The sequence below is a fragment of the Argiope bruennichi genome, chromosome X1, assembly GCF_947563725.1.
Source record: "Argiope bruennichi chromosome X1, qqArgBrue1.1, whole genome shotgun sequence".
In the NCBI taxonomy this organism is placed as follows: Eukaryota; Metazoa; Arthropoda; class Arachnida; order Araneae; family Araneidae; genus Argiope; species Argiope bruennichi.
Genome location: NC_079162.1, coordinates 5,185,350 through 5,299,032, shown reverse-complemented (window position 1 = coordinate 5,299,032; position 113,683 = coordinate 5,185,350). Strand labels below are relative to the sequence as shown.

The 113,683-nt window shown below is 31.5% G+C and overlaps 1 protein-coding gene across 2 annotated transcripts; it reads right to left on the bottom strand.

The window, feature by feature from the left end:
* Window positions 1-57,821: 57,821 nt before the first annotated feature.
* LOC129958756 (heparan sulfate glucosamine 3-O-sulfotransferase 1-like) lies at window positions 57,822-113,118 on the bottom strand. 2 transcript variants are annotated; one of them, XM_056071422.1, is made up of 4 exons: window positions 112,732-113,118; window positions 85,007-85,254; window positions 76,276-76,430; window positions 57,822-58,845 (listed from the first exon to the last, which is right to left on the bottom strand). In XM_056071422.1, exons 2-4 carry the CDS (start codon window positions 85,236-85,238, stop codon window positions 58,171-58,173), a joined length of 1,062 nt encoding a protein of 353 aa, XP_055927397.1. In that variant the 5' UTR covers window positions 85,239-85,254; window positions 112,732-113,118; the 3' UTR covers window positions 57,822-58,170. The 2 variants fall into 2 exon arrangements, with proteins under 2 accessions (XP_055927397.1, XP_055927398.1); XM_056071423.1 differs by lacking the exon at window positions 112,732-113,118 and having other exon boundaries at window positions 85,007-85,595.
* Window positions 113,119-113,683: the final 565 nt, after the last annotated feature.

Below are 113,683 nucleotides of genomic sequence, written 5' to 3'. Positions count from 1 at the left end.
ATATTACATAAAAATCTTTATTTCCCTTTAATGCTTTTTTTTAATTGCATTGAATACATAGAAATCTTTATTCTTAAGATATATATTTTAAGTTGTATTCCGAAATTTTGCAAAATATATTGATATCTCCATACAGTAGCCATATATTAAAGATTATTCTTTTATAATTATTTTTATTCAATGTTTTAACTCCTATGATATCAACGAGGCTTTCTTTGTTGGACAATAAGAAGCCTTGTGGTGGTCTCTAATTCTTATTCAAAGATTTAAGGGGCTTAAATTCTCCATATTTTCTGTGGCGGATTCTTGTATCTGTATTTATATTGCGTGACTGATAAATTTTATGAAAGAGAAATCACACCAATTTTTTATCGACTCTTTATCACTATTTCTTAAAAAATGAAGTTGTTTCGTTTTTAAAACAAAGGTTTAACCTTGCAGTCGTTCAAGTTGTCGAAGCATTCTTCTAGTGCCAAAGTCAGAACTATTAAGTGAAAAAAAGTTTATCAGAAAGTGCAGAGTGTTTCAAAATCAACGGTATATACTACATTGTGTCCCATAAAAGACTTTCATCTCAATATTTTACAACTCGGCCTTGAAGGTCGATAAAAGAATGAAACCAGTGATATATTTATTTTGAAAGCCAGAAAAATCTTGTACACAAATTTAAAATTCAGTGATAAATATTACTGATAAGTGGCGCTCTATACTCTAGTAGCGATAGTACCTTTAAAAGTGATTTGAAGTAATTCTATCAAATAATGATCACTACTGAAAGATTCGTTGCAGCTTGGAAGCAACTTGTCATCACATCACTAACATCAAAGAATTGGCTGGACACTTCTTTGTTTATGCTGCATGGATCCGACCACACCATAATACAGTGACTTCTGCGTCTCTTAAAGAATAACCCGAGAAAAATTTTGAAATATCCTTTATCTACTGGAACAAACATAGATTGACCTCTATCTTATTCACTTGCAATTACTTCTGTGGTACATTAGAGGATAATGTTTCCTGGAATCATCTTGCAGCACTGGAATAGCTTGATTTGTTTCTTGACTGGAAATGTTTATCCGTGAAGCAGGTACTAGGGCTGGACAATTACTGGATTTCTTCGTATCACAATAAAAATAATTAGAAAATAATTGTGTTAAAATTCCTTTAATAAAGTTGTCAATGTCAAAGCCATGTCTGCATTTTGCAATTCATCATATTCCGCTTTTTCAATAATAATTTGTAAAATTTTATCCTTTTACTGCTAATTTAGAAAACGTCAGTTTTTTCATTCTTTATGAAAAGAAAAAGACATATTAATGTCTTTAACAGATAAGTAGTTTTAATAAATCCCGAAATAGAAGTCTGAAGTCTAATGCTTTAAAAAATTAATTATGTATATGAATAACATACATTTTATTCTTATTTTAAAAGTATTATTTGCAGATTTAATTTAAATATATGCACTAGAATTTTAACAACAGGTACAGGTAATCAATACTAAAGAGGCTTTTCAGAAATCAATAAGAGGCGAAAATTAATAATTCAGAAATGAGTAAAAACATGAATAACGCATATTATGGAGTGTAAATTTCTTTACTGAAGAATCGCGCAATGCATTAAAATTTTAGAAAAGGTCTTTCAATTTTCGTTCAATTGTGAAAAAAACATAGTCAAATAGAAAAAAAATCATTATATATTATCATTAATATAAACTCAACAAAAATGTATCAACACAAATAAAACGCTATGTTTCTTAATATTGAAACCATTTCCATCAATATTGAGGTATATTATGAAATTAGAAAAGATATTAAAAAGTGTGAAAAATTAAAATAAAGTATGAAAATAAAATTAAGAGGAAAAATGAAATAGGGGTTTTATAAAAAAAAAAAAATTGTTATAAATAGAAATATTACCACTGAAATAATCTTTATCTCTTCAAAAAACAAATTTAAATAATTCCACAAAAAACTTCTTTTTATTTATTTATTTAATTTCTTTTTATTTTTAAAAACAATTCAAAGTACCGTACATTTAAAAAAAAAGGGAATGAAAGGAAAACATTTTAAAACTGCGTGAGGATTTGAAAAAAGCACAGCATATATTCCAATCATATAAACTGAAATAAATCTGAGGAATAAACATTTATCCATTAAAAATGATCTTTATATTAAATACAAAATAAAAAAAATAATAAAAAATATATTATAAAATCGGAAAAGATCATGTTTTAGGGATATAAAACTAGAAATATTATACATTTTTTTTATAAATATAAAAGCGCATACTACAGAAAAGCATGCGGTTTAAAAGAAAGAAAAGAAAGGGTGGAAAAACCCTACTTCCCACTAACATACAACGTAAAACCTTGAAATCCAGTCGTAAAATGTTACCAGGATTGGATGATGTCTTATTTGATAGGAATCTGGGAGCTGTCATGAAAGTTCCATCATTGACAGCTCGATTATCATCGATTGTTCGAAACTTGGATCAAAAACCCAATGAGCATTAAAATTGACATAGTTATGAAATGAAGGTAAATCATTCTACCATTAAAAATAATTTTAAACTTGAATACAAAATAAAATATTCTAATAAAAATATATTATGAAACCAGAAAATTTTTTTTTTGTAAAACTAAAAAAAAAACTATACATTTCTAAAAATATAAAAGCGGATACTACATGCGAATACAGCATACAAAATGTGAATTAGATAGTAAAAAAACATAACTTTCTATGGATTAACTGAACAATGCCTTGAAATATTGTCATGCTTACATCAATGAAAATTCGCCATTATTGATAATTAACCTCAGTCCGATTGAGCATTCGGTTTGAAAGGAGTAGAAAATTCTAAAAGTAAGAGTTTTCGGAGGGGTTGATTTCTTTTTCCTTCCTGTGTCTCTTAAGGCGAAGGGTTTCAGTTCACATGTGTTGTTACCATTTATAGAAAAACCCCATGTTACAGACGGATATTATGGCTGATGATTCAACTTTCGTATTAGAATAACGCGGATGCCAATCTCCCTTATTGAAAAACTTCATTGTATTCTTTATTCCAAATAGTATATGATCACACAGAGCTTTGTACATATACATAATTTTTAATTCCAAGACGCTATTAAAAATTTTGCGGTACTGTTGTTATTCTTATTTGCATTTGGAAACAGAATTTGAAAATTATCAGTAATGCTCTGAGTAACCCCCGGAACAAACACTCTTCAAATATCGGCAATATTTAATTATTAATGGTGTATTATCTTACAATAAGATAATATTTGTGTTCCTTACTAAAGAAAGTTACATTTTAATTTAAACTTTATTTAATAAGAATATTTATTTATTGGATTGTGGCCTCCGTCCCCTTGGCAGTCTAGAGCAACAAAACAAAGATTTAAAAAAATGTCAATTGTGATGGTAAAAATGTTAAAAAATTATAATGAATTCAGATTTTTAGGAGTTTTTTAAAAAAATTTTAAGACAAAAAAATCGCATTTTATAACAAATTTAATGTTTGCTTTATAGTGTCTATATCTAAGTAAATTTTAGAAATGCATTACGAAATTTAGACTTACAAAACTCGTATAGAAAGAATTTAAAAAAAAATGCTTTAAAAATGGTGGCAACGTCCGAATACTTCGTTAAGCATACCTGCTCTGAATTTCAATTTAAATCAGTGTATTTTTTATGACAATAATATTTATATCTTAATTGGGCCGTGATATCTTAATTAATTGAGTAAATGTTATAAAATGTGTTTAAAATGAAATAATGTTTAGCGTCTATTGCAGAGCAGATACATTTAGATTTCAGTTATTTGTATGATTTTTAAATTTAATTCATAAAGGTATTAAAAATTAGTACAAAGTAGTTTTACCATTATTTCTGGAAGGTATTTCGGATGTTTAAAATAAATAAATCACAAAGAATTTACATGAATTGTAAACATAATTGAAAATAAAAGATACATAATTCTTTTATTATATTTGAATAGAAACCTGTTGCTGGGATCTCTCAGTTTTGGAAACAAAAACAATTTATTCCACAATGACATGCCTAAAGCAAATATTTTATAATAAAATATGAGAGTATTCATGGAAATATTTACAAAAAAATTACGTGTAAAAGAGAAAAGAATGAAGGGCAACAAAAATAAATGCTTACATTTTCATCCTATTTTGGTTTTCAATAGATGGCATTCGCACAAATGATTAAAAAAAAATCTAAAATTAAAATCTAACCGTGCGTCAATTTACTGCATCGCGATTCATTTTGAACAAGGATTAATGTCATAATACCGATAAATCAAGTTTTTTTTTTTTTAATTGACAAAAAATTTTTTAAATATATCGATTTTTTCTTCTTTGATAGATTGAAAATCACACCTAGAACGTAAGCTTCGAATATACACCCATTTCCTTTGATACGGCACAGTGAATGATTGAAAATCAGGCGTCATCTCTGTGATGCGAAAAATGTATATTTTTAATCATTATTGTAGCAATTTATAGCTTGTTGCATGTTGCGATGAAGGCTTTGTAACTTTGAATTCCTAGAGCTTTCAAAGTAACCATTCAGTTGTGGAGGGGTCGAATAAGCAGTGCTAAAATCCTCTGGCCTCGGCTATACTGTTTGAGGGAGGGGGATAGACCGAATGGAGTTATAAAAAGAATAAGCCTGGCATCACTTCACTATATACAGGGTGTTTGTTTTTTTTTAAAATGATGGTACTCAGAGACCTCTGTAGTTCGAACTATCAACTGCAAAGATACCAAATTTTGTACGGGGACTATTAACGACATGGGAAAAAGGAATCCATGAAAAAAAAATTAGTTCCAAAGGTTGCCGATAGGTGAAAATGTAGCGCTTTACACTTTAATACACAGCTAAAATTTTGCATAAAACACGGGGAAAAATTGCAAAATGCAGAATCCCGATTACGTAGTCAACACCAGTATTTTGAGTTATAAAAAAGAAGCGGACATTGAAAATCATTTCAAGTATCAGTAAATTTGTAAAATGCGTCTCACTTTAGCACAGCTTCAAAGACTTGTTGTTGCAACGGGAAACGAACAAACTTTATTTTTTTTCGTAGTTTCCTGTAATTCCTTTTTTTTTATTATTTGTTTTTTTTTGTATATATATATATATATGATGCATCTGTTCATTTCCGGTCTGGTGGCGCCAGAAGGGATTATTATTTATATTGGTTTTTTTGTAATTTAACAGTTGTCGGTTAGAACTCCAAAAGGAGTGTTTGTATTTTTTTATAATCTGCATTAAAAATGTTAAACAAAACGTCCTCACTGCTTTTGTCATGTGAAGAAGTTATTGGATATTTTTAGTGTAGGCAAGCTCTATCCCGGACATTTTGGTTCGAACTTTGATCAGCAGAAAGGCATGTGGATTCTTTTTTGTTGATCAGTAGAAATTAAAGAACAGCAAATCCGCAATATGGCATCCCTGCCGGGATCAGAGCTTGATAAGTTTTTGATAGAATTTTTTGAATAAGCATTTGAAAATCGAAACTTCGATTTATTGGAACATTTTCGAACATGTTTAGAACTTTATTTAGATTTGAAAATTAGAACATTTTAGAACTCAAGAACAATTTCGGTTTCAATTTTGAAAAATTAGAACTTTTTCTAACTAACTGAATTTGGTGTTTAGAAAATTAGATTTCCTTTTAGAATTACTTGCAACTTGAAGCAATAAATGGAACTTTTGAAATATTTATGAATGGGTGGATTTCTGACACTAGCATCAGGAATATTTTTAGAAACGAAACTGAATTTTTATGAAACTTGAACTGAGGATTTTAGAATATTTGAATTTTTATGAAACTTGAATTTAGAATATTTGAATTTTTATGAAACTTGAATTTAGAATATTTGTATTTTTATTAAATTTGAATTTAGGAGTTTTGAATATTTCAAATCTTGTGAATTTATACTTTTGTATATTTATAGAAACTGAATTTTGAATGTGCTTTCTATTTGAAATTTTGAATATTTGTTTTTGAAATTGAAATGTGTAAAAATTGAAGTGTTGTGGGGAATAATTTATTATTGAAATTGAATATTTAGAATGTCGGAACAACAGCAATTCGATTTGTTAAAACGAAAACGGAAGTCTTTACGCACCGCGGTAACGAAAGCTGTAAACGATTTAGAAACTGAATTGGCTAATGAACAATTAAATTCTGAAAACTTAGAGGAATTTTCGGAAATTCTTAATTGTAAATTCGAACAGTTGTCTATAGTTGATCAACAACTTGAGCCTCTTTTTAATACAGATAATTTTGAGGAAGAATTTGAAACGGCGCAAGAATATAGAGATAAAGTTTTACTTTGTCTGTTCCGCACTAAAAAGAAAATTAATCATGTTGCTAAGTTAAACTTGGATAATTCGTCATTAGTAGAAAACACGGCTTCGACTATTCCAACAGAAAACTTTCTTCCCCAGAATGTTGAAAGTATCAAAATTAAAATCCCCAAATATCATATAGCCCGATTTTTTGGCGATGATGCCTCTAAGTGGCTGACATTTTGGAACAGCTTTGAAACGGCTGTACATAACAATGATTCTTTAAATAAAGTCGATTTCCTATTTCAGCATCTGCGTACGATGAAGCAGTTCAATTATTGAAAGAACGATTTGCCAGTACTGAAGTATTGGTTCAAGCCCATATGAATAAAATATTATCTTTACCACCATTAAAAGATTCTAACGACATTCGGTCCTTCCGACAATTTGTTGATAACTGTAATGTTCAATTGAGAAGTTTGGAGTCTTTAGGTATTTCAACCTCACAATATGGAAGTATCTTGTGTCCAATAATCATGAAACTTATTCCGGCTGATTTACTTTTAGAATACAATAAATCAGAAAAACAAAATTCAGGTTCTAAAATTGAGGAACTGTTATCCTTCATTACTCATGCCTTAGCTGCCAGAGAAAAAACGAAGTCTATTAACAAAACAAATAAATCGTGTATTGAATTGCGTAATCGACGTATGAAGTTTAAATCCCAGGATCGCGAAAAAAAAAAAAAGAATAAATCAAAAAGGTATCTCTACTGCTACTGCTAATGAACTGTTAGTGACTCCACTCAATGAAAATAGAAACAAAACGAAGAATAGCTGTGTCTTTTGTGAATCGATGACTCATATTACGAATAGCTGTGGACGTGCGATGACAGATCTTTCTCTACAGGAAAGAAAGAATATTTTATTGCGAAAGGTTTGCTGTTTTAATTGCCTTAAAATAGATCGGCATCTTAGTAGGAATTGTCCCATAAATAAAACGAAATGTGAATTTTGTTCAGGATTACATCACAAATTTTTATGTTTTAGACAGCAACACATAGAAAGAAAAAATCTGGTTCAGACTGGGTCGACAGATCTAGGTAATCAGAGTGAAGGAGAAGTTTTTTTACAAACTTTGCTTGTTTACATCAAAAATGGGAATTGTGAAAGGCTAGTAAGGGTACTTTTAGATACCGGAAGTCAGAAGAGTTATGTTTCGCAATACATTGCTAAAACTTTGGGTTTGAAGAGCCTAGGAAAACAAAAGGTAACGCATGGACTTTTTGGCGGTCAACAAATGACTGAAGTGCATGATAGATATTCTATTAAATTATGTAGTCTGGATAGAAATTTTGATTTTACTTTGGAAGTTAACGATCAGAAGAATATATGTTTAGGAATATCTAGAATTACTGACCATCGTATTTTAAAGAAATTAGAGCAACTTGATATATTTATAAGTGATTCTACTGTGAATAACAAACATTGCATTTTTGATAAAAACGTTGATGAAATTCATATTTTGTTGGGAGCGGACATAATAGGAAAACTATTTACGGGTGAGATTAAACAAGTATCTAAAGGTCTCACAGCAGTAAATACAAAATTGGGATGGACTGTTATGCGAAAATCGAACTCTAAATCCACTTTTGAATCCAAAAATTCATTACTGGTGCATTCCTTGCTTACAAATCAGACAAAAATTTCGGACTTATGGGAATTAGATTCTTTGGGAATTAAGGACCCAAGTGAAAAGAAAACGAAACTTGAGTTGCAAGATCTTACTTTAAAACATTTTGAGAATACGGTCTCGCAAAATGAAGATGGTAGATATTATGTATGCATTCCTTGGATCGATGGACATGATAAACTTAGTGATAATTTTCAACTAGCATAAAGAAGGTTGAGAAATACTGTAAGATCTCTAAAAGGTAATGGTAGACTATTAGATTATGAGCAAGTGTTTTTTGAATGGGAAAATGAGGGGATTATTGAAAGGGTTAATGAAAATGATCATGACAAAAATAAGAAAATTCATTACCTACCACACAGACCTGTGTTCAAAGAAAACTCTACAACCAAAACCCGCCCTGTATTTGATGGGTCCGCTCGTCATGGACACTTTTGTTCTCTGAACTCTTGCATTGAGCCAGGACCTAATTTAATTGAGCTAATACCTGCAATCTTGAATAGGTTTCGTTTAAGAAAGATAGGAGTAATATCGGATATTCGTAAAGCATTCTTGCAAATCGCTTTACATGAAAACGATAGGAACTTTCTACGTTTTTTGTGGTGGGAAGGTGGCGATCATGAAAAGGTTATTATTTATAGACATTGTCGAGTAGTCTTTGGAGTATCGTGCAGTCCCTTCCTGCTAGCTGCAGTATTAAACTTTCATCTAAAACGGGCACCTGAACATTTGAAAGCTGCAGCTGAAAAGCTACTAGACTCTATGTACGTTGACAATTGCGTAACGAGTGTGGAAACATTCGAAGAATACTTGTCTTTTCAACGTGACTCTAGAGAATTGTTGGCATTAGGAAATTTCGAATTACGTGGTTGGAGACATAGTAACATGCATTCACCTATTTTGGAGGAAAGCATCGATCAACATGATCTCTATTCGCCCGAGGTACAAGTTCTTGTACTTTTGTGGAATGTGGAAAGAGATACTTTGTCCATCTCTTTCAAAGAGCCCTTTCTTGAAGAAGGACCCGTTTCGAAAAGAAAAATACTTTCCATTACTCATCGAATTTTTGACCCGATTGGAGTCACCTGCCCTGTTACTCTAATTCCAAACGGATTCTGCGAGAGTGCAGGAAGATGGAAGCGTCTTGGGATTCTCCATTGCCTGAAGACATCGAGAAAAAATTTGAAATTTGGCAGCGTCAACTTAAAGACTTGAAAGAATTAGAAATTTCATGGAGGCTGTCACACCTCGATCTTAAAGACGCCAGCTTGTCACTAGAGGTCTTTTGCGACGCTTCAAAATTGGCTTACTCTACGTGCGCATTTCTTCGAGTTGAGAAAGATGGCAAGGTGACCTGCCAATTAATCCAAGCACGATCAAAGGTTGCTCCTTTGAAAGGTATTTCTATCCCAAGATTGGAACTTTTATCTTGCATGATCGGAGCAAGGTTAGCTGATACGATAAAGAGAGACTTGCATTTGGAAGATATTGAAAGCACTTTCTGGTCTGATTCAATGGATGTTCTACATTGGATAAAAAGAGAATGCCCATGGGCTACCTTTGTTGCTAATAGAGTGGAGGAGAGAAGAAAACTATCTTCTGTGGAAAATTGGAGACATGTACCTGGTATTTCTAACCTAGCTGATCTCCCATCGAGAGGATGCACATTGAGGACCCTCATCAAAAGTCATTGGTGGGAAGGACCTGATTGGATGAAAAGGTCGAAAGAAGATTGACCAAAATCTGCTCATTTTCCAAATATGGAAGTGGTTAATTCAGAAAAGAAGAAGACTATTGTAACCGATTCTGTTTTACAACTTGAGGAAAAGTATTATCATCGATTTTCATCGTATGTTAAAATTGTCCGAATTACAGCGTGGCTTTTAAGGTTTCTTAAGAATCTGAAGAATGGGAGAAATCGGACAGTAGGTCCATTGAATTATGATGAAATCAAGAAGGCTGAACGTATTTTGCTGAAACAAGTGCAGTTAGAAGCCTTTTATGATGAGAACGACAAAAGGTTAAAATCTTTACAAGTTATCAAAGACTCTGAGGAAATTCTAAGAGTGAAAACCAAAATATTTTTCAGGGAAGACCATAGAGATTTTCGTCTACCCATAATTCTTCCTTCCGATCATCCTGTTGTCATGACTCTCATAATGTATAAACACGAACATCATGGACATTCTGGAGTTCAAATGCTTATGAACCATCTTAGGGAAAATTACTGGATTTTGAAGTCAAGAAAAGCTATTAAAAAAGCTATAAAGTCCTGCATCATTTGCAATAGATTTGATGCAAAACCGGTTTCTGTTCAGGAGGGCCTATTGCCTCAAGACCGTGTGAGAGATGTTGAAACTTTCGAAATCGTAGGATTAGATCTAGCTGGACCTGTCATCCTTAAAGAAGAAAGAAAGGCTTGGATTTTGATCCTAACTTGCGCGGTTTACCGTGCAGTCCACCTCGAACTTTTAACTTCAGTATCAACTGAAAATTTCCTACTAGGTTTGAGGAGATTTATTGCACGAAGAGGTCGACCATCTGTCATCTATTCAGACAATGGTACAAATTTGAAAGGTGCTCATCGTCTACTGAAGGAAGTTGATTTCGAAAAACTGAAGAATATTGAAGAATTTCTTGGACTTTTATACCTCCAAATGCCCCCTGGTAGGGAGGATTTTGGGAGAGACTTATCGGCCTTATGAAGCGGATTTTAAGAAGAACTTTAAGAAAGACATCTTTAAATCATGAAGAAATGAACACAGTTCTTTGTGACATGAAAGAGTAATGAATTCAAGACCACTTACTTATGTTTCGGAAGATGCCGAAGATTTGGAACCCCTTACTCCAGCAATGTTCCTGCACAATATTAGAGAAACCGGTGTGCCTGATTTAGACCTAATTGAAGAAACTAAATTTAATAAAAGATTGGTCTACCGAAACAGAATACAAAAGGATATAAGGAAACGTTTTCGATCGGAATACTTGGGACAATTGCGAGAAATACAAAAGGTAAAAAGAGAAACTGCTTTATGTATTGGAGACATCGTTTTGGTTGAAGATAATACCAAAAGATTGAACTGGAATTTGGGGAGAATTTTGAAACTGTTTCGAGGAAAAGACAATAGAGCTAGAGTAGCTCTAGTTAAAACCAAGTTTGGTTCTTTTCTGCGTCCTGTGCAGAAATTATATCCACTTGAAGTGAACGAAAAGGATAAACCTGTTGAACACAATACTAATTCTCCTCTAATTTCAGGTGCTAATAGACGAGAGACTTTTCCCATCTCTTTAGATAGGAAGACTTCCCTGATAGAGCCCCCTGATGGTCTTCCACTTCCTTCTAAAGAATCTGACTGTGGAACCGACATGGAGCCAACGATGGATTCTTCGCCTCTCCTTCCGAATGAAACTTCTCATCCTGTCTTACCTGACGGAACTGAACATTTGGAACCAAAGCGATCCCGTTATGGACGATTGCTGAGACCTGTCCAAAGACTATGAACTTTTATTTGAGTTTATGAACAGCTTATAAACTCAAAGTGGGGAGTGTTGCAACGGGAAACGAACAAACTTTATTTTTTTCCCGTAGTTTCCTGTAATTCCTTTTTTATTATTATTTGTTTTTTGTATATATATATATATATATATATATATATATATATATATATATATATATATATATATATATATGACGCATCTGTTCATTTCCGGTCTGGTGGCGCCAGAAGAGATTATTATTTATAGTGTTTTTTTTTTTTTTTTTGTAATTTAACAGTTGTCGGTTAGAACTCCAAAAGGAGTGTTTGTATTTTTTTATAATCTGCATTAAAAATGTTAAACAAAACGTCCTCACTGCTTTTGTCATGTGAAGAAGTTATTGGATATTTTTAGTGTAGGCAAGCTCTATCTCGGACATTTTGGTTCGAACTTTGATCAGCAGAAAGGCATGTGGATTCTTTTTTGTTGATCAGTAGAAATTAAAGAACAGCAAATCCGCAATACTTGTGAAGCTCTTTTATCTCAATTAATCCAATGCAGCGACAGCTCTTCGCGAATGTAGAAGTTGAAACAATTTACGTAAATGACCTCTATCTATTAATGCAGTGAAAGCAATGATTTAATTTTTTTTAAAAAAAAAAAAGGTTCTCTTGCAACTTGGCTTAGTAGAGGACGGAAATCGGTATCGGAGGATGCGATCACAGATGTTGCGACTGTTAAAAGAAATCAGACGAGTACAGCTGGTAATAGCAGCATATGTGGAGCAGCACAGAGAGAACGCCGCATTATCAGTGAGGAGGTAACCAAAATGTTAGAAAGAGACATCATTCAAGCATCAGAAAGTCCATGATCATCTCCAGTTGTCTTGGTCAGGAAAAAAGACGGAAGCTGGCGTTTTTGTGTTGATTATCGCCGACTCAACAAAATTACCTAGAAAGATTTGTGTCCATTGCCGCGTATTGACGACACTTTAGATTGCTTGAAGGGGGCAAAATATTTTTCGTCTATGGATCTCTACTCCGGATACTGGCAAATAGATGTTGATAAAGCCGATTGTGAGAAAACAGCTTTTATAACCCTTGAGGGATTATACGAGTTTAAAGTGATGCCATTTGGCTTATGCAACGCTCCTGCAACTTTTGAAAGGATGATGAATAATATTCAGCGACATTTAAAATGGACAAAGTGCCTTTGCTATTTAGATGACATTGTGGTGTTCTCAGAAACATTAGATGAACATCTTCAGAGGTTGAATACCGTCCTTCAGGGCATACAGAACGCAGGCCTTATCCTTAATCCAAAAAATGTCGCTTTGGAGCACAAGAGATAAAGATCTTGAGACACTTAGTATCCAGTGATGGTGTACGACTGGACCCAGAAAAAATAAAGGCTGTGAGTGACTTTCCCATGCCTAGGAATATCCATGACATAAGTCAGTAACAACTGTAGAGGTTCGGCTTTATGGCAAAAGTCCGATTTATAAAAGACTTTTGCCATAAAGCCGAACCTCTACAGTTGTTACTGAAGGGGGATACAAAATTCTGTTGGGGACCTGAATAAGTGGAAGCTTTTAATAACTTAAAGAAAGATCTTACATCCGATCCTGTCTTAGACCTTTATGACGAAAATGCACCAACGGAACTTCACACCGACGTGAGTGAATACGGAATCGGCGCAGTATTAGTCCAAATACAAAATGGGAAGGAAAAAGTAATAGCTTATGCCTCGCGTACTCTGACGAAGGCTGAGAGAAACTATTCCACAACTAAAAGAGAATGCCTTGCGGCCATATGGGCTATAATTAAGTTTCGGAGCTAAGTTTCTTTGGAAAGGCTTTCAAGATCGTCACTGACTGACAGGACTGAAGGATCCCTCTGGAAGACTTGCTGGATGGGCGCTGCGACTCCAAGAATACGATGTATCAGTGGTGTACAAAAGTGGAAGAAAACACAAAGATGCTGATAGTCTGTCCAAAAACCCATTAACAGTCGATGCTTTATGGTCTGGGGACTCCATAGGTGCCACTTTATTCACTAATCTCTCAGAAGAACAGATGAAAGATCCGGAATTGGCAAAAATAAAAATAATAAGAGACCAACAAAGTACCGAAGCAAGCAGGCTGGGAAACTTTGATTTAGTCGAAGGTGTCCTCTACAAGAAGAATTTTGATCCGTCCGGAAGAAAATTTCTACCAGTGATCCCGAAGCATTTACGGCTCAGTATTCTAGAATCTCTCCATGACGACCCTACCGCCGGTCATCTAGGATTCACCAGGACGTATGATAGAATAAGAAAGCGATTTCATTGGCCAGGCTTGTACAGAAATGTTCGAAGATATGTGATGCACTGCCGAGAATGTTAAAGGAGAAAATCTATTCCTCAGAAGCCACCAGGTCATCTCGTGCCTATCCCACCAGCTGCCACTCCTTTCCATCGCGTTGGAATCGACCTGCTAGGACGATTTCCAAAATCTGACGACGGCAACAAATGGATTGTAGTATGCACCGATTATTTGACCCCCTAAGCAGTCACCAGAGCTTTAGCGACGGCGGAAGCTACACAAATAAGCCAAATTCCTACTAGAGGACATAATCCTGAAGCATGGAGCTCCAAGAGTTATCACTACAGACCGTGGTCAGGTATTTCAGTCCAAGCTGGTATCCGATATTAATCGACTGTGCAATATCACTCATCGAATGACTACAGCCTGTCATCCGCAAACAAATGGCCTCACAGAGCTATTCAACAAAACGCTAGCAGATGTGCTTTCTGTGTATGTTGATGTCGAACAAAAGAACTGGGACCAGATACTGCCGTTCGTCACATTCGCCTATAACACTGCCAAGCACGACACGACAGGTTTTACGCCCTTCTACCTACTACATGGACGAGAAGCTGAAACGCCGTTGGATACGATGTTTCCCCTCTGACCCAACGAGTTCAGAGAAGAAGACGATTACGTTAGTCACCTGATCAATAAAGCAGAAGAAGACGATTACGTTAGTCACCTGATCAATAAAGCAGAAGAATCCAGGAAATTAGCTCGTGCACGAACTCTCGAGGCTCAGCAGAAATATCGCCGGCGTTATGACTCCAAACATCGGATGGTGGCATACGAACCAGGGGATTTGGTGTGGATTTTTATACCAGTTCGTAAAATGGGGCTTTCCGAGAAGCTCCTCAAGAGGTACTTCGGTCCTTATCAAATTTTGAGGCCCTTGTCCGACGTCACCTATGAAGTAGCCGATTTCGATCCTAATTCTAGAATTCGGAAACCGAAGGAAGTTGTCCACGTTTTACGCATGAAGCCATACCATGACCCAGAAGAACAGGACGACCAACATTCTTATGAAAGTATGGAGGTTCCGGAAAGAGACATTTCTCAAGATATTACTCCCCGTGAAGACGCAACGACTTCCCTGCGACTCGATCAAGAACTAGAGCCACAAAATTAAATGTCATAACATCGAGACGCTGTTCTTCTAAGGAAGGAGCAATGCTGCATTGAAACGAAGCAATTGACTCTCTCTGGCCGAATAGTCATAGCAATAGTCTTTTAATCAAGAGATCGTAAGGTCGAATCCCGCTAGATACAATGCGATTCCCAGTCTGTGTAAATATTTAATTCCTTGATTTTATGTTTTCTTTTATTTTGTGTTCCAGAAGATTCTGGACATTTCGTTAGTTTACCAGATAAGTGTTCTGGACTTTTCTTACTGTCTCCAGAAAAGTATTCTGGAACTTTCCCTGCTAGTATAAAAGCAGAAGATCTGTCAGTCACTGGGTTCTGAGTTCAGAGTTGAGTTAATAAATTGGTTTAGCTCTACTTCCTGTATGTGTCATTGAGTTCCACACTAGAGTACCTATGTGACAATAGCAGCACACGTGGAGTTGCCCGACAAATGGATCTTCGTGCTTCAACAGTATGGAAAAATTCTTCAATTTTATCCATATAAAAGTAGCTTTTTGCAAGAATTAAAACCTACAGATTATGATTTTCGATTAACCTTTGCTTTGACATTTCTTGCCAGGATGGAGGTCAACGAGGCTTGGCCTTGGGCAATCCTCTGGAGTGATGAGGCCCATTTTTATTTGAATGGGAATTGAATGACCCAATTTGATTGAATTGTTAACACTTATAATTTTAGAATTTGGGCATCTGAACAACCCCATGCATTTCAAGAAATCCCACTCCATTCTCAAAAAGTAACTGTTTATTGTGGTTTTATAGCAGATTTTATCATCGGACCATACTTTTTTGAGACTATTACCCAAGCAGGACAGCAGACCTGTTTCGTAAATGCTCAAAGATATCATGATTTTATTATCCCACAACTTCAGCAAAGGCAATGCTTAGATAAAATTGTCTTTCTGCAGGATGGAGCACCACCACATATTCGTACATCAGAAGCAACTGTCGCACCATAACTTTACATTACCGTTTATTTCTTATCACTTCATAACAGAGACACGTCGTCTAGCGCATCATCGGTTGAATTCCGAGCACATATTGTATTGTGACTTGCTGTGTTCGATAGGTTATACTATAGAGGATTCTCTCATTTCAAGTTTTAATAACTCAGCGAAGGAGAATGGAATCGTTGGTAAGGGCATAGTGGCGCTGGAATGAATTTTTGGCATTGCTTAATATTTTTGTAAGGAATTAATAACATAATTATTTATATATTTTTTTAATATATTACTTTTTTAAACAGGGTAAAAGGTCTAAATTAATTTCTCTTAAATCCATAAATATTCATAATTGAGTACAGATTAGATTCTTAACTCCATACAAATCGTCCTGAAAATTTGAGATTGTGAATTTTAAAAATTCATAATCATAAATCACTGCATTAAAAGGGTAATATACTATTTTTCTTTTATTTGAAAAATGATTTACCTTCTTTTCGGATTTTTTTGTGAAATTCTGAAATCGATTTTAAACTAACTTCCCGGTGAGTTACACCCAATAACAAGATTTTCACCGAACGGACAAGAAAGCGAGTTAATAATTTTATTGTCATCCAGTTCTGAGCAATGTTTGAATCGCTAGATCATTAGGACGTTACTTTAAAACTGATTGCAAAATCTGTACCGAACTCGATCTTCGTAACTAATGATTCATGTTTCAAATTAACAAGGTAATGAAACACTGATAAGTGATGATGAGAACATTTAAATTTAATAGTTTAAAAAATCTTATTGTTTTGATTCTTAAAACCCATTTTTTTTTCTAGATTATTTATTCATGTAACAGTTTTCCATAGAACTTACTCAGTATACTTAAAAATTATCATAGAAAAATTGTTCAATAATATTTTCATTTTACTCATGTTTTAAACTATAATATCTTTATACAATTTTTAATCAAAAATAAAAATAGCTAAACATTAATTTCGAAAGATGCATTGTTTTATCGGTGACATTTTATTTTTTCATGGTTTCAATGCCAATATAAAATAATTACAAATTTAAATACTAAATATGTATATATATACAGGGTGTTTGTTTTTTTAACTGACGGTACTGAGAGACCTCTGTAGCTCAAACTATCAGCCGCAAAGCCACCGAATTTTGTACTAGAACTATTGACGACATGAGAAAAAGGAATCCGAGATAAAAAAAAAAATTAGTTCGAAAAGTTGCCGATAAGGGGAATGTGTTGCTTTTGATCTAAATTTTAAGTTTAACTGCACGATAAAATTTTAAAAAGCTACAATAAACAGGTAAATGAATCACAAAGAATTAATTTTTTCACAAATGGACTGCAGTTGTAAATCTGTGCCAAATTTCGGTTTTAATTGGTTGGTAAAAAGCGCCAATTTGGTCTAAAACCAAAATTTCCCTTTGATAGAGAGTATGCAAGAAAATTTTGACTCTCGCTTAGGGTTTGACGGTTTTCAAACCCGGTTTTAAAAAACCGGTTTTTTAAAGTAAATTTGCCACATTCGAAAACCGGTTTTTAAATTAAGAAAACCGGTTTTAAGAATTTATATTATTATGTAAAAATTAATTTTTGTTAGACATTTAAAGAAAAACCATGCGAAAGTTATTTTCGGATCCGAATTTTACGGTCCTTGTGTTGTTTTTCCAATCCCGTTCCATGATCTCAATGAAAGTAAACAAACCGATGATTCGAACCCGACCTTTTTGCGAGTTTTGTGGTTGGAAACAATCGCAATGCAAATCGAGCGAATATTAATTTCGGCTCGTGTCGTAGTTTTTAGAGAAGAGAAGGATAGGGAATATGAGAAATGTGTTTAGCTCTAAGAGAGAAAGCGTCGATTGTTTGGCTATGCAAATGTATGTTGCTTCAACATTTTAACTATGCCGATTAGTTATTTTAGACGGTTCGAATCTGAGGTCTGGTAATGTTGATTTAAATTTTTATTATTCAACTTATTATTTTGAGTGCTCCAGTTACGAGCACATTGACTTTATTCTTGATTTTTAATAAAAGTCATTTTTTTTAAGAAACTGCTTTCATCTTTATGCCTTCTTGACACAAAAGTTTCACTGCTTGCTTTACTAAAGTTTGGATTATGAGCCTAGAAGGATAACAGTTGGTTATAGGCCCAGAAGTTTAACATTTTTGAACTTATTTTATTTGCTATTCATTCTATGCAACGGGCAGCAAACACATTTTTTCAACGTTGCAAGTTGCATTGGCCAGTGCTTGTGCACTGCACAGTTGCGCCTCGAATTCGCCAATTTATGTTTTTTATGAACATCCCTTTTCACTTTTTTTTTCTAGGTGAAACAAAAGTTTGATAAAGTTCATCTCTTGCTTCTCGTCGGATGTTTTGTCTATTGGTATGAAGTCGGTGCTACTAGAAACGTCAGCAATTTGACTGGCTCGTTTCGAAGAAAGTGTGAAAGGAATAAATAATTCCCCGTTTTTTGCTTCTTGATCACAGTATTTAATGATATATAAAATTTTCTTCGTACCACTCCTGAAAGCTTTTTTACACCACTTGAACTAGCCATATCAGTACAAAATATTCAGTTAAAATAAAATGCTGTCAGAAATGACATAACACTAACATGCACGTGAAAAAAAAAAATAGAACTAAAAAAGTATCTAATGCGAGAAATTTAAGATCAAATGTGTTCATCGTTCCGCGTCTCACCCCTTAATGAAATGGAATCGTCGAAATGTGATCTCAGAATCAGATCCGTTTCGAGTCACGACAGGTTTGCTTAATATTGTGAAGGTGAAAACTGGAAACAAAAATATAAAGTTGTTATATTTGGTAAAAATAACGTAAATATTAAGTATATTTAATTTTTATGTTTATATTTTCTATCTTACATTTTAAAATTTAAATTTTATTATATAAATTTCTTCTATCAAAAATTAGTGTAAAATAAGAACTTCTGGCTTCTGTTTAATGGAATTTTAAATAAAACACAGGGTGTTAAAATATTCCATATTTTCTTTCGTAACGTTTTAACATAAATTATATCTTTAGCTAGGCATCGGAATTAGATTAAGAAGTGCTTTTTTTTTTTTCCCCAAAATTCCTAGAAAATGTGTAGATTAGATTATTTTAAATTGCATTAATATTAATAGTTAAATTGTAAAATAGTAAAATAAACGTCAAAAATATTTATTCAATAACTTAAATTTCATTTTTAGATAAAAATGAGTAAGTCGGAAGTTTGGGATAGTTTCAAAAAGTTTGGGATAGACAAGGCAATCTGATATCATTGTAATAAAATGTTGAGCTGCAGAGGATCATCTACGAGCATTCTACATAATCATTTGAAAGCAGTTCATAAAATAATTGTCGGAAATAATATAATTGTTTAGTTTCTTGAAGACCCTGAAAAAAAAACTTACAAATCCAAAGACACTGAAAGCTGAATTTTCATTATTTGAACAAACGAATAAAAGAACAAAGACTTAGATTTGTAATTTGATGCCAAACTCAGTAACTAGTAAACTAGTATTTTCAATTTCGGGCAATATTGTGTCCAAAATAAGAACGAGACTTAGCCACGGTTCAGTGGATATTTTATGTTTTTTAAAATCCTATTTTCTTAGGAGAAATTAAAATTCGTGAAAATAATATAAATATTATTTGAAATTTTTGTTTGAGTTTTCGTTATTTTGTGTAAGTAATATGTATATGTAATCTTTAATTTTGTTTTTTATATTTTGACTTTGATATTGATTTTTTTTATTTTATATAAATTAAAATAAAATAAAATAGAATAGGGGAAAATAATTTATTTCTCCCTATTCAATTTTTTTGTGACTAAAATTCGAAAACCGGCTAAAACTGTTTTTTTTTTTTTTTTTTTTTGGAAATGTCGAATTCGAAAATCGGTTTTTCAAAAAGTGGGTTTTTGTATAAACCCTACTCTCGCTGGTTCTTCTATATCTATCTCTACTAATAAGAAACTAGAAAGTGTGAGAGTGTTTGTGTTGATGTTCTATAGACCAGATCATTTAACCTATAGCTACCAAACGTGGCACATACATACTTTGGAGGGTGGGAATGGGCACTTTCAAGAGATTTTAAAATTTTCATTTTAATTTATTAAAAATCAAGTGAATTTTTGTAGTTTTAGTGATAATTTCTGAAAATATTACAGCAGAAAAAAGCTTTTACATGATCTTTATATTCAAAGAATTATTATTTTTTTTTAAATATTTTTTGCCGCACAATTTTTTCTTATTTTAAATCTATTGTAAAAAAAACATTTTAAACGTAATTTACAATAATATATTTAATTGTTGAACTAAAACACAAATCGCTATCATTGTTGCTACTAATATATTATCTTGATTTTTTTTCCCCTTCTTGGTAATGAAATCATGAAGAAATGGCTTATTTTTGCACAGCGAATATATTTATATTTAAAATATGCTTTTAACATACTTTTTGAAACTTATGAAATGAAGTTTAACTTTGTAAATATAAGTATACAATAGTGAAATTTTTATAAAGTGCTTCCATTTTTAAATCCTGTTACTCTTTAGTGTAATAAATTATTGGATGTATAAGAATATATTAAGATATATTAGATTAAGATGTATAAAATAAGAATTACTGTTAGTAAATAAATTAATATTAGATAATAATAGATTCAATAATAGACATAAACAATGCTGAACGATTTCATTTTCTGTGCTTCAAGAAAGTTTTTGTATTAGTTGAAGGCCATTTTTCAAGTTGTAATTTTAGTTGAGATGACCGAAAATTAGATCGATAAATTAGATAGAATTAGATTGCACACTAAACTCAAAATAAGATTTTTTAAATAGAAGTAACTGTTGCATCTGTAGCGAATTTCAAGTTGAAATCTACTCTTTTTTTTTTTTTTTTAAATAAGCGATCGAGAGCAAGCGAAATCAATTTGAACAATAATAAATCCGGACTAGAAAAATTAATTAAACCGCTTTTATGAAAACCTTTTCTTCTATGGAAAATGTTTTTTAATGTATATTATCATTTATGTGGCAATATATTTTGCTACTATTTTTCTTCCAATCCATGGCTATACAGGGGTAATCCTAATCTCTATGTGGAACGAAGGAGCATTCTTACCACGTTATTTAATTGAACCTCGATAAACTTTTGAAAACAATTTTAATTACAAGCAAATAAATAAAGAGTTGATAAACTTTCAGGAATGCAGAACTATCCTGACTTATCCTGGATGTCAGAGAGAGAAGAAAGGAAGTCAGTTTGCTCTTTGTTAATATAGGTGTCCATATTTTACATATTGTAAAATACGGAAAAAGAACTTTTTAGAAACTAATTTAAAAATTTAAATCTAATTAACAATTAAATTAATAACTCTTTTTATTTTAATGTTTTTTATATTTAAGTAAAAATTATTACAAATATGGATGAATTTTCAGTCTGAAACATTCCAGAACTCTGATGCGCAATACAGAATCCTGGCTAAATAGAAGAATTGTGGTATTGGCAAAATCCAATAATTAAATAGAACAAAATAAATTTATAAAAAATCATTTAATTAACGGTTTGAAAGTTCAAAAACCAAAAGACATTAAAAGAGCATATGCATTTTACAATTTAATTCATTATTTGTATCATCTGATTAATTCATTATTTTATTCATCTGATTTACGCACATTATCATATTAAGTCGGCTATAGTCCACGTTTAGGAAAGCTGAGGAAGAGAATTCTTCAGAAAAGCGTCTTCAGAATAACTGTATTTATCTATTCTTTTTAATATAGTACAATTAGGGTACTTCATTAAAAAAAATTTTTTCTTTGGGAAAATCAGGCAAAAATTAAGAACATTCCAACTAGGCAGAGACATCAGGCCATTATCGCCTACGTATCTCATTTGTGTAATATGAGATATGTAGCAAGAATTGAAAAATTAAACTTAACTTTTTCGTTTTCTTTCCAAATTAAACCTATTTAGTATTTTTTTAAATAAATAATTTACAGAAAATTTGGGACATTTTATTAAAATTCGCTGTTAGTAGTAACTATCGAGTGAAAGGATTGAGCCCGTTCTTAGGGAATGAATCCGAGGCCTTAAAATTGCCCGATCTACCAGGATTGGAAAATTAATAAACCCAATTATTAATGTAAATTAAGTTATGTAAAACGAAATGCAATAAATACTGAATTCTTCATTCATTCCTTCTAAATTACAGGATCCTCTAATATTAGTTAACAGAATTATTAAGAGAAATTTAATGTCTAAAAATATAAGTGCTTCAGTATTTAATTATAGTGATGCTTTCTATATTCTAAGAGTCCTTCTAACATTTGCATGGGGTTCAATACGATTGAGAAAATCAGAAATATCCAATTCAAAGAGTATCTTTTCTAAAGTATCTTTTAAGTTTGGATGGCAAACTGTCCCCCCCCTCCACCCCGTGGTGTTCGAACTAAAGACAGTATCAGTTTTCGGAAGACCTCTTTATAGAGTAAGGGCCAGTTTTAATTTGAGTCGAGTTGTCCTTCCAAAAGTCATGATCCCTCACAGCTCTATCTTCGGGGACTAGGAGCTAATTCTTGCTGGGTATTATTCGATTCGTCAAACGTTTTAGATCCTCCATCAACAGGGGACACTTTCTTCGACATTGTTTTTTTTTTGTGTGTGTGCGTGTGTGTACATGAGACTTTTAAATCTTCACCTTTTCAAAGTCATTTTAAGTTTTGGAAGCAGAAAAAATTACGGTGATATCAAGTCTAAGAATAAGGTATGTTCAGTAACCCGATGTTTGGGACCGAAATCGCTTTACAAGCTTAGCGGTGTGTGGCCAGATATTATCGTGTAAACGAAACGAAGAGCCAGGTTGCTTCGGACGTTGTCGTACATGACGAATACAAGCTAAGAGTTCTTTGAGCACATCGCAATAAAACTAAAGCTGACAGAGTTGCATGTAGAAATTTCTTGTGGATTATGCCTGGACTGTCAAAAAAGGCTATAAACACTATCTTTATCTTTGCTTTTTCAAAACGATTTTTTTTTATGGAAAATTTATTTCGGATGGCTGTTTTGGAGAGCTGGGTCTGCGCCACTCCAAACTCTGGCATTGCTTCTCCGGATGATATTGGAAACAAAGTTTCATCTTCAATTACGATGGTTTTCACGAACTGTGTACTTTTGTTCGCTGTTTCGATGAAGTTCCAGCAACATTACATTCGTTGCTGTTTCCTTCATTAGGAGATGAGAAACAAATCACAAACAAACTGCGTTTTCTCAAATCTTGCTTTTAAAAGCTTCCCGAGGGATATCCAATCGGTGATCTCGCTGTAACAGTGTACATACTCCATTGATATTTGCTCCTTTTCAACTGTAATGAGCCGCCCACTCCATTGGTCGTCTTCGGCTCTGTCTTGCCCATTACTGAACTTCTCATATCACACCTGTAGTATTTAGGGTCATGGTGTCAATTTCATACGCTTCCTTCAATTACTGTATACCTTTCACCTGCTGATTTACCCAATTCGTACAAGAATTTGAAGTTGATTTTCGGTTTTATGACATATCATAAAGCTACCGCGCAGAGGGCAACAGATAATAAATTTTCCAAGACTCTTAGGAGCACGAAACCAAGCATTTCTGCTCGCTGAATATTACGGATCTGGACGAAAGTTCTGCCAATGATCGGGTTGTTACCCTTTTCGATTTCTAAAGTGATTTACCTGCTTGTTTTTCTCATCTTGTATAATCCCAGAGGATACATGCAAGGTTCAGAGTTCTGGTGAAAGTTCGGAACCGCCATGATCAACCTATCATCGGATATGAAGTATTCAAGGTGTTCTGCACATCAGCTGCTTAATAATTTGATGCTGCATCATGCTCGAATCATAGATGTTGGCTAATCACTTAAAGGTTCTCGAATCTGGCACCCATCTTGTAGAAATCTTTTTTGGTGCTATCTTTATGATTCTCTTAAATTGTTATCCTCAGGCCGTACGTATAATGTCAGTCTTCTCTTGATTCGTGTACGCATCCATTTTGTTGTAGAATCAGAGTACAAATAGCAACGATTGTTGTGAACAACTCGCTTATATAACTTGCTGGAAATGTTCCAAACCTTGTTGGGGACTAACAAAGCTTTTTGTGTCATATTTATAATAATTTCTTTTACAAATATTATATATGAAAGCGCCAAGTGTTATTTTGATTATCTCATATACGTGATTTCATAATAAAGTGGAGAAAACCAAGTATGGATTTTGGATATCTTCTTTTCATTTAACTGCAATCAAAATTTAATACAGATCTATAAATTTGATAATAAGACTACGTATCAGATTTTATTCCCCTGAAGTTTGAATACGTTCACATAATTCGAATATACCGACTGACGAACAGTGAATCCGTTGATGGAATTGGTTCAAAATCTGATTCAAATTTTCAATTCTGGTGATCAAATTTCTACCTGCTATCTCTTTTGAATTATCGAGTGCCCATGCATATGAAAAATTTGATAGAAATCTGAGTTATCACATAATAAGTCAAATTTCCATCATCTACCGCATTCCGTGCTTGAGCTATCGTGTTTACAGATAAAAAATCATTTTTCGGAGGTTTAAAACATGAAAATCTTGAGGCTTAATTTTTCAATTATTTTAGATACTACAGCTGTAGATATTTCCTATCTACAGTCCAGATAATAGAGTGAATTTATCTTTCAAAAGGAAGAATTTTATCACTGCGCTTGATTTATGAATTATTACAATTATGTTTTGATGTATTATTACATTCATTTGCTAAGCAGTTCATTTGTAAAAAATGTTATTCAAAATACTCAAAAATGTTTGATAATATTTCTATTTCTTGATTTTCTAGAAATATTTTTTCTTGTTTGTTGAAATTACTGTTCAAAGATTACTTATGTGAAATGCTAAATTTCCGCCCTGTGAGAGCTGAAAAATCTGTATATACACTACTCATCAAAATGAAAAGGTAATTGGACGAATATCCCCACTAATTAAAGTATTCCACCAATGTCCAAAAGGTGTTTGAATGCTATTTATCCATTAATAAACAAAACTGCATATAGATGGGCATACGAAATTTGTAAATTCAACTACCATTGCTTTTCACAAATGGTAATGTAGGAACTGAAACTTGCAGTCTTCATTAAAGCTAATGGAGTTCGTGAAGGTAATTGATATTCATTTGTTATCACTCAAAAATGACAAGCCTGGTGTTTGATTGAGTAAGGTGAGGGCAAGATCACAAATCCAAGTTGCTGGAGATCTTAATTTCAACTTATTCTGTGAACTTCAACTGGATGTCATTATGTGAGATTAACATAAGAGTAGTGGAAAAAGGAGAGTTCTGGCACAGTTTGACCTCAGTTGACCCCGGCTGAATTGGAGATAGCGAAACCCCTTCTCTGCAACTCCCCCTCCCCCTCCACAACCCCTTCCAAGACAGATAAGGCTTATCTATCTTTTAGGACTTTGAAGATTTTTGGAGTGTTTTTTATTTTTGAAACTTAGAATTTTTTCGGAATAAAATAATTACTAATTAATTTTTGTTACTTCTCGAATTTAAATTCTGCTTTTCAGGAATACCTTTAGATTTTATTCATTGAATGAAAATCTTTGATTAATTCTCATGAAAGCTGTTTTATTGATTATATAAGGCATTATTTTCCTTTATTTTTTTTTTATTTTAATGCTGTGATAAAATTTGAATTTAATAGGATTGAATATAAGTATTATTCAATAGAATAGAAATTTTAAATAATAAAATTTCGTTATTATTATTTTTTTCTTAATCTGTTTTAAAGAAAATGTTAATATTTTGTCCATTTGATATACATAATATATATTTCAAAATATATTAGTTTTAATTAATTTTTCTAATCTGATTCAATTGACTCGTCATGTTGAATATAAATTTTCCAATGACAAAGGTGGTGATGAAATATTCCTTCAATAAAATATAGAAGTGATCTTTTAAGAAATTCTTTTAATGGCTAAGCATTTCTTAGATATTGAAATTCAACCCGAAATATTAATTTTCTAATGATTTAGAAATATTCTAAATTGAATTTTTTTAAAGCTTAAAATTGTCCAAATCATTTTATCAAATAAATCTTAAAAGCGATACCTCTCACATTTTAATTTCTTAAATGAAGATTAATGTGCTTATAGATATATAAGTCTACCTTCAATCATAGAAGTATATTCTAGATGTAATGCCTATATTAGCCAAGACACATAGAGACTATCTTTCGAAATGTTATGATAAAAGAGTTGTATTTTATCTCGTGCACATAGTTTTCTGCGTCACTGAATATTTTATCGTAAAAATTTAGTGAATCTTCGACAGTACACACTTTTAACCTAGATAATTCAATTTTATAAGGATTTTTTTTTTCCTGACTTCGAATTTTTACAGCAGTATGAAAAGATTTCTAGAAATAGAGTTAACGTTTCATATATTTAAATTCCATTTTTTCCCCTTTATGATCGTGAATATTTTTAATGTTTTTTTTTAAATATTATAACTGAATTAATTTTTTTCCACTTCTATGAAAAGTTTGCCTAGAAAAATAATCATAAAAGCTATTTTTTTTTAAATTTCAAATCAGTTTTATAAGGAGTTTTTCTTTCAATTTATCAGCTTTGATTGAATTTTAAGTTCTGTTTCAAATTTACTCTTTGCATTGAACATAATTTTTCCAATGAAAAGGCGTTGAGTGAGTATTTCTTCAATAAAATAAAAGACTTATCATGAAAAGAAATATCTTAGATGTGAATAAGTTTTACTTAGATAATGAAAGTAAACTCGAATTCTTAATTTTCTATCGATTTCAGTATGAACACAACACGAAATTAATTTAAACTTCACCGCTGCAAGTGAAAAAAAAAAAAAAATTAGTTAGAGAAATAGATTTCATTTTAGCGATTTTTCAAGAATTAGTTTTTTTATGAGGATTTATTCTTCTAATTTGTTAGCTTTGACTAATTTTTCTTGCAAGTCTCAAATTCTCTCTATTGTATTAACATAATCTTTCAGTAACAAAACTGATGCCAGCCTAAATCGTCAATAAAATATAAAAGTAATTATATTATAACTTCTTGCGTATGAATAAGTGTTTTCTTGCATAATGAAATTTGTTGAAATTAAAATAAGAATTTCATCCTTTTATTAATTCAAGCATAACAAAACTGTGCACTATTTTTAAAGTTCAAGGCTGTTGATGAAAAATTCTTTCGACTTAGAGAAACAGACTTCACTCTTTCGTTACAAGATTGCGTTATTATCTTAATCTTTAAAAATTTTAAACATTTCTAGCGGAAATGCTAAAAGTTAAATATATTACTAATCGAGTTTTAATTCCTTAAAATAGATCAATGCGCTAACAGATACATCGATTTATCTTCAGTAATAGCAACCATCAAACCATTTATTTTATATTCAATGCATATTTTGTCCACGCACTTGCACTGGAAGCAGATTACTTACAATTTTTGCAAAAATTAACAATAAAAGGATTGTATTTTAATCCGTGTCCGCGTTTACTGGAGTACTTCTTTGCCGATTATTTTATCTTCAAAAGTTAATCTTTATGCCAAAGAAGTCAAAATGTCTTATCGAACACTGGTCTTGGCGATTACGAAGTCGCTGACCATAGTATTAAATTATAACAACTTAGAATTAGGTTGGAAAGACAAAATTTATAAAATATTACTCGTGGTGAAATATATCAAAATAAACGAATTAGAAATTTAATATATTTTATGTTTAATTTCATTTAGTTTTAGTTTATTAGTTTTCACATTTAGTTTTATTAATTTCTAGATATTTGTTTCAGCATTAAAAAAATGATTATTTCCGATTTTTTTTTCTTTTCTGTAACATTTTCTTTTCTTTCTTTTTTTCTTTTTTAAATTTTTGATATCTAATCCGAGAAATGAAAGTCTATTTCTCGGAGATTTTTTCTTCTTATTTTTAACAGGAATCTGTTTTTCCCAGTAATCTGTAATGTCCCAGTTTTCCTATTCTGTAAAATTTCGTTTTAGAAAAGTAAGATCAATCTGAAAAGAGATTCTTCTAGCTTTAAAGAAAAAACGGAGTAGAAAGAATTTGTTATTAATTTTCGATGTTTAATTCTTTTCTGAAAAATCGATCAGTATCATTTTGATGTATAACGAAATTTACCAACTTTATCTCAGTATATTCTCATCCATACACTTCTAAAACTTTCAATTGCTTTCACAAAAGTTCATTAATTTCCGCTAATATTAATGATCATTCGCCTAAATATAATCGCACAAACCAAAAATTAGAGATTTTCTTAAGTCTTTGATTATTTAATTTCGTTTTAAGTTGAAACTTTTAACGATATTTTAAAAATATAATGCATTAATTGAATCTCATCTGTTCTCAGGTTTTAATTCTATATGCATATATTAGATCTATGAATTTACTATCATTCATGCTTCCCATAAAAGAATATTTTATATATGATGAGGATATTAATTCTTTTCATAAGCTGAAAATTTATAAGTTATATTCATAAGTCAAAGAACTTCTCAATATCCATACATACTTTTTCAAAATATCTGTATCTTTTGGTTTCGAACATTAAAAGTTCTCATCGTTGAATGTTAAAAACTAACAATTACAACCCCTCAGCCATGAAGACTTAGACAGACAGCTTAAAATTTGCTTCAAATATGATAGAAAAGATTTTTAAAAAAATGCATGTTACAACTCTTTCCGGTGATTATTTGTTTACTTTAGTGTTTCACCGTTTATTTTCATCAAAATAGAATATTCGATCATATATTACTAGTCATCATGATAATTTTTATCATGCATTCTTTCACATGAATAATGCGTTGAAATCCCGACATCTTACTAATGTATAGATGCCAACTTAACGAAAGAGGAACAAAGATCCCAGCACATTCAATATATGAAAAAAAAAAAAAAAAAAAAAACCCAAATCACTTATGTTTGGTGATTTTTTTCAAAAACGTTTTATTCGAATCTCGAAATGCTCCTCATTTTCCTTGGGAAATGGGATTCGCCGACATATCTACGGTTTTGTCAACCTTATTGGCGAAATTTCTATCCTTCAAAAGAAAGATCTTATCAAAGATGTCTTTTGATATGTCTACATATAAAAACAGACAAATTGAGTCATGAACTAGGAAACAAACATAGTCTTTAAGGAAACTTTGCCATTCTATTTATTGAATTAAATTTTTGGTAACAGACCTTATTCAGAAAAATGTGCAGATGCTAAACAAATGATCCATTTCTTTTTAATAATATTATTTTGAATATGTTAGCAAATACATCCGAGATGTGTATTGTCTAGGGTTCAATGCCCTGGTCAGTAAATAAAAGTTGTTTCTTATAAATACGACTATGTTTAGCGATAGATAATATATACATATATATATAAATTATCTATCTTAAAAAGTTTGTAGTAGAAAAATATATATATATATATTCACTCTGCTATACGTTTTTCATCATGAAAAATTAGTTAGTGTTTATGCATTTATTACTTTATATAAATACAAGAAACTTGCTTTATCATCCTTTTAACCTTAATGGAAAATGAATGTGGAAACAATTTCTATAATTTCAGAAATTCCTGAATATTTAATCGGTTTTATAGAAAAAGTTAACATTGTTTGTGTCAAATAATTGCATTCGTATATTTTCTACAAAACCGACGAATGGAAAAGAAAACACTAAGTTTTTGGTAATCACACATAATTATTTGGAAAAATACGCATACATTCTTTCCAAATACGCTATACCTTTGAAAGATGAACTTAACGAAAAAAAAAAATTACGGAAGCATTAAGAGTAGAATGATATATTTGAATATTCAAATTCAAAAGAGACCATATGTTTTACTAGAAAGTATTCAGTCCGCTTGAATATTCCTCAGTATAAGTTTGTAAAATGTGATGTGTATACAAGACATTTAGGTTGTCAGAATTCGAATATTTCGCAGGTAATAATTAATGGTAATGGGCAGTTACATGATACCAACATAAAAAATTCTTATTATCTAAAACACTTGAAAGATTTTAGTGGAGAAGTAATGAAAGTACGTTTTAAGAATAAGAACTTCAAGATACGATGGACAACAAAGGAAAAAAATGGGAAAAAATATTTCATACATATATATATATATATATATATATATAATTTTTTTTCAGAAATGTTCAGTAGAAAATTTACGCTTTTATTGTATTATTAATTTTAAAGAATTAATTTTTCACATTCTTATATTCTTTTATAATTTAACAAAAAATGAAGCAAAAGCATAAATTTTGTACGGAACATTTCTGAAAAAAATTATATATATATATATGTATGAAATATTTTTTCCCATTTTTTTCCTTTGTTGTCCATCGTATCTTGAAGTTCTTATTCTTAAAACGTACTTTCATTACTTCTCCACTAAAATCTTTCAAGTGTTTTAGATAATAAGAATTTTTTATGTTGGTATCATGTAACTGCCCATTACCATTAATTATTACCTGCGAAATATTCGAATTCTGACAACCTAAATGTCTTGTATACACATCACATTTTACAAACTTATACTGAGGAATATTCAAGCGGACTGAATACTTTCTAGTAAAACATATGGTCTCTTTTGAATTTGAATATTCAAATATATCATTCTACTCTTAATGCTTCCGTAATTTTTTTTTTTCGTTAAGTTCATCTTTCAAAGGTATAGCGTATTTGGAAAGAATGTATGCGTATTTTTCCAAATAATTATGTGTGATTACCAAAAACTTAGTGTTTTCTTTTCCATTCGTCGGTTTTGTAGAAAATATACGAATGCAATTATTTGACACAAACAATGTTAACTTTTTCTATAAAACCGATTAAATATTCAGGAATTTCTGAAATTATAGAAATTGTTTCCACATTCATTTTCCATTAAGGTTAAAAGGATGATAAAGCAAGTTTCTTGTATTTATATAAAGTAATAAATGCATAAACACTAACTAATTTTTCATGATGAAAAACGTATAGCAGAGTGAATATATATATATATATTTTTCTACTACAAACTTTTTAAGATAGATAATTTATATATATATGTATATATTATCTATCGCTAAACATAGTCGTATTTATAAGAAACAACTTTTATTTACTGACCAGGGCATTGAACCCTAGACAATACACATCTCGGATGTATTTGCTAACATATTCAAAATAATATTATTAAAAAGAAATGGATCATTTGTTTAGCATCTGCACATTTTTCTGAATAAGGTCTGTTACCAAAAATTTAATTCAATAAATAGAATGGCAAAGTTTCCTTAAAGACTATGTTTGTTTCCTAGTTCATGACTCAATTTGTCTGTTTTTATATGTAGACATATCAAAAGACATCTTTGATAAGATCTTTCTTTTGAAGGATAGAAATTTCGCCAATAAGGTTGACAAAACCGTAGATATGTCGGCGAATCCCATTTCCCAAGGAAAATGAGGAGCATTTCGAGATTCGAATAAAACGTTTTTGAAAAAAATCACCAAACATAAGTGATTTGGGTTTTTTTTTTTTTTTTTTTTCATATATTGAATGTGCTGGGATCTTTGTTCCTCTTTCGTTAAGTTGGCATCTATACATTAGTAAGATGTCGGGATTTCAACGCATTATTCATGTGAAAGAATGCATGATAAAAATTATCATGATGACTAGTAATATATGATCGAATATTCTATTTTGATGAAAATAAACGGTGAAACACTAAAGTAAACAAATAATCACCGGAAAGAGTTGTAACATGCATTTTTTTAAAAATCTTTTCTATCATATTTGAAGCAAATTTTAAGCTGTCTGTCTAAGTCTTCATGGCTGAGGGGTTGTAATTGTTAGTTTTTAACATTCAACGATGAGAACTTTTAATGTTCGAAACCAAAAGATACAGATATTTTGAAAAAGTATGTATGGATATTGAGAAGTTCTTTGACTTATGAATATAACTTATAAATTTTCAGCTTATGAAAAGAATTAATATCCTCATCATATATAAAATATTCTTTTATGGGAAGCATGAATGATAGTAAATTCATAGATCTAATATATGCATATAGAATTAAAACCTGAGAACAGATGAGATTCAATTAATGCATTATATTTTTAAAATATCGTTAAAAGTTTCAACTTAAAACGAAATTAAATAATCAAAGACTTAAGAAAATCTCTAATTTTTGGTTTGTGCGATTATATTTAGGCGAATGATCATTAATATTAGCGGAAATTAATGAACTTTTGTGAAAGCAATTGAAAGTTTTAGAAGTGTATGGATGAGAATATACTGAGATAAAGTTGGTAAATTTCGTTATACATCAAAATGATACTGATCGATTTTTCAGAAAAGAATTAAACATCGAAAATTAATAACAAATTCTTTCTACTCCGTTTTTTCTTTAAAGCTAGAAGAATCTCTTTTCAGATTGATCTTACTTTTCTAAAACGAAATTTTACAGAATAGGAAAACTGGGACATTACAGATTACTGGGAAAAACAGATTCCTGTTAAAAATAAGAAGAAAAAATCTCCGAGAAATAGACTTTCATTTCTCGGATTAGATATCAAAAATTTAAAAAAGAAAAAAAGAAAGAAAAGAAAATGTTACAGAAAAGAAAAAAAAATCGGAAATAATCATTTTTTTAATGCTGAAACAAATATCTAGAAACTAATAAAACTAAATGTGAAAACTAATAAACTAAAACTAAATGAAATTAAACATAAAATATATTAAATTTCTAATTCGTTTATTTTGATATATTTCACCACGAGTAATATTTTATAAATTTTGTCTTTCCAACCTAATTCTAAGTTGTTATAATTTAATACTATGGTCAGCGACTTCGTAATCGCCAAGACCAGTGTTCGATAAGACATTTTGACTTCTTTGGCATAAAGATTAACTTTTGAAGATAAAATAATCGGCAAAGAAGTACTCCAGTAAACGCGGACACGGATTAAAATACAATCCTTTTATTGTTAATTTTTGCAAAAATTGTAAGTAATCTGCTTCCAGTGCAAGTGCGTGGACAAAATATGCATTGAATATAAAATAAATGGTTTGATGGTTGCTATTACTGAAGATAAATCGATGTATCTGTTAGCGCATTGATCTATTTTAAGGAATTAAAACTCGATTAGTAATATATTTAACTTTTAGCATTTCCGCTAGAAATGTTTAAAATTTTTAAAGATTAAGATAATAACGCAATCTTGTAACGAAAGAGTGAAGTCTGTTTCTCTAAGTCGAAAGAATTTTTCATCAACAGCCTTGAACTTTAAAAATAGTGCACAGTTTTGTTATGCTTGAATTAATAAAAGGATGAAATTCTTATTTTAATTTCAACAAATTTCATTATGCAAGAAAACACTTATTCATACGCAAGAAGTTATAATATAATTACTTTTATATTTTATTGACGATTTAGGCTGGCATCAGTTTTGTTACTGAAAGATTATGTTAATACAATAGAGAGAATTTGAGACTTGCAAGAAAAATTAGTCAAAGCTAACAAATTAGAAGAATAAATCCTCATAAAAAAACTAATTCTTGAAAAATCGCTAAAATGAAATCTATTTCTCTAACTAATTTTTTTTTTTCACTTGCAGCGGTGAAGTTTAAATTAATTTCGTGTTGTGTTCATACTGAAATCGATAGAAAATTAAGAATTCGAGTTTACTTTCATTATCTAAGTAAAACTTATTCACATCTAAGATATTTCTTTTCATGATAAGTCTTTTATTTTATTGAAGAAATACTCACTCAACGCCTTTTCATTGGAAAAATTATGTTCAATGCAAAGAGTAAATTTGAAACAGAACTTAAAATTCAATCAAAGCTGATAAATTGAAAGAAAAATTCCTTATAAAACTGATTTGAAATTTAAAAAAAAATAGCTTTTATGATTATTTTTCTAGGCAAACTTTTCATAGAAGTGGAAAAAAATTAATTCAATTATAATATTTAAAAAAAAAAAAAACATTAAAAATATTCACGATCATAAAGGGGAGAAAATGGAATTTAAATATATGAAACGTTAACTCTATTTCTAGAAATCTTTTCATACTGCTGTAAAAATTCGAAGTCAGGAAAAAAAAAATCCTTATAAAATTGAATTATCTAGGTTAAAAGTGTGTACTGTCGAAGATTCACTAAATTTTTACGATAAAATATTCAGTGACGCAGAAAACTATGTGCACGAGATAAAATACAACTCTTTTATCATAACATTTCGAAAGATAGTCTCTATGTGTCTTGGCTAATATAGGCATTACATCTAGAATATACTTCTATGATTGAAGGTAGACTTATATATCTATAAGCACATTAATCTTCATTTAAGAAATTAAAATGTGAGAGGTATCGCTTTTAAGATTTATTTGATAAAATGATTTGGACAATTTTAAGCTTTAAAAAAATTCAATTTAGAATATTTCTAAATCATTAGAAAATTAATATTTCGGGTTGAATTTCAATATCTAAGAAATGCTTAGCCATTAAAAGAATTTCTTAAAAGATCACTTCTATATTTTATTGAAGGAATATTTCATCACCACCTTTGTCATTGGAAAATTTATATTCAACATGACGAGTCAATTGAATCAGATTAGAAAAATTAATTAAAGCTAATATATTTTGAAATATATATTATGTATATCAAATGGACAAAATATTAACATTTTCTTTAAAACAGATTAAGAAAAAAAAATAATAACGAAATTTTATTATTTAAAATTTCTATTCTATTGAATAATACTTATATTCAATCCTATTAAATTCAAATTTTATCACAGCATTAAAATAAAAAAAAATAAAGGAAAATAATGCCTTATATAATCAATAAAACAGCTTTCATGAGAATTAATCAAAGATTTTCATTCAATGAATAAAATCTAAAGGTATTCCTGAAAAGCAGAATTTAAATTCGAGAAGTAACAAAAATTAATTAGTAATTATTTTATTCCGAAAAAATTCTAAGTTTCAAAAATAAAAAACACTCCAAAAATCTTCAAAGTCCTAAAAGATAGATAAGCCTTATCTGTCTTGGAAGGGGTTGTGGAGGGGGAGGGGGAGTTGCAGAGAAGGGGTTTCGCTATCTCCAATTCAGCCGGGGTCAACTGAGGTCAAACTGTGCCAGAACTCTCCTTTTTCCACTACTCATAAGCCTTCCGATTGCATCAGAAGCTTGAATCAACTTCACAAGGTACTTGTAACCATGCTAGAAAACCAATGGTTTCATTCATTTTATTTTCCAAAGAATTCCATTAAACTAGTGTCATTTTCCTGCCGATGAATATGACATATACTATTTACTAAAGAAGCTGAATAAGTTGAAGTTGATATATTTTGATATGAAGGGAACGAGAAACGTGTGGTTTCATTATTAGAGGGGAATAATAATAATAAAGCAATGTATATCTTTTAGGGATTGCAACCAGTCACAGATCGAGGATCTATGAAAGATTGTTTTAGTATTATTATCCCAGTTTTCTTGTTGTTAATAAATAGCAGATCCACATTTAACACTGCTAATTGATATCATTGAAACCGGCATTGGCGGATTTCCGACTACCGATCGCCCACAAATATGGAGCCGTAAACAAGTCGATTAAAAGACTTCATTTTCCTAGATGCCAAAGAAATCTGTAAAAAATACAATATTCTATGAATTATATAAGAGAAATATTAACTCTTTATCAAAAATAATTAAGCAGATTCGTATATGTTGCATGCCTCTTACTTAATAGAATAGTTTTAAATTTAATATATAAAAGTATATTTTTGTTTGTTCGCACTTTATGCGCTGCCATGCCGTTCAACCCATTGCGATGAAACGGTGAACTCATTGCCTGCAATTCCGCGAAAGTTATAGGCATAGTACAGTTATTATAGTACAGTTACCCCCCCAAAGTCCTACCTAGCGGCCTCACCGTGGCGGGGGGGGGGGGTGTCTGGATGGAATGGGTGAAGTACGTCGGGAGTTTACTCCTGGTAGGGCCACCCAAGGCGTGAAGGCCATTCCATTATATCCAGCTAACGCTAGGAGGTGAAAAGAGCAAAGTCGGACTTCTACCTTTCTTGGGTGCTCTAGGTAGTTTGCTACCAATTGAAGCCGTCCCCCTTTCCCTTTTGTTCATGATGGATTCGCCTTTGGCTTTTAATACCGCATCGTCCGTCGCGCGGGTTAACAAGGGACGCGATCTGGATTTAGGCAGAGGGTCCAGACCGATTAATGTGTTACAGTCTCCACCTAAAACTAAACGAACTATGCCTTTGAGAATATTGCAATGCAATATCAATGGGCTCTGTACTAGCGCTACTAGAGCTAAACTTGACCACCTTTTGAAACTAGCAGATCAACACAGAGTACAAATTATTGCTCTGCAAGAAACTAAATACAAGACTGCCTTTAAGTTGAAACTAAAGGGATTCAATATTTTTCGTAAAGATAGATTGAATAGAGGAGGTGGTGGCTTGGCCCTTCTAATACGTAAGGCAAACTTCCAGGTCATCAATATCGGTCAACTCCATAATGACTGTGATCTCGAAATACAGGGTATTTCTCTGAATTGGAATGGAGAACCAATAAAGATTTTCAACACCTACTTACCTCCAAACGGGCGAGGATTGTGCGATGGCCTATCTCTTGTCACTGACGAACAGACATTTATTTTAGGAGACCTTAATGCCAAACATACTTCTTGGGGTTGTTCTACAAGTAACCAGATTGGTGTTGATCTTTCAAATTTTATCGACGATAAAGCATTCATGTGTATAAATGATGGTTCTCCAACTCATAGTTCATATAGCTATGCAACAAACGAGGCTTTAGATGTTTCTTTTGTTAGTGCCGATCTGTTTCCCAAATGCAAATGGGAAGTATTAGAGAATATAGGAAGTGATCATCTACCTATTTTAATTGAATTAAATCAGTCATCAGATGCAAAAGTAGTTGAGAGAAAGTATTGGAATTTCAAAAAGGCGAACTGGGACCTCTATGGTACTAAAATTGCGCAGGCTTTGGAACAGGTAACTCCTTGCACTGAGTTGGAGGGGCAATGGTCTCTCTTCCGAGAAACCATCATTAGTGCAGCCAAAGCTGCAATTCCTAGAGGAAACATTAAGGATCACCATCGAAACTTTGCGGATGACCTTTCTGTGGTGGAGCCTCTTATTCTCAAGAGAAATGATCTTTCTAGGGAACTCTTTGAACACAACAATATATCTGTCAGAATAGAGCTCAACAAAGTGAATGCTGAAATTAAACAGTTATACGCTAGTGCAAGAAGAAAGAGATGGACAGAACTTTGTGAGAACATAGATGTTGGGACCTCAAACACAAAGTTATGGAAATTGGCTAAAGCTATTGATAGAGAACAACCACAATACGAGAAATCGAATTGTATCGACTCAAAAGACACCTCTCTACCTTTAAATGACCGGGATTCGGCGGATACTCTTGGCAGGCATTATTGTCATGCTAACGATCTTGAGTTTGTGCAGGACGATAAATTTATTGCAGTCCAGGCTAGGAAAACAGCGCATCGCTGCCGCCAGGTTAAATCAAAAAACCCTTTGTTTAATGATCCTTTTGATCGTGAAGAACTGGAAATGGTCTTGAAACAAGTAGATCCTGCAAAAACCCCGGGACCTGACGGTTTGCATGGGCTGATGATTGCTCATCTTGGTGATTGCGGAAAGCAACTTTTACTCGATATTTTTAACCATTCTTGGAAAATTGGCAGGCTACCGAGAAATTGGAAAAGTGCTATTGTAATTCCCATTAGGAAGCCTAATAAACCTGCAGGCATCCCAGACAGTTATCGCCCAATTGCACTGACAAATTTTGTCTGCAAGCTCTTTGAGAAACTGCTTTTGAATCGTATCAACTTTCACCTGGCTACTAATAATCTTTTGCCGAGTGAACAATATGGATTTAGGAGGGGGCATGGTACTCAAGACCAAATCTTATATTTTGCCCAACATGTGCGAGATGCCCATAATAATAAGCCGACCAACCATACTATTGCAGTCTTGTTGGACTTGGATAAAGCATTTGATAAAGTATGGAGGTATAAGTTAATCAATAAGTTATATGAAAAATTTGCTATTGACGGTCGGGCTCTCTCATGGATTAACAACTTCCTTAAAGATAGATTTTTTAGAGTCAACTATAATGGCACGCTTTCAAGTTACTATCGTTCCAAACAGGGTGTGCCCCAGGGTTCTGTTTTGAGCCCAACCCTCTTTGCCCTTTACATCTCTGGATTGGAATCTGTGATCTCTGGTGACTGCAAGATTGGACTATTTGCTGACGACATTGTTCTTTGGTGTAGTGGTTCATGTATTGATGTTGTTGAGACAAGCTTAAACCAATCAATACAGAATATTCTGGATTTTGCGGAGGACCATAAACTTCATTTCAACCCTGGTAAATCTATTACAGGCTTTTTTACGACTAATAGGAAGCTATTTAATTATAGTCCTAGAATTTATATGAACTCTTTACTTTTACATTGTGAAAAAAACCCTAAATATCTTGGATTTATTCTTGATCCTGAGATCTCTTGCAATAAACACATTGACTCACTTGTTAACCGGGCTAAAATTCGCCTCAACGTTATGAAGTTTATTTCTGGACGTGACTGGGGTGCAGATGCTAAGACCCTAAGAACTACATACATTTCTCTGGTTCGCCCAGTTCTTGAATACGGGTTTCAAATATATCATGTTGCCTCGAATACCAATTTGCAGAAACTAGAGCGAGTTCAGCTCAGCGCAGCTCGTATTATCACTGGGCTCCGCAGAAGCACGCCATCCAACATCGTACTCTACGAGGCTGACTTACAGCCATTGAGAGATAGATGTATTCCTAATCTTATAAAGTACTTTAGCAAACTTTATAGCTACCGTTCTCAACATCGAACCGCTAATTTCCTGTGTGGTTGGAAGAACACTCAGAGGTTGAAGAGGTATAGTCCTCTTGGACATGCTGAAAAGTTAGATGTTTTGCAACCCATTGTTTCTTCTAACTCTCTAAAGCCTATTGCTTCCCCTCTTGACAAATTATCTGGTGTGTACTTCCATACAGAACTATTGACTTACACTAATAAATCTTCTCAACATCCTGAATTTCTAAGACAAGCTGCTCTTGAAGTAATCAATAATATCCCATCTGAAGCTGTACTGATTTATACTGACGGTAGTAAAGATGAAAATGGTCACACTGGTAGCGGGGTTGTAATTAAATCCGGCAATGAAGAGACTTTCCTTAGTCAGCGCAACCCTGACTTTAGTTCCGTCTTTGGCTCAGAATTGATAGCCATTGACATGGCTCTGGGCTTTTCTTTAGATCACCAATTAATCGGTGAGATTTGGCTTCTAGTTGATAGTCGTAGCGTCATACAGTACTTAGAAAACTGGAGGAATATTGTAGACCAGAGAGGCATCCGTGTTTTTGAAAAATTAAAATTGATGTCCAAGTCCTCCGCTATACATTTTCAATGGATACCATCTCATGTAAACCTTAAATATAATGACATTGCCGATAGTCTGGCTAAGAAGGGTTCATCCCTGACTCTGAATTCTGCTGAGCCCTTAACTTTCCAGGAAATGCATTCCAGAAGTAAGGCCCTTGTCAACTCATCTTGGAAACTACCACCTTCCCATCCTTGGTACCTTGGCTCTGGCCCTGGTGGTGCTCTGAGCTTTGGCGGTGCTAGACAAGACCAGACGGCTCTGTCTAGATTTAAATCTGGCCACCTCAAGACTATTCGGTTCTCCGGTGGGAACAAGATCTTCCCCATCTGCACAAAGTGCAATTCAAGCGGGGCCACTGCTGAACATTTGCTTCGCTGTATTGGCTTTTCCCGGGAGAACCTGCTTCATAGCCCCAATAATGTCCTTGATGGTTTGAAGGCGAATGGTCTCATGGACCTGATCTGATTCCTATCAGGGGATTAGAAAGAAGAAGAAGAAGAAGACAGTTATTATATCTAATATATAAAAATGAGTTTTTGTTTGTTCGTACCTTATGCGCTGCCATACCGTTCAACCGATTGCGATGAAACTTGGTCAACTCATTCTTTGCACTTGCACGAAGGTTATATTTTAAAATTGACAATTGATAAAAGACAAACAGTAAACAGCAAACGGCACATGTCATTCGGAGTTAATCGCACATATATCAAACAAAATAAAATTATTATGATTGATGCCAATCAATGTGAGTGAAATGAAATCGAAAATATTTAGTGCAAGCGCTAATTTTTTTCTTCTCAGTAATGAATAGTCATCTTCACAGGATATTGTCATTCAGCGTGCACAATATTTTGTCTGCGGCAAACCGCTCATATTATTCAGAGTTTATCTCGCACATACAAAATAGAATCATTATTATCGATGCCTATCAAGTAAAGTTATATATAATGGAAATTTTCCAGTGCAAACAGTAATTTTTCTGTTTATTCAGGGAATCGACAAACGATATTTCCGTTATACAAACATATATATCGTATTGATTGCTTCGACAAAAAATATGCCAAACGTTCGTCATTTAATAGATCTATCAGCGCAGCATTTAGAAATAAGTCAGCTCGAACTTCTCAAATAAACGAGGAATGAGAAGCGAGCAATAAAGCAGATCGTTACGAATTGCAGATTCATGTGCTTCAGAGTCCCAAGATCAACATGCGGCAAGGATCGAAAGACAACGTTTATATGCTACCTAATCAGTAGCATATAAATTAAATCGAATCAAAAAACCAATATGCGGCTAGAAGTGAAGCAACTATTCTTAACGGAATGTCGACTGGAGAAGATGTATTCACTCCACGTATTCCCATTATTTCCACCGACATGCCTTTTGATTTTAAACAATAACAGTTCCCCATTCGAATTGCATTCTCGACGACCATCAACAAGGCTCAAGGTCAACCACTTCAAGTGTGCGGATTGAATCTAGAAAAGTCATGTTTTTCACATGGCCAATTGTATGGTAGATGCTGACAAATCGGACAGCCAAAAAATTTGTTTTTTATGAAGACGGAAAACAAAAAATATTGTCTACCTTAAAGCATTTAAATGATACAGTACAAAAAGAAAAAAAACATATTATTTACACTTCTCCTTAATATATCATTCAATTTCAATGAATGTATTGACTGTCGATAAGAAATTTAATATTCTTTCTATCATTCCTAATCAAACAAGACAGCTATTTTAAATTTCAAACGATATTTCCAAAATTATTTCTTCTGCGGCAGCAACGCGCCGGGTACCAGCTAGTAGCAAATATTTGCTACACTAATATTGTATACAAACGTGGATGACGGCCGATCTGGAGTCTTTAATAGATAAACATAATCAAAAATATTGTTATAAAATTAATAACACAGAAATTATTATTTTAAATAAATCAATAACATATTAAAATTGTTTTGAAAAGGGAAACTATATTGATCAATTTATAAAAAAAGGAGCCTCATAATGTGCACTGCATGGGGCTGAAAAATAAATTCGCCCCTGCTGGCTAGCTTACTTGCCAGTTTTGAATCCGATTGAATATGTGCGAACAACCTAGAGTACCGAGCTCTAGTTCGTCAAATATCTCTTCAAATAATTTCAGAATTTGAAAAATGCACTTTCAGAAGACTGGTTTTCAATTCCTCCACTCTTTGTCAATAATTAGTTAAAGCCTATAAAATCAACAAAGTTTGTATCTCTTTCAGAGATGCCAATACATATAGTAAAGAAAAATTTGTGACGAAACAGGTCAGACTATTTCCTCATCATCTTTAAATTTTATAAATTGGAATTTTAACCCAATATTCGAAATCAGCAAGTCATTAATATCTAAAAAGAGATTAATTACCTTCTAAAGCTTTTGTACAAAGTATTTTTAATAATTTCTCAGTAAAGATCTGTACCTTTGATATCAATCATTTGCTTTGACGCCCAGAGTATTTGAAACAGTGGAAAAATGCAGAGTTATTTCATTTTTAACCCTTTGAATATAAAAGGCAGTTCAAAGCCAAATTCACTTGGTTTGTTACTAAGAGATTGGTGAATGTACCCATTGGCCATTTTCTCTTCACTTTGAAACTCGCATGAGGCACTGTTTGACTGATGGTTCTCGATTAAGAATCAGTTCTACCTTAACAAGTGCACGCAGATAACATAATAGTTTATTTCAATTGTTATCAAGATAGCGGGGATTTCCTTTAATGTAGTTTCACGAAATATATTCTAACATTTTATTCAATATAGCTATAATAAAATACTGTGGAGGACATGTGAATTACCAGAAAATTAAATTTACTAAGTATGTTTATATACTTTCGTCGTATTGTAAATTTCCACGACTAAGAATAATCAAATGCAGCAAATTTTCCTCAATTAAATAATATTTGTCCACGTATTTTTAAACTACCTAGGTTCTGGAATATATTTCATTTCAAAGTTGAAAGAAGGATGCCAGAGCCTAATTTTAATCAACGAGAAGATTCAAGAAAAAAAAAAAATATGAACAATGTATCAACAAATATTTGAGAATGCAGAATAAAAGCAATACCACTTTATAAGTTATTTCAAAGTAAGACAACTCGTTTAAATTCAAGTCAAAACACTTTTATAGTTGAGTTCTCTTTATGTATTGAAATTCATTTTTATAATCCTATGTTTCAACTTATAATATTCAATTACTTTATTATTTTACAGTGACCGCTACTAAACAATTATCTTTTCATCTGGTTCTGGATCAAAGTTCGAAAGTATTAATTGAAGGAAGTTTAATTTATATTTAATCAATAAAAATCTCATATAGAAATTCAACTAGAATCAGCACTTGATAACATATTTCTATATAAACATAACTTTATACTCATAAAGCCCCGACACGTTTAGATATAGGAATTCGTTTAAGAAATTCTCTCTTTTTATGCAGTCAAATACCTCATTCAATTTCAGGAAATTTATCCAAAAGAGTTTTACATTACAAATTAATATGACACAAATTAAGTTTCCTTGCTAACCATCATTCAATAATTATATTGCAAATTAATCTTCGGGCTAAAGAAGGACAATTAAAAATGATGTATGATTCTTTATACAAATTTCGAATGCACTAAAAATTACTTCCTAAGTTAGATAGCACATGAATCAAAAGCGTAATACTGTAAATAAAAATATAATTACATTTAATTTTGTAGGCTGTTTATTATGAACAGTTCATGATGTAGAAGCCAAGTAACGATAGCTTTAGTATTCTGCCCACTATCCAGAACAGAAGTGCAGTTTCGGGAAGGAATAGCCATTTTAACCTGAATCGCAAACAGTATCGTTGGTATTTGTGGTCCAGTCTGAATAGGCATTCTGATGCATGCATGATTTTCACAATTATAAAAGCCGTATAGTAAGGACATTTTTGCATCCATTTTTCGAAATTATAACTATATTTTTGGGCTTCCTATGCACTAAAGGAATCCTAATATTTACACATATAACAACGCATCTTATTACCTTTCTGTCTGTAAAGGGAGGAAGGAGTTTTTGCTCAGATAAACAAGCTGGAATTCCTATCTGCCTATCGAGTCTAGGAGGCTGACATCTTATCTGGGAGGAAGAAAGTGTTAACCCCATAATCAACAGTGGATGAAGTTCGACGCTGAAAAGGTGAACTTTGCCCTCATCGGTGCGGGGGGAAGTTAGTGTAGCTTACGGCTGGGATTGCTCTCAATATCACTATCCCGGAATCACGCCATACGGTATTCCAATTTTCAATGGACTCCAGCATTAGGGTATCTCAACTAGTTATAGACAGAAGCCTGAATGGGCAGTCTCTCGTATAACATTTTTTTTTTCAAAACTGGAGAAAGAATTCACAACTCATCCGTTTCAAAGTCTTCGGAGGATGGAACTACCGTTCTTTTCAGGATCCCGAGACCGATGATCTTTCGAAGGATCGAGCTGACGATGAGACTTTCGGATGATTTAACTTTGCAAAGGGATGGTATGCTGCAAGATGTGAGCATTTCTGGAAATTTTTGTTAGGCTTTGACCTTGAATTTCGCCTTGCTAGAAATATTTTCTATTATCTTAAGCCTATTTTGGCGAAATAAATGCTTCTTGGCGCATGCATATTCTCAGATACAGAAACATTCTGCAAAAGCGGGGAGGGTTCTCAAAATTGTCAGTAAACACAATGTCACTTCGCAGCCAGTTTACCTCAGCTCGTATTTTGTTTCTCTATCCATCACAGTTCTATGGCATTCGGTTTGTCATAGTTTCTTCCGTCCTCCATCTTTTTTTACCTCCAAAATATTCAAAATTTATAACATCGCCACGAAGAATGCCAACGATCTCTTTAAAATCCTAATAACATGCCAACTCTTGCTTAATTTAACAAAGCTGATAGGTCAAGAAACAGAATTATGCCAAATGTTTTAGGCGCCAATTGGTTTACGGGTTACCAGAACTAACAGTTTTAAAACCAGTTACATAAAATACAGGTCAGCATTTAGAAATTCAGGTGAGACACAGGTCAAAAGATCACTATTGAAGAAATTTTTCGTGTCACCAATAGAAATAACCTTCGTCACCCTGGGTTCAAAGGTAAAAAGGGGGAGGATTCATTAACTCACTACAATGGAAAAGGAAAGTGACGGAAAGCAGGACCTTCTCTTTTGAAAACAATCAGAAGCAAGCTTAATTTTGAGGCAACTGTAAACTTTCCCATGAAATTTTATAATATATTAGCAAGATTAAATAGGAATTAAAGTACATCCGGGTTCAAGTGATATCAGATAAGAAAGAAAACAAAAATCTAATCTTAAAAAATAGCAGAACAATAATTTCGCTTTTGATAATTAAGTCAAAGATTTTAAAGCAAAGTATTGAATTGTTATCTTAATCATAAATTGTCACTACGGCACTTTTTATCAGTTCTCTCTAAATTTTTTTTCGGATTTCGGAAAGAATTTTTTAATTATTGTTATTATATTGCCGCATTGGAAAAAGACAGTCGAATCTTCATGGCCGAATGGTCATGGCACTGGTCTCATACTCAAGAGACCGTGGGTTCGAATCCCGCTAGAGACAATGTGATTCACAGTATATGTAAATATTTAGTTCATTGATTTTATGTTTTCCTTTATATCATGTTCCAGAAGAGACTGGACATTTCTTTAGTTTACCAGACAAGTGCTCTGGACTTTTCTTACTGTCTCCAGAAAAGTATTCTGGAACTTTCCCTGCTTGTATAAAAGCAGAAGATTTGTCAGTCACTCTATTCTCAGTTCTGAGTTCAGTTAATAAATTGGTTTAGCTCTAGTCCTTGCGTGTGTCATTGAGTTCTATATCATAGTATCTACGTGACAATATAATCAGAACACTTGCGTAATGCTCCATAAAGAGTTTCTAATACCACATTTCTTTTAATAAAACAATCTTTACGAAAATTTATCAACATAGAAAGTGAATAATTTGATAAATCACGCAAATAAAAACATGCATTATGAAAGAAAAAAAATCTGCACCAGCATTTTACGTTATTTATGCTACGGTTAATGTAATTTATTGGTTATTAACAATTAAGGGTAAACGGGATTCATTGATTTACCATATTGACTGCAGCATAATATATGTACATATATACTGGTATCTACAGTCCCATTACTTTTCTGTGCTTTCTAATTGAAACATTCTAATTCAGATGTAATACAATATACATAGAAGAGAACAAATTAAAAAGGAAGAATGAATAAATTATGGAAAAAATTATCAAGTTATATACTTTGAATGAAAAATGGCCGAAAGAATAATATTTTCTTCCTTCATATTTTTGATGTATAGCATAAGAGCCTCAAAAATGAAAAATGGTAATCCAAAACATTTTAATATTTCCATTACTATTTCTTATTTTAACACTTTTACTGTCATGGTTCGCGGACCAACTCTCTAATATGATGAATCCTTCTCTACTATATTTAAGAGACAGCAAAACAATAAAAAATAAAAGGATTATCTAATTAGACGGATGGTCCGGTAAAATTAGATAGTAAGTATGAACCACAAGCTGTTCACATTTTAACTAGAGATAATGTAAAAAATAATTTAGTGAATATCGAAACATAAAAATATACAATGTTTAAACTGGGTGGGTTTCTTTTGAAGATATGTTTAAAAAAATAATTTTAAGGGAATGATAAAATAAGAGAGTGAAATTTAAATTTCCATTTTATTGTATTAAATCGCATTAATATACAATAGAAAACATGTTTATTTGAAAATACTGACGTCAGATGGCTCGGCGTTTCAGTGGGCATATAACTGTTGAAACAAATGACGTAGAGCTCAAAGCAATTGATGCAGAGAAACACTTTTTAAGTTTGACAAATCCAAGAGCTTCCCATGCATAATTTGTTGAGCTTTAAATTTTCAAATTATTCCAATAGTCGCACTTTTTTTCATTGAAATTTACACTCTGACGGTTGTTAGAAAATATTTGAATTGGTGAAGCGGCAGACGATCGCAATTGCTTTAGCAATGAAAGCATCATTTCCATCTTAAAAGTAATTAAATTCTTCGGTCTTGAGTGTGGGAATACTTGTTTATACGGCCTTTGTTCTTTGCATTATTTAAAAGGAACCGATTCCTTTATAACCACAACTAATAGGATATTTAGGCAACATCATAATATTGTTTCTTTTGACCTGCAATATCTACTTCTCCCACATAGCTGCTGAAATGCACAATATTTTGAAGACAAAGAATTCATCTATAATTCAACGTCTTGTAGGTTAGATTCAATCGTATATTTGTAGCTAGTGGAAAATAAAGTGATTTCTTTTTCACCTTTCCAAATGGAGCACATGAGGATTGGAGTTTCAAAACATTTGCTTTCTAAATTGGCCTCTTTTTATGTTTTTGAGGAGAACTGTACTATTTAACTTAATAGTACTAGTTGAATATTGAACAATATTTAACAAGTCCGTCATGTGTCTGTGTCTCATGTATGTGTGTGCATCATGTTGTGTCCTAAAAGAGGATACAAGAAAACTATCAATCGAAAACGATATGATATTATTTGTGCAGTCATTTAAAAAGAATATCATAACACAGCCCTTTCCCATTGCGGGGGATACTAACATTTATTTATTTATTATTATTATTAGGGTTCAAATTTATAAGTGTATACTGGTCGGGAGCATCCAGACTTGAATTCTTCGTTTAGCGGGTATTATTGGCACATACTGCATATTTCGAAGTCTTCCTTTGTATTTGTTGAGTGCTTCATCAATAGACATTTCTCTATAAGGGGAAAAATGCTTCACCATTTTCTATCATTTTTCGCATTATTGATGTTATGACGAATAGTTACAATCTTTGTGAGGAATAAACCCAACATCATCGGGGTCGATTGAGAAAAGTTGAGTGCTCGATTGCGCAGTATGCGTTCAAAAATTTTGCACACCACGAATGTTACTGAAGTTGAGCCGAAGGACGATATTTCTTTACTTGATTTATTGGGTTTTGGAATGGGAATAATGTTGGCTATTTTCCAATTAGCTGGGGCCCTTTGATTTAACCAAATGTCATTAAAGATTGACAAGTTTTCAACGAAAATCAGAAGTATGGACTTTTGCACTGATGCCATCTGGTCCAGGGGAAGGAATGTTTGTTCTAGATACCGAATTCTTTAAAAGTTATGGAAACATTATAACTTTCGTTTTGCTCAGCTGGAAAAATCAGAAGGAATAAATTGACTAATAGCCGTCGTTTGATAAAAGTCTGCAAAAGTTTCTTTGGGTCCCGGATCTGTAACAAGATTATTATCTGAAATTAGAATTATCTGGAGTCAATGATCTATTGGAGTTTCTTTTAATTATTTTTAAAATTTTGCCTGTATCCGCTGCATGTTCACAGGTTTGATTGCAGCCATTACTTTGTCAATTTTTAACTAATCTTCGTAGTTTTGATGAGCATCTTTTGTATTTAATACAGTAATTTTTTGAAAAGTGGGCCCTAGAAAGACGTAAAAAGCCCATTTTTTGACATAAAAGCATTTCGCATATATTATTCCATCAAGGGGATAACTCTTTGGTTTTACAGGATTGAACAACTGAATTATTTCTTATCAATTCTGAACAAAACTTGTTAAAGGTAGATTAGGACTTGAAAATTTGTTCGTCTAAAGAACAGTGATTCAATGACATCACATAAAGGAGAAAAGTTTCGGACGTGGATCTTTAACTTCTTTAGAATCACTCGAATTTAAATAATTTAATTTCTTTAATTGCGTCATTGATCATTCGATATAATTAAATAACCGAATTGATTTATTTTTAAGATAATTAAAATGTTCATCTTTTTTTCTTCTCGAAAATGTGGGAATATTACTATAGGAATTTTTGTTGAAATATTTACAGTCTCTGCTTCTTTTTTGTCAACTGCAGTCATATACGGTGGTTTGTTCTTAGAATTAATAAACTTTCAGTTGTTACCACCAACTATTGGAAGTATAATTCGCAATACTTCAAGTCTTTAAAATCAGTATTTCCAGCTGCTGGGAAATAATCTAATTCGAAGGAATTTCTTACAATTCCACCGTTTTCTGCTGCAGTTGGTCGATCTTCTTTCATTTTCATTTCTAATTTAGTACTATTTGTACCCGCCAACTCTTAATCAATAAATTTTTCTATTTGTGCCAGTGAGAGTAATTGGGAACAGTGGCCACCAGTGAAGACTTATCGAGGTGGAAAACTGATGTCCTCTTTTGAAGCCGCTCTAGAGAAAGACGATAAATCCTTTTTACATTGAAATTCTCTGTTTACTTTCATTGGAATCGTATTCAAAAAGTGAAATAAAAACTTTTTTAAGTGCGATTATTCATTCCTTTCATCGGTTGTTTGCAGTGGAAGCTTTAGATTTCTTGGATCTATAACGGTTATGAGTAAGATTTGAACTTTTTCCTGAGAAACAGGATAAGGATTTTTATTATGTCTGACAATTTTCGTTGTTGATAGAGAAGAACAGGCTTTTATTGCAATAAAAGCTTATCTATTTTTATGTATTTTGAATGGTTTAATTTTTGATAGGAAGTGCGTTTGAATCTAGGAATACGGTGACATCCTGTCCCGTCATAATGCTTATTATTTTATGTCATATTAGCGATTGAAATTTTTAAAGAATCTACCGCATGATCTACATATGTAATTCTTTTCACAAATGAAAGCTGTTTAATAATGATAAGACAGGGTTCTTAATTACCCCTGACAATTTTCCTCGTAATATAAATAGATAGGAATAGGCCTTTAATGAAATAGAAAAACTATATTTTTCATGTATTTTGAATAATTTCCTTTTGATAGGAAGTGCTTTTGACTTTAGGAATACGGTAATATCCTGTCTCGCCAAGAATGTTTATTATTTTATGTCAAATTATCAATTGAAAGAATCCATCATATGATCTACATATTTAATACTTTTCACAAGTGAAAGCTAGTTATTATTAATTATTTGATTTTGACTGACGTCGAATATAGAAAAAAAACTTATCTGAAGGAAGGAAAGAAAATGACGCTGAAAGAGAATTCTGAAGATGATGATTTTAACTCTTTTAATTAGAAAAGAAATAAGAAAGGAGGTTATAAAGATGGAGAAAGTAACATCTATGATTGATGTTTCAACAAATATATATATTTATATCGATTATGTTCAAGGTACCAGAATGAATGACTGTCATTCGTTAATCCGATGAATAGAGGGCCTTGTTGATGATGTTTAGGGCTTTGGTATCGAAATGTTGTTAACTAGGCAATAATCTTCTTGCCCACATTTGATCTGGCGATGTCCTAGAGAAACGTTAGTCTTTTCGTCTGCTTGTTTTCGACGATCTGTTTAGGTATCAGCAATATGTTACTGAACTTTAACTATTACACATCATTCAACAATTCGATGAGTAGAGAACTTTTTTTTTCATCAGAAACGAAACTGAACATCTTGTTTCTGTCCTTCATGGTTAATTGATTTTGTTTTTCTTTTGGAAGTGGGTAGCAGGAATGCTACCAATTTGTGTTTTGATCATGAAACCCATTAGTATACTTTGATTAGGCACAAGGCCGCTACAGCAAAAGTCCCTTTTTCATTTCGGTACATCTCATATATACTCAGTTTACTTAAAATTCAAATGAAGTTGGAGTGTGCCAAATTCTTATTATTCGCATGATTTCAAAAACAGACAAGGAACAACGTTTTTAGATTTATTTATCTAGAAATTTTCTAATCAATACACAAATTTCGAATATATTGCCTTTAGTAACATATATAACTAAAGAATATTTATATGTATATATGTATGCGTGTATACTCATATACATATACATAAATACAAGATACAATAGGTACGATTTAAAAGAAGATACAAATTGTATTGAAAAATGGTTTTATGGAAACAAAATTCATGTTTTGAAGCAAATTCTTTATAAGCCATCAAATCAATACATACAGCTGTAATCATGTAAGCTGTTTATAGATAATTTAATATTCAACCATAAATGACATCCACTCATACAAGCTCTCCCACGCTTGCACATGCACACTAGATGACTTAAAAGATTTTTTTAGAGTAAATCAAGTTCTGAATATTTCCATACTTTCTTAACAATACATAAATACTTTCATATATAAAAATACTTTACCACAACCTGTGTACAACAGAAATAAATAAATGATGAGCAACAAGAACATTTCATAATAAATTTCAAGATGATATGTTTGTATTGTAGATATCTTATTGGAACCATTTAGCCGTCTGGTCTACAGCAAAATGGAAACGCAAATAAAGGACACGCTTCCTGAAAATCGCTACACTAAGACACATTAAAAAGACGAACTAGAAAGGTTCATTGATATGTTTCTGATATGTAGAGAATATCACTGGCCGCACAAGAAGACGTAAGAAAAGGCCGAGCACAAGAAGAGTAGCATTTACAAGAAAGATTGGAGATGATCAGACGGGGTTTACAAAAATAGTTGTTCCGATTGTAATAAAATTCAACTGATTCGGAAAAATATCCTCTTTCGTACAACGGGACTTTCAGAAAAAAAAAAAAAAAAAAAACTGACTCGATTCCTTTTTGAATTTTTTATACACTTTTATGTAAATTCATATTTATAAAGATGGAATTTTTAGATCCATTTTTAAATAATTCCTTATACGCTAGAGGTTTGAAATTTTGTACATTTGTAGGTTTTCGATGACATTACATTATCTTAAAGTTTTCAAAACAATTAATTGTTAATTGATTAAATTAATTAAATTTTGGTTCATCCGATGGACACCACCTGCTAGTGAATCTGAGAAATATTGATTTCCATATTTCATAATGCTTATACTAACTGATTATAAATTAAGGAGTAAAAAGTAGAAAAAAAAATTAAAAATTTCTAATTTTAATATATGAATAAAAGTGTATTCTTAATTGCTTATATAAAATTCTTTTTCATTATTTGAGAATGAAATGCTTTAAGAGTGTAAAATTTCCGTTTCTTTTTTTTAAGATTTAAAGGTAACCGTTTAGCTTTTAAAGTACATAGACCATTCAGAGTTAAGAAATTGAAAAACCTTTTCTTACATCTGCGTCGGGTTGAATGTTATTTTCATCGCATATGCACACTGTATCACATATGTAAAATATTATTTAGGCAGAACTTTACAAAATTATAGTGTTTGAATGATTTCAATTTATTGTTATTTTTGTGATATGTTGTTGATATTGTTGATATGTTATTTTCATTAAATTATAAATATTCGCTCAGAGTAGACAAAAATTCAGTCACTTACTTTTCATAATGGATAAGTAGTTTCCATCAAATACGAAAAATAATAAAAGTACTCAATATTTACCCTAATATGGAAACAGCTTATAAATCTTATTGGTTCGAATCAGAGCCGGTTTCATCATGAGAAGTGCATTGAAACGCGCTCTTTCATTGAAATTTAAAAAAATGACTGTCGCACACTAATTGTACATGCATCGTTAGAATCTCTTTGAGGAGTGAAAATAAATAACAGCTAGATGAATTTTCGAAACCATTTTGTATGTATACATCAAAATGAATACTATTCTAAACTTATTTACACAGCATTGTCAGCAATTCAGAAAGAGTTTCTTTAAAACTGACACTCGATCGACTATCACTCAAGAAAGACTGATGTATCAATAAATGATCTAGAAGGGATTAATACAATAATTTTTTATTCAGACGAGGAATCAATTTCTTCTAATAAATATGGAATTGAAATATTTTTAACTTTTACTGTAAATGTATAATTAAAGATTTTAGAAAGCCTTTAATATTTAAAATTGAATTTATTTAAATTTGGTTTGAGCTCTGAGTACTACTCTGAAAAGCAGTTAGCCAAGAATGGAAGTTTTTGAAAAGAAAGAATCAAAATCAATGCAGTCCATAATACATATATATAATATAATATGATATTCCTTATGTTCTTTCTTATGCTCAATTCGAATAATCGTATGTTTTAGAATATATGTCTAGTATGTGGGAAATTTTCATGTTCGACAACTGAAATAAAAATACACATTTATATATATATATAATTTTTAGTTCCGATTCCGAAATAATTTAGTTTCGTTTCCGAAAAAATTTTAAATTGTTTTAATAATAGGTTATAATTTCATAATGCTTATACTTTTGGTTACTTATATATATATATATATATATATATATATATATATATATATATATATAATCTAATTTTTAGTTCCGATTCCGAAATAATTTTAATTTTAAATTGTTTCAATAATAGGTTTTAATTTCATAATGCTTATATTTTTGGTTACTTATATATATATATATTGCAAACTTAAGAGAAATATATAGGTGAAAAAAAATCAAATTCTTTTTCCATTGCAAAATCATTTTTGAATATTTATGAGAAAAAAATGTCTTTGAAGACAAATAGGAAAAGGAAGTGACTGAATCTTTCAATTGAAGAAATGATTTCTGTAAGGGTCAAATGATCGAAATTACAAAAATAGGCACCAAAGTCTCACGTTTCGTTAGCAATATCCACTCAAGAAATCTTTTTTTTTTTTTTTTTTTTGCCATGCCGCGTAGCACGATATTTGTAAAATCGTGTTCTTTCGAGGTTATCAAGGAAGTTAAAGTAACCAATTTTAAACCAATGTGCGTGGTTAAAAAGTGCACCAGCATTGAATAAATAGAAGTATCAACACACGTTTGATGAAGAACTCTTTCAACCTGCACCAATTGCTATGATTGCTTAGGATTCTTTTATAATATTAACCATCCTTTTATTACTGAGTGCTTTCCTAAAAATCCTAAAATAAGCAGTATATGATATGTATTGTCTTAAAACTTGGATCATTCCATTTACGAAAATATTAGAGGAATTATTTTCTTCATCCATAACAATTATTTTCAACGTATGGCTTAAGAACAGTTGAGAGCAATCAGTAGTCTTAGCAATGAAGCTATGTCATTCTTTATGTAAATGAAAGCAAACGATTTCACAATTTGCTTTCTTTATAAAAAAAAATTCCTAAAAGACGTCAAAAGCTCAACAACAGGTTTAATTTTCAATAGCCTTTACTTTCGAATTTATAAGTTAAATCTATATAGCTAATAGTAAGTTTATATTTAAAATCATATGCATTATATTTTAACTACTAACTATGCGGTTAATTTTTGTAGCAAAATTTTCCCTGCTATTTTAAGCAAATGTTTATTGTATATATATAAAAGTGCTATACAAAATATTTTTTATTATTTCAGGAACTAATAATAGAATTTGAAAATTGCATGCAAAAAAATAGCTTATAAAACCCATATTTGTCCCCTTCGGCTATTTTATTGAATAGATTTGATATTCTTCTCCACCTTTAGAAAGAGTATCATTTGGAAGAAAACAATCGAAGTGAATAGGTATAATGGAATGGAAGAAACAGAGAGCCTATTTTTAGAGCTTTCTTTACTCGCTTTAAACAAACACGCTCCATAAAAAATATTTCAAATGATTAACTTCGATTAATTAGATTTTAAATATTTTGGACATGGGAGTAAACATGAACAAGAAGGAAAGTTTCTTGTACGATTTTCTTTGGAAATTCACAAGTTTTTTCCCCCTAGATACCCAAAAGTGATGAACATCATCTTTCTCATATTCATATTTTTTTTAAAAATGGATTATACAAGCAATGGGGTTTATAATATACGATTTATTTTACGATAGAGCTCTAATACACAACAAAAAGGGGTAAAAGAAAGCTGCAAAATAGTTTTATTTTTGGAAATAAAAATGAATGAAAATTTTTGTTACGAATTTAAAAGTTCAATAAAAATGCACCTCTTTATGAATATCTGGAAAATAAATTCTGAATATAAAAGTGGAGGATGGTTAGAAGAGGGAAAATGTTCATTTTATTTATATATGTAGAAGAGAAACCATATCTGAAGAAGCATCAATAGATGAAGATCTCAATATTTTGTTCGAATATGAAGGTATATCCAAAATGATACAGCAATAATTCTGATAAACAGGAGCTTTTGATAGAAATTCATATAGAGTCATAAAGAAAATTATGAAAAGTTATTCTTACTTGCTACTAGATAAGGATTGTTTGGAAGTTTAAGACCCTTATAAAAATAGAAGACAGAAATAGTTATTAGAATGTATATCATTTTTAGAAAAGATTTCAATTTTTCCAAGTGTTTTTCTTCTCGTAAAAATCTTTCTTGTGAATTGAAAATATTAAGGAAATAAATAAAAGTTGAAGAATTTTATTAGCAATATATTCTATGGAAAAAAATTCACTCGTTTCTAAATTGAATTGCTGTTTAATTGCGTGTTTATCCACATTAAAACACTTCTTTAAATACCAGAAAATGTTAAAACGCAGATAAATAATTCTGGCTTTAAATTTTACTTCGAATTTAGGAAACAGAGCTTAGTTCCTTAAAAAAGAGAAGTGAATTTCAGAATGAAGTGGAAATTTGAAACCGCATTTAAAGTTGAAAGATATGGCAAGCAAAATGTTCTACTGATTTTTACTCAAGTTTAAAATTTATATGGAAAGACATCAAAACAAAAAAAAATTTCAAAAAATTAAATGTAATGTAAATAAAATGCTCAATGTAATAAAAATTACTTAAATTGAATACACTACAGGTTTTGTTACCTATGTAAAATAAAAGGTAAAAATAGTTCAAACCTTTCAACAATGAATTAAGAAATTGTTTGGAATTTAAATTTTCACATATCGAAACGATATAAGATGAGAGTTGAGCAAAAAGGATTTGTTGCATCTTTTGCTGAAATTCGTCCCTTTTTGGTTTTCTTTTTTTCCTTTGAATCCTTTCGAATCAGACGAAGAGATAGGCAAATAGTTTTATATTTAACGCATCCTGTTATTATTAATCTTTTATGTTCCTTTGGAAGCTTTCCTCAGAGAAGCAAATTAATTTCTCCGACATAAAGAATATAAAAACCTAGAATCTAGAGAAGAAACATATTAATTACTCAATCTGCATTCATTTAAATATCTATTGCAGAAACTTATAATAATATAATGATAAAAACGTTGTTGTAGATTATTATATGTAATGATTAGTACCTATATAACACATAATCTATAAAATGGGATTCAATTATAGATACTGTTTAGAAACATTTTTTATTATGAATTTCTGTTAGGCAGATATATTAGTAATTTATTTTCTAAAAATCATTCAGAAGAAGGACAGTTTTAGTTATTTAAGTTATTAGCAATACGGCTGTAAAATATTTAGTTAAGCAGCAATTAGCAATTATCTTCATTACGGAGTGGTGCTTTAAAAAATTTTATTCATATATCGATTTGTTTGGGTTACTTAATTTTTTCTTATTTAAATTAATTTTAAATAATATCATTACTTATGTTTTTGTTTTAAAAAATCAATTTTAAATAAACTGTATGAAAAGACTTACTTATAATATGTAGGAAAACTTTTAATGAAGAGATTACAATGACCGTTTCTAAAATAATTAGTTTTTTAAAAATATTTATGACCAAATTATTTATTGCATTATTTCTCCTAAAATACTTATACAGATTCATATCGATTTACTTCAAAAATTTTAATAAAGATATCACAGTATAATTCTGAAACTAGAGAAAAGAATGCTTAAAAACAAAACATGAAAACAAATGCCTCTAATCTAAGGATTTTCGTTCGAACGTAAGAAAAAGGAACCAGCTTTTTCTGAAAAATAGAAAGTGGATCAGGAAAAGAGAAATGAAAACTTTTTCAAAAAAGGATTCTTATTTTTTGGATGTGTTATTTTTCGATACATTCACTCTAATTGCGATGACAAATTCAAAATTTTTTAGAAGAAATTTCATATTTTTCAGAAATAGAATATAATCATGTAGGCGTATTGTAAGAAAAAATAGTTACTTGACGTTTCATAGGAAAGGTTTATCTCATTTCTGTCAGTTTAAAATATAAATTGACCCAAAGAAAGTGAAAAGAAGATGATTTATACAAAAGTGCTCTTGGTTAGAACTGAATTGATCTCAATTTGGGTCCTTTAAATAACTTATCGTATGTTGTGCCATAATCATGTGTTCTATCATGATTTATGTTATATCAACCTTAGGTTTGACAAGAGATATTAAAAATAAAAGTATTTTTCACTTAAAGAAACGGTTTATTCCTTATTTTAAAAGAGCTTCCAAGTACTCATAACTTAAGGATTTTATCTGTCTGTATGGGTAATAGGGATTTTCAAGACGAGTAATCTTACATTTTCAAAAGAGAGTTTATTTAGAATATGTTATTTTGATCCTGTCACTGGAAAGAAAAAGTACGTTTGTAATTTTCTTTTGTTACTGCTGTTTATGCTTTCATTTTTTTTTTTTTGCTGAAATGAAATGATTAAAAATGAATAAATATGTAGAAATGTTAACTTATTACGAAATTAAAAAAAAAAAACTGGCTGAAAAGGTCTGAAAACCCAACCTATTTTTTTCAGTTTATCACAAAACAAAAATTCCTTTTCCTCTTCTTTAAAGCATAAAAATATATCGAAAGCTACTATTTTTCATTTAAGAAAGAGTCATATTTTTGCTTGATATATTATATCCTATTTATATAATCAGTAACTTTACGAGTAAGGCATCTCTTTTATATCAGAAGTAAAACATTTTTTCGATTGTTCAACTAATTATAAAAATCATTTTAAAAATTTCAGTAACTCTTTTTCGTAACTCATCTGATGTCAAGAGAAAGCTCTATAGATCTGCCTGGACTACTGATTGCTCCATATTAAAGTGATATGTATTCACAACATTTCAATACTAATTATAAGTATAAACATCCCGATTTGATATGTATATAAACGACAAATGCTCAGAATCAAGCCACACACAGGCAAAATGGGCATACTAACAATCATCAAAGTTTCTCTTTCAATATCAACGCTTCATGAAAATCCTAAATATGCATCCATAATTGACAAAAAGCTCCTGCGAAGAGACAGATGAAACGCTTTCTTTTGATATGCTCAAGCTGATTCAAGGAGACTTTATGTCAAAATTTGGCACTGAAGCTATTCATCGAGTTCTTTGAGATGCTCTCGGAACATTACTTTCAATAGCTTTCCTTTTATTATCAGATAAACGTGCAACGAATGTTGAAATAAAGAAATAGGTATGGAATCTAACAGAGGAATATTTTGTATAAAATATATGTTTCCATATTTCTATCACAAATTTTTTGCTTAATAAATAATGGAATTTAGAAATGAACTTGAAATATGAAGATATGTTTTGAAAATCTAAACCGGTTCGAAAAATTACACTACGGTTTATAATAATTCAAATGCTCCAATAGCACATTGAAAACAGTACTCCATAATGAACAAAACACACGTCGTAACTTTCTAGAGATACCATCTTTCAGCTTTTGCGAAAATAATCATAACTTCCGAAGCTATTCCAATGTTTCTTTCCTAATAAGAAGCCGATTACTGTGTGCAGCAAGATTTAGAGCATTCATCTTCACAATCCAGAGTAAAAGAGATACATTTTTGGAGAATAGAGAAGAGGTAACATTGAACCTGTATATACAACAATCAATGGAAAGTCATTCTTCGGGCCATCCAAAATCTCTTCCAGCTGCTCTGAAAAACATTCGGTTGTAAGGAGCGTAGAACTGTCGAAGTTTATGAATAACTTCCTCGGAGACTTGGGGGTGTCGCCTGCCTTTACTTTCATTCAGACACTTCTCCGTCGTCTCGTTCCTCACACAATAGAAACCTTTGGTTTTATTGTAGAAAAAATTATCCTTGGAGATTCGGTGAGCAATGCCCAGAAATTCTTCGATGCGTTGCACTTCCGGGAAAGGATCTCGGACTAGATCATCTCCATCCACTATATGGATATGCCGCCGTGGGAATACCCGATGCCATTTCTCGAAGAAAATGGAATACATGCTGATGCGTACAGCCTTGTAAGCCGTGTTCACTTGACCGTTGGGCTGGAGGACGAGATCTTCAAAGGAAGCCAGAGCCTTGTCTTTTCGAGCCTTATTGGCAGCCAGTTGGGCGTAATCCGAAATGAGGCGAGTCACGGGGTCCCGCACGATCAAGAGGAGTTTCACGCTGGCATTCATAGCGCGAATCCGCGCAGGGGCTGCTTCGGTGATGAAATAAGCGGGGCTCTTCTCAATGGTGATTTGATCAGCAAAGGAATACGGCATCCGTCGACGGTACCACTCCAGCCCCAGACTGTATTTGTCATCCTCGTCGAAAAAGTGAACCTGAAAGGGGAAAACTCATTAGTTCCATTACAGTTGGGAAATTAAGGCTTGTTTACCGATAGGAATGAACGCACTTGGTAAAACGGGGAAATTTTTTTATTTGAATTATTATTAATTTTTTGTCCTTAATTTATAATTCATTATTATAAATATTATGGAATTTTTTTTTTTTGAAATTTATTCCTAGCTTACGCCATTTGAATAGAATCAAAATTTAGTTGAATTAATTGATTAAATGAAAAATTAAGTTCCAGAAATATTAAAATAGACATTGTTGTTAAGAAAATACAAGAGTAAGAAATTTTACAATTTTAGCACGCCAGAAAATGAATGAAGAATCAATTTTTTTTTTCAAAAACAAACAAGTCAAGTTAAATAAAACTGAAATTTAAAAGTAGACGATTCTTATTGATTTTTTGAAAAAAAAGAGGATTTATTATGGTTTTTATGTACTAGCAAATGAATATGAAACATTCTTAAAAAGCAATAAACTTTCATTAAAATATATTTCAGGAATTTTGTACATTGAATATGACATTCTCCATTTTTAAAAATAAATTTTGATTCAATAAAATAAACCTATGTCATGCGTCTTATTCTTGAAGTATTTTATTCGATGACATGGATGAAATATCCACTAATATTAAGCAAAAAGAACATAGGAAAAATGAATGATTTTGTTACACCGCAATTCAGTAAAGTCACAAATCAATATTTTGAATTATTTCAATATTTTTAAACTCTTACCGAAATCTTCAGCAGGATAATTCTTTATTTTTTCCGCGCGATATTAAAATTTTATGTACTGAAGCGCTCTCGGATAAATATTTCTAAAATGTACAATAAATACTATAATATTTGTTTTAAACTCTGAACCAAATAACAAATGATTAAGTTACTCTGAAACACTGTCCAATTGGAAGTATCAGATGAAATGAAAAAAAAAAAAAATTCAATGATACAATACAATCGAGAGATAAGGACAATCAACAATAAAAACTTATTTTTACACTACAAACAATAGCCGGACAGGATGGTATAAATTAAACAAGAAGTGTTTGATTCTTTTTGATGGTAAAATCACCAATCATAACCAAATTTTATGTACATACTTTCTAAAATTTATGGTTGTGAATTTTGTATTGGAGACAATTGGAGAGACAAGTGTAGGACAAAAAATGTCGCTGCACTTCTTCTTGTGTACTGCCGATCATCCCGCCACTGAACGTAGCAATATCGACAATTATCACTGCCCTACAGGTAATTTGGATATTAAATATTCTGGACAATTATTGTCATTTTAAAAAGGAATGCATTGAAATGGACGTGAAATAATACATGGTTACAGAATTAATAAAGAATAACAGTACCAAAAAAAGGATTTGAAATCACATGCAGAAATAAATCAAATACATAGAAAAGAAATATGAAATACATTTAATGAACCGCCTATTTAATCCTATCAGTTCAAATACTGCTCAACACGTCCTCCATCTTATGCTCAAAAAATGGCATTAAATGAGCATCACCATGGATCAAATAATTTGAATGACGAAACTGTCTTTTTATTACAGCTCAATTCGAAGCATTGCCTTACTCTTTGAACAGTCTGATAGTCGAAAATCAGAAAGAATCTTTCTTCAATAAATGTTTGTCGTTGTAGGGCTTATGGGTTTTGTCAGAGGGTATCATTATTATAGTTAATTCCTGTATTGATGAGATGAGCTTCCGAAGGATATTTGCATATCTAGAACTAGTTTATCTGACATCGTATTTTGTGAAAAGACAATGGATGAAAAAAGAGAGTTGATTTCCAAACAAGTGTTGCATTAGAGATGAAAATGAGTTCATTCTCGTGAACAACGAATATTTTGCACGAATATCTTAGAATGGTTCCTCTTAACAGCTCTCTTCGACATGTTCTCTTTGATCTATCGGTAAAAGATCGCCACACAAAACCTTGATTTGTCGACATGTTTGAAGTGCGGCAGATGTATGATAACTGAAATAAACGTTTCAAGATAAAATGCTTTACGATTGGATGTGGCCTTATATAAACTACATGCAATACAACCACATGTTCTTCCCCGCTGGTCGCGATTAGAACTCTTTATTTATTAAATTTGAAACCGCATACACAGAAAAATATGTGCTTCAGGTCTGGCCCAAGTAGAGTAGAGTCTTTCTGTCCAAACAGTATTTGATTTCTTAAACTTTACAAATTATTTATTTGATTCAATTACGAATTATTATGGCGAATAATTTGCTTGCTTGAATGAATTCCTTTTGGTTTTAGAAAAATACAAAAGATTTTCCAAAAATGAAAAGGCGGATCAAAAAGATCAAAGCTAGTGGAATGTGTATACTGAAATGGCACACAGAGAACGCTTACATGTTTGGACACCGTTGGGACAATAGTGTTCATTCTATACTACCACTTGCTACTTATTCAACTGAAAGTCATTTTTCTGTAAGATTATCTTGCCGGATTTGATTTCTTATAACAGTTCAACTGAAATGACCTCGATGTTTCATATGGCCGCGAATGGGTCACATTTCACAAGTAAGAATTTTTCATCTAACGATCTATGATCGTCAAAAGAAAAGTTCTTACAAGTGTCGATTCCGATGAAAATATAGACCACATTTACAGCTGCATTTGAAAAGCTTTTTTCTTTTCTAGTTTATGTAACTATTCCATGTGAATGTTGTATTAATGTTGATCACCTATTATTGTTGTCTGCTTCTTTTTGCACTGCTCATCTAGTTTAAGAATAATCTGAAAAATTATGCTTATTGATTAACTAGTGCCCAGTAGCATAGTTCTTTATTTATTGATGATTAACTAATTAATAATTATTTTAAAATGAACACAAAACTGCATTTAAACGAAATAGGTGATCATATGAACTGCACAAATTATGAAGATGGCAATGCTTTGTATTATAGGGGCTTATTTGGCATTTGAGTATTCTGCACTTGACATTAATGTGAATTCTTAAAATGACTAGTTTTCATAAAAATGGCGCTTGATTGATGATTTCAAAAAAGATAAACACAAATGGAAGTTGCTCAAGTTCTGAATAACTTTTGAAATGTAACATCAGGAAATTAGAATCGTTTCTAAACACCTTTATTTGACTTTATATATTTCATATTTGTAAAGATTAAATTTTGTTATCGCTTTTACATCCACTTCTGATGTCCTAGATGCATGCGAAATTTGATGTCTGGGATCAAACGTTCTTCTATTAATGTGATGTGGAAGTTTGGAGAGTTACTGCTGATTCAGATATCGTCTTCAACATCTGATTACGATTCAAAACTGTGAAGTTTGTTCCAAAATAACCTTAGTGTTGCTTCAAAACGGGCCAATACAGCTAAACTTGATCACTAGAGTTCGGTGCGCTTATGTATTCTCGATGACAACGCACAATACTTATCTTTTCAGTGTTTAATTACCAGTTAGTTTAAATATTTTCTGGTTCCTACAAGTGACGCCATCTGCAGCGAATTTGAGAAATTACTGATTCACAGACTCCGTTCTATTAATAGAAATAGATTATAAAATAAAAAATGAAAATTGATTAAAACAAAAAGAATCGACTTTTTTTAAACAATTTTTTAAAAAGTTTTTTTTTTTTTTAATTCCAAGCAGTGAATCAGTTAATGGATAGCCTGGTCAAAGATGACCAAGAACAACAATTGCAACCAAAGAACGTTTTCTTTTGATTCGAAGAATCTGTGAAGCGACTCTAACAAAAGTCGTTTTACACTGTAGACTTGCCATTTTACTGTCGCATGGAATCTGTACGAGATTCAACTTCATTGAAATATAAGGTGTGCGTAAATAAAAGTTGAGAGTGGTTAGAATGCCATTATTTTACATTCTCTAGTAAATGGTTATGTATGTTACGTTAATGTGAATAAAAGAGAGAGAGAAACAAGAAACACTGCGACTTTTTTTAAATATGCTCAGAGAGATTAATTTAACTTTTGTTGGCTAAAGAAAAAGTGGTGGCAAAAGTGTATGTATCCTAATTCAGTTTTTAAATGATGTGTAGTAAATGATGTTGTGACTTTTACAAACATAATTGAGTTCAGTCACACAGTCACTAAGTTTGATTGCACAAAACATGGCATATGAGCCATGTTTAAAAATCAGTACATCATTAGAAAATCACCTTATGGGACTACACTCAGTCCCATACATATACAGCTGAAATGTAAACATCTTCTGCCATCAAAAATTGGATTACTGCACAATGATCCTTTTCCTTGGTATGACGTGACTTATTTCATTTCAGTGTTTTATATCAGCTTTCACCTGGCATCAATTAAAATTCTAATTAAAGAGCTACAAAAAATGCAAAATGTCTCGGGTTCTATTCAAAATCCGGTTTTGATTTTGGGATTTGTATAATCAGCAACACACATGCAAACCGAGGATTTAAAAATTTCATAAAAACGTTAACAGTAAATCTTTCTCCAAAAGTTGCAATTTCACTACATAGAATCAACTAGAATAATAGGAATTGATGGATTAGCTCAGCGGTTCTATTGAAAGCTGGCCCAATACACACACAAAACCCAAGCAGCGTGTAAGTTATCAGCTGATAGTGACAATATGGGAAAAAAATAAGGGGTCGGGATACGGAAAGACATTAACGTACTCCATCAACACAAATTGCCCATTAGAATACATATTGATCAAAGGAACTTTCCTAAACGATGAAATGTCCTATTTCTTTTCAATATTTTTGTAGCTGGATGTTTACTGTCATAAAAGTACAGAATAATTCGGGCTAAGATGGCTAGAAACAGCTACGTAGCAAGGACCAGTTAAGTTGCCAGCCCTGTCCGATGGAAGTGGGCCTCTTACAGATAAGACAAAGTGGGCCCTTAGTATAAGTGTGTGTGTGAGAGAGAGAAGAACCTTCTCAAACAAATATTCGGCACCTTTAATCAAATAAATGAATAGATTTGAAAAAAAATCGACATCTTTGGAAGGCCTGAATTGAAGCAAGACCTCCTTCTGCTTCTCTTTTTTTACTCACGTCAAGGCAGAAGACCTCCATTGCATGAATATTGAAATTCTTGTGCTGACTAGAAGACGTTTTGTTTTTCTTTTGGCAGCTAGATTTCACTTTCATGCAACTAACAGCTCAGTTTCATAATAAAGGAATATCTTTCTTATTCTAAAGGAAATGAAACTATTTCTTACTATAAAACGATTAGAGGCCCATCTGTGAAAAGGAAAAATCCTACACTCTTTTTTTTTTCTTTGATTTATGTATTTCGAAGCGCTTATGTTGCAGAAAATGTAAAGCCGTGGTTTGACACTAGACTCAAAAATCCAACAAGCAGAACTGTTAGCAATTTGTATTGCGGTAATATAGATTTTGAAGAACAAGGCCAAAATAAACATTTTCACGAATAATATAAGATAATCTTCTGTAAATCTAAATTTGTATTAGATGTAGAGTTCAAAAATGAAATTTTTGAATCCAAAATCTTCTCACTTTCAGTTGTATCAAAGTAAATTCTAAAAACTTAGAAAATGAATGAGAGGACAAAAAATTTTGATGAGATTTCGGCCAAATGTGGTCATATATTAAAAATTCTAGCCCTTATTCTTTTATGAAAAGAGTTTATAAGTAATGCATTCACAAGAAATTTAATGAGTTTCGGATTCACTTTTCCCTTTACAAGCATGCGAGGAATTATGTATCCAAAGATAATAAGTGATAAAAATTTAACTCTTCCAGATAAAAGTTTTTTTCATGCTTATTTAGCTTTAGTTTAGTCAACAACCTAATAATTGTTTGAGGTAATTTGCTGTGTAATGTCGATTACAATTATATTTGTTTATTTAAATCGGAATTCTTGTTTCCGTAGATCTTACCTTTAGGAGCCCAGCTCCTTTAGATGAATACGTATGTACCAACCCAGAGGTACCCAGGCATTTTGTCTGCTCCCAAAGGATTTACTGCCTTTATTAAATATGGGTGTCGTGTCTTCAGCCATCCCTCTTTCAATTTTTACTCCCTAACTTTCTATTCTCTTTTAAATTTCGTTTCAATTTGATTTGAGTCTTTTGTTTTGACGTTAATAAACTCATCTTTTGGTCGTTCCCAGCCGTGCACATGCGGGAAAGTTTCTTTTGCATTTCCTTTGATCCAAGTTTTTCTGTAGGATAATTCAGAACAGTTTCTCATGTATTACTTTATAAAACCCTCTTAAGTATGGTCAGAGATGTAAAAGTGCAAAAATGGAAAGCTACTTATTGAAAGTGTTAATTCTCAACAACCTATCTGGATAATGGATTTGAAAAAGATTGGCGAAGATGAAATTTCCCGAACTCCCCATTTCTCATTGAATAAAGCAAAAATTCCAATTTTTGAATCGGAATTTCAGCCCGATACAGAAAAAGACATAATGAAGTATTTAAGAGATCAAAATGTTTCGGTAGTTAAAAAAATATTTATTCTTAAAGGTGATCAGTTTATCCCAACCAAACGCTTAATTTTGATATTTAGTGATCAGTCCCAAAAAGTGTTCGCATAGCATATATAAACTGCCCTGTTCATCCGTACATCACAAATCATTTGCACTGCTATAAATGCCAGAGGACATTCAATTCAATCTTATCAGGGAAAGAAAATATGTTGGTATTGGTCACACCAGCTATTCTTGTGAATCTGCTCCTTTTTGTCCTAATTGAAAAGGAGATCATCTTGCTTACGCCAGATCGTGTTCGCGCTAGAAAGATAAAAAAGATAATCAGGCTGTTAAAGTGAAACCGAATGTGTCCTTTGGGGAAGCTAGAAAAATCGCTGCAGATATAATTCTAAAAGCTGGAATCTCTTATGCATCCTTAGTTAAATCTTATTTTTGTATGTACATGTAAACAGGCGAAAATATCCTGTTACAGAATGGACGATGACACGGTAAACAACCAACAATTAATCGAAATTTCCGTTAATAATTCAGAATCTAAACCACCATTAATAACATCCAGCTTCTATTTTCCAACATTGAAAATGAAAAACAAATAAATGATACATTGAAATCAAATTTGCCATCAAACCGATCTTTTCTACCTAAAATAAATCAAAACCTTGAAAGTGACTCACATTCAAACGAAAGCTAAGCAGCAAAATAATTATTTTACTAAAAGCATCAAACAAATTACGCATTAAACCCTTGATACGAAAGTTACAAACAAGTTGAGAAATTTACGAAAGAAACTAAAGCAGGAAAAACCGGATCTCAAGACAGAGACAAGGGGACCCGAAATTTAAGAAAAAACATGCATATTAAAAAAAGACCTTTAAGCGTTACCTGAGAAAACAAATAATGATGACGATGTTGATATAGTCAAAGACTTTCCGACAGCGATATTCTGTCTCATGTCTCCTTGCATTCGTGCTCCTTCTTAAATTACTCGTTTTTGAAAAATATTTTTGGCCTTTAATCTCTTTCCATGGATATCAAAAATATTGTACACAATATTATTAGAAAAATATATATATTGTGATAATATGGCATGGATATCAAAAATATTGAAAATAAACATCACCTATTTAATTCCTGTTAAAATCAAAATCGAAAACTATAGCATGTTAAACAAAGACAATATGCAGACTAATCAAGCTGTGAATAGATTAGTATTACTACATTCGCAACATTTTCCATGCTTTTGATACTACACTACAGATACAAATACATATTGATATAAAAATGCTTCTAATAATTTGCGCTATTTATATTACACTAAATCAAACTCTCAATCAGAATGAACTCGGAAGCCGACTCCCATTTATTATTATGGGAGGCCCTCATTCGATTTGGGAAAATCGAGATACGAGGATTTCAGATCAAGAAATTTATATCAGACCATAATTTATGTCTGTTAAATTCTTCTTTTCACACATTCATGCAGGCACTAACAAGAACTTTTTAAACTCTAGATCTTGTGATATGTTCTCTATCAGTCTTTCTTGGCAAAATTCAAGTTCGGAATCGATGAGGATTTGCATAATGTTGACCACTTTCCGATTGTTTTGTGTCAGTGCTAAAGATGTAGCAGTTCCTAATCAAATCCCACGTTTCATTTATAATAAAGTCATTCGCATTTATTTAAGAATTTTTTTGAGTTAATCAATGATATCGTTCACTTACAGGACATAGATGCTGAGGTTGAAGCCGTAGTAAGCAATATTATGAGACCTGCAGAGGCATTTATTCCAAGAACCTCAGGGAAACTTAAAAAATTAAGCAACCATGGTGGAATGAGCGGTGTTCCGAAGCCATTAAGGCCTAAAAAAGATTGGAATCGATTTCGAGGACATCCATCTCATAGCTTTCAATCATACTAAAGTAATTGTTCGGCGAGTGAGATAGCAAAGTAAAGAAGAAACATTTTGGAAATATGTACACTCAATTAGAAGTAGGATTTACTCGAAAGAATTGTGGCAAAAAAAAAGCAAATTCTGGGTGTGTCAAATATAGAAAAATCACTGTCCATTTTAAATGAAAACTGACAAATTTTATTCCGTTTCAAAGATATTGCAAATGTACATGGAAAAATATTTGTGGTAATCTCTGGTGACAAATTTTATCCTAAAGATTCTATTGCCCCCAAAAGAGAGGAAGAAAAAAATAAAGCCGAACTTCGAATCATACTCCAAGGAACATTACAACACTGATTTCACTATATTGAATTTAGAGAAACTTTAAATAATCCGCATGCCTCATCTCCGGGCCAGACGGAATGCATTATTATATGCTACAAAATCTAAGTGAAAACCCTTTATATTTAAAATTAACAATTTTTAATCGAATTCGGAAACAAACAAGTTTTTTGACATTTGAATAAACAACATTTTGAAGAAAAGTTTTTGTAGTTCTTATTATTAAATCTTGAAAAGATCCACAAAACCCATCTAGTTATTGACCCATAATTGTAACTACACTCATGTCCATAAATAAAGGATAATGCAAGTTCAGTAAAAGAAAGAGTCAGAAGCAAAACAAATGTGCTTATTTGTAAAGCCTATTTATTAAACAAAAGGTAAAGAGCAAAAAAGATGCTATACGTTTGATATCATTAACAAAAATTGCTATTTTTTTCCTCCCTGGAGCAAATAACCAAAAAAAAAAAAAATATTTACAAAAATCAATATTACATGGTTGGTATGATGGTTAATACATAGTATGTCTCCCAGACTATGCAATACAGACCGTACAACGCCTAGGCATGCTGAGTATTAAATTGTCGATCTGATCTTGGGGAATATTACATACTCTTCAAGCAATGATCTCCGAATTTCCGGTAGACATGTAGGAGGTGGTTGACGGACTGCAACTCGTCGGCCAAGCATGTCCCACACATACTCTACTAGATTCAAATTCGGTGAGAATGCTGACCAGTCCATAAGGATGATACCCTCCGATCGAAGGCATTCGTTTTCGATGTTTGCACGGTGAGGACGGGTGTTGTCATCCATAAACACGAATTCTGCGCCCATGGCGAACCGAAACAAACATATATGTTGTTCCAGAATAACGTCCCGATAGATTTGGCATGTCATGGATCTAATTTGAACATGCAGGTCAGTTCTGGAACCCAGAATAATTCCTCCCCAGACGAGCTATCCTGCACCACCGTGACGGTGTAGTTCAATGATGCTGTCTTGGTGGTAACGGCTACCTGACGCTCTCCATTTCACAGTCCGGCGAGAAGCGGACTAAAAGTTAAACCTGGACTCGTCGGAAAACATCACACAAGCCCACTGTTACGGTATCCACAATGCATGCTCTCTACTTCAGGATAACCGCAGGTGACAGTGAGTTGCAGTAAGTGGAACACATCTGACAGGCCTACGAGTTTATAGACCAATCTGCCCTAAGCGTCTGTACTTGCCTTGAAGCGTCTGCCTTGAATCTGTCGTACCAGTTGTTGAAGAGAGCTGACGAGACAGGTCTGATGCTGGACTCCGTCTTTTTCTTTTGGCAGTAACTGCCAAATACTGGTCCTCATTCGGCGTTGTAACTCGGGGGCGATCTGTGCTGTAACGTCTACTCACATTACCATCATCTTGGAATCGTTGCCAAACTCTGAAGAGGATACTCTGGGCGATTCCAAGTTCCTCGTATAATTCCAGCTGGGTACGCCCACATTCCAGACGGCCGATAATTCTAGCAAGTAAAAAATCATCCAAATGTGTCCTTTGTGTCATAACAATGCGGTTATTGCAATGAAAGGCTTATAAAGAGCTTGCGAAAAATTTTACTGTATTCCTTGCCTGTATTATTCTTTGCCTGTATTCCTTGTACATGACTCTCCCACACTCTTGTCATTGTGATGTACTATCGGTGTCATATGGTGGCTTTCTACAATTTGCATATGATTTTTGAAGATGTGTGTAGTCATTTTACGAGTGATATATCTATTTGCGATTTCCGAGTGACTCTGATTGCGATTTCCGAGTGATCTATTTGCGATTTCCGAGTTGCTTATGCAGAATCACAGAAAAAATGGTAAATAAACGTTTGGTATACATTTTAGAAAAGAATGTCCTTTTGAAAATAGCTTCAGGTACGGCCATAGTACCCCAGACAACATTTTGCAATTGGAAAAGGTGATTCATGATCTTTTGTGACGAAGAAATATTTAGTTTCGAGGTATGTTTTTGACATGGACAATGCCTATGATGGAGAATGGAGGCATGGCATTTTAAATTATGTTTAAAATGTAGGATTCCATTGCAAACTCCCTATTTTTATTAAAAATTTTCCTTCGACAAGGCAGTTCGAATTGGTGATGTTTATCAGAGGAGATTTATCAACACGAGGGTGGGTCCCAAGGGAGTGTTTTGCTGGTGGTTTTATTTATTAATTACAATTAATGCAATTATCAAACAATTGTCCCCTTACATACATTAGTTCGCCTTATACTGATAATTTCCAGATCTATTGAGCAAGTGCTGAAATAAATTTATAGAAAGACAACTTCAAAATAGAGTGACAAGGATGTTGGAATGGCAAACAAAAACGGATTTGTTTTCCTTATTGATAAAACTAAATATATGCACTTTTGTAGATGATGTGATCAGTTCCAGAGAATTTACTGTATGATAGTACTGTCCCGAAGAAAAGTTTCTGGATGTGTTCAGATCTCACCCTTATATCACAGGTTGCAACAAAGCACTGGATCTTTTAAAAGTCATCTGTAATAAAACATGAATTTCAACTCTCTTCAAAAAATTTATAAATCCTTGATTCTTATAAAGCTTGATGACTGTAGTGTAGTTTATAGGGCTGCTGCTAAGTTAGTATGAGGGTCCTTAGATAGTATACATCATCAGGTTCCTCGACTTATTTCTGGAGAGTTTCATGCATCTGTATTTCAAAGCCTGTACGTCATCGCAGACGAACTTTCACTGAAACTCAGATGCGAAAAACAATGTATGAAATATTTTTTCTAAGTCAAATGTAATCGCAAGCCTCCAATGTATGACATAATACTGAATTTAATTTTTGGTGTACTATATGCAAACAAACCGTCTTAGATCCCATCGTAAGGACATAGGATAAAAACAATATTAAATTATCTTAACGTTGAAAACGTCATCCCCTTATCAGCTGTTCTCCATGGAGCGATGTTATCATTTGTACAGTAACAGAATTGAATAAGTTATCGAAACAAGAAACTTTCCATTTTATTTATTTACAATTATTATCAAGAGTGTTCTAAAGACTTTAAATATAATAGACGAATATTATATTAGATGAAATTATATTGGATGAAAATAATGGTCAGTGTATACAAATTCATGGAATTGTTTAGAGGCATTTTTGAAAATTTCCATCCACTTATGTATAAACTATATAACTTGTAATTAAAACTCTTGCACCAAAGCTATAATATTTTAATTTGCTGGATTTCAGAACTCATCGGAATGATTGGAGACAAAGCTGAATAGGAGGCCAATAGAATTCTATGACCACATGTTCTGCTTCCAGATATTGATGGTATTTGGAAATGCGAAATTCTGGCCAGAAATCTGAGACGAACAAATAAGTAGTAAGCTCCATTTTATTCAACCCTCCATCGTTGGTTTCAAAATAGGTTATTTTGATAGGACGTAAAACTAGTAAGACTACGTAAGTTTCATACTCATCAGCATTTACCTAATTCAACTCAATTTTACTCAACAACATTTACGTAAGTTCCAATTTACTCCAAATGTAATGTAAGTCCATCCTATTTTAACAGAGAGTGAAAACTTTAAAAATTGTAGGTTTGGAGATGCCCATCCTCATTTGCTTGAATTATTGGGCGATCCTCTTGATTCTCATTTCTGGCTGAAATCGGCTTTGAATGAATGAATCGGCTGAAATGATCTAAATCGTTACCCCTGTGATATTTCATTATTTGTTTTTCTAAAATCATAAGCACATCGATCATCTTCACGCATTGATTAAGGGCCAATAACTTAAGATTTTAATTGATTAAATCATTACGAAGGCTACAGATATCACATCAGATTAGTTGTTGTAGTATATGCTGTGTAAATGTCATATGCAAAAGACTGGGAATATATTATTTCCAACATTCAATTCAGTTGTAGTACTTGATAAAATTTCAGCGCTTCGCCAAAAAATAAAATAGCATTTTATTTTTAACAAGCAACACACTCAAAATGGCGGCGAATTCCTATTTCGCTTCCGAAATTCGCTGCTTTCGTTTAGTTCCCGTACAAATTCATCAACAAAGGCGGCGCTACAATCGTTTACCAAACTTCGAAGTGAGACCTCTGGATCTCTTTCTCTGTGGTCACAACAATCCGAACACAATGCGCATGCGTGAATTTTCAACTCCAGTTACGGTAACGCAAATGTGTGAATTTTTCTACGCCAGTTGGGGTAACGCTATGCAGATTAGAAATTTTAATTTCCTTTATTCTGTTTTATTTTAATTCAAAAGTACTTCAGAATGAATCTGAACAATCGATTAATTAACAATGTTTAATTTGAAATGCATCAAACATTAAGAAAATAAACAGAATTGTTTGAAATAATCGGCCAAAAAATGTTAAGCCTAGCCTCATTACTTTTGGGGAAAAAAACTGAAGCCTTACTCGTTTGGCGGTGGGGAAAATGAAAATATTTTTTGGTCGGGAAAGTTAGTTTTTAATTAATAATTAAAATTCTAATTAAAAATTCAAAAAAAGGAACCCCAGGTGCACATTCCCGACCTCCAAGGTATACATGTACCACATTTGGTAGCTGTAGGTCAAACGGTCTGGTCTGTAGAGCGCCAACATACACACACACACACACACACACACACACACACACACACACACACACACACACATACACACACACACACACACACACACACACACACACACACACACATACACACACACACACACACACACACACACACACACACACATTGCGCTTTATATAAGTATAGATGTTAGAAATTTATTTATACGAAATATTATTACACAAAAAATTCTTTTATTATCTGAAACATATATTTTAAGTAAAGTGAGAATATCATTTGCACAAAACGATTTTTAAATCTTACAGCCGCTTGAAAAAATTGCTGATAGTACAATGATTTTCAAGAATCATCAAAGACTAATTTTTTCCGTGAAATATTAATATTTTTTTATTCAAAATTAAGTTACATACTGCGAGCTGCAACTCGGAGGCAGATAAAAGAAATGCTCAAAAATATTTACAATAGTTGCATTCCATAGTAATTGCAACAATAAATATAAAATGATATGCCCTAAGTATGAAAAATTAGTTTTTAATTAATAAGGAATTAATTAAGAAATTGCTACGAAACCTTTCTTTATACATTATAGTATTTGCAAACAGAACTGCAAAATTTGAAAAAAAAAATTCTATAATTTGTTCCATTGCCTGTAAGTTATTTTGGGGTGTATAGGAGGAGCAGTCTAACATTTTATAGTGAATAAATCTAATTACCTATTTATTTGGTTTTGAATGTAGTATTTAAATTAATCATCGTTCTAAATTTTTAGACGACTAGGAATGCTTTGATGTTATCTGAAAGAAAATCAAATTTAGTTGAGAAAATTTTCCTTATCCGCAGTCTTCTCACAACAGTTTTATTTCTATCCGAGTATTGTGCTTTCTCTCTATCTCCCAAGAAATAGTGAATGCTAAATAAAAAAAAATCATTTAAAATATGTGCAGATCAATTTAATTATTATTGTATTGAAATGATTTTTCAACTATTTTTATTTATAAATGTTAAAAAATCTGAAAGGACGGGCTTTCTAATGACACCATTAGTTATAAGGCTGTGAATTAATGCCATCTTGCCTACTGAAAATAAAATGTAGGAACTTTGCAAGAATAACAGTTTTTAAAGAGCCTCATTAAGCGCATTCAAGGCGGAAACACCGTAGTAACCATAGTAACACCTACCCTATGTTAATAAATATTTTTTCTTTCTTTCTCGAATTCTATACAAAGAAAAAATTTGGTCATTGCAAAATTGTCCAGTCTCGAGATTTTAAGAACTTTAAAGCTCATATCTTCCGACATTGCCCGTATGTATATAAGGAGGATAATTAAGAAATGAACTCCTTAGGAAGTCTCTTATAACAATAAATCTGTATCAAATTTTGAATAGAATATCTTCAAAAGGAATTCTAATAATTCGTGTGCAATTTGATAACTACACGAATCTTAAGGAAGAGATATATTCTATTCTAAAACTCTATTCATATCTGTTATTTTGTATTTTCGCTCGAAATACCAGAAAAATAAATTTCAGTTTCATTAATTATCGTTAATAATATTCAATATTATTTCAATTCTTATTTATACATTTCTTTCAGTCTGCAGTTATAATGAATACTCTTTCTCCCCCTTCATTTTCTTTGTAATCATACGGAACGCAGAAAAAAAAAATGATTGCAAAAATGCATTTTAAAATGAATTCAAATTTGAAGGAACTAGTAAATTCTAAATTAAAATACTTTATTAAAAATAGTCTTCTTAAAAATCTAAAAATAATAATTTTTACTAACTAATAAATATTGAAAATGGTTTAAAAGAGCATTATTCAAGTTCATTCAATGCAGAAATCTTTATTATGCAGTCTAAGATGCTGCACCCCAGTAGAATGATGTACAAACAGTCGTGGTATGAATATATGTACACATATACATACAGTATGCCCACTAAGTCCCATGCCACCCTCTTACATGCCACCCACGGAACGGCTGTTGCTATATTCATAAAAGCGGTGTCTAGTATAATAAAGTAGACATGCGCTCCTGAATGATGGCGCCACCTGGTGGAAAATGTGGAGATAGCATTCTTATCTCGAAATTAGAACCATATGGGTGACTCACAAAGATACAGAGCATCATCGATTTAGCATGAAATAACAGTTTGTGGACATTAATGTGTAGAATAGAATTTTTGAAACGCTCATTTTTTTAAAAAAAAAAATAGTGATTTTTTACATTGTGAAGTAACAAAACGATCTGAGGGGGGAGGGGGGAAACGGGTATAACAATATACTTTTATTTGAAATGTTCAAACTTCTCACCGTCAGCTGCAATACACATTTGGATCCTCGTTTGAATTTCATATTGCATACGTTGGAGTATAGAGAGTGACGCATGGACACAAGCGTCTGTAATGTGCCGTTTAAGTTTTTGCAATATTTGTGGAGGTATCACATACACCTATTGTTTCAGGTATCTCCACAGGAAAAGTCCAATGGAGTCAGATCAGGCGAAAGGGGAAGCCAGAATTTGAAACCGCCATACCCAGTTATCTGGTTCCCGAATTCCGGAATTCATACACAAGTGATGCAATTAATTTTAGATGATATTTGTACCATTTCAGTATTTCTGTATTTATCTATCCATACTTTGTATATCAAGATTTACTTTTCATTCATTCATAATCACATTACAAATTATTATATAATGTTAGTACAAGGTAATTACGAGAAATTAAATACATTTTCGTATAATGATTAGATATATTTCATAATATTCTTGATTTTATTTTGTTAGAGAGGAGGACTAATCACAAAGTTGATATGTAAGCTTTCTGTTGTTTAATCTGAAAACTTATCTCCTGAGGCATCTTACTGACTGAGATAGAATTTCATAGAATGTTGAAACTGTAAATTGCAATCTGGCTTTAAAATTATTACAGTTCGGAAAAAGGATAAAATTTGAGTACAGAAGTTTTAGGAAAAGGTACAGTGGAAAAGTATTGGATTATTGATCAATTACTGATCTCTAGATAAGCTTTCTAAAACATTAACATTACTAATAATCATTGAAATAATTAAAAAGTCTGAAAATTCCCTACCTGTTCAATTAGTAAAGAAGAAATAGTGCAGCTTTTGAAAGTGTGGTTTCCCATTTGTTACAAAATGCGAGGGAAAAAATCAGTAACCTGTGAAACTTGATGAACGTTTGAGAATTTGCAAAATATAAGGTGTGCTTAAATAAAATAGATATTTTTGATGTAATGGTGTTATTTTAATTGGATTGGATCTGTAATGGATTAATGTGTTTACAGATAGAGCGTGCAGTGATCCCTTCCCTATCCCCCAAGGCCAAAAACAAATAATTAGGCCAGAAATGTGATGCTCAGTTTCTTTTTCGAAGAAAAAAACAATAACTTCCACTCATTGATTAAATGGAACTGGGAGAAACAGTTAACACTGAGCAGTGTGTTGCGGATGTTAGTGTAACACGCTACAAAGAATACAATAGCCGTAGAAACAAGCGTTGAGAAAAGGGACAGAACTGTTTAGGACTCTAAAACATAATTGGTGCAGTCCAGATATCTTCTCATGTGATTGCGTAGACGTAGACAAAAGAATTGTGGTTTTTATGGCGCAATTGCCTTTACACACGATCGACTAGGAGCCAGATAGAAATGGTTTGTTCAGAAGTAAAATGTGACTCCCGTATTTTTGACTCACTGAAAGTCTAGAGAGTAACCATCTCCTCTCACCCTACACGGAATCTAAGAATCAATGTCAATAATAACTATGTGTGGGAGTCGAAGAAAATAATTAAAATATATAATAAAAATAATTAATATAATTAATACAAGCGAATAGTAATTAAAATATCCTTCAGTTAGAAGCGTCGATTACTAGTCATTCGACCACATTTTAGATAAAAAAAAAAAAATTTAAATGCGCATATTATGTAAAAGCTCTTAAGTATAGATCTTATATAGAAAAAGAAAGGCTTTCAGAAAATAAAATTATTTGCAATTGAAATTACAACATATTTTTTTATCACACCTTGTCATAATTCCTTTAAGAAATTAGCTTCAATAATTTCACAAGGGGGATAATCTCACTCACTGAGAAATATTGCTTACCTCGTCCGATGCTTTCTGAATGGATGGATGCAAATTAAGGAATTCCAAGAGCGCTCGAGTACCACACTTTCGTACGCCGATAATAATGCACTGCGGAAGTCGTCGCTTGGTGCGAGGGAATCGAACCCGATCTCTCATGCTTTCCACTGCCTCCTCTAAAACACAGGAAACAATGAATTTAATAAAAATAATTTTGACTTTCATTAGTGTGCTATAAAATAGAATATTTTATTTTTATTTACTTTCTACTTTTCAGTCTTTAATTTATAATCCCTTACTATAATTACGTGTAGGAGTCCCTTACAATAAATATTTTGGAAACAATTTTTTCACTTTCGTTATCAGATATTACCACTGAAAACGAAACTGAGAAAACTAGTTTTCTATTTGAACTTTTGTATTGAATGAAAATTTGCTTGAAATAATCTATTAATTACTAATTAAGTTCTAAAAATGTTGGAATAATATATTGTCATTGAGACTACATATGATGTACAAAACGTTAGCACATCAGGAGTGAGTGATTACGAAATTCCAAGTTTTACAGATATGAAGTAGTCAAGCTAAATAATAATAGAGTACTTCAAATAAAATAATACTTTATTTTCCACAATAAGATCGGACACATTTTAAGCAAATTTAAGAATACCAAAAGAGAAGCATTATTTTATAAATTTCTGCAAAAGTTACGAGAACTTTTTATACGATTCGCTATTGGCGTTTGCTTAGTACATGAAGGGTCACCTTTCTTTTCTTAATGAAAATTGCTCAAAGATGTTATTCCAATAAGACAGATAAAAATGTTGTATTATAATTTAAAAAATTATAGCAATACTTCAAATAAATATAACTAAAAACTATTGTATTTTTTTGGGGGGGGCAGTCAAAATTACTAGAAGCGTTGGTATAATTGTAAGCCAAATATTTGTATTATAACCTAAACTTATGAAATCAGGTTTGCTTACAAACTGTTAAAAATAAATTTTAAAAATAAATAAATAAATTTTATAAAATAAACAATAAATAAATTTTATTGTTAAATTTTGTACAATAAATTTGCATTGATATAGATATGCCAGAAATGGAGAATTTCCTTTCTTTTTTTATTTCTGTTTATATCATTGAATTTTACCATTAATATGAATATTTACTTGAAACAGTCACTTAAAATTGATTAACTAAGTCATTTGGTGACAATTAATAAAAAAAATTGAAAAGGGGGGAAATTAATATTTATAAATCGTTTTAATAACTGCACAACATGAATAACTTGAATAAATAGAGTGAAAAAAATTAGAAAGGGGTTAGTTAACTAATGATCAATATATTTTTTTATTGCTTTAAACTTTGAAAAGCAGAATCGGTAGTGATTATCGAAATATTTTTTTTAGATTATAAATTTTATGCTTATATTTCGAAAAATTTTCCATGTTGTAATCTGCTATTTTAATAACACTTCTGTATTGATTGTATTCTGTAGTTGATTGTTATTACTCATCTGTCTGAATTTTTGATGGACTTACAAATCAATTTGAACCGCTTCCATAATCCTTTAACAGATTCTGATATAGGCAGAAGGCAGCTCAGTATGGCATCAGGTTTTAAGCATATTCCTGGATGACCAACCTGTTGGTTACAGTAGTAATGTTCCTTCTGATTAGATTTCCCTTTCTCCTCCTTCCGTACTGACATGTATATGGCTTAAAAGAAAGAATGGACAATTCGAGGCACTTATTTGATGTTTGTTGCTCTAAGAGGACAACACACTTTTCTGGAAAACTTCACTGAGGAATTTCAAATTGACCCGCCCTGAGGCATACGGATGAATCTGAATGACGCAACAGCATTGGTGGGAATTAAGATTGAGTCCGAAGAGTCCTCATCGGCCAGGATACAACTCCTACCCTAGGAGGCATGTCATTGGTAAGGGGTAACTAGCCTCACACTATTTATGTACCCACCTGAGTGACGATAATCAACCACTATACGAAAGCTTCTCATCTCGGTGAGAGGAATTTCTCTGGAGAAATGTATTTTTCTTCTTATAATACCCATTTTATAGTAGATGTTGAAATTTCTTCCATCTAAAAGTTAACGTATTTCTGATCAAATTATTCCCTTTTTTTTTTTTTGAAATAGATTTTTGTTAATGTTGATCAGGGATTTATAACGACGTGTTGAAATACAAACAGGTGAAAAAGGCATGAAAGGAAACAAATTTATCCTTTCAGCATTTTTGAGATTTTTTTTTGTACCATAACTCCCACCAACAAACTTGAAAGAGTAGTTAGAGAGCTTGGCAAACATTTCCAATGGAAATCTTAAAAATTCGTTGACGATAAATAGTAATATTTGTATAATACTTTGTTTGAAATTGTAAGCCAATCATTGTTGGTAGATGCAATTTAAAGAAACTATTTTTGTTTTCTGAGGGCTTTATTTTACTAAAAAATGGTGAATGTTCAATTCAATGGTTAGTAAAATTAATTAAAGAAATTGTCAAAGTAACGGACTTTCATTTCACTCTTGAAGAGATTCGGTCCCCTTCCTGAAAAAAAAAGCATTGCTATACAACGAGAATAAATCTGGAACATCATCCTGTTGATTCGAAACTTTGGTGCCGAACGACAATTTTGATGCCAAAACCCTCTAATAAATTTTGTTTTTGCTTGCTTATCAAGCACATGAATAGTCAATCAGTAAATTGATCTAAAATTTGATATATATTTACATTTCACGTAATAAAACGTCGTTGTTTTAAGTTTCAAGCACGCTTCTCGATTTTTATTTGTTAGTTGACTTCTAAATTTACTTTTTATTATATTCATACATTAGAACGCTTGCTCACACGAATATGTCAATCCAAAGATCGTCAGCATTCTATATGCCAACTTCTTCATCTCACTGTGGCATTCTGGAAGACTATTCTATGCGTCGAATATGAGGGCCTGAACGCGGAACTTCTTTTAGAGCTGTCCACTTGTTCTGCGCGAACTGCATGCATTTATGGACCTTTTGAGTTCTGTGAACTTGCCACTCCACAAGTCTTTGATTTTCAAATCCAGCAAATGCATTTGAAGCAATCCAGCATCAATTCCAAATGGATCAATGTTGATCTCATTTGTATTTGTGTTGAGAGGATTTACTACGAATTTGAGAGTACTTTTGTTTGTTTTGAATTGCTCGAATCTCTCAGAGAATCGATACTCCGTGTTTTTTAAAGTAATGCTGAAGTAATTCGTGTCAATAGTTGCATTGGTCTCATCGCGATATTGCTCTAGATTTTTAAAATGACGTAATTTATCGCTCTCCATGTCTTTAACAACAGACAGAAATGAAATGCAATTGGCTGAAAGATAAACATGGTCACGGTGTCTCATCTCTAAGAACAAAACAATAGTTCAAATTTATCTCATTACGGTCATGTTAAGAGTAGAGATTTGTAATTAACAATTATGTTAATAGAAGCTGTTGAGAGATTAGGTACTTAAAAATATATTTCGTTATTTTTTAAGGGTTTTGATAATAAATTATTAATATTTCGTATGGACTTTCGTATGGAAAGCCGCAACTTTGCATTAAAAGAACTGCAACTCGCGAGCCGCAGGTTGCCGACCCCTGGCCTAAAATAAAGAAGAAAAAAAAAAACTTTTTCGGTTTTGATTACAGAAGATTGGAACCTTTTTTTTTTTTTTTTTTTTTTTTTTTTTTTTTTTTTTGTTAAAAGTTAAAATACCAAAAATATTTTACTGAATATATATTAATGGAACCGATGAATCATTTAAAAATTCAGATCCCGTAATTTTTTTCATCAGTACATTTATTGATTGAAATGGTATAAAATACAATTTCTTACGATATTCCAAACATTTTTGCAATTGAAAGTTTATGCCTATCTCCAACGTTTCAGAAATTAGTAATTGTGCCACCATTACTTACCAGTAAAATAACATCAATCAATACTAGTTGTGTGTACACATAGACATACTTGTCTCAGTAAACAACTCATTTAATAATTTTTTATACAAGAATTAACTCAATTTTTTTAACATATTGATTTCACTTCGAATTCCTTCTTTATTTTCCTGAATTATTCTTCCTCTTGAATCCTCAGTAATTCTTTATTTCTATTGAAACAATAGTAGAGCCAAATATTAATCAGATTCAATATATGCTCCTTTTCATCAATTTGGATGCATGATGATGTTTACAGGATTAAATCTTATGGATGGAACTTAAGTTAATGATGAAATTGTGTAGGGTTTCTGAAAATGATTAAACTAACTTTATTATTAATGCAATAAGCAAATTTAATTTAAAAAGTAGTCTTTTAAATACTTAGTGTGGTAAAAATAGAATTTTATTATTATGATCGTTTTTCACTCTTATTGTTTAGCTTATAATACATTATCCTAAATATGGCATAATCTACAAATCAGCGTGTTTACAAATTCACAAAAAGTATCCAAATTTATTTCAATTAATCGATTGTCTATAATTAAGTTGCGAAAATATAAAAATATTAAAAACCCACAATTACACAAAATTCCAAAACGCAGACACTTCAGGAAATGAGTGTAAAATCTATTATAAAATTCAAAAGCAAACATAAATGAACAAGTTAAATCAAATCGAAGTATGTGCTTACAAATTAGTAAGGCTCATTACCTTAAATTAAACCATTTCGTCAATGTTTGCTCTTTTTTTCTTCTTCTTAATATTTGCTATCTCATGTTTCATTTTCTTCCTGATTTCTCCTTCCGAGAAATGATGCCCTTTTAGGAAATGCTACTCTTTCAGAATCACCTTATTTTCGACACTGATATATTTGAGTGAGGAATTATAATAGAAAAAAAATGTCTCATTATCAAATGCTGAGTTTTAATTGTTTTTTATTTAAAGTCATTTAAGTAATATCATTTTATATTTTGATGCATTCTTTCTTTTATTATTTGTTATTATAGAATCAACATTTTCACTACTCATTTCATTTTCCTCCTTATGTGCTGTTATTTTTCTTATTTCGGGTATTTGATTAGTAAAAGAATTTTAGCAAAAGTTCTTCCGACTATCCTTACACATCTTCTGTCAAATGATGGATTTGTGTTTTGGATATATTTTTTTTACCTATCAGAAAGGACGTATCGTAACAAACTGAATAAATACAGTGGATATGACAGTATATTCTAATATCATCTGCATGTACAGAGTATTCGGAGAGATAAATCAAACTTATTTGAAAATTTTCATCAACTGTTTATTACAATGTGATGCAAAAGTTTAGACAAAGGCACAAAATATATTTAATCAATTTTCCTAACATGGCTTCGGTGTAATATGCTACATATTCAATATTATAACGAAAAAGATGACTTTAACATTTTGCATACTATAGAGAAATTATAAACCAAATTAACATTGTCTCAAAAGTTTGGACACATAGGAAATTAAATTAAAGTATGCAAGATTTTAAAAAACCTGATTGCGCATCCACTATTGTTGATTAGCTCATAAATATGAATTTCCATAGGAGAAATTGAATCTTACTTGATTTGGGGTTCGATTTTGTACTATAACATTCTCAATAGATATTTTAAGGTGACAGATAATATTCGGAACTAAATTTTGGAAAAATTGGTTCTTTAATGACTATTTATTATTTTTAGATGCATTGTCATTTATAAACATGAAAATGATGAAGAAGTTTTTTATAAATATTTTTTGATAAGCATGAAAATCTGTAGAAATGAAATTTGACCCAAACTGTTAACACGCCAAGCCATATTCCAATGTCGCAATCGTAATTTTCTTTGCACACAAGTTATAGACAATAATGATCTATGAGATGACATGAAATTTTAAGAGAGATTTGAAATGAAAGTAAAGTAAGGGGGAAAATGCGTGCTAGTATACATTTTTTCCTATTAATTTAAAACTGAGTTTGTTATAAGCAGCTATAAATCAAAAAGTATTTCTCCAAATGCAAAAATTTTGCCTCATTTCATAATTTGAAACCATACTGTAACTTTGAAGCAATTATCTCTATTGGGTTTACATACATTATGTTAATGGAGAGAATTTTTTATGAAAAACGAAGTTTTGTAAAAATTGCAGTTTAAGATTTTCTTTGATTGAAAAATTTAGTTCTTAGTGTCATAGGAATTTAAAATTTCCCACAATGATAAATCTGACCTTCTTTTTTCTTATTTTGAGAGAGTTTCTTATTCGGTGGATAAAAAGTATTTTCCGTTGAGTTTTTGCTTATGGCAGAGGATGCATTTTGGAATCCTAAATTCGCTGGTTTTCAATCATTGGCAATTAATTTAATCTGTAACTTCTAATTCTTAACTTTAAACTATTAAACATTTTAATAGAGTTTTTGAATAAGTTAAAGGCTTTTGTGTCGTCATTGTCTAAATTTTTGCATCCAATGTATTAAAAATATATTGACAGTCTAATATTCACACATGTCTAATTGAGACATTTTCGCTTCATTGTTAAGAATATAAGCAGCATAGTTTTCTAAATAAATAGAATACGTTCCTAAACTGATGTATGAAATATTATTCTGAAATAAGATTTTCAACAGAAAATATCATGCTGAGAATATAATAAAATTTTAAGTACATGAAAGGATTGAAAACCAGTTAAGGCACCGATTGTTTCAATTATTAATTGTATTTTTATGAATAAATTATAGCACAAATCTCCAATTTGTAAGATTGTTCCAATTCATCATTGTAAGAATTCTAATCATTTTGTCCCTTACATTTTTCTCTGTGTGTTAAGGCAAATTGAAATTTAAGGATATTTAAATGAATAAACTATTAATTTGTCTTCAAAATGGAATACAGTTGAAGGTAAAATTATTTATTTGAAAAATAAACATTTTTTGCACAAAACTAGAACGACTTTTAACTAGAAAAATTTGGAATCAGATACTTCAGTATGTGTCAGCTCGAATAAATGAACAAATATTTGAAATTTTACTACCCATATCAAACATTTCCAAACGCATGGTGAATGGAAGTACAGGGTGATTATAATTAAAGTTACGATTTCAAAAATTGATAATTTTAAAACTACTGATCAGAATGACTTAATACTTTTGCCGGACAATCGTGAGGGAATGGAATTTTGTTTGGGGAAGGGGAAAAAGTTCCAAAATGCGCCGATAGATGTTCGAATTGTCTGGAGATATGCGAATTACTTATACGTAACATGCGCACCGCAGACATAGCTGCTATAAAAATTCAGAGCACCAGCTCTTTGCCTGAATGCTTCATCATGACTCTGATTATGAAAGATCGCGCTCTGCTCTTGAAGCTTTTTTATAACAACGATGAATGTGCACTTGCAGCTACCGAGAAGTTTCGGACATTAAAATACATAAAATCGGGTCTAATAATCACATATAGTCTAAGAAAAATGATTGCTAAATTCGAAGAGACGTGAAACGGGAGAGAGGAAGGAAACCAGTTTCAGCTGCAGCAGTAGAAGAAGTGACTACAGCATTACAAGAACAGACTAACAGTGATGCTGGAATCAACAGCGCACTGGGAGTTACCCGAATGCTGAATATGCCGATCAGCACGGTACGTAAAGTTTTACGGAACATCTTGCGCTGTTTTCCATACAAGATAATTTATGTGCAGCAGTTGCTACCTTTTGACCTTGAAGCACATGAATCTTTTTCACAACGATTTCTTGCCCGGATGAATGTGTGCAACGGATGGTCATGGAACATTCTGTTGTCTGACGAAGCCCACTTTCATTTGCATGGTTCTGTAAATACGCAAAATTGCAGGATATGAACGACCGAGAATCTGTTCCAGCTACAGCCATTACCTCTTCAGTTTGAAAAGGTCACTGTGTGGTGCGAAATAACGACAGCGTTTATCGTCTGTCAGTTTTTCTTCGAAGAGATCACACCTGCGGATCCCGTTACCTGCACCGTTACTGGAAGCGGTATGAAGCACTTTTGCGTAACCAAGTCCTTCAGGCACTTCAGCGGCTTCAGTGTGTGGAGCGCACAATATTCATGCAAGATGGCGCTCCTCTACACATTGCTACTCCTGTGAAGCAGCTGCTGAGTGCTCATTTTGGAGATGATAGGATCATAAGCCACCATTTCCCAACAACGTGGCCGCCCCATTCCCCCTACTTAAACCCATGTGATGCCTTCCCTCTGAATTTGGAAATACCTGAAAAATGTTATTTACAGCTGGCGGAATGAGAATCTAGCAGACTTGAAGACTTGAAGACAAGCATCACGCATCACATCCATTATATCAGTGTATTTACCCTCCTATTTGTTGTACTTCCAATTAGTACGGAACAAGGCGGAGAGCATATCGAAGAACTTATGCCTTAACCACTCATCAGTAAAGTGTTTGTTTCATGTTTTTTGTCATTTTCACTGTTGTCGCTATAAACATGTATTCTTGTCTTATCACTAAGAAATTTTTAGTAAAACCCTGAACTCTATTGTTTCCTTTTGGCTAACAATATTTCTGTATTTAAAGAATTCATTTTTGGTGTTTCCCCTTAGAGTGCCATCTATCGACACATTTTGGAACTATTTTTTCCTTCTCCAAACAAAATTCCATCGATTTACGATTGTTCTGCTAAAATATCAAGTTATTCTAACCAGTAGTTTTAAAATGATTGATTTTTGAAATCGTAACTTTAATTATAACCACCCTATATATCAGTTTGACTGTTTACTTACCGTCCGCCCTGTAAGCGTTCCCTTTGTACGAATCCAGGCAGAGCAAGGGTGTCCGTGGGTATCCGAGGAAGACTAGGTGCAGAGCGAGGAAGAAAGACGTGAGGAAGGCCAGGAGGCAGATGCTGTAGAGGCGCCCCCGCGACACGTGGCAAGAGCGCTGTAGCGGGGATTCCTTACTCAGGAGACCCCAAGTGTGCACTGCCAGACAGGACACCTGTCTCTTAGAGGTCATGCTTTCCTCTACCCACCTGCAAAAATCAAATCAATCAGTTCCACCGCCCAAGAATAAATGACACAGATATGTACTAACCATTCAAAAAAGTTAATGATTGCCGATGAGATAAGCCTTTTGAATTCATTCATTTTTGCAAATTGAAGAGAAACCTACCGTCATTTTCTCTCTAAATTTCGAGTGACTGCATCTTAAAAGCAACAATGATCCATCGTGCATGGGTGAGGAAGCGTCTTTGGAGGATGAAATGAGGCCGGACATAGAATACAAATATCGATTGGTGCCTGGGAGATCGAACAGATGCTGCCTCCCCACAGAAAAAGGGCGACTTTTCTTTTTAATAGAGATAATGAATAAAGGACATAAATTTGCGAAAAGAGGATTTCAAACGCATTTTTTCCCTGACGATAACAGTTTTCCTCTCAACTATAGATGAGAATACGGTTGATTTTCCAGATATAGTAGGATAACATTTCATTCAAGTCATTTCTTTGTTATACCTTTCGATTGGATTTGTCAAATGAAATCAAATTGACACACTGCGATTTTTTCAAAAAAGAGTCGTTTGAACTTTCTGTGAAATTCAGCGAAGTCTTTTTTCCCTCAAATGTTTACAGAGGGCAAATTGAGAGAGAAAAACGCTTGGGTTGACACTCCTCTTTCCTCATCCAAATTTCAGAGTAGGACAGCAATTCGATGCTTCTTTTAGAGGGAAATGGATGCGTTTCTACTTGTTGGCAGCTACTAGACACATTCATTACACAGAATAAAGATGACATGAATCGGTTTTGATTATTTAACAAATGAATTCAGTGAATTTTCGAACTATTTATATAAAATTTATATTTAGTTAATTTTTTTTTTAAATGAACTAAATATTTTTTACTCGCTTACATATAAGCACGATTTGCTTATAGGTTTGTATATTAATGAGGGATTTTTTAATTGATTTTCTCCCTCTTTCTGATGTTTTAGAGTTTTGAAATTTTGTACAGTTTTTGCACTCATGATGAAAATATAGCATTTCAATATTTTCAGAGCTTAATCATCAGTGAATAAATTAATTTAATAAGGTTCAATTGCATAAGATTTTTGCTGGTGAAATAGTGAGGCAAATTGATTATAAAATGCCATAACATTTGTAAAAATGAATTAAAAGTAAAGAATTAATCAAATAAAAATTCTACTTTCTTGTCACTAATAAAAATTTATTTTAATAATTTTATTTTTAATGAAATTAATTTGTATTTATTTATACTATAATTGATTAATTATTATAAGAAAGTGAGTTTATTATAATTGTTTTTATTATATACATTTAACTTTGTCATATAGATTTATATCATAAAAACAATATTTATGTGTAATACAGAGCAAATGAATAATACTACATTGTCAAAATTAAAATGCAGATGTTTTAGAAACATAAGGAGTCAATATTATTTTTCATAAACAATAAAAAATACTGAGCTAATCGAAATACTATTGTGACTGTAATATTTTTTTTACTTAGTAGTGATTATTTTCTTCTAATTTGTTGTTTTGCATTTTCCTTTCTGTTAAAATGGTATATCTCTTGGTCCTAATTTCAGGGGATTTTCGGGTTACGAGGAATCATTATTAGACTATTGTCTGCATTTCCTTCACATAAAAAATCCCTTTCTTTGAATCCCTGCCTGAGGGTGACCCTTGAAAAAGTCTTCAGGCCGGATTCTTGTTTATATATTTTTATTTGGTTTTTTTTATTTTCCTGTTAACTTGATTTTAATACTTTGGTTTTTTTCAATTCATCTGTGCTGCAGTTGCGCTCTCTAAATACTATGAAGTTTTTTTTTCCTGTTTCTTTTTTGGTTTTAGTTTGAATAGGAAATAATTTTTAGTTGCGATTTCGAAACTGTTTTGTTTCGTTTTCAAACTATTTCTTACTTTAGATTGGTGACTGTAATAATATATATTCACTGATTTGTTACTTCTTAAAATTTTAGTGTGTTAGTAATATTTAGTTTAGCACCGTTGTCAGTATTATCATTCTAATTACAGATAATTATTGTGTTGATTCAACTTTTAGCTCATCAGACATAGTAGAGTACTGTCTACCTCAAATATTAGCATCTGGAAAAACGTCGAAATGATTTGTCACAAAGACATGCTGTGCACGTCAGCAGAACTAAAAATGACTGAGACTGTTTGCCGGAACAGAGTTGACAGCCGAAAATGAATTCATTTAGAAAATAGAAATATTATTCAGATTTCTATAAGGTATCGGTTACTTTATGTGTGGACTGTTTTGCCTTCTGTGAATAATTTGTCAGCGCAAAGGCTTAATGAAATAATAAGCTTATGAAAGATATACGCTTACTATCAAAATAATAACACAAAGGAGAAATTCGATATGATTACAAGTATTTTTTCAATTCAAACTAAAAACTCACTGAAATGTGTCATTGATTTGATTCTAATGTTAATTAGAATTCATCGGTTCCAAGAAATATCGATTTCGCATCTAGATTTATTATTGTAAATTGTTGTCCTGCAATAATAACCGGCCAGTTTATTATTGCAGGTTCCCATATATTTTTTTCTATTCAATTTCAGCGTATGTTCTTCCCTTTAATAGTTTCGTAACAAGCAGAATAAAATGCCCTTCATCCAAAAAGGTTAAGAATGCAAAGGAATACACTATTTTCGAGATTAACTATTGCAAATAATATTTAATAGCAAAGACGCTCATTTTGCAAGGAGGCACTTGCGATACTCAAAACCAACATATCTGATATGATGACTCTTCTGCAACGTATAAATAGGATACATAAACTACGTATGTTTGAGATCAGCTATTTATAATTTGGCATGACTTAACCTTCTCTCTGGATATCTAACATGAAATGTATACCGTCTGTTTCTAGTTCAAGTACCATTCGATGTGTTGCGTTGTAATTCATTCAACATGCATTGCGATATATGCAATCCTAGAAAATGTCCCGTCCAGTTCAAGCCCGATTTTTAAATATTATTTACATATTGTAACCTTCCTTCTTTCTGTTCTGATTTCAAAGGATTTTTTTCAATAGTGCATGTAAAACAACTGGAGCATACTGCCCAATGAACTTTGCTGAAAAATCCGATAAGAAATGGCGTGCTGTTGCAGTCAAAATCAACACTACAAAACTCGTTTTTCAGAGGTATTTCTTCCAAAAATTCTTTCTTTATAGATATAAGGATACGATTGTTATTTTGATCGTCACTTTAATTTTTTAAAATAAGAAATACCCTGATCTTATTCATTTATTATTTCTGTCTATTTTTTGTATTTTTTTTTTTTTCGCGTACGAAGTTTAGAAGAAGAAAGTCCTGTAATTGTTGCAGCATTCGATCTAGAGATGACGAAGAATCGTTACATTTTCGACTTCAAAAAACACATTTCTGTCTATTTGTGAATACGATAACTCGAAAAAGTAACAAAGAAGGTTTTGTTTGGTTTTTCACCAAAATTTGCGATTTCTAAGAAAATTGAAATCAATCCATTACTGTCTTCTCGTATATCTGTGAACATAATAATTCAAAAACGTCAATTCATTTTTTGGAATAATTAGATTAACCACTTTAAAAAGAACGATAGCTCTTGTTCTAAAGACACGAATATTCTGATATTTTCCAACTCTAATCAACAAGCAATTTCTGAATATGTTATATAATATTTAAACATGGATGATAAAATTTTATTCATTGCTTTGTCCTGGCATTTTTTGCATTGGTTGCTTTTACCTTTTTACCAGTTATACACCGCTATTAGTGCAAGTTCCATAGATTGGTGTAACTTCTGTGTGTCGCCGTCAATTACAAGATGAAAATGAATGAAATTCAGCCATCTTCAACGGAAAGAATACTTTGAAGAAATTGCACCAATTGAAAATCAATGGAAACAAGTAGCAGAATATTTCATATTTTAAGGATTATTACTATTCCAGACATAGGATGTATATTCTTAAGTTACAATATCTTCTTCAATTGGAAATTTGTCTTGTTCATATGGGTAGAGATATATAAGCTGCAAGAGAATCAGTTTAAATTTAAGAATAAATTGAATAAAAAATAAAAGTAAATTAAAATGTCCCGCATAAGGACCATAAAAAACAATAGAACGTAAAATAAAATCCTTCTGGATGTTAGAAATGAAGATTATAAGAATAGAAGATTTTCAGAAATAACTCTTCAGAAAGTTGTTCAATCGAATTCCTAATCATAACAACCCAATGAGAATTATTCTTTGCGCCCAACTTTGGGGGATGCACTTGCCTTTCCTCTATTTTCCCCTTCGAACTCTGCAAAGTATAGAATAATTCTAAAATCTTTTGTTCGCCTAATTCCGTTTGAACCCAATTCGTTTAAATGCAATTGCAGTTTCGATAAAAATTTCAGCAATAGAAAAGCTTAAGTGCTTAGGCGCTGTTACTCAATAAATTCAAAAAGAAGGGTGAATTCCTGTAGGAACCGTACTAAATAAAAACTTAAGTTTCGCAATTATATTTGCTAAATACTGCAATCCGATTCCATGTAATCCAAACCCAAATTTTATCATTTTAAATAGGAATTTGAAGCTTTGAATATTTGAAATTCCCCCGGTAGGAAAGTGGATGACTGCATCTCTGTGCAGCATTCACCAGATGGCGCTATGCTATTGAATCGATATTAGTGTCAAGGAGCAAGCATTAGTTGAAGGAAAACTGTCTACATTTTATGCAAAATGTTACCTCAGCAATCTTCGAAAATTCCGCGGCTATTTTGGCGGAGGGAGATACTTCATACTGAGCAAACCAAATACCTTCATATTAAGCAAATTGCACGTATCACTAATTTATCCTCTCTCCTCCACAAACGTTCTTCGTTTTTTAGTTCATATAAGTAAATTATATTAAGTATAATTTTATATTAAAAATTACATTTTCTTTTCGAATTTGTTACTTAACTAACTGCATTTGCAAAGCCACTTTTTTCTAGCTATGGCAGTAATGAGGCTCCTAGCAAATGAGTGAGAATCTAGCAATGTCTATATAATTGATACACTTCGGGTCCCTACGAAATTCTCCAAATGAAATGTTAATCATATATATGATAAATCTGAAGGAATTTGTTGATAGTTTCTTTCTTATTGTATCTGAAGTTCTTTGTTCTATTGATTTTAGGGCCCCACATTTTTATGTTTTTGCTTGGAGCCCTAGACTTTTGATAAAAATTTCTTAAAAACTATTTTAGTGTACTATTAAAATTGTAACTCATGAAGTGTTTATTATTACTCATATCCTAGATGTTATATTTTAAACTTCAGCAACTCTGCAATCCATTTAATAAAAAATCTGCTAACAATGATAACAGATTCAGATAGTGGAAATCTCTATGTTGGCGATAAAGCTTTCTTTTCTGCTGCAGAGTTCTTTTCAACGTGCAATAGGAATACGAATTTACCACCTTCTACTGATGAGCGACACTATTTAAAAAAGTTTCTTCCTTCTGAAGCATCGTAGCATCTCTGACTGTTAGAGGTGGGAATAATTCGTAATACAGAAATATTTTTTCATTGCAATTAAATTGGAATGAACCTGCTTTTTTTATAATCAGATGATTTTTTTAACAAAGATTCTTTTTTTTTCTTTGCAATTATTAAAGAAATAGAAAGACCCTAATGCTATTCTTATAATGATTCTATGTGGGGGGGATTCATTATAAAAAAAGAAATAAAATAAAATTAACATCAAGGAACATAACTTCGTAAAGAATTTCTTTAATTGTGTTCATATTTAAAACAACTTAAATACGTATTGATACATATCAATTGAATAAATAATCTTTTTTTTTTTACAACTTTTATGATTACACCAGATCCAAGGCTATATTTACACATTTTAAGATCTTACATTAGATTAAAACACATAACTATGCATCCCCTTGAAAAGGCCCAATTATAGTTTTCAATTTAATTTATAATAATTCATATTTGAAGCACAAAAGCATTTAATATATAGCATTTAATATTTCTTATAACTTTTTAATCACATCATATTTTTAATTCAATCATAAAATGTTAGATTGCTTATATCTCAAGATTAACAACAGCTAAAAGATGGGGAAGTTTGAAGTTCATCGAATTTCTTCCATTATGCTTTTCTCAATCTAAAAGTTCATTTGCCTTAAATTTTCATTTCTTTTTGTGAAATCAGTTGCCCCAGACGAGAGGTGCCCCTGGGATTAAAGCCTTGAAATATCACAAAGGGCAAGTGCGAAAGAGAAAAACAATTTTCTATCCATTTTGTTGATAATCTGACGAATAAACGTATTTTTCGAGAAGTATTCATCACATATAATTGTTGTTAGATGAATGAATTACTTTACGTTAAACGAAATCTTAGTTTTATTTTTAAGAACGTAGGAAAAATTGAAAGTCTTAATTGCATAAATCATTTACTTTTCATAGATTGTATTATTTAATCATAAAAAACAACATTCAGGTTAAATTCAGTGCCCATTGCAGTAGTTCATTTTCTTTTTTCACTTCAATTATTATTAATGAAGTATGCCATTCAAATATTCATCCGATACTTGGAAGAAGGGATTGGCGTCATTCTAGGAGAAATTTAACAAACATTTGTCTGATTGTAAGAAATTTGTCACTCTAAATTTCGGAGAAATTGACTTAATTGAAATCCAAGAAATCAATCTGATCATAAAAAGAATTTTCTGAATATTGTCAGAGAAATTCAGACAAAGTAATGTGCTCTCGTCATTGCTTTAAGAGACCCTGGATCTCTCAGTCCTGACACGTAAAAACCAGGTTTGAGATTGTTCCTTTCCCAAATAACGATGCTTGTAAATGACATTATTATTACATATATTCCTGTTCGGTTCGATATTTAGGGATAGCAGTCTGTGAAATAAGGTTCTAAACATATTTGAAGGATGTGCAATGGAACTTGATCCAGATGACAATAAAAGAAATATTTCTTCTTTGATTGAGCGAAGCGCATTCTTCTGTCAGCCAGAATCATACTAAAGGTTATTGCATTGAAAAGTTGAAGAAAAGCATTCAAAATTCGAAATTTGTAAGAATTCTTCAAGAAATATTGATGCCCCAGATTACATTGAGTTGACAAAATATATGCTGTTTACCTCTCCAATGTTGAAACGATTTCTTTATTTATTCAAGATGAAATTCGACCCGAGTTGGATTTCCAGACCGAAACCTAATTGTTGGAACATACGTCAAACTAGATATAGACAAAGATGAATAGATTATATTAACATTCCTCTCAAAATCCCAAAATTTGATTTAAAAATGTGAATTTATGACAATATAAACATATTTTAATATGTCTGAACTGGTTGGTCGTTGGAAACGATTTGAACGGTCACGTCCTCGTGGTGAATTCTGGGTAAAATTCTTCCCTTTCAAAAGCAAAACAATATCAATCAAGTTAACTAATTATCTAGAAAGATGGGTTTTATAATTCAAATAGTATCCTTTCAGGGTAAAACGAACTTATAGATAAGAACCTCAATTTTTCGACTCAATTTTAAAAGTCTTTTGCGTGCGCATGATTCTTAAATTGAATTTTTCAGTCATCAAATAACTCAAATGAAATACTTAGATGCTAGTAGAAACTAAAAGTCATAGCTGATTTATTTTTGAGTCAAGGCAAAATTTTGGTAATTTTTACGATTTTTTCGCTAACTTAAAACCTTTTTCACGATCTGGAGATGCAAGGTATATTTTTTATTCGAATATTCTCCGTTGATTAGCACAAAAATAAACAACCCTATGAATGTCCAAATCAAAGATATCCAAAATTTAAAAAATCGGTTCTTCTCCTGTTTCTCCTAATGTCAGTGATAATAAATAAGTTTTTAAAAGTGAAACACCTCATCATAGGGAGATTCATCTGAAAGGGTATAACTTCTTGTTACTTCAGGATTATATGCTGTCCTATTATAAAAACAAAGAAGAAGTGGAAGTTTAGCCAGTTACGTCAATCGAGATCTGCATTTTGGCTTGGGCGGTGTGTAATAAAAATGAAATCTTATTCGCTTTATTATAATTAGTTGCAAAATTTGCTATGCAATCATTCGTATTGCGTCCGACTTGTATATTTGTCATCGCTTGACTTTAAAAAGGGGATATTAAGGGATTTTAAAAAATAAATTCCTCAGTGAACATGTTAAAGGAGAAAAAGCCTTTCTTTAAAAATACTCTTTAACATGTTAAAGAAATTTTAAAAAATCATTTTATTAACAATTTTCCTAGGAAATATTGAGTTGTGCGAGTTGCAAACATCTCTCCTTCTCTTCTAGTACGAAATTGGGATATCTGTGGACATTCTCGTGGTCATTGATATGAGATTTTTGATTTCACAGCTGTCGAGAGCTGCTGGAAGGAGTTGGCAGGTAGGTGGGTGAAAATAATATTAGTTGACAAATAGATAAATAAAAGAATATATATTATTTATATTAAAGATATTAAAATAATATTATTTTGTCTGTGGAGGGTATTTAAATGGTTCATTATAACACTTAGGTATTATAGTATTTATAAATATTGAGTGCTTAAATATACCAATGTAGATACTTCGCTGTCTTGAGTCTTAAAAAGTGAATGTATAAAAATTAAACGATTTTACAAATTTATTTTTAAAAAAATTAAAATCAATCAATTAATTAATAAGGGAGCTCGTTAACTTCAAAAATATCTTTCCTACAATCCAGACAAAATCTTCCATATTTTTGTTTAATGATTAGGTGTAAACTGCACAGAAACTCAGATTTTAAAAATGTTTTTCCTGTTTAGAAATTTAAAGTTTAAAAAGTCAAATCTTTTTTTTAAAAGAATTAGACATTTTTTAAAAATGCTGCTTTTTATCCAGTTTCCAACTTTTCCCATTAAATTTTTTTAAGGATCCTCCGAATGAATTTAGTAAAATTAGGGATTCTATTTTGGATATCTAAATTAGTTTTGGAGAAAAAATATTTTCTCCTAAATTTCTGCGATTTTTTGGAGAAAAAATATTTTCTCCTAAATTTCTGTGATTTTTTGGAGAAAAGGAAATCTTTTCACTTTTTTTTTTTTAACTTTCTATAAATTTTTTTCTAACCAATATTTTTATAAATCGGTTTCTAATTCTATTAAGTATTATATTTGTCAGTTTATAGAAAAAAATTCAACTATTTTTTAAAAGTTAGTTTGATTTTTAGCATTTTTTGCTGTCATTATTTCAGAAAAATCAAAATGACAAAAAGATTCAAACATATATTATTAGGAAAATATTATAATAAATATATTATATAAAATATTATAATCAATAGAATATTATAATAAAATCAGCTTCTATCCAGCCAAGTATTTTCCAAACATAAATAAATAAGGAAGCATCAATTTTATCTATAATTTATTTTATCCTTACAATGGTCAGTAAGAGCTCTAATTTAGCTCAGCAATAATTAGAAAAAAATCTTCAAAATTTAAATTAAGATTAAAATAATTAATTTAGATTAATTCAAAATTTAAGTTTCTGTTTTTTTACTTATTAATAATTTTACAGTACATGCATCCTCGAAATCGTTCTCCGTTTTATTTTGCAAATGCTTATTTATATACAGAAATATTTGGAAGCCATTTGAAAACAAAAAATAATATGAAAACAGATACATAAATATGAATTTAATAAAAGCAAGTTTGAAAACATTGATACAAATATTTTTATTAATAATTTTTTTTTATAAAACAAAGCTAAGATGTGAAATGCAGTTGTGAATTTTGACTCGTTGAAACTAAAATGTCATAAATAACAATCATAGTGCCATTAATATCGATTTCAGTAAAAAATTGGACAGCGGAGTTCAAAATCGTTTTTTAAACTGTTCTGTTGGGAAACTCTTTCATTTTTAAACTGTTCTATTCGATCTACGCGCCCTCCATATATTACCATTCATGAAAAAATAAAATTTGTCGTTCTATTAACTCCTGGAATTTTTGAATCTATCAAAATTAAAGTATGCAATAAATTGCGTTGGAGCTTTAAAAAATCTGGATTTCTTTTCAAAAATGATCGAAATTGGATGAACAGAAATTAAAACAAAATTTCTAGTGAAGTAACCAAAATTGCAAATAAACAATGATAAAACAATAAACTTTTCAAAAAAGTGTTTTGTTTTACTTTTTAGCGAAAAATTAAATGCCTTACCAACTAAAGCATAAAATGAGCAATTGAAGGAGGTGTCAAATTACTACATTTCTCGCTATTTATCTTATGGTTTTGAGATTTACAAAGAATTCAATCGAAGTTTCAGAGATATTTTTAATGTTAAATTTAAAAGTCAATTTTTTTTGGGGGGGAGGGGTTAGTTTATCAAATCTCCTTCACGTTGATTAAGTTAAAATTGTGACTGGAAATGGGCCGTCTGATTAAAAGAGGGGCTTCATAATGTGCAAAACGTGGGGGGGGGACATCCCTAAATTTCCAACAGCAATTAGCAGGAATTATTCATAGATTCCTTATAATTTTCGTGCGTTAAATAATCTTCTAATGATATGAAAAATATTTTTATATTAGGTGCATCAATTTTTGTTTTTAAAAATATTTCCGCATACTTACTTTCATGTAATTAGTAATAAAAAAATTAAAAATTTTCTCCATAAATTAAATAAAAATTACAAAAGTAGTAATAATTCGTTCAAACAGAAAACAAATAATATTCAGTTAGTTGTTCAAAAGCTTAACAAAACTGTCATATATAAAATAGTATTCCCGCAATGCAAATAACGGTATAGAAAGGAGGGAGGGAAAGAAAAGCGTGGGTGGGTATTGCCCTCATCTTCCTGTATGATTTCTCAGTAGAATATAGTTTAGTGCTTAGCTTTTTTTTGTATAGTGCTGAGAATTGAACACTCGTTTGAGAACAGCCCGTTTTCTCACTCCCCAGTCTGGTTACATTTTTGGTGTGAAAAACACATATTCATACATTTATATTTTCGAATGACATACATACGAATACTAAACGAGATAGATATAGACCCAGGCTTCTTGTCGTGTAAATTTGATGATGAGTCTGATCCCTAATTTGATAGACATCTACAATTCTAGTGGCATCCACCAAGTTCTTTGTTTTTGAATGATGATGTTCTAGGATGGCAGACAAACAAATTCCTCTTTGCGCTGTTTTAGCTCTCATAAAGATCTACAATTTAGGTAAAATATCACAAATTAAATTTCAGCTACCTCTTTTTTCATTTTTTTTTCACTGATGGTCGCATATAATTCCAAAAAGGTTCCTTTCGGACTCATGGAGGCCTACAGTAGATCCTTTAATTGGTGTTGTTCAGAAACGCTGAGAAGATTATAGGCAAATCGATTTCAATCGGCAAATAGCTTTCGTATAGCTTCCATGCGAGAGGTTAACTTAATTACAAATTGCATGAATACAATTTCAGTTTTATCTTGATCATAGCAAGCATCCACAATCAACAATCTGAAAATGTTATTAAAAATGTTCCATTGTAAGGCATCGATTTCGATTTCCTAAAAAAATATCAAACAGTATTTTATTAATTAGATTCACATCATGGTTTTTATTTTCGTGTACGCTACGTTCCTTTCAGTTCGAGTGACTGTTAAGTCCAATCAGATGCATAGAAATGAATCCGAATGGTATCTATTGGGATGGTGGATGTATCTATTGATGGATCTTAGACGAAGGGTGATAATCCAAAGTAAGCTGAGTAACCATGGATTTTTGGATTTGCAAATGACTATGAAAAGTTTTTTCAGCAGAAAGAGTTAAGCTAAGCAAGATAAAAAATCGACAAATTAGTTATCAAGTGGCTGAAAAATATGTAAATGTAAAAGAAACAACGCAAAAGATAAAAACTAAGAAGGATTTACGATTAGGGTTTAAAGAATTTACGGAATTCATCCAAGGAGTTACCCAACGATCAGACAGTAGAGAGACACATCACTTCAGGGTGTCAAGGGCCTTGCGTCATGGATACCAAAAATGTAAACACTGAAGAGAGAATGAAGAAATGACAAATTTATAAAACAAAAATGAATCGATATACAGAGGAAGGTTAAGAAAGAAAAGTAGAGAATACTTTGAAATATTATATAGCGAAATAACGAGAGTGAACCCTTTTGAGTTCCCATATAAATTAGCAGCATATAAAATGAAAAGGAAAACAATATTGCAGGGTTTCAAGAAACAGGATGGAACAAAAACCAAAAATACAAAATAAACTATTGAAACTTTTGCTAGATACCTTTTAAAGAGGAACAGTCCCAACAAGAAAATAAAAAGCAGAGGGAAATAAGAAAACGTATTGAGAAATATAAAACAAAAGACGAAATATTCACAATAAATGAAATAAGAACAACGATTAATAAAATGGCTAAAAAGAAAACACCTGGATTGGACAACATCCCAATGGAGATGCTTGCTGAGATTAACAGAAAGAATCCAATTATACTTTTAGAGTTATGCAACAAGTGCTTAAAATTAGGTGCGTTTCCATATAAATGGAAGGTACCAAAATTAATTTTAATTCCTGAAACGGATAGAAGCTTAGAGGACCCTAAATCCTATAGACCAATTTGTAACAACAGCAAGTAAAATCTTGGATAAACTGATAACTCAAAGAGTAAAACACTTATTAACGGCACAAAATAGACTACATCATGATCAACATAGTCTTAGATAAGATAGCTTTTGTAAAACAGCATAAAATGCACTATGAAGTAAAATAAAGGATGTAGTGAATTGAAAACTAAAAGCAGCAATTATATCTTTGTATGTAGCTGGAGCATTTGATTTAATATGGAGGAAAGGCATTTTATATGCCTTTATAAAAATGAATTGCCCGAGCAACCTTTTTGAAGTGATTAAAGATTACTTAAGTGAAAGACGATATATTTACCAAAATGGAGAGAATAATTGGGAATTTATAATGGATAGAGGAGTTCCACAAGTCTCATGCAGCGGGCCGTTATTCTGGAATTTGGTTATGAATTCTGCATTTAAGATCAATTTTCCAGAGAATTGCTTTAAACAGGCGTAGGCCGATGATGTGCTACTAATAATCTCGGGAAGAATAAAAGATGAACTGGAAATTAAAGGAAAACAAAAAAATCATAGGCTAATAAAATGGGGCAAAATACACAAACTTGAGTTTAATGAAAGGAAAACAATTCAAATGCCCATAACATTTGAAGAACATTTAAAATTAACAGATGCACCTAAAATAAAAGTGGACAATAACAATATGAATGTATGTAATAAATTAAAATACTTGGGAGTTACATGGGACAGTAAATTAAAATTAACGTTGCATTTTAGTAAAGAAAAAAGTGGATTTATTAACATATAAACGAACGAGAGTTGTGGATAAATTTTATAGAAAGAGGAAATACCATCGAATAAACTACATTGGGGCCATTGAGCCATTTGTTCTTTTCGAGCACGGTGCATGGGGACATAGACTAAATCTGTAGAAAATCTGGGAAGCGTTAAGTCCAATCCAACGGTGCCTCTCAACATTACGTCTGGGGAATATAGAATGATTTCTACCGAAGCACTTTAAGTGATAACAGGAATTTTTCCAATGGATCTCAGAGCAATGGAAATGTTTACAAAATATCAAGTAAGAACTACTAGTAATAAAGTAAGAATAGGAAACAAATGCTTCAGCTGTAAAGATTATGAGATCTATTTTGACACGCTCGAAGAACATCCTGCAGAATGATTTATTCATGGTTTTCAAATCAAAATCTTAGATATAGACAGAAATTTTTACAGATGGTTCGAAAGATGATAATAAAGAAGGAGCTGCTGTAGTAGTTTACTACATAGGAAAGAGATCGATAAAAGTCTTGTGAAATTATCGAACCATGCCACAGTTCCCAGGCTCTGAAGGGAAAGCTCTAAAGATGGCCATTTAATATTGTGAAAGGATGGAGAACGGACAGAAATGCTATTTTTTTTTTTCAAATTCTCTGGAAGTCCTACAAGCCATACAATCATCGAAATTTCGTTCATACCTATTACGAAATATGGACGACAAACGAAAAGATGTAAAAATGTAAAAATTAACAAGTGGTTAGAATTGAATTGGGTTAAGGCCTATATTGGAATATATGGTAATGAAAAGGCGGATGAATGTGCAAACTTGGTGGTACAGAACAAGAATGTTGATATAATTGACTCCACTTCAAATAGTGTCTTAAAATGGAAATTAAGAGAAGAAACAAAATTGCAATGGTTTGACAGATGGTGTATGGCCAAAAAAGGAAGAGTAACTTATGACTTTATTCCTAACCCATAATAAAAATAAGACGATGCCATCCACTGATAATCCAAATTATATTAGTAATTGGGAGATTTCATTCCTATTTCCAAAGATTTGGAAGAATGCAGGAAAATAAATGTATCTATGGAGGAATCGGTACTATTTACCATTATTTAAAGAAATGTATAGAAGTCATAGAACTAAGAAAGAACCTAAAAGTTGGAAATAATGACTTAAGCTCAGTACTAATGGTGTCAGAAAATCTTAAAATACTGAAGGACATAATATTAAAAATTGAGAGATTTTTGCCAAAAATTTAAAGTTTAAAAGTGTTCGCCTTTCTTCTGTTGTGGGACGCACATTTGGAGGAATACAGCGAATTTTGAGAAGATTTTCTCAAAGTGTTGACCTACTGCTCATAAAACAGGTTGATAATGTAGGGGAAGAGAAGGAGGAAGAAAGTCAGATATTGACCACCTGTGACTAAGGGCCAACAGCGTCAAAGAGAATGCCAGTTCGGAGAATTTGCCAATAATATGGATGGATTATAATAAAGACAACAGTCGGCCTCAACTAATCCTGTCGATACTGATTCGTTCAGTGGTGGCGGGGTGGTCGGCTATACACAAGAAGAAGTCATCTTAGACGTCAGAAATAAAATACTAATGAACTAAACCTAAGCCCCAATTTGAATGCTGTAACCAATAATTACTTTGAACTATCTATTTAAAAATTCATAATTTTCGTGCAACTTTTTCATCATTAAACTAATTATATCAGTAAAGGACTTTAGTGCTTTCATTTAAATGCTTACCTAAACACGAATTGATATTATTATTTAATCAAAATTTTAGTTGAAAGAGGCCCCAATTTGGTAAGAAGAAACAACTCTCGAAGGTTCCTCGTATAATTACTGAATCATGTGCGTTATTAAATTCATAGAAACATTCAGACGATTGACTTTTTTATTGGCAGAGAACGGTATTCCTTATATATGGAAATTAAACCAGGTGCAAGCTCTTTCTCATTTCACACACAGAAAAGAATTAAATGGACGATATTTTTTTAGGCGATGCACATCGATGTGTGTACAACTTTCTATAAGCTTGGTAAGAAAACCCTATCAGCGAATACTATGATGGGAGTGCATGGTTTCCTTTTGTTGAAATTTCTCTCATTAAAAAGACCCTAATTTTTAAAACCATTCATTAAATATATCCTCTGCGCAAATAAAATTCCTTTCAAAGCACGTAATAATTTTTTTAATAATAAACTCATTTCGATGAAAAGTATAGCATTGCAAATAAATCATGAAATAAACACAGCTTCAATGAAAAAAAATCATGTAAATAAATACAACGAAGAAAATTCTTATTCACTTCGGATGAGATCAGTTTAAAGTGAAAGCTAAATTGTGAAAGAAACATAATAATGGAAGTAACGAAATAATTCTCGAGAACTTGTCGTCGTGGCATGCTGTTTAAAATTTTAATAATCTTCTTAGTCAAATTAAAAGGAAACCATTAAAACCTTTCATTTAATCATTGTGGGTTAATTCTGTAAATACTTTAAAATCAGTCAAGGATTTTTTGTAAGTTCGAATTCTAGTTTCATAGAAAGGAAAATTTTTTTAAATTCAAAAACTACCTTTCTTTCTTTTCTTTTTTTTTGTAATCTAGGGTAATTAATTTTTTAAGACACGAAAAAAATATGGAACAAAAGAAAACGCGATATGGATTGTCAGATAACGGCCTTTCAGTTTCTTTCGGAATGTAAAAGAATGTCGGTGGGAGATATTAAAAGATGGATTATGAATTTGGAAACGCAGTAGGATTCGAAAATATTGAGAACTTCTATATTTGTTAAGAGTATTTCAGAAATTAAATGAAATTTTAAGAATCAATTTCTCGCAAACGAATGAAGATAGAAAGATGTCATTTGCTCAGAAAAGATGAAAATAAAGTCGGATTTTACTTTTATTTTTATAAAACCATAAATCATCATTCGCATAGTTTCCATTTTATACCATTAGATGGTTCTGGAGCTGAGGCAGTGATACATAACATAAGAAATTTGAAGAATTAACAACCTACAAATTTTTAGTCTACCGTTCTCCATTCCCAGAGATTAGCTGTCTGAATAGGAACTACACTTCTTACAGCATCAAAGAACATTTTTGAACATGAGCAATAGAAGTACTGCTTACAAATAATCCAAAATAATGTATCATTGTTCGGAAGTTAAACTTCTAAACGAAGGACGATACATTGAACTTTTGATACTTTGAAGCTATATATTGAAGCATTGGCGATAGATTAAACTTTTGATACATTGAAGCATTGGCGATAGATTAAACTTTTGATACATTGAAGCAATATATTGAAGTATTGATGACATTGAAGCTTTTCAGATGCATAAGGCATAAATTGGAGTTACCTATTCTAACTAATTTCTCACTTTTCATTATTCTTAACAAAGGATCTGTTAGAGCTATACTTTGAATAATTGATCTATGACTTTTTAAGCTTAGAATTTTCCTTTTTGCAGATGTCATGGTACCTTTTATCACTTTAAGATAAGCAGAAACTAACAGTCGACCGCCTCCCCAGTACGATATTTACCATCTTCCCCGACAACCTTGGTCATTACCTTTCAGCAGCTGGTTTCCCCATTTGTTTAGGGAAACTTATCTAAACATCCAAAATCATCCAAACCATTTATATAGGTTTATATGTGATTAGATATCTCAGGTGTCCTTTACGTTCTTACAAGGAATGGAGTAACAATTGGAATACCTAATTTAAGATAGAATTCCGTGGTATACAATTGACAATTGTTGTAAGTATTGTTAATGAAATTTAATGGTTTGATATGAAATTCAATATATTAATTTCGTATTCGTTATCTTCATATACCTTTTTTTTTTTCTGATATGCAATCTTCGAAAAGTAAGTCATTTGAATCCAATTATTGTGTAATTTAAATCAATTCATTTTTGCATAGAATTAGAGCAATTTATTTCAGCCGTTTATTTTAGAAATGATTTTGAATTTAATCCAAATGCTTATCTGAACTTTTGCCGAAAATTAAAAGTTACTTGCATAACAAAATTAAAAGCGCAATCAATTACATTTTGTGAAAGAAAATGAAAGCCAAATAGCGAAGTTTTTGCAAGCGATTATACTCTAACTTTGACAAATCACATTTTTATTAATATCCCCCATGTCAGGAGATAGCAAATAGCAGGCAAAAATTTCTAATAATGACTAGAGTGCAAGTACAGTGACGCGGCTATTGATCCGGAGGAATCGATAAGAGAAGAGCTGCAAGCTTTTACCGAAATACATTCTCTATGCAAAAGATAAAAAATATATATTGTCATGGATAATTGATTCGATTCAAAAGATTTTCAGTATCTATTTGATATTTAGAACCCAAAACCGTGAATTTTAGATTGAAATAAAATAGACGTTATAGAATATGAATAGATGTGAAAAAAAATATTAAGCAAAATTTTCTTTATTTCTAAAAAAGGGAAATCCGTTTCGAACAGAAAAATGATAAACAAAAATGACTTTTTAGAGAATTAATAATCTGTTAGTTTTTCTGCACTTTAGGCATAACTCTTTTTTGTTTGTTTGTTTGTTTCTACTGCCACTTATGTTTATTTTTCTTTTATTCTAGATATAAATGTGGATTATATATCTAAGTCTCATTAATTTGTCAATACATTTTTATAGTTATATTTTTCATGAAACTTTTGAAATTTTCATTGCTATTATTTCTGATTCTCTTGAAAGAAGTGTTAAATTTATAAAAGCTGTCATGAAAATGCTCTTAATCAGATCTTTAATTTTCTTTATACTTATTCTTAACCACAAATTATGTTTAGATAGAAGCTGAATTCTAGATTGAGTTTTGATTGCTAATATTGAATTCTTCAGTCATATTAAATTTGTATTGAATTGCGTGACACTAGTGTGTAATATGTATTATTTTTCGCATATTGTATATTTTTTGCACGAAAAAAATATGTATTTTTTTTCATTAGCATGATCATGACATAGAAGACTGCATTTAGAGTGTAGAGAAAATTGACAAAATCCAACTGAAACTTTCCATTACTTGAGTATATTGTGAATGAAGGAAATTCTTGTTCAGAGATGTAAGGTCTTTTTATTAATAATTTTACTCATTAATATACTTGATATTATTTATTATTATTTCATTTTTCTTTTTAAAAATATTTTTAATCAATAATCTTATGCATTTTAAATATACTGAATTCTTAAAATTTGCAGTTCTCATTTTTTAATATGCTTTTCAACAAAGTAAGAAACATAAAATGTTATTAATTAAATTATATGAGGCTATAAAAAGAAGGAGTGCAAAATGGATTTAGTTTAATAACATGTTTGTTTTCAATTCTTAGAATTTTTTTTTTTTTTTGCCAGCAATTTTAAAAATGAAATGTTAAGTACACTTATTAATGAGCATTACAAGCTATTTTTACGCTTAATGTTCCATACTAAGTCTGCTTTAGTTTGGTCCTGAATGATCATTGATAAGTGTAATTTCATATATTAGCAAGAGTGGATGTTAGTCCAAACTTTCTTATTCTATAAAATCAGCATATCAAAATATATAAGAGAGATGCTCCAAAGTTATACATTGTAAAAGATAAAATAAAATAACTAAAAACGAGACTCACTTTTAAGTAAATAATTTAATATCAAAAATCTCTTTGACACATGAGTAATACCTCTTCATATCAAGTAATCGAAAGAAATCTGAACACACTGCATAATACATTTATTGACTCAAAAGACATTTTTAAAGCATCTTTTTAAAAAGTAACATATACCTATCTCGAATGATTTAGAAATTAGCTATTTGGAAACGAGCCGAGTAAATACTCCTGTATACTATCACAATATTGTAAATCAAAATTCTGTTGCTATAAAACTTTAATGCGTCACTTTGTGCTAAAACATACTTAATTTATTTGAATTCAAACCAAATATTTTTAATTCAATACTTTTATAGTTTGATACTGCTTATTTTTGATCTATTAAACATAAAAACATAATATTTTGTTTACTTTATTGCTCATGGATATTTTTTCCCATTTCAATTATTTTCCTAATTTTTTCTACAATATTTTAGTAACTAAAGCAATTGAATATACTAATACATAATTTGTATATTAAGTTCAGCCATTTCTTGAATTATTTGGCGATGTTTCGCCAGAAAATGACTCTTGTGATACTAAACCACACGACCTGCAGTCGAGTTACAAAAATTGACAGTTATATAATAGATCTAAAGGCAGGACCAAAATATCTCTTTTGTTAGCGTGTTATTTATGACTTCTCATAAAAAATTTTAAGTAAAATTTAGTGTCTTGATGTATTTAATTTCATTTTTCATTTATCTATTTATTCCTTTCTGCGTCCCGCTATCAGAAGTGTATGATTTAAATTCATGGGCTATTTTTAAATAAGAATTCAATAGATTTCGTAAACGAATTGCTCTGTTAAACGAAGAATAAATTAATATGCAGTGTAATTAATTAATATTTAGATAAAATGCGTCAAAAGATTAATGACTGACATGCTTGTCTAGATTATTAACCATACCTTCAATACTGGCATATAGTTATCCATTTTTGTCATCGCGACTAACAATCCGGATTTAATTCTAAATCCTTCGCTTACTGTTTGGCAGTTTTTGATTGTTTATTTAGAAGATGTGCAGTTAATGGCTTTTTAACTGTATTCAAAAGCATATAAAATTTATTCTAATAATAAAAAATGCATGTGGTTTTATTAACTTACCTAAAATGACTAAACATTTTAGAATAAGTATATTTGACATCAAAATATGTTTATTAATATGCTTATGCATTTTTTTAATTATTAATATACCTTATTATTGCGCCTTTTTTAAAGATGAAAACACATTTTGATTTTGATTTGTTTTAGATTTGTAATCTATTTCTCACTTACTTACCGTACTGTTTGAACCTATTGGAGGTTCCATGAAAGTGAAATCTCCCCATGAAATGCCTGTTTGCGAATATTCGGATTGAAGCCGCCCAGGGTCATTAAAAACATATTCATATTTTCATTCTAGCAATAAACATCAAACACTAGTAGTATTCGGTTCTATTATGGCTCTGTTCATTGTTCATCGATTTCTATGCGCAATTTTAGCCGCAAAAAGTTGGACTCAGATTTTTTTTCCACTAAAGTACAAATTCTCACTAGACCGATTCAAAGAGTATTTTCATTAGATTTTTAACATAGTAAATCCTATAATGTTGATTTTGTCTTATTAAAAATAGAATGAATAGGCAATTTTCAATTTCAATACACTTTAAAATAAATTGTATTACTTTAATATATTGTTGGGCAGTTCTATTTTTTTTCAGGAAAGGTTGTTTCCCCAAATCGAAAGTAAAATCTACATTCTCACCATCATGTTCGATAGTTTGTCTTTTGACATCAAAAGAAACATTTTATCCACCCACCCCAAAAGTTTTTTTCTCAGAACTTTCAATTTGGCTGTATCAGAAAATACCGGATTTTCCCCCCAAACTCCCACGTTTTGTTTCAAATGCTAGTTGCTTGTTTTTTTAATGAATGTTCTCGTAGAAAGAAAATATTGTAATTGTCAAAAAATTGGAATGCAAGATTTTGATGAATCTCCACGTTTGTTAGTACTCTGTTTGTCTGCTTTTCTATAAACACGATAGTTTCAAAACGCTTTGATCTAGATGGATGAAATTTTCTATATGGATTTTAGACCACATTTCCAGATTTCTGTCAAATTTTGCATGAAATCCATTTCGAGAAAGTCTGTCTATTGAATACAAATAAATCCGATAGTTACAAAGCGTAAAGAGCTAGATAGATAAAACTTGATGCACAGATTTGGCATCTAAATGTATCAAATTTTGAACCAAATCAGACAGTCTGTCGATCTGTCGCATGCATGTTAACGCAATAACTCATTAAATCCATGAAATTTCGCTTTCAATCGATCAGAAAAGAAAGGCGTTCAAAATATTTATTTGCACGATAGATTCATTGAAAAAAAAATGCTAGATTCTCGCCAAAGTTCTATATTTTGGAGCTACTAGTATCCAATGCTACGCAAGACATTCGTGACCTTGCCCAAAGCCCATAATTTTATACCATGAGTTAAGACCTTTATAGGAGAATATGCAAGAAATTTTCTTCGAGACTACCCTTGCTGGTTTTTAATATGATGATATTTTCCTTAAATTGTGTGGTATAGAAATCATTGTATGAAAAATAACAACAAAGGAAAGTAACGAGGTAACGGAAAGTAACAACAAAGGAAAGAAGCTTTCGATATTTAAATGTTTTTAAGAATGAAAACAATATTAGTGAGAGTGAATTTTTCTGTCATCGAATCTGAATAAATCAATCTGTTCAAAAAGAGTCTAATGAAAAAAAGCTTTAACAGATATTAAAAATGAAAAAACTTTTAAACTTCACCAAAAGAGCTTGAATACTTATCACGGTGGATAAAAGAAACGAATTAAGAAAATTATATAAGAAAATTCAGTCATATTTTGTACTATTATTATTAAATTGTTTTATCATCAATAAATTATTAATCGCTCATTCACAAATCTATAAAACTTGACTAAATTGAAATATTACTTCAGAAAATTGTGCCTTTCAAATTTGTGCCTAGTATAAATAAACGATAACAGATAATTGATTAATTAGCAATTAACTTTTATACTTATTATCTGTTATTTACTACCTTATCATCTATTTAAAATGGCCAGCGATTCAATAAACTGTAAACTTTGAGCGATTGAAACAAAATACAATTTCTCTTGATTACTTGCAAAATTAAACAGAATAGACAAAACTAGATAGATCGTAATTGACCTAACACTTTTGAGAATGCGAATTTCTGCACATAATAATGAATTTGCGAAAAATGAATGTTAAGATACCGTAATATGCCTAATAATCAATTCTACATTAAAAATAAAAAAAACAATGAAAGCTTTTTAGTACGCTGATCATCAAATAAATGAAATTGATGAGTTCCACTCTATATGAATAAGTTGTTTTGATATTCACTTCATAGAAACAGAAATTATGAAATAGAGACTAAAAAAGATTCTGCGTTTTGTATAAAAAAGCTAGCCAAGCGTTTTTCACTACTAATCATGCATTGAAACTAAAAATTTTTGTCACTTGAGAAAAACAATTTCTAAACGTTTATGTAATTTTTGCACATTCATCAGTTCATTTCCATACTAAAATTAGAACTAACCCATTTTTTTTCACGCGTCATATCCAAATTAGAATACAGTTTCAAATGTCCCTAAATGTTATAGAAATTGAAGAATGTGAAACAAATTTCATTCCACTAAAAAAGCAGTTTAATGAAAATAAAATTTTTGCAATTAATATGAATTTTCATTTGGCGAAATCATTATCATGAAAATCATACTTCATTAATAAAGAAATTTTTTTTAACAATCTAATAATTTTTTAGTTATTCTAAAAATAATTTTGAAGAAATACTTCCTTTAAAATTAGCAACTTAATTTTTTCAAGATATTTTATTATCTTTTAAATTTAAATAGTATATAAAGTATTGTATAATGAAATGTAAAATCATCGTTATCTGGCTTTATACTATCGATAATAAAAAAATTGAATTTCAAATTGGCATGTACAAGATTTATTTAAGGACAAAGAGCTTCTGTCAGTATTAATTTTTCCCACGATTGAACATGAAAATCAAAATTTTTGGATTCATCTTTTAACAAATCTTAGAAATTTTGATGCAGCTGAGCGGCTCAATGTAAACTAATGAAAACTAAAGGAAAGAGTCATTAAATTTTCCTTTGTTCGACATCTATAAATATTGGATAGATATGAATACGTATATGAATGGTGGATATTTCTCTTTTTGAATCAAATGATCTGATTTGACATTATCGAAACATTTATAGGAGAAGGGTTTTTAATATTTAGAATTATTTTAAATAAGAAAAATTGAGGGATATTGCGGAAAATTCGAAGATGATATTCGATGGATGGAAACACTGTTAAATATTGTGTGATTTCAACATTCATTTAGTTTCAAAAAAAATTTCAATTCCAAGATCAATATTTATAAAAATTACTTTGTTTGTTTTAAACATTTCAAAATTGCGAATAATAAGAATGCTTCAATAGATCTTTCAAGAATTTTCATGAATAAAAGTGTGTTTTGAAAATAATGTTTTATTAAATTATTCAGAGTGTACATTAAATATTACTTTTTGTTTACTGTTGACATGAAAATGTTATACATCCTTGAAATTTCCAAATTATGGCACTTCTGTGTCATATCATAAAGCATCTGGGCATATGAGATACGAGTAGAATGATTCAGATTGTGTCAAATGAGCTTTAATATTTCCTTTGATTGTTTTTATATTTCAACCGTTTCTACAGGAGTTTAAAATAGCCTTTCATTTCTTTTATATATAAAAATTATACGAAGATCATTCTTTTATTATTGTACTAAGAAGTAGATTTCTTTTACTTTTTGATTTTGAAATTCAATGCTCTTTCAACCTTATAACAAAATAGCAACTGTACAGAATGGAAATGTAATTTCCTTAATGGGTAACTGAAAATATACTCATATCCATAAATTAAGGATAATTCACAGTCACGCGGAAATCGAACTCTAAAATACATATATCAGACATAAAATGACTACACACATCTTCAAAAATCATATGCAAATTGCAGGAAGCCACCAGATGACACCTATAGTACGTCACAATGACGAGAGTGTAAGAGAGTGATGTATAAGAAATACAGGCAAAGAAGTAAAAATTGTTCGCAAGCGCTTTATAAGTCTTTCAATGAAATAACCGCATAGTTATGACACAAAAGACGCATTTGGATAATTTTTTACGTGGTAGAATTTTCGGCCGACTGGAATGTGGGCGTACCCAGCTGGAAATAGGCGAGGAACTTGGAATCGCCCAGAGTGTCATCTCCAGGCTTTGGCAACGATCCCAAGATGATGGTGATATGAGTAGACGTTACAGCACAGGTTGCCCCCCAGTTACAACGCCGAATGCACTGTTACTGCCGAATATTTGGCAGTTACTGTTAAAAGAAACAGACGGAGTACTCATCAGTTCTCTTCAACAACCGGTACGACAGTTTCAAGGCAGACCGTGTACAGACGCTTGGGGCAGATAGGTCTATATGCTCGTAGGCTTGTCAGATGTGTTCCACTTACTGCAACTCACAGTCGTTTGCGGTTATCCTGGAGTAGAGAGCATGCATTGTGGATACCGCAACAGTGGGCTTGTGTGATGTTTTCCGACGAGTCCAGGTTTAGCTTTTAGTCCGATTCTCGCCGGACTGTGAAATGGAGAGCGTCAGGTAGCCGTTACCACCAAGACAGCATCATTGAACGACACCGTTACGATGGTGCAGGATTGCTCGTTTGGGGAGGAATTATTCTGGGTTCCAGAACTGACCTGCATATTCAAATTGGAGCCATGACATGCGAAATCTATCGGGGCGTTATTCTAGAACAACATATATGTTTATTTCGGGGCGCCATGGGCGCAGAATTCGTGTTTATGGATGACAACACCCGTCCTCAACATGCAAACATCGTAAACAAATGTCTTCGATCGGAGAATATCACATGTATGGACTGGCCAGCATTCTCACCGGACTTGAATTTAGTACAGCGTGGATGGAACATGCTTGGCTGACGAGTTGCAGCCCGTCAATCACCTCCTACATGTCTATCGGAACTTCGGAGAGCATTGCTTGATGAGTGGTATAATATACCCGAAGATCAGATCGATAATTTGATACTCAGCATGCCTATGCGTTGTACGGACTGCATCGCATCGTCTGGGAGACATAGTATGTATTAACCATCATACCAAGCATGTAATATTGGTTTTTGTAAATAGGTTTTTTTTTCTTGTAATTTTTTGGAGGGAGCAAAAAATCGCTGTTTTTATTAATGATATCCAATATATAATATCTTTTTTGCTGTTTACCTTTTGTTTAATAAATAGGCTTTACAAATAAGTCACATTTTTTTTGCTTCTGACTCTTTCTTTTCCTGAACTTGCATTATCCTTCATTTATGGACATGAGTGTATAAAAAAATGAATAGTCATCAAGAATGCATACGGGTATTCTTGATTTTGATGCACAAACTCATCAAAAAATAAGCGAAAAATCGACTACAAAATAATTGCACTTGTAGAAATTTGAAATAAGTCAAACTAAATAAGGATGTTTCAAAATGTCTTTAAGGAAACAAATAAATAATTTAATAAGAGAAATTAATTAGATTCTAATTGATTAAAGAATCTAAGATCTGTTCTGAATTAATTTGATAGTAAAACAATTTTAAAAAAGCATTAAATAGGAATTTGGACGGAATAATTACTACTTTACTCTATATTAAGCACATATAAAGCAATGAAGAAAGAATTGAAAGAGTTCTTAATGATTACTAGAAATTACATACCTGTCCTCAACAATTATTTCAATGAAAGATAGCAAGTTGGAATGTTTTTATATAGTATTTAAACTGAAAGATTTACACATTTTGTCAAAAAACCAATTATATTAAAAACCCTCATTTCGAAAACCGAATGAATTTACAAAGGCAGAAAGAACTAAAATATTAATTTATGACCAGTTCAAGAATACAAAATCTACTATTGAAAAATTATATATACCACAGATTTGAAAAATGAGATTAATTTATTTTGACAAAAGAAAGCATTTATTTTTGATGGGATATGGATTATAGGCTCCATTATCAATGCATATTGCTCCTAACTCAAATTTGCAGGAATGAATGTTGACAGAAGGTATTAAAACATCAAATTATGATGGTATCAAGAATACATACGAAGTTGTTTTTTAAGTAAACTATTATGTTAACTTAAAAAATATTTTTGCAAATTTGTCTCTGTCTTGCTAAAATACAAATGAATAAAGCATTATCAAAATCGGTGGAGCAAAAAAAAAGTTTTACAGATTGTTTACAATACTTTTTTTATGATGAATAACAAAAATGATTTCAAAAAGCCTTAGAAAATTATAAAAAAATAATTAATGATAAATTATTACTCAGCAATTGTTGAATTTAAATTCTTGCTTTTTAGATTGATCGCTTCCAATTTGATAGGACAAAGCTTGAGGATCAAGAATTGCCGTCTTGAATCAGACTCCTGATCTTGATATTCCACTCTGTAGACCAGACATTTTTTTGACTTGAGATTAATGAGTTTTGTTCAAGTTTTGATTTTGATTTGATTTGGTAGAGAAGAATATCCGGTTTAAAATACTGAAATGAAATTATGTCAGCTTTGTTCGTTAAACCAGCAGGGTTTGACTATCTTTTTTATCTAACTTTGTTTTAAAAATAAATTAGCATGCATTCGTAAAAAACGTTAGCAATTCGGGATTATCGTATAAGCTAATTAGCATTATGCAAGGGCAGGAAAAGTCAAATATTATTTGTTTTCTAAATTATATTATATTTCTTTTATCTATTATATAACTAATATAACTATATTATATAACTAAATTCTATTTCTATTTCTATCATATTTTTAAAAGCACCAAATGAACATGTATCATCTATTAACATATAGTATATTTCTAAATTGATAAAGGGATAATTCAACCTATTAACAGTAGATAAAAGAAGAAAACTAATGAGAGAGTTTTTAAAAATAAGCTTTTATAGTTGTATAAAGAAAAATAAAATATTTTTAAACAAAAATATGGACGTTAAAACCAAAGCGTAAAGGCGTGTGGTGTTGCTAGAAATATTCTAAGATATTAGAATTTTAATCATATTTATATTATATTTCAACTTTTAATGAATGTTTAGGATTTTCTTTCTTAAACAATATTTCTTGAACTCTATTTATTTGCAATATTGATTTTAATACCTCCTGTTTTCGTTTTGATATCAAAAAAGAGAATACTGTTTCAAAAAATTATATTAATTGCATGAAATAATATGATTTTAATTAAATTTAAATAAATGATATTTTCTGCATTTGGAATTTTAGAATTCAAATTTCGTCTCTGTTTGAAAGAAATTATCACTTACCATTTGTTAAGACAACTGCACTTGTATCCTGAGGATCAAGTATTCCCTTGGCCATTCTTGACTAAGCTTCAAGACTGAGTAAAATGAATCGTTCACATGCTGTCCTCCAAGAAATCAACATATTCGTTTACAAATATCCCAATTGCTGTTGTATTCGACAACCTTCGACGGCTGCAAAATTCGCCTCGTGCTCTGCAGAAAGGAACACAACCATCTTGAGAAAGATTTGGAAAAGGTCACTTTTACATCAGTTGCATTTTCCACATCGAAACTCTTTACTGATTAACGAATCCTATCCCTTTTGGAGACTACAGTGCGTTTTGAAGAGCTATCCAAACCAGATGATATCTTTCTAAAATCTCCGAGAGAGGCCTTTTCCAAACGCTTCTACTCGTGCATTTCCAGCTTCTGAAACCTCGAGCAAAATGACCCTCACGCGTACCCTCACCGCGGGAAGAGTCACGTGATCCCTCACTCTGTTTCTTACTGGCTGGCGAAAGGTCCCGAATCTCCTTTTCCCGATCTGCAGGTCCTTTTGCAGAACGGAGAACTAAGGAAATAACGGAAAGAGAATTCACAATGCAGGGAAAATATTTCTGCTTTCAAATGCAATTTAACATGTTTATTTTTCCAGAAAAGAATTTTGATATCATTCGAAAAATGGATAGCTCAAGGTTTAAAAAAAAAGTGGATAAAAGGAATACACCTCTAATGATAGCTTCCATATTCAGAAAAATAAGAAAAATATTTTTATTTTTTATTTTTAACTGCTACGATCTTTTTTAGAACACCTATCATTTCTGTCAGTTATACAGCATGGAATCCCCTCAAATGTTTAGGGAGAATGAAACTCCTCACTATTCAGTAATTATAAAAGTTCTTCGCTTTTTGAAATGCTTAATTGTTCTTTATAATATTGTCTGAAAGAAACCAAGAATTTAGAAAGATAAAT

What these genes read in the sequence shown, in the direction of transcription:
- LOC129958756 (XM_056071422.1), bottom strand. Translation starts at nt 85,238, where the DNA reads ATGACCTCTAAGAGACAGGTGTCCTGTCTGGCAGTGCACACTTGGGGT. An exon ending in GAACGCTTACAGGGCGGACG is followed by an intron (nt 76,431 to 85,006) that starts GTAAGTAAACAG and finishes CCTGTGTTTTAG; the next exon opens with AGGAGGCAGTGGAAAGCATG. An exon ending in TTCAGAAAGCATCGGACGAG is followed by an intron (nt 58,846 to 76,275) that starts GTAAGCAATATT and finishes TTCCCCTTTCAG; the next exon opens with GTTCACTTTTTCGACGAGGA.